Source organism: Calliphora vicina, chromosome 3 (genome assembly GCF_958450345.1).
Source record: "Calliphora vicina chromosome 3, idCalVici1.1, whole genome shotgun sequence".
Classification (NCBI taxonomy): domain Eukaryota; kingdom Metazoa; phylum Arthropoda; class Insecta; order Diptera; family Calliphoridae; genus Calliphora; species Calliphora vicina.
In genome coordinates, this window is record NC_088782.1 from 14,113,498 (window position 1) to 14,257,676 (window position 144,179).

At 31.5% G+C, this 144,179-nt stretch overlaps 1 protein-coding gene across 1 annotated transcript; it reads right to left on the reverse strand.

Moving 5' to 3' along the window:
* Positions 1-41,145: 41,145 nt before the first annotated feature.
* LOC135954091 (uncharacterized) lies at positions 41,146-84,411 on the reverse strand. Its single transcript, XM_065504150.1, has 4 exons — positions 84,279-84,411; positions 83,740-84,231; positions 82,499-83,595; positions 41,146-41,157 (listed from the first exon to the last, which is right to left on the reverse strand). Exons 1-4 carry the CDS (start codon positions 84,409-84,411, stop codon positions 41,146-41,148), a joined length of 1,734 nt encoding a protein of 577 aa, XP_065360222.1.
* Positions 84,412-144,179: the final 59,768 nt, after the last annotated feature.

Sequence of the window (144,179 nt, forward strand, 5' to 3'; positions counted from 1 at the left end):
AAAAATATATTTTATGAAAAAGTACCAAAAACAAACACAATTTTTAACTTTAAGGGTTTGAATTTCCAAAAAAATACCTAATTCATATTTTGCATTTTTTGTAAAGAATGCGATTTAAAACTTGTTTCTATTGTTATTGGTTTAAAAGATACATATGGTGTCAAAAAAGTACCAAAATACAGCTTTTACCCGTTTTCTGTCTTAAAATAATCGAATTTAGAAAAAGTACCAAACACCAGTCAGCTTTTTTTTAAAGTGGAGTAACATGAAATCATAAGTTTCTTTGTATCTTTATTAGTATTGAAGATATAATTTTACCGAGCGAAGCCAGTTTTTGATACAGTAATTTCATTATGAATTAAATCCCCAATTTTAGAAATGAATCAAATCCCCAACAAATGAACTAAGTCCCTAAATTTCGTTGTTGGTTTTTCCTATATACAATTTTGGGGTCTTAATTCATTTGCGGTTTGGGGACTTTGTTCGTAGCGCCCTCTGGGATATGTTTCACTTTAGAACAGAGTATCCGGTATGGTTTGATTCGTTATTTGGCTCGAAATCCATATCGACTTAGAATCACTTTCTGAGTCGATTAAACAATGTCCGTCCGTCTGGTTGGCTGGCTGGCTGGTTGACTGGCTGTCCATGTAAACCTTGTGCGCAGAGTACAGGTCGCAATTTTGAAGATATTTCGATCAAGTTTGGTACATATAATTTTTTCGACCCAAGGACGAAGACTATTAAAACTGGATGAAATCGGTCCATTATTTCACTTAGCCTCCATACAAATTTCCTCTCGAAATTGGACTTTATCGGTGATAAATGTTTAATTTATATATGTATCTACACAAATTTCGCTCCAAATAAGTGTCATATATATAAAATTCATGTCACCAAATTTTGTTACGATCGGTCCATAATTAGTCATAGCTCCCATATAGACCCGCTTCCGAAAATCACTTAAACGTGCATAAATCTCCTAAAAATTTTGGTATATACACAAAATTCAACATAAATAACTTTCATATAGACATAAATCACACGACCTAATTTCAAGGTGATCGGTGATCACTCACGAATATAAATTACACAGAGGAACAAAATTGACATTTTGGTTTGTTGCCGCGGAAAATGTTTTTTATAAAACATGTATAGGACGTTTCATAGTCAAAACTATCTTTACCTTTTTTTGAGGAGCTCTTGTTTTATTCTGTATTTTTTTGTCTTTTTGTTTGATTATTTCATAAATGGAGACTAAAATTAAAAACGAATTTTTGTACTGCTATTCTACACAATATTATTTTTTCTTTGACATCAATTTTGTTTATCTATGTTTCAGGATATATTGGTGATATCGCAAGGATTTTGAAAATTAACTTTTTTCAGTTTTACCCTTATAATTTTGACCTAAGCGTTCAATATTTTTTCACTATATACAATAAAAACTTATCAATAAACTAATTTATATAAAATTATTGAAAATTCGCTGAAAATATACTTAACTATTTGGCAAATAACTCAAAGTTTTACAATATTAATATCGTATTAAAAAATTATACAAATGTTCGTAACTTGAATGTTTTACACTTGTTTTTTTTTTTTGTTGATAAATATAATTTCTCTTGTTATATTATTTCATTATGGCTAGTAAAATGAGATGCTGTGTTAATGATCCTAATATGTTTCGTTACATTTGTGGCGAATATATGTTGAAAGATCAGCGATTCAACATAGTTAACTTTCAAATAGACATAAATCACACGACTTAATTTCATGGTGATCGGTCCATAGCTCCCATATAAGACCCACTTCCGAAAATCACTCAAAAATTATTGATATTTTAAAAGAAAAATATTTTTACTCATTTACTTGGTGTAGGGTATTATATGGTCGGGCTTGACCGACCATACTTTCATACTTGTTTTATATGCGTTATTACTCAATCAACATCCAGTAGAAAGTTATTGTATGAGATGCTAAATTTGAAAGTCAACAACCTTAACATTTCTAAACGTTTTTAAGCTTACTGCAATGCTAATTGTATTGATCTCCATCTCCACCAAATACAAAAGAAATACAGGCATGGAATGAAGGGTTCTAGTGATGCAAATTAATCTTTCTTTATTGGCATTTCCAGGGTCCGGAATAACCTTATATCCCATAGGATAAGAATACGAAGGCCATTTTCCAACATAAGCCAGAGCAAGATTTGGAAACTTTCAAAATAAAATTTAAAGACTGCTCCTGTAGTCTGAAGAAATTATAACCAGCATCCATATTTTAGACTTGAGAGTAGGGTATTCATTCGACTAATGATCGTTCGATTAATCGAATAATTTCTTACGAATAATTATTCGAACAATTTAAAAATGGCCATTTTCGAATAACGAATAATTCGAACAATTTTGTGTAGAATAATCGAATAAAACGAATAAATGTTCATATATATTTAAATTTATTAAATTGATTAAAATTTTTCATAATTTCAAATTTAAATAAGTAATAATGACTCACAGAAACTGTATTGTTTCTGAAATTCGACAAATAACTAAAGACAAAGGGACTTTCAATCGCTGTAGATGACTGTTCCGATAGCTACTTCTATAAATATATAAATAATACTGCAAGAAGTTACACTTCTAGAAACAAATCTTTAAACATTTTTAACTTAGGACTTGAACCAATGAAAATAAAAGGTACGGAATAAAATATTTGTTATTTAGCTGGCGAAATATTACTAGAATCGCAATTAATAATCAAAATATTAACTTAGATTAAAGTGGTGTTGAATGTGATGGAGAATGTGATTTTGAAACGGTAGTCGAAAGTGATATTAAGGATGACATTTATAATGATTACATTGAAATAGATGAAGGCCATTATCGAAAATATATGTATATAAGTGATGTTATTAATATTAATATTGCAAACTAACGTTTTGTTGCAAGAAAAGCATGGAGTTCGTCTTATACAAGATTTTGAATATCGTTGAACATCTTCGTCTAACATGGTAATAAACTTTTTTCGTATTTGTAAATGGGTCAATCATGCACTCCCTGGCTTCAAATTAGCCACGTTCACTGACAATGATATCAAACTTTGGACAGATTTCATTTATTGTGTAATTCCCGAAGACCACTTTATCAAGCAAAGATTCGGAAATGTTGATAGAGCTTGATATATAATACAATTTGTTATAAATAATTTAGAAATAGTGAATAATTAATTTACTAAAGAATTAGTTATTCAATTTAAAACCCGAATTAATAAACGAGATAAAAAAGTTCTTAATACGTTTATATTGTATTTGAATTCAGGATCATGTCCAACTAGCTCAAATTTTTTAAAGCATAGCTCCAAAATGAAAACTGAAGGGTTTGCTAATCAATTGTTTTGTAGATAGTTCGGGAGTTAATCTGATCAGAATATTTCTGTTGAAAATTTAATGATGGACTTTGTCTTCGCATGTTTTTTAACATTATCCATATTTGAATTGTTAACTTTAACGATATTTTTTGTTTTTCTTTAACAACAAAATATTAAAAAACGTACACCAAAACGTCATTCTTTACTTTTTTAAAAAAAAAATTTAATTATTCGAATAATTCGATTAATTTTAAACGTGTGATCGAATTATTCGAACAAGTTAAAATCTCTTATTCGAATTATTCGTTTTATTCGAACAAGAGAAAAATCGAATAATTCGAATACCCTTGAGAGGCTCCACGCACTGGGTCAAATAAGACATTTTGTTTCGGCCTTTTATTTACTGAAAAATTGCACAATAAAGCAGACAAATTAAATCTCACATGCTCCGAGATTTTATGTTTCATTCCGCAAAATCTACTGTGTTTTCCAAACACACAAAATTCGCAACGATCACCAAATAATCCAATATTTGCTGTAAGATCTCTCTTCCTTTACGGCACCTGCTGCTGAGACTTTCCCTGTGTTACACTGTCTGAGTCATGACCCAGTCTATCTCTAGGAAACAAAGTCCGACTTTTACAAAGAACTAGTTCTTCCAATGTTATACAAGATACCAAAAAAAATGGATCTGTCCTATTTATCCGTAAGGGGAAAAATTATCTGAATAAGCGATGGCGAAGAAGTCAAGGTAGATGAGGTATCAGTTCATTTGAAACCACTAATCGATTCCTTTGTGTTGAATGGTTTCCTTTGTATTTCTTAAACCTTAATGAATTTGCAATAATATCTCAAGTTAGGAATTCAAAAATTAGATTTATTCATAAAAATAATATTGTTTTCAAAATCACTTGTTTTCTCACAAGTCAAACCCTAAAAATTCCTTACGGTACCAACACAACACCCTAAACATTATTTTCTAAGACAAGATCTTAAATATTTGATAAAAGAACAACACAAAATTATACAATATTTTGTATTAGATACGAAAGCGAACAAATTAACGGGTCTTTGATTTATTTGACTCAATGTGTTGCTGGTTGTCGGGTTGAGTTTTCTTCGTCAAACACTAAAGTTATCTTGTCAATAAATCTCATGAAATTTTGTTAAAAATCTATAGGTTTCTATAATGAAAATGTATTACTAACGAGTAAAATATATAAAAAAAAATCACACACTACTCATATTAAATAGAAATAAACAAATAAAAGGGGTGTGTAGTATAAAACTTTAAAAGCAACTAATAGTAGAGAGATGAAAAAAAAAACAAGAAAACAATTTAATTTTCAACAACAATATGTTTTAAATATGGTGAGAAATTTTTGTTAGTAATTAAAATAAATTGAATGGGTTAATAAATCTACAAAATTAAACAAATGAAAATCTAAATAAAGAAGTAGAACTACAAACGAACAGCAATCTTTAGATCATTAAGCGCCATATGTTGGAAATTGTACTTTCAAAGAGGAAATCTAAATCCAATAAAAAAAAAGAAAAGAGGAAAGAAACTAAAAGAAATGATAATTGCTGTGAGCAGTAGATTGCACTCCCAAGTGACATGTTTTGATAATGCATTCAAACAATGAATGATGACGACGACTGCTATGATGATGATGACTATGATGAGTATGTTGGTGTTGTTGCTGCTGATTCACATTTGACAAAGTTCGCTTTTGTTGTTTTCAACAAACCAAAAAAAAAAAACAAAAACAAAAACAAAAAAACTCTAGAGAGTTGTCAATGATGTTGTTGTAGGTCCATGTTGTGTTGTTCACGTATGTGGCGGCCATGGTGATGTTTGTTCTAATGTTTTCAGTTTCTTGTACAAAAGAACACCCAAACTAACCATACAGCTGGCTATAAACCTATACTTACTTACTTCTATGTATGTATGTTGCACATTCATAGATTCGTTGCAACAACAGGTACAGTTAGTTTCAATTGAAAATGATTGAAATCAAATAACGCCAACCTAAACAACAACACTTGCACATAAATATATCCATACAGTAGACGGAGAAATTGTAGGCAAATTGAATTATTGGTAATTTTCTATGAATATGAACAATTTCTGGAGACGTCCCATCAACAACAATATAAATTTCTTCAAAGTATTGGCCATTGTTAGCTATGACCTTTTCCAATCTTTCTGGCACCATATGGATTCTGCGCCAAAAGAACTGCTCATCGTTTTGGGCCAACATCGAATCAAGCCAATTTCGATTACTCTTTTCTAAAGTGAAGCGTATCCTAGAGAGAGCGTTCTGCATTGATCGAAACAAATAGTAGTCGGACGACGCAAGGTCTGGACTATAAAGAGGGTGAGGCAAAACTTCCAAATTACATCATTCTAAATAGTTTTTAACAGTTATAGCAACATGTGGTCGAGCGTTGACATGATGGAATATAAAGGTTGTGGTCGGTACAGGTTGCATATTCTGGGCGTTTTTCGGGCAATGCTCGCTTTAAATGTATCAGTTGCGTACGGTACAAGTTCCCTGTGATGGTCTGATCAAATTTCAGCAGCTCATAATATATCAAATAGACCAAATACAGAGCATTATCTTAGCGACATGGATATTTGGCTTTGGTGTCGATTCGACTGGTTGGCCAGGCTTCACATACGATATCTTACGCTTCGAGTTATCGTAATGGATCCATTTTCCATCGCAAGTAATGATTCGGTGCAGAAATGATTTTCTTTTATAGCGTTCAAGCAGCATTTCAGACATACAAAATCGTCTTTCTAGGTATCTCGGCTTCAATTCGTATGGCACCCAATTTCCCTTCTTTTGGATGGATACTGCTGCTTGCAAACTTTTTGAAATTGCTGATTGAGAACAATGTCAAACAATTTTATTAAATTTTTTGCCAAAAAAAATAACAAGGCAAAGCTGAACTTGTGTACTTTTATTTTAGAAAAATATAGGAAGAAATTTTTTTTTTCACTTTTTTTAGAATATCATCCATGGAGTCCTAGTATTTAGCAAGTTTGTAGCAGCGGCAAAACTGAATAGATCTTGTGAACATATCAATATAATCTGAACTAGTCTAGGTACTCCAAATAGCTCACAAAGATCACATTGTTCCTTACAAATTTTATTTTTTTTACCTTTTTTGACGCGAAAACAACGATTTTTAATTAAAAAAGTGCATACTTTTATATTGTGCTGCAACATCAAAGAATGGGCAAATCATAATCAGTATAATCCGGTCCCATCAAGTTACCCAATCTTGATCACGCAAGACCTTTACAATTTTTGTAAGGGGGCACGGTTTTTGTCGCACAGTGATATAGAAAAAAAATAGTGGGTAATAAATTAGTAACTTCTAAACACTTAGTCCAATTTCAATGAAATTTGATACGCGCAACGAAGAAGTGTTGTCGTGTTTTAATTTTGAGTTTGGATATCATGAGCCCACCAGATGCGCGGCCAGGGGTCCATAAAATAAGACACCTCGGTTATGTTACAATTTTAAAACGACGCTATTTCTTTGTTTGGGTTCCGATTTCCCAAAAAATTGATATGAAGAATCTCCTCTTCAAACACTATAAAAAACCTTGTCGTAGCTATAAATGATCTCTTATAGCTTAGGAGATTTTTGCATTTTAAAATATCCCAATTTTCTCCAATTTTATTTTTTTGGACTAAAAACAAATGTATATGTTAAACAGAAAAATAATTGTTTAAAAATCATGACCGACTTCAAATTTTGTTCGCTAGTTTTTGGGGAAAAAAGTACTTTTATTCTTTTTAAGATATTATTACGAAATTGTACTTGAATTCAAATATAACGATTTTAACGGCTGATTTAAAGTAGCATAATGCTATTTAAAAGCAGTGCCTCTCAAACTGTATCATATCTGTGAGCATTATTAACATTATATAAAAGCTTTGAGTTGATCATTGATCGTAAGTATGGCAACGCTGAATGTTTGCTGCGACTCGTATATTCGAATTCGAATATTCGAGTTTTTGACAGTTAAAGAACATTGTAGAAAGTTCACCAGAGATGGCGTGTGTATTCGAAAACTCTAGGCTTCGAATATACGAGCTTTGACAGTTACAGAACATTCTAGAGTGCAAATGGCAGTGTTATAAATAGTGGCAGAGGTTGCAGTCGTTAGTGAGTTTATCAGAGACGCTATTCGAATAAACATCAACTGAGTGCCTTAAAGTGTGCTGTATTTTTCAAGTGAATTCGTGTACATTTTAAAGTGTGTCTGTATTTCTGCGAATTTATTAACGTGTATAATTTTAAATAAATTCGACTTTTATTTGCAATCAAAAGTATCTGGTTTATTTAAAGGAAATAAACCAACGTTTTGAAAAGGTTAAAACGTAACAAACAAAAACATTTCTAAGAAGATATATAAGGAATTATTATTTTCTGAAAAGCTAACAATACACAAAATATTTTAAATTAAAAAAAAAATTGCAAATTATGTGGACCATCCAAAAAACGCCTATTTTTTATGTAAAATTCAACTTTAGGGAACAAATTCTCAAATCGCATAGTCGACATCAAAATATAGTAACCCACTTTAGGTGACCAAATATGTTCTTAATTATTTTGTAAAGGATTCTGGTAAAGAAAATTTTTTTCTATAAAAGAAAAAATATAGATCCTTTATTGGAATAAAAACCTTAAAAATACACGCAACAAAAGTTGAAACATGTTTCAACTTTGGATACCAGATACCTTTAGAACATAATCACTATTTGTGATCATTTGGTAATCAAAACAAATTAGAAAGGACTCCTCAGCGCATCAGCATGGCAGTATGTCTGCTAAAAGCATCCAAATCCTTCACTATGTCGAAAAAAAATTTCGACATAGTGAAAATCGACCAAAATAAAGAAACTAAATAAACCTACATATGAATGCATGTTTTTTATAGGGCATCTTAAGGACTATTTATATTTTAAATGTCAGCTCATTCAGATCATAAATGGATTTTTGATGATTTTTAAAAATATTTAATATTTTGGCGCACAGATTTGTTTGCAAAAATTATAAGGAGTGGTCGTAGAGCGCTGAAATTTGTCATCGAGAATTATATGGACCAAACTAAGAAAATAATAAAATTTTATCAAAATCGACCACGCCCACTGCCCATACAATCTAAATAAAGTTTTTCGAATAAAATTGTTCCTATCCAAGTAAAAGTCTAGAAATTTGGTACATATATTTTCTGAAACAATAGTTTCAATAAAATCGGCCACGCCCACCGCCCACGAAACCCATACATAGATAAGATTTTTTTATGATATTTCGTTTATTATTCGACAAAAAATATTAAGTTTTCATCCTGTTCCGAAAACTTCCGAAATTTTTTTTTTTTTTAATCGAAACAAGACACTCCCGCCTTTCATTTTATTAACAAAACAGTTAGGGGGAAAGTGGGGCTACACTTTTTTTTGTCCATGGAAAATCAAAAATAAAATAATTTTTAGAGACTTATAGATTTGGGCATATCTTCTTAACGGTTTATGGTATCCCCATAATTTTTTTTTTATTTATGGAGAAATGTTATATTTTTCAAATATTTTAAAGGTTAATGGTATTATTAGGAAAATTATACATATATAAACCACTGAATTGCGTAAAAATATAAGTAAATTTTTCGTTAACACCCTTGCATGGACTTTACTTCAATTTTTTAAGAATAGAATAAACTTTTTCTTAAAACTATATGTGTACATTTCATCTTTAAAGATTTCTCTACAAAACTGCATCATTTGATTTTTGAAATTGAGTGTTTGAAAAATTTACTTTTTGACACCAAAATCCCTCTGTGTGGCGTATAATTTAGCTAATTAAGCGTAAAGTGCTTTATTTACATAAAATTTCACAATATATTTCTGACAATAATAATTCTCTCATACATTAACTTACAACATTTGTTTCACTAAGTATAATGCTCCCTTCGATAAAAACTTAAAATTTTGACCCGCTGTAACAGTGCTATTAAATTATCAAATGATTCTCTGTTTTATTGCATAACTTTCTAAAGAAAAAAGCGGCAATATCCGTATGCTAGTTTTAGCCAACAGTGTAACATCTAAAACATTCAAATTCTATTTTTCATTTCACTGTGTGAGTGCGTTCTCAGGTTTCGAAATGACTGAAATGAATAAAACCCCTGCAGTTTTAATAAAAATCAGCCATATATAACGCTCCTTTAACATGACACTAAACGAATCTACATTTTCCTGTCAGACAGATCAACTTATGTATATCTATATTTGTTTTAATACTTATTGTAAATTTCTAAAAAGAAAGATTCAAGAAAGAACATGAAAATTATTTTAAAAAAAAATGGAAAATAGAAAAGAAGTACTTAGTACTTTTTCTAGAGATAAGTACTTATTGTACGACATTTCCAAACTTTATTACTTCAAAGGGTGTAAAAAAAAATAGCGAAAATGGCTAAATACGGGAAGTTAATGAAGCTTAAAAAAAATAAATTTGCAGAAAAACATTGAACTGCCTTTTGGAAATAGAGGGTCAAAATCGGGTTTGGTACTTTTTTTAACACATTTTTTTTTTGGTAATGAAACTGAAATAACTTTGCAGAAAAACATTGAACTGCCTACTGCGTTTTGGAAGTAAAGAGTCAAACTCGGGTTTGGTACTTTTGTTTAACATATTTTTTTTTTAGTAATGAAACGTAAATTCGCACACCACCATAGTGGGGAGGGTATTATGCGTTTGTGCAGATGTTTGTAACGCCCAAAAATATTAGTCTAACACCACCTTAAAGTATACCGATCGACTTAGAATCACTTTCTGAGCCGATTAAGCGATGTCCGTCCGTCTGTCCGTCTGGTCGGCTGGCTGGCTGGCTGGATGTCCATGTAAACCTTGTGCGCAGAGTACAGATCGCAATTTTGAAGATATTTCAATCAAATTGGGTACATATTATTTTTTCGGTTCAAGGACCAAGCCTTTTGAAACTGGCTGAAATCGGTCCACTATTTCACCTAGCCCCCATACAAATGTCCTCCCGAAATTGGACTTTATCGGTCATAAATGTTTAATTTATATATGTATCTCCACAAATTCCGCTCCAAATAAGTTTTATATACACAAAATTCATGTCACCAAATTTTGTTACGATCGGTCCATAATTAGTCATAGCTCCCATATAGACCCGCTTCCGAAAATCACTTTAACGTGCATAAATCGCTTAAAAATGTTGGTAAACACACAAAATTCAACATAGTTAACTTTAATATAGACATAAATCACACGATCTAATTTCATGGTGATCGGTCCATAATTGGTCATAGACCCCATATAAGGCCCACTTCCGCAAATCACTCAAAAATATAAATTATTGAAATTTTAAAAGAAAATTTTTTTTTGCTCTTTTACTTAGTGTAGGGTATTATATGGTCGGGCTTGACCGACCATACTTTCTTACTTGTTTCACATATTTTTGTTTTGGTAATTAAAAGTAAATTCGGACAGGTTAGTATTTTAATTCCAATGAAAATAAAAGGGTAAAAAACAGGCCAATTTTGATTGGTTAGTTTGTTTTGTAGAAATCGGCCAAAAATCATTGATTTTAGGACACAGGTTTATAAAGAATATTATTTCTTTTATGTTTCACTTAGTGAAAACTGTCATTCAAAACCATAGCAAGTGTGTTGCTGAGTAACTAGTGCTGGTTTTAAGAGACCAACAAATATGTTAACATAAAGCTAGTACCAAGACCTGCAGGAATTCTGTATTTGCGGACTCATGTCATGGTTAGAAACTTTCATGAAACCTAGTGATTATTCATTACAATTGCTTTAGAAACAATTTCGTTGTTTTTTTTGTTGTTCGTTTCTTTTGTTGTTTTTGGTCTTTTCATTTCTAAGCTCCTTTTCGTAACAACAACATTTGCATAAAAGCATCTGGGACTACAATTGTTGCGACAACAACATCAAACAATTATACAAAACATGTTACAATAGCAACATCGGCAGCAGCAACAACAAAAGCTACAAAAGATCTAAAAAAGCCTTTGAGCCAATGAAAGAAGGCAAAAAGAAAACAAAACAAAACAAAAAATTGTCAATTGTTAATATGTGGGGACAAAACATGGTCAAGTTTTGTTGGTTGCAACTGAAAAAAATACAAGAAGAACAAATAAAAAAAGACCCCTTAGAAAACATGGTTAAAAGAAAAGTTTTCGCTGTTTTTTTTTGGTTCTCGCTTGTTTTCAATTTTCTGGCAACAGGTTACATGTGATTTTTCTTATGTCTTTCTCTAGTTTAGCCAGCAATATTTAGCCTTTCTTCGGCTACATGTTGAATGTTGCTGTTGTGGTTTTTCTACCACTTGGTCTTTAGATTTTCAATTGTTGATTATGCCAGGACACTAGTGGCTGTTTATAAGAGATCTCGGCAAAAAAAAACACAGTTTTTTAGAAAATAAACCAATTCCCACTGACGAACAAGAAAATTTGTAACATGGCGAAAAACAACAACAACACCAGCAACAAAACCAACAAAAATAATAAAGAAACATCAATGCGAAAGTAACAACAAATGTATTTTTTTTTTTGTTTAAATAATTTGATTCCAAAATGAGGGAAGAATTCTTAAGGATTTGCGGTTAGAATTTAATTGAAATTTAAAAAAATTTTGTGATTTTCTCTTTAAACTGGATTACACAGGTCAACAGCAAAAAAAGGTTCTACTAACCTCTATATAGATTTGATGCATCATGGTAAAATTTTTCAAAAAATTTAAAATTATAATTTTTGTTAGACGTTTCTCCACATAATTTATGATAACTCAAAAAAGGCTAATCCGATGTTATTAAAATAAACTAAGGAAAGTTGAGGCTTCCATAGCCTTTAATACGTTTATATATTGTGTTTTAATCGGCTCAGTAGTTTTGGAGTTATAATCAGTGTTTAAAAAACTAGACTACAAGTAGCAGTAGCAACGAAAAAACACAAGTAGTCTAGTTAAAAAATTAATAAAAACTCGGAGTTAATCAATTACTACTGCTACCTTCACATTTTGGTAGCAATAGTTATAGTAGTACCAATAAAAGAAAAAATTGGAAGTAGCAGAGTAATTTATTTTCTATTGCTACCTTAAAAAAGAAAAAGTTTTTATGTAGGAGAGTCATTTGTTTTTTATTAATTCTGCTACTTTTAAAATTTAGTAGTAATAGAAGTAGCAGTTGAGGTAGTAGAAAAAGTAGCAGTTGAAGTAGCAGTTGAGGTAGCAATAAAAGAAGTCAAAAATAAAAATATTCAGCCAAAAAAGTATATTGTGTGTTGTTGTTGTGAATGTTCGGCTTTTTTTGTTATACACACAGAAAATACGATCATTCTGTTAGCAACACGAACATTCTTTCCAATACTCTCAAAACAAAAACAACACACAGTGTTTAATTCTGTAAATTTTGGTGTTATGACTGGAGATTTTCTTTATTGACTACTTCTATTGCTACCTCAACTGCTGCTTCAACTGCTACTTAACTGCTACTTTACTGCTACTTCTAAATAATAAAAATTAAAACTCGATATAGAGCAGTAGCATTGTTTTGTATGTTACTACTCCATTTACAATTCATGTTTTATTACTACTGCTCTGTTAAGAGTTTTATATTTTGAAGGTAGCAGTAGTTTTTAAGAAAACAAGAAAACGAAAAAAGACAAATGCTACCGCTACATACACTTTTTTGAAGCAGTAGTTGTAGCAATAGTTAAAAATTTGTTAGTTATCGTAGCTTTTTAAACACTGGTTATAATAACAAATTGAAGCAAAAAATAAAAAATATATTTTTTACGTGTAAATATGATTTTTTTTTGTTTTAAAAAAATCAGGAAAAATCGAAAACGCCAGATATTGTTAATTCTTAATCATTAATCATTTAATCATTTTCGAATTTATTTACAATTAAGTGAGTTCGCTCATTTTCACAAAATTTAAATTTTTTGTATGATATCCATAAAATTGAGTTGTTAATGTTATTATTTCGATTAATTGATTTCTAAAAGCATTTTCCTCATGCTATGTTCAATCGGCTCAGTAGTTTCCGAGTTATAATAACAAATTGATGCAAAAAAATATATTTTTTACGTGAAAATATGATTTTTTTGTTTTAAAAAAATCGGGAAAAATCGAAAACGCCAGATATTGTTCATGTTTATTGCTTTATCGCAAATCTACATATAATAGCAACAAAATGAGATATCAATTATAAAAATCGATTTATAATTTCCGAATTTATGCACAATTAAGTGAAATTGCTCATTTTCACAAATTTTTTGTTTTTTGTTTGATATACATAAAATTGAGTAGTTAATGTTGTTCTTTCGATTATTTAAATTTTGAAAACATTTTCTCCATGCTATGTTTAAATTTTCACATATATATTACGTTTCAATCGGCTCAGTAGTTTCGAAGTTATAATAAAAAATTGATGCAAAAAAATATATTTTTACGTAAAAATAGCTAATTTTTTGTTTTAAAAAAATCATGAAAAATTGAAAGCGGCAAAAATTATTGAGATTTATTACTCTGTAGCAAAGCCACGTTTATTGGGAATCAAATGAGATATCGATGAATCCTTTTCGAATTTATTCACAATTAAGTGAATTCGCTCATTTTCACAAAATTTAAATTTTTTGTTTGGTATACATAAAATTGAGTAGTTAATGATCTTCTTTCGATTGATTGAATTTTGAAAACATTTTCCCCATGCTATGCCTCAATTTTGTATGTGAACATCGCTATATCTTTATACCCTACACCACCATAGTGGGGAGGGTATTATGCGTTTGTGCAGATGTTTGTAACGCCCAAAAATATTGGTCTAACACCCACCTTAAAGTATACCGATCGACTTAGAATCACTTTCTGAGTCGATTAAACCTTGTGCGCAGAGTACAGGTCGCAATTTTGAAGATATTTCGATGAAATTTAGTACGTATTATTTTTTCGGCCCAAGAAACTGGCTGAAACCGGTCCATTATTTCACCTAGCCCCCATACAAATGTCCTTCCGAAATTGGACTTTATCGGTCATAATTGTTTAATTTATAAATGTATCTCCACAAATTGAGCTCCAAATAAGTTTTATATATACAAAATTCATTTCACCAAATTTTGTTACGAGCGGTCCATAATTAGTCATAGCTCCCATATAGACCCGCTTCCGAAAATCACTTTAACGTGCATAAATCCCTTAAAACTATTGGTATACTAACAAAATTCAACATAGTAAACTTTCATATAGACATAAATCACACGACCTAATTTTATGGTGATCGGTCCATAATTGGTCATAACGCTCAAATATAAGGCCCATTTCGAAAATCACTCACGAATATAAATTATTGAAATTTTAAAAGAAAAATGTTTCTGCTCTTTTACTTAGTGTAGGGTATTATATGGTCGGACTTTCTTACTTGTTTTGTTTTAAAAAATCATGAAAAATCGAAAACGGCAGAAATTGTTCAGGTTTATTACGTTACCGCAAAGCCACATGTAATAGGAACAAAATGAGATATCGACCACAAAAATCGATTGATTCTTTTCGAATTTATTCACAATTAAGTGAATTCGCTCATTTTCACAAAATTCTATGTGCTTACAAGCGTGCACTTTGAGTGGAAATTTTACATGTGTTTTGTTATTGTAACAAAGACAAAACACATGTTTTAAACTCAAGCTGCAATTTAAAAACGTTTGCAAGCAGCAGGATTCATCAAAATTCAAGGAAATTTGTTACCATACGAATTGAAGCCGAGAGACCTTGAAAGGAAAATCATTACTTGCGCTGACAAATGGATCCATTACGATAACCCGAAGCGTAAGAGATCGTATGTGAAGCCTGACCAACCAGCCGAATTGACATCAAAGTTGAATATCCCTGGATATATAGGACCCTTTTAATCACACCAAATACAGAGCAATACCTTGTCATTACTATTTAGAAAGAAGCGATTGGAAAGTTTTGCCTAACGCGCTTTATAATCCAGACGTTGCACAAAGGGATTTTGGTGTTAAAAAGTAAATTTTTCAAACACTCAATTTCAAAAATCAAATGATGCAGTTTTGTAGAGAAATGTTTAAAGACTTATAGTTTTAAGAAAAATTTTATATTATTTTTAAAAAATTTAAGTAAAGTCCAAAGTCCTTATATTTTCACGCAATTCAGTGATTTATATATGTATAATTTTCGTAATAATACCATTTACCTTTAACATATTTGAAAAATATAACATTTCTCTATAAATAAAAAAAATTATGGGGATATAATTTATTTTATTTTTGATTTTCCATGGGAAAAAATGTAGCCCCACTTTCCCCCAAGCTGTTTTTTTAATAAAATGAAAGTTGGGAGTGTCTTGTTTCGATTAAAAAAAAATATAGTTTTCGGAACAGGATGAAAACTTAAAATTTTTTGTCGAATAATTAACGAAATATCATAAAAATTCGATTTTGATAAAATTTTAGTTTTTTCTTAGTTTGGTCCATATAATTCTCGGTGCCAAATTTCAGCTCTCTACGACTATTCCTTAAAATTTTTGATAAAAAATGTATGAAGCCATCCCTCAGTGCGTTGCCCCGTTCGATTACTATTTGTTTCGATCATGCAGAATGCTCTCTCTGGCATACACCTCACTTCGGAACACAGTATCTTTATTCGTCCCTTGCCTCAAAATATGAGTAGTTCTTTTGGCTCGGAATCCATATGTTGCCAGAAAGATCGGAAAAGGTCTTAGCTAACAATAGCCAATACTTTAAATAGATTTATATTGTGAAAATGTTTCAAAATAAAAGCAAAAAATTTGAAAAAAAAATAGCGCATTTTTAAGTAATACACCCAATATTTAAGACTCAATCGTTTTCTTTGATATATTTTTAGTCCGTATTTTGTATTTTGATTTACAATTTCCCATAAGTTTTTAATGGGTCTGAGATCTTGCGATATTGCAGACCACTTCAAAACAAGTACCTAGAGTTGTCATTGTCGTGCTGGAATCTCCACACTAGGAGTAAATTTTCCTCAGTGTATGGATGCATAACAAAATAGTTCTATATCCGATTCCAGTCATAGTACCTTTTATAATATGAATTTGAGATTCCATTAAAACTCCATCATCTTCAAATCATTTACCTACGAATTCATTCCCCTCAACTTTAAACTTTGGTTGGCCGAAACAAACCAAAAAAAACTAAAGTTACAACAAAGACAACGTGCAAAAAGCGTGTTACATTTGACTTGACTTTATTTCCAATCTATGGGCTTTTTTCCTATACATTTGTAACTCTTTTTCCAACTTATTGTTCAAATAAAGTTACGAAAGAAAAACTATTTATTAAAAGTTCAAAAAAAAGCAGACAAAAAAACAACAACAAGTGATGCCAAACGCTGCTTCTGATGATGATGATGGTATTTCTAGTTGTTGTGGTGGTGGTACTTTATTTTTAGTGATCAATTGATATGGGCAAAAGACTGATGATGACCATCAAGAATGATGTATTTGTACACCCATACATTTTGACATGAAAACTATGCCAAATGCCACTGTTCTCTTCTTCAAAACAGTAACGAAAAATGAGGGATCCTCTAAGAAACTGAAAACACACAAAATGCCAAACAAAAAAAAAAAAGAAACAAAACGCATGAAAAGATGTTGTAAGATGACTGGACTAGGCTGGTACATACAAAGTTAGTTGGCTAGGCAAACGCATGACTCTGTTGACTCTATTGGTAACTTCATCATCCATCACGCAGGAGGCAGGCAACAGCAATAGTGAAGGATAGACGCATGCTAGAGTCTGTCGGATGGCTGCCATAGAGTATAGAATAACAGCAAAACAATTGATCGCTTATCATCTAGAAACAACGAGAGTATAGTTGCCACAACACCACCACAATCACCATCACCACCACTTTGTTTACTTTGGTGCTGTTTTCCCGAGAAGTCTAGGCTTCCTACCGCTGTTACAACTAGCCACAAAAAAATACTTAAGTAAAGCAACAATGAGGCAGGCATCGAACTAACTTTGTATGCAACTGTTTACGTTTAACAAGTGTAGATCAAGAAACACATGCGGACAGCTTAATATAAACCAAAACCCAACCAACACCGTCCGTCCTTCCGTCTTTTTTTCAGTTTTTGCTCTTCTTTTGTATATTTTATTTGTTTGCAGCTTCTTAAGTTTAAGCTGTAACTTTTGTTCTTTATTATGCTGGTTTTTTGTTCTCAGTTGATGGCTATTTTCTCCTGTAGAGGTTTTTTGTTTGTTTGTTTGTTTTGTATTCTAATGTTTATTGAATAACGAGCAGCAGCGACAGCAGTCGCCTCATCCTCATCATCTTTAGCAGCAGCAACAGCACCAGTCAAAGATAAAGCAAAACCCCTGCCGTGTATTTCTTATTTTCCAATTGCAACTATAGGAAGCTTATGATCTTGTCAATTTGATATAATGTCCGCTGTGTGTTTGTAACACAAGACAACTGAACACAACAGCACAGCACAGAAGACAAGACTCCTAGGATTCCACCATTCCATTGATATATGACCCTATAAAATTAGACCGCTTATTCGTTTAATAAATGCAGATATTTTTGCCTTTTTTGTTTCATACACTGGCTGCAAAAAAAAGGTTCATTGTACTGACTGCCTGTATTGGTTTTGAGTTTGCAAAAAACATAAGAAGAGTAAAAAGATTATTGATCGATCAATTTTTAAAATGGAAAATGTGTGTGTGCGATGATTTTTCTATTCTTATCAGATAATTTAAATCGAAGGAAATTGTTTATTTTTCAATAAGAAAACGAGGCTGTTGTTGGAAGAGGAATGTGAAATTTAGAGCAAGCTGTCAATTTCAGTAATTTGTTATTCCATTTCCCATTATCGCAGTATATTTTAAAAGTTTCAAAGCTTCACTAACAAAAACGCAATTTTGTTCAGTAAAGTTATCTTTTCATCCTGTTTCTGTACTCTTTTAGAACCTTTTTTTCTCTTTCATCAGGAAAAACATCCTCACAATCCTCCTGTTTCTGTACTCTTTTAGAATCTTTTCTTGCTCTTTCTTCAGGAAAAAAATCCTCACATAACGATAACGATTTTAAAACCTTTATATAAAAAACCAAACGTATAACCTAGTGAAATTTCTGCAGCGCAATCTGAAAACTCTTCAGATGCTAGTCGTCTTTGCAAGATTCTATTATCTAGTCGAATATACCATCTTTTAAAAAATGGATGGTTTAAGCTCACGAATAGTTAGGAGACTCTGAAAATACTGATGGACTCACTTTTCTAGCTGTAAGGAGAGTGACGATCAGCAAATGGAAAATCTGGATAGCGCTGTTCTTTGAAAGCGATGGGCAATCAAATGCTTTTGTATATACAAATCTCTTTTAGACCTACAGGAAAATATAAATCTTTAAATCATGTCTGCGACTGTCAAATGTCAAATATCAAGAGCCACAGCAGGTGATTGGAGGTTTACATTCCAAAAAGAACTTTTCCCTTGTTTCTGAAAACTCTGGAAAGGTCATTATTGACCACTTTTGATCATTTCTTAAAGCAGGGAATCTATTTCAACATGCCCATATTAAAGACAGATAGACTAAAGCTAGTAAGTTAAATTGATCGCAGCGATGATTTAATTGCCTCCTTGGATGTAGAAGAGTGCCTTCTACAACGTGGAACGGAGATCAGTGATTGTCATCATGGAAAATTTGGGTGTTAATTCATCTGTCATGCCATTTGTTAGAAAAATATTATCTAGTCTGGGAACTTCTAATATCAACAAAGTGACAACATGATCAACAATACAAGGCGGAGTACAAACACCACTACTCAGGAACCTGAATCCCAAATCATAGCCATGGATAAATCATGTTGCAAGTCTGTTGCATATGCATATACAGATGATGTGTTTGTGACTGCAACGGGCAAAGTTCGTAGTCTATATAATATAAATGATATCAAGGATGCAGAACTGGTATCACTATCTAGATCATATAAGATCCCACAGCTTACTAATCCAAAGATCGATGAAGTAACGCTCTCACTATCCAATAATGCCAAGTACCTGGGCTGGCCCCGGATAAAGGCACATTTGACTAAGCTTGACTTATTACCTACCGCTTGAAATGAGATATTTACTCAGCTCTGCTTAGTTTGAGGCTGTATTTTAAACAACAGGATAAATTCAGTATAATTCAGCCCGAAGTTATGGCTACTATATCTCAGCACTCCATCTGTTATCATACCAAGGGTATAAAACTACACCATTTTTCATTGAAATTGAAAAAATTCCAAATGATATTGAGAATTTCCATTCCAAATTGAGAAAATTCCAAATGAAATTGAGAATTTCCATTTTAAACTGAGAAAATTCCAAATGAAATTGAGAAATTCCATTTCAAATTGAGAAAATTCCAAATGAAATTGAGAAATTCAAATTGAAATTTAGAAAATTACAAATGAAATTGGGAAAATTCCAATTGAAATTGAGAAAATTTCAAATGAAATTGAGAAACATTATATCAATTGTGGAAAGATGTGGTGGTCTGGGTAGAGAGGCCAATTTCAATTTATTTTGTCGTAGAAAACATGTTTGGTCTCGTGTTGGATCCCGAACAGTTCTTTCGATACCTACTTCCCGTTGCCCCGACATCCACCTGATAGGTGCAATTGGTTCCGCAGGCATTATTCAAATGGATAGTCGCAGAGGCTCGTTCATGGGTCAAAAGTGTTGATAGCAAGAGTTGGGTAATCAGTTATCTGAACTCGTTCTGGTATGTGACAATGTCCCTTGCCACAGTCGTTTACGTGAAATTTTCGACAACTCTCCAGCAACACTTTTACGATTGAGTCCCTATTCACCAATGATTAACCCTATTGAAATAATTTGGTCCAAAATCAAAAGTATTGTGAAGACAAAGATGAATATACCAACCGTAAATCCTCCTATTGTAGTAGAGCAGAGAATTTTATATCTTCAATTCTACTGGAGATTGCAGTAGAGCTATACAACATACAACATAGATATGCCTGTTGGTCAAAAAGACTGTGTACATATGTTTTTGTTTAATGTACATTATTTATGTAGAGTAAAATATAATGTTCTCAATTTCATTTGGAATTTTCTTAATTTTAATTAGGATTTTCCCAATTTCATTTGGAATTTTCTCAATTTAAAATGGATTTGAAATGGAATTTCCAAATTTCATTTGGTATTTTCTCAATTTCATATTGAAATTCTCAATTTCATTTGGAATTTTCTCAATTTGAAATGGAATTTTCTCAATTTCATTTGGAATTTTCTCAATTTGAAATGGAATTTTCTCAATTTCATTTGGAATTTTCTCAATATCATGTATTATGTTCTCAATTTCAATGAAAAATGGTGTAGTTCTGTTTACTGAGATATATAAAATTCCACATTTTACAAATCCAAATGTAAATGGAGAACGCTCTCGCTATCCAATAATAACACGTACCTGGGGCTGATAGTGGATAGTAAACTTAATAGGTATCTGAATACATAGAATAGATCCGCGAAAGCTGCAACTGCATTAACTGTGGAAGCTACATGAACGACAAATACTGGTTACACAACCCTATTCTGTTTTATGAAACCATTGGAGGGTTCTACAACGCTCTCCAACAAACAGTGGAAGAAAGAAACGTATCATAAAATTGAGAGCAATTATGGCAACGAAAGCCCTCAGTTCGACCCCATCCAACATGCCACTTGATCATTGAAAAATGCAGTTTAATCGATCGAAATAACTGAACCGCTCTTCGATCCAAGTAATCTGACAAAGATATGGGGATTACTTGAAATATGCCACTGAAATATGGAATTAAACAGCTTCATCTGTGGACTATAAAATACACGAACCGCTCTTCGATACAGATCTTCTGAATAAGATACGAATAGACCAATAACATGCACATTAAGAATAAAGACATCCAAATGTTTATCGTAATCTTGAAGTCCCAATGTCGAGTTAGATGAGGAATTTACTCAGTCCAACTGATTTTAGACTAGCGTTGAGTCTACTGGTTCACTGTAGTAATAATTCAGGCCGAAGTAATGTCTATAATGAGAGAGATATCGTAATATTTTCTGATAGTAAGACGATCATTAGATCTCTCCGAAATTGTCTACGAATTCCCGGTGTCTCTTGAGAGACCCGGTCATCCTCATCCCTGCACCTGATTATTAAAGTTAATTGTCTGGCTGACTATCTTGGTAATGATGGAACAACAATAGTTTCTATTGAAAACAGTTACCAAATCTGCTTAAGGACGAAATAATCCACTTGCATGGAAACCATGCAATGCTCAGAGAATGTGAGTTGCTGTTAACGAGCCAAAATTCCATTTTCTGAACTGCATGGTGTTAACAAGTCTCGTTGACATGTCCATACAACGACTTCTGAAGAGCTGCAACAACAAGCAGACGAATAGTAGACAACGGAACGCATTTTCTGAAACTTCACAGTCTTAGACGACTAATAATTTAAGCTCTACGATCATCGATCACTGATAAAATATGTGTCTTTACCATTTATTTCAGAATTATCAAAAGTAAATTAAGCAACTCTAGAGGTTGGATTCAAAAGATAATTTTATTCGTAAGCAACAGCCGGTATTAGTGGATGGTTTCTGAAACAAAAAACTAATTATCTAGGGATATATTGTGATCACCTTGCTATCAACATATGTAAGGATATCCAGAGCCATCTCTTTAATATACATTTGGTATATGCAAAAAGTCTTTAAAGTTATGGAAATTCAATAAATGTTTAACAAATCTTATTAATTATTAAAAATTCTCCACAATTTATTTTTTTCAACTTTCTAAATTTTCAACACTATGACACACACCATTAAACTTTATTAGGGATCCCATAAAAATCTTGCTAAAAAAATGTCTCAAAAGTTTTCCTTATGGATCCATTTAATTTTGTGCCCAGTTTATATACCACATACGTTTCTTTTGGTAGCTTTAAATTTTCCTACTACACGTAGAGAAAAACAATTCCATGAATTTCTTATATTCCAATTGTAAAAGCCAACAATTACAAATTGTCATTGCCGGAATTTATAGCAGAGAAACATTTCCTAGTCAATGGCAAAAAATACCAGGAGTAGTTGCTGTTGTTTGCCTTCTTTGTGCTGCACAGACGAACATATAAAAATACATGGACATACTGCTCCTTATAGAATAGGCCCAGTGTGAGCAGCAGTAGCCATTATTTCTGCCGACTGCTGGACTTTTGCTGTGTTTGGGTTGGTAATGGGGAAGAGGGAGCTAAAGATGGAGTAGCAAACAGTTGAAGCTTGTGAAGAAGAAATGTGGAATGTTCAAGTGATGCAGCAACAAAGCAATAACACATCTTATAGTATTTTTTTGTTCATATCTTTGTTGTTGCTGCTGTTGCTGTTGCTAGTGTTGTTGCTGTGTTTTGTGCTGTATTCAAGTGTTTGCATTAGTAATGAGCTGCGTCACCATTATTGTCAGGAAGTTTTTCATTTCATTCCATAAAGCCAGAAAGCAAAAGCTCACACAAAAAGGTAATGGGTTAACAAATGCAAAAAGGCAACAAAAAAAAACACACACACACTAAAATAAAAATAAACGAGTCAAAATAAAAAAAGGATTGTTGAAGCGTCGAACAAATACACTCGTCTTTATACAATTGGTATAGTTTGGCACTATGGAAAATAAGCCAAAAGATATTATAAAGAATTTCGAGAAAATATTTTCCTTAAAAAAATATTCAGCAATAGTGGCTGAAATTCCTAAATAACCATTTTATATTAAACACAGAGTCTTAAAAAGTCTGAAACTAAAGACACTTCGAGTCTAAACACACTTCTAGTCTCCTGGTGTCTTATACTAAAGACCCTTGGTGTTTTATACCAAAGACTCTTGGTGTCTTATACTTCGAGTCTTATACTAAAGACACTTCGAGTCTTATACTAAAGACACTTCGAGTCTTATACTAAAGACACTTCGAGTCTTATACTACAGACACTTCGAGTCTTATACTACAGACACTTCGAGTCTTATACTACAGACACTTCGAGTCTTATACTAAAGACACTTCGAGTCTTATACTACAGACACTTCGAGTCTTATACTACAGACACTTCGAGTCTTATACTACAGACACTTCGAGTCTTATACTAAAGACACTTCGAGTCTTATACTACAGACACTTCGAGTCTTATACTAAAGACACTTCGAGTCTTATACTAAAGACACTTCGAGTCTTATACTAAATACACTTCGAGTCTTATACTAAATACACTTCGAGTCTTATACTAAAGACACTTCGAGTCTTATACTAAAGACACTTCGAGTCTTATACTAAAGACACTTCGAGTCTTATACTAAAGACATACTAAAGACACATCGAGTCTTATACTAAATACACTTCGAGTCTTATACTAAAGACACTTCTAGTCTTATACTAAAGACACTTCGAGTCTTATACTAAAGACACTTCGAGTCTTATACTAAAGACACTTCGAGTCTTATACTAAAGACACTTCGAGTCTTATACTAAAGACACTTCGAGTCTTATACTAAAGACACTTCGAGTCTTATACTAAAGACACTTCGAGTCTTATACTAAAGACACTTCGAGTCTTATACTAAAGACACTTCGAGTCTTATACTAAAGACACTTCGAGTCTTATACTAAAGACACTTCGAGTCTTATACTAAAGACTCTTGGTGTCTTATACTAAAGACTCTTGGTGTCTTATACTAAAACTCTGGGTATCTTATACTAAAACTCTTGGTGTCTTATACTAAAGACACTTCGAGTCTTATACTAAAGACACTTCGAGTCTTATACTTAAGACACTTCGAGTCTTACACTAAAGACACTTCGAGTCTTATACTAAAGACACTTCGAGTCTTATACTAAAGACACTTCGAGTCTTATACTAAAGACACTTCGAGTCTTATACTAAAGACACTTCGAGTCTTATACTAAAGACACTTCGAGTCTTATACTAAAGACACTTCGAGTCTTATACTAAAGACACTTCGAGTCTTATACTAAAGACACTTCGAGTCTTATACTAAAGACACTTCGAGTCTTATACTAAAGACACTTCGAGTCTTATACTAAAGACACTTCGAGTCTTATACTAAAGACACTTCGAGTCTTATACTAAAGACACTTCGAGTCTTATACTAAAGACACTTCGAGTCTTATACTAAAGACACTTCGAGTCTTATACTAAAGACACTTCGAGTCTTATACTAAAGACACTTCGAGTCTTATACTAAAGACACTTCGAGTCTTATACTAAAGACACTTCGAGTCTTATACTAAAGACACTTCGAGTCTTATACTAAAGACACTTCGAGTCTTATACTAAAGACACTTCGAGTCTTATACTAAAGTGTCCGATGTCTTATACTAAAGACTCTGATGTCTTATACTAAAGACTCTGATGTCTTATACTAATGATGGTTGACCCATTGTGCAATTTTGACTTTAAAGCTGAGGAAAGAAAGCTATTATTACAGCCCAAGAGTTTATGTGTTGCTTTGCAACAAAAAAACAAACAAAATCTAGCAACAGCAAAAAATTGTTTTTGTTGCACAATTGCCAGCATAAACAAACATTGAAATTGTTTCTAATTTTTTTTTTTGTTGTTCATCTTTTCTGTATTTCGGACTTTAGGAGAGAAAATTTTCTAACAAATAACAATGAATAGGAATGGTAACATGGTCATATAGAATGGTATTGTTGTTGGCTTATAATGCTGCTGGGGATTTTAAATTGTTTGTGTTGCTGTTGGTACCATTGATCGGTCACTACAATTGTGATAAACATTTATTGTTAAGACACTCTCAATGTGTTTGTGTGGCTGTGTTTCAATTTTTGTTCATCTATTATTTTCTTTTTTTTATTGTATTTTTTCTAATTTTTTTGTTTGCCATTTGTACGAGCAGTATTCACTTGTATTTGTATTTATTGCAATGTTTTTCTAGCTGTTTTATTTAATTTTATTTTCTATACATTGATTGTTGCATGTGCTTATGGTTGTTAATGCGATACGATATAATTTGCCGTCATTGCAACAATTGCCAATGAGTGAGTACAAGAAGAGCGCGCGCGCATGTGCAGCAGCAACAAATAATCGTCGAGTGTGGGGAGGGTAACTGGTAAGGTAACCAGGAGATCACGAGTAAAAATTTCAATCGTAGTCATTCTAAGAGTGAAGCACAACATTTTCACCTTGATGGGGACTTCAGGGAACCCACATGGGATGGTCGATAAAATACGGACTTTTGGTCAGAAATATTAGTGATCAGAGATTGATCGAGGATCGAGAATTTTTTTCGGAAATTGGGATTATCTAATTAACAGTTCGATCTGCTTTTCTCGATTAAACGCTTATTTAAAAAGTCTGGTCCCTCCTATTAACCGAATATTTATCTTTCGCTTTATCCCAATGTGTGTGTGTGTTTGTGAGAATATGTGTTTAAATTGCCAACATGTTCTTTACTATTCATTCTACCAAATTCTAACAATTGTTTGTCTATTGTTATTTGAAAAACAAAATCCAGTCAAACCAAAAGAAAGAAATTGCTTTAAGAGAAATTTGCTGACATTGAATTCTTTAATTTTTTTTTTCATTTTTTGCTCAATACCTGGGAAGAAACAAATTCATGTTCACAAAAACATCTTTTCATCTCTTCTTCCTGTTTTGCAGCCAACAACAGTTTGTTTGTTGCACACTTTTTTTTCCGTAGAGATTTTTACGAAAATTTGTTTATAAATATTATAATTTACGATTTAGTGTGTGATTGTGTGGCACAATTGTATTGTTGCACTTGCTAAAATTATCATTTTAAAAGCATCTCGTAAATTTTTATTAAACAAATACAAAATTTTCTTGTTGTTTTTTTATTCAGTTTTTTTTTGGCAAACAATAGCTAGCGCTAGAATTTGACCTGCGATTACAACATGTTGCCAAGAGAAGAACAAATAAACAAGGAAGTGGTATGATGATAATTGTATGATTTTCTAAATTGATAGATTCTAAAAACAAACAAAAGTGATTGTGTTGTGTGCTCTAAACAAAATGTTGCGACCCCAAAGGTGTAAAAAGTTTTGGCTAAAATAAAATTTGTTTACAGCTTTTGTGAATCTATATGTATATAAGGGTGGTCCTTATTTTTGTATTATCGCCAAAATTCGAAAAAATGCAAATTTTTCAGATTTTGAAAAAATTTTACTACTAAATTGATACTTTTGCAATTGAATGCAAAAGAATCGAAATATGTACGTAATTATCGTTGTAATGAGATATAAATGACAAAATTTGGTTAAAAATGTTAACAAATTCGCCAGACCATGAACATTAGAGTGCTCCAAAAAAATAACATTGCGAATTTTGGCCGTCCCTCCCTCCAGAATTGTTCTATGTATTGTAGAAACACGTTGTGTAAAATATTAGGATGATAGGATAACGTTAACTGGTGGCGCAACGACGCTGAAGTTTTGAGGTGCATTTACAAGGGGAAAATATGCAATTTTTTCAGTTTTTGGAAAAATTTTGCCATTAATTTTACAATTTAATTTAAAAGAATCGAAATGTGTACGTAATTGTCGTTATAATAAGATATAAAAGACAAAAATTGGTGAAAAAATGTTAAAGCTATTAAAAAATCGCCAGGTCATTAACGTGTCTCAGGCAAGAACAAGAAATTTATGAACAAAATTAACATATTTTGAGAAATATTAAAATAAAAGCTTATTTTTACTTAAAATATATCCATATTTACTTGTATATGAGTTTTTGTCCTCGTAGGATACCGTTAACCTATTCGCAGGTATGACCAAAAAAATTAAATTTTTTTAACAGCAGTTTCAAAACTCCAATTTCAAATTTTTAAAAATTTTGTTAAACAAATTTCAGAATTTTTTGATCATCACATGGGGATTTATTGACAACATAATAGGGAATAAAAAGGTTGAAAAAGTATGTCAATACCTCCTATAGTTTTTCCGTATCTGCGATATAAATTTTGCGATTTTCGAGAAAAACTAATTTTTTGGCCATATTTTGGGGAATGACAAGAATTTCCTTACTGTAATGATTTTTAAGTAAAAGCTATTCAGAATAATATAGTCCAGGTAATTTTAAATATAGTCTGAAAGTTTTGCTAAAATCGGAAAACTTTAACCCTTAAATCGTGAAGGTCAAACGTCAATATTTGGAATTTCTCATGGAAAGATAGCGAAATATTATATATTTTTGGGTCGATTTTGATGAAACTTACGAAAAATATAAAATGAAGTCTAGTATTCACAATAACAGTACAAAAATTGAAATTAACCCTGATCAACTGATTCGTTTGAAGCGTGCATTGGCTAAAAAATGCCCAGAATATGTGGCCAGACATGAAACCGTAATATTTTATTGAAACATTTGTACATAAATTTATTGACCTTTGTTAGGTATGACTTCTTCCCATCTTTCTGGCAATATATGTATTCCGAGCCAAAATGTCTTCAAAGTGAAGCGTATACGAGAGAGAGTTTCTGCATCAATCGAAACAAGCAGTAGTCGGGCGAGAAGCGGTCTGAACTATAAAGCTGGTTATCGTAATGGATTCAGTTGTTATCGCAAGTATTTATTCGGTGCAAAAATGTTTTTTTTTATAGCGTTCAAGCATCATTTCAATTCGTATGATACTCAATTTCAAAACTTTTGGATGAGTCCTACTGCTCGCTTTGAAATTGTTTGACAACAATCTTCATGGAGTATTTCCTACAATTCTTGCACTTCAAAGTTTTTTGGCTGGCCTGGACGATGTTTGTCTTCCGTGTCAAAATAACTACTTCTGAACCGGAGAGTGAGAAACCGGATTTTTTTATGATGGTTAAAGCTACGTTTCTGCATACACCGTAATCGGCATCGAAAACGAAATTCCATACATTTGCACCGAAAAAAAGTTCGTTTCAAAAATCGGCAACGAAAATTGGGCACTGATCAGTAACGAAAAACCTGTCATTTGGGGCCGGAACGAAAACCACGTCAAGTAGGTTGTTTTCGGTGCTGGAGGAACGAAATTATTTTAATTATTATTTTATTTTAAATTTAAAGAAATGAATAAAAAAATAAATTTTCGTTATTGAAAGAGGGAAAAATAATAGATTTTGTCAAAAATAATGAAATTCTATTTAATGTGCGACATCCAAAATTAAAAAATAATTTCGTTTCTGTGTTATGCCGCAACGCACCCAACTGAAATGAAAACAATTCAGAAACGTGACGGTGACGGTGTATATGGAAACCCAGCTTAACCGGTAGTAACGAAATATGTTTTCTGAAGCTTATTTGAACATATCTTCAGAAAACATATTTAAATAATAATCTGTGATCACTAGGGTCGGTCGATCATTTTCACGAAAAATCCTATGCAGAAACGCGTTCTACGAAAAATTCTAAGAAATTTTCCCCAAGCAACCATAGGTCTAAAATCAAATTCTATCTTGCACATTTCTGCTATACGATTTTTTACTTTTTGATGATCCATACAAATCGACCCAGCCTAGTGATCACTCATATTTCCAACCAAATATCAATTTTTATATGAATAATGTAAAATCACTAATAGATCGTTAATAAGAGGTCCTAGATGAAAAATAACAATGATCTGTGATCACTCATATTTCTCACTAAATATCGATTTTAATATGAACAAGTAAGAGAGCTATATTCTTCTGTGCCGAATCTTATATACCCTTCACCAAATTATACTTTAAAATAAATTTTTTAAATATTTTTAGGTAAACAAAATTAAATTTTTTTTAATTGTTTTTCAAAAAAAAATTTTTTTTAAATTGTTTTTTAATTTTTTTTAAAAAAAAGGTTTTTTCTAAATTTTTTTTTTTGGAAAAAAAATGTATGAAAAAAAAATTTTTGATGAAAAGATTTTGACCCATTGTAGGTCCAACTTACTATAGCCTTATCTACATCGTTGCAATGGACTTTGAAATATCTATCATTAGATATCCATATTGTCTATATTAATGACTTAGTAATCCAGATATAGATCAAAAATAGGTCAAAAATCGAGGTTGTCCCTCGATTATTTATGGGTTATTTATGGACCGATTTTGCTGATTTTAAATATCAAACTTCTCGAAAGCATGTCTGACAGAATTATTGAAGATTTGGATCCCTAAGATATCTGGGGTCTACAGAAAATTGATTTCAACAGACAGACAGACATGGCTTAATCAACTCCGCTATCTATAAGGATCCAGAATATATATACTTTATAGGGTCGGAAATGAAAAATGTAGAAATTACAAACGGAATGACAAACTTATATATACCCTTATATATAAAAATCTGAAATTATTAATATATCGTTAATAAGATGTCTTAGAGGAAAAAGGACAATAATCCGTGATGATTCAAATTTCCTACCAAATATCGGTTTTCTGTGATCACTCATATTTCCCACCATATTATAGATTTTTATATTGAAAATGTAAAATCACTCACAGATCCTAGTTGAAAAAGGTTAATTCCTAGAGGTCCTATAGGCAAAAGGTTAATTATCACTCATATTTCCCAGCAAATATCGAAAAAGGTTTACTTTTATATTTGAAAAACATTCACCATAAGCTTTGGTGAGCAATTTTCAAATTAAAGAATTAAAGCAAAAATTCCCGCATATGACGCTTTCGTTTGAACTATAATGTTCAATAACTAAGTGTGAATAAATGACAGACATATAAGTTATTAAAAACAAAACCGCGTTCAAAAGCTACGCCATCTAAGTATTGTAAATCCCGCATTTTGAAGACATGCTCTCAATATATTTAGGAAATAAATTAAATTTTAATGCTTTTTAATGTGAAAAAAAATCTAGAAAAATCCCTGGATTGAAAAATCCAGTTCCGTTTGTCATCCATAATATCAAGTCATAATGTAAGAACATTTTTATAATTTAAACATCTATGAGTAATGAAATGCAAAAACTATTTTTTATTGGTTTTTTTTTTTGAAAAAGTTTGACTCGAAATTTCAAATAAAATCTGCATCTTCCAAACATTATTCGAATTTGCTCAAATTTGCAGTATTTGGTTTTAGATTACTGAGAATAATTTTAGTTATTTAGAGCAAAATATGGGCATTAGGTTGGCCCTAATGCAATTTAGGATGTCTCTTGATCTGCAATAATATTATACGTAGGTGTGGTTTTATAATTAAACAGATAAACAACTGACTTATTGTGTAATTTTAAAGATATATTTCCAAAGAGAAGAAATGTGTAATTAAAAATTAAGTTTTTAAAAATTTTCCAAAATAAATGATGTATTCTTCTAGCAACAATTTAAATTTACAAAACCCAATAATATTAAGACAAACTATGGCACTTATTTTCAGATTATGCACACGATAATTATCTAAAGGAACTCCCTAACCTCCAATGACCCCATAATTACACTCACCAATAAATATTTACACTTGTATTCATCATACATCTGCATACACATTAGAATAACTAGTATCTGAATCATAAATACATATGTATCTGATGTATTGTATTACTATATACTTAATTTGAATGTTTGAACTTTAATTTATTTTAATATTTATTTATTTTTTTTTTGCTGTTATTATTGTTATCATGGGAAAATAATCATATTTGATAAACTCACATGTTAGATTTGCTGACCTTTTAATTAAAAATATTGTGTGTATTAAATTACTCGTAAGCAGACAATGTGAGAGAGTGTGTACGCCCACCAGATTATCAACATATAGATACAGATAGACACAATCCTATAGATGGAAATAAAATTTACAAAAACACATTCATTCCCTTACAAAACAAATAATAAATACGTATTTTATAATAAATGGCTAGAACGAACAACATGTTGTTTTTATTTCATTTTATAAACGTTTATTTTTATTTTTTCTTGGTTACTTTTTTTTTAAATACAAATGATAAAGTTATTACCAGCTACAAAAAACCCTTAAAACATAAATATAATCGTTGTTGTTTTATTTTTATTTTTTTAGATTTAAATTTTATTATTCATCATACATTTTAGAATGTTACAAGCCAGAACAAGCTAGAACAAGAAGGTTTTATTTTTATCTAAAATGTCTAAAGCATAAAATCGTCTACAACGTACCGTCATTCGTCATTGGAACCTAGAAAATCCAAATTCAAACCAAAACCAGCAACAGTATAGAACAAAAACAAAAAAAAAATCTCATAAATTAACCCACAAAAGCCACAATCATATAGAACTCATTCAGATGGAGTTTAATGTGAGAAGACAGACAGACGGACGGACAGACAGACAGCCTGTGTGAGTGAGTGAGTGACTGAGTAGTTCTTGTACAAAGTAATTTCATAATAAAATTTTGTTCTTTTTGTGTTTTTTATTATTCAGCGCAGTAATAAAAAATTAGACAATTTATCATTTCGTTAGGATTTTATTTATTAGAAGATATAGAAATGTATAAAAATGAACACGAAGACATACTTAGTTATTTATTTATATTTATATTTAGGAATCAAATCAAGCGTAGACGATTTCATGTGAAAGGCCTGTGGTGGCAAGAGATGCCAGAGTGGCAAATTTATATGACCTAGAACATAAACTGTAAAATAGCAAACTACAGCAAATAAGGAGTGAGATCGAAAAAACCTTAACACTCGATTTTCCTTAAAACTTTTAACCCCAGTATTATTTGATTTACAAAGGTCTCTCGTCAAACTGATTCCAATGTTATTAAACAGTATGGGATGAACTTATCCGTTGATAGGAATGGTCCACATTATAATTCTAAAGCCAATAAATAGAAAGCATTTTCAAAAGAGCTCGCAACACATCTGGTAGGAAAGCAGTCCGGTTTGCTCAGTACTCGGAAATCCATTGGGAAGGACCATAAGTAGTGATTAAGAAATTAAACAGAATACAGAAATATAAGAGCCCGATATCTAAAATGAAGGTTGTACATCTATATTCTAGAACGATTAGCTGAATACGGGAAATTTCACCTTCAATTTGAATTAAACGGTCTGTAGCGACAGATTGCAACATTCATCATGTTTATAAAAATGTCCAGTGCTCGAAAATTCTGCTAATCAACATTGTTGATAACACGCTGTTATTAGCATTGTTTATAAGTATAACAACATTAACTGTGAATGCTGCTAACAATAATAATAAAGCAGCTAAAAGCTCTAGAAATTAAACATTCTAGTTTTGTCCGTTAGATTATTCATGAAACTACTAGAACATGATACTGTGTATATACATAATAACAGGAAGTTGTAGTTATCTAGTTGTTACAATTTTTAAATTACTGATCTCTTTTATTTGCAATTAAAATAATATGGCTTATTTAAATTAAAGACACAGTATAATCCCCATCTTAATCGATATGCCAAATTCTATAACTTTTCTTAACATCTGGCACCTCTTGCAATGTCTTCTACTTAGTCCATAGTTTAGTTTGCATAAAAGTCAGTGAACTTATTTTTGTTGTTTTGATTTGTTTCAAAAACTCAGTAATAACAACAAGAACAATAACAAGACAACATTGTCAAGTTGTTGTTTTATGATCATCCTTCACATTTAAAACAACATTCGTTCGTTTGTTCACTCTGCAGTTGTAAGGTTTGCAGTTGTTGTGGAGTTTTTAATAACAATATTCTCAAATTCCATAAATTTCATTTTATTTATTTAGTTTAAACAATTACGGTTTTAATAGGTTCCATAAGCAGCAGCGGCTTGTGTAATCGTGCCATGCCAACTACATGCAACGTCTTCTCATATTCCAGTAATATTGTACGTTTTACAGATACAGGTGTTGGAATAAATATTTATTTTTATATATTATTGTATTTCTAGGAGTAGTAGACTTATTGGTACCTTTTCCACTCTCTCTCTCTCTCTCTTTCTGGCTGCCGCTGTCACTGTGTGTGTCTTTTGGCTGGTTTTAGCTGCTTTGAATTCTTAACAGAAAAGCATTGTTGCACGTTTCAAAAAACTGAATTTTAGCTTTGTGATGGTGGATGATGGCTACGGCCATGGCGGTGGTGTTGTGGTTTTATTTTAGATTCGAACGATTTACAAGTGCCATCATAAATTTTCATTTAATAATTGAAATTCACATATTGTTTTCAAATTATTATGATTCGAATCGTTCGTTAAGTTGTTGTTGATGTTGCTCTTGTTGTTTTATTGAACTTTTAGACGGTTATTTATGGTATTGAAATTTAATTGTATTAAATTTTAAGAGCGGTGGTCAGTTATTGTAGAATATGGTTTGTGCCTGGTATTATTATTCGTAGGTGTTTGTTTCGTTCCATTAGTTTTTGTTAATGGCTTGGAAAGTTTTTATATTGTTTTCTCTACAATTCACTTTCAATTAAATTTGTTTAAATGTTTGTATTTGATTTACACCTAAAAAATGTATTTATAGCAGAGTGCTAGGTAACTGAAACATTATTAAAAAAATGGCAATATTAAGGTCCTGCACAATTGAAAAACTCTTATTTTTTAAACGTTACAGCATTCAGAGCATGAATACTACACTTTAGTCTTTAGTATAAAAAGTAGTCTTTGGAATAAGACGTAGTCTTTGGTATAAGACGTAGTCTTTAATATAATACGTAGTCTTTGGTATAAGACTTAGTCTTTGGTATAAGACTTAGTCTTTAGTATAAGACTTAGTCTTTAGTATAAGACTTAGTCTGTACTATACGATTTAGTCTGTACTATAAGACCTAGTATTTAGTATAAGAATTAGTCTTTAGTATAAGACTTAGTCTTTAGTATAAGCCGTAGTATTTAGTATAAGACTTAGTCTTTAGTATAGGACTTAGACTTTAGTATAAGACTTAGTCTTTAGTATAAGACTTAGACTTTAGTATAAGACTTAGAATTTAGTATAAGACTTAGTCTTTAGTATAAGACTTAGTCTTTAGTATAAGACTTAGTCTTTAGTATAAGACTTAGTCTTTAGTATAAGACTTAGTCTTTAGTATAAGACTTAGTCTTTAGTATAAGACTTAGTCTTTAGTATAAGACTTAGTCTTTAGTATAAGACTTAGTCTTTAGTATAAGACTTAGTCTTTAGTATAAGACTTAGTCTTTAGTATAAGACTTAGTCTTTAGTATAAGACTTAGTCTTTAGTATAAGACTTAGTCTTTAGTATAAGACTTAGTCTTTAGTATAAGACTTAGTCTTTAGTATAAGAGTTAGTCTTTAGTATAAGACTTAGTCTTTAGTATAAGAGTTAGTCTTTAGTATAAGACTTAGTCTTTAGTATAAGACTTAGTCTTTAGTATAAGACTTAGTCTTTAGTATAAGAGTTAGTCTTCAGTATAAGACTTAGTCTTTAGTATAAGAGTTAGTCTTTAGTATAAGACTTAGTCTTTAGTATAAGACTTAGTCTTTAGTATAAGACCTAGTCTTTAGTAGAAGACTAAGTCTTTAGTATAAGACTTAGTCTTTAGTATAAGACTTAGTCTTTAGTATAAGACTTAGTCTTTAGTATAAGACTTAGTCTTTAGTATAAGACTTAGTCTTTAGTATAAGACTTAGTCTTTAGTAGAAGACTAAGTCTTTAGTAGAAGACTAAGTCTTTAGTAGAAGACTAAGTCTTTAGTAGAAGACTAAGTCTTTAGTAGAAGACTAAGTCTTTAGTAGAAGACTAAGTCTTTAGTAGAAGACTAAGTCTTTAGTAGAAGACTAAGTCTTTAGTAGAAGACTAAGTCTTTAGTAGAAGACTAAGTCTTTAGTAGAAGACTAAGTCTTTAGTAGAAGACTAAGTCTTTAGTAGAAGACTAAGTCTTTAGTAGAAGACTAAGTCTTTAGTAGAAGACTAAGTCTTTAGTAGAAGACTAAGTCTTTAGTAGAAGACTAAGTCTTTAGCAGAAGACTAAGTCTTTAGTAGAAGACTAAGTCTTTAGTAGAAGACTAAGTCTTTAGTAGAAGACTAAGTCTTTAGTAGAAGACTAAGTCTTTAGTAGAAGACTAAGTCTTTAGTAGAAGACTAAGTCTTTAGCAGAAGACTAAGTCTTTAGTAGAAGACTAAGTCTTTAGTAGAAGACTAAGTCTTTAGTAGAAGACTAAGTCTTTAGTAGAAGACTAAGTCTTTAGTAGAAGACTAAGTCTTTAGTAGAAGACTAAGTCTTTAGTATAAGACTAAGTCTTTAGTATAAGACTAAGTCTTTAGTATAAGACTAAGTCTTTAGTATAAGACTAAGTCTTTAGTATAAGACTAAGTCTTTAGTATAAGACTAAGTCTTTAGTATAAGACTAAGTCTTTAGTATAAGACTAAGTCTTTAGTATAAGACTAAGTCTTTAGTATAAGACTAAGTCTTTAGTATAAGACTAAGTCTTTAGTATAAGACTAAGTCTTTAGTATAAGACTAAGTCTTTAGTATAAGACTAAGTCTTTAGTATAAGACTAAGTCTTTAGTATAAGACTAAGTCTTTAGTATAAGACTAAGTCTTTAGTATAAGACTAAGTCTTTAGTATAAGACTAAGTCTTTAGTATAAGACTAAGTCTTTAGTATAAGACTAAGTCTTTAGTATAAGACTAAGTCTTTAGTATAAGACTAAGTCTTTAGTATAAGACTAAGTCTTTAGTATAAGACTAAGTCTTTAGTATAAGACTAAGTCTTTAGTATAAGACTAAGTCTTTAGTATAAGACTAAGTCTTTAGTATAAGACTAAGTCTTTAGTATAAGACTAAGTCTTTAGTATAAGACTAAGTCTTTAGTATAAGACTAAGTCTTTAGTATAAGACTAAGTCTTTAGTATAAGACTAAGTCTTTAGTATAAGACTAAGTCTTTAGTAGAAGACTAAGTCTTTAGTATAAGACTAAGTCTTTAGTATAAGACTAAGTCTTTAGTAGAAGACTAAGTCTTTAGTATAAGACTAAGTCTTTAGTATAAGACTAAGTCTTTAGTATAAGACTAAGTCTTTAGTAGAAGACTAAGTCTTTAGTAGAAGACTAAGTCTTTAGTAGAAGACTAAGTCTTTAGTATAAGACTAAGTCTTTAGTAGAAGACTAAGTCTTTAGTAGAAGACTAAGTCTTTAGTATAAGACTAAGTCTTTAGTAGAAGACTAAGTCTTTAGTATAAGACTAAGTCTTTAGTAGAAGACTAAGTCTTTAGTATAAGACTAAGTCTTTAGTATAAGACTAAGTCTTTAGTATAAGACTAAGTCTTTAGTATAATACTAAGTCTTTAGTATAAGTCGTAGTCTTTAGTATAATACTAAGTCTTTAGTATAAGACGTAGTCTTTAGTATAAGACGTAGTCTTTAGTATAAGACGTAGTCTTTAGTATAAGACGTAGTCTTTAGTATAAGACGTAGTCTTTAGTATAAGACGTAGTCTTTAATATAAGACGCAATCTTTAATATAAGACGAAATCTTTAATATAAGACGCAATCTTTAATATAAGACGCAATCTTTAATATAAGACGTAGTCTTTGGTATACGACTTAGTCTTTGGTATAAGACTTAGTCTTTGTTATAAGACGTATTCTTTTCTATAATATTTGGTATAAGACGTAGTCTTTGGTATAAGACGTATAGGACTTAATCCTCAGTATAAGACTTACATCTTTAGTAGAGGACACACATTCGATACTATAAGACATACGTTTTATGTACAGGATGTCAAAATTACTTTTAACACCTTATAAAATACATGAAATTTATGTTAGCGCTTTGATATCTCTTAAAAGACCTTGATTAGTCTGTCTGCTGTCAATTTCAGTGTCAAATTTTGTAGAAGCAAAAAAACCCAAAACACGACTATCCTGATTTTAATTTTGTATTTTTTTTTGTTTTGTAATTTTTTTTTACGTTCTTGAACATTTACTTTAACTAATCAATGCAAATTTTATGCCAAGTTTCAAATTTCACACTTCGTATTAAGAAAATGTTGTGGAGATGTTATTTAGTTTAGACTTTGTTTTCCCAACGTATACATTTGACCACGCATTTTTGTTGAATAAACAAATTTTTTGAAATGTGAGTGTGCACGTAAGTATGTTGCAACTTGCAAGTAGTTAGTAGAGTTGGTTGTTGTGGTGGTAGCCCGATTATTTTATGTTTTTTCCCACTAGATGACAGCACACTAATTGCTAATGCAACTACATTTGCATTAACACCTTTTAATGTTGTTCTCTTGATCAAACAACATCAGTAAAGCAGCAGCAGCAACAGCAGCAACAGCAGCAACAAGACCAACAACAACTGCTGCTAATATTACTACATTCAAGTGGAGAGAGGGGCTAAGAGCAGTAGGTATGAAATGAGTCTATATGATGTTGAAGGCGCAAAGTTTTTTTTTACATTTTCCATCTCTTATTTGTGGCTTAATGATTGTTGCCATGCTAAAGGTGCGTTAAAATGATGTTAAAACTTTGCTGAATATCTGCTATATGTATGAATTTATGTTTGATCACATGTGTTTGTATAACTTTGGGGCAAAAATAGGCACAAAATTTACATTTAAACTATAAACAACAAACGTATGTATGCGTCATTATGCAATGTTTATTTATTTTTTATTTATTTTTTTTAGTTTTTTTCTCAGTGTTTTTGAGTATGACCATGTTTAAATATAAAATACGACGATGTTCAAACTTGCAACAACGAGTAAACTCTGAAGGAAAACAACAACAACAACAACAGCAGCAACAGCAGACATACATATTCTAGGATATAACAATTTTTATTGTATGTTGTACACACACATACTGCAGGCAGTATGTTGCAGCTGATGTTGTTGAGCCAACAAAATAATAAAGAAAAAATGGAAATAAATAAATGTACCATTATTAGGAAAATATGCGAGGGCTGTTGATACTAAATATACAATTTTTATTTAATGAATAAAGTAATTTTCTTGGTTCCTTATTACCGAGTTAAAATAAAGAAGTTACCATGAAGAATTAAAAATAATTTATTCAATAAATGACAAATTGGTCATATAGCTATTTAACTCAGTCATCGGAACCAAATGACACTTCTGTGATTGAATAAAGAAGTCAGCAATTGCAGAAAGTAATGAGACACTGTCTTACTATAAGATTTCTATCCTTTTTTCCCCCATTTCTTATTTTACACGATGAAAATTATTGTTTATAGACAAAATACCAACATATCACTCAATTTCAACAAAGATTCCTATTAACATTGAAGCATTTAATCTGTATATATGGGTAAGCAGATATTCAATTGTGTGAATGAAGTTTGTTGCAGGATATGGAACAAACTTCATTCACACAATTTTTCTTACAGAAAATCTTCACTCTCCTCTATAGTTGCTAACCCTCGTTCTTTGTAAAAATTATTTTGTATATTATTATTATTTTGCTGTTGTTATAACTGCTGCTGCTGATGTTGTTGTTTAGTCGTCGTTTGGTGTTGTCGTCATGCTGAATTATTACAACGACAACTGAAAATGTTTGTTGTACGTACGATTTCGTGAGTGCATCTTATAATGCTATTAATTATTTACATGTAGCACCTTATAATGTCAACTAGAAAATTCAATACATAATATTATAACGCAATAAACAACAAATACCAGCGACAACAGCAACAAAAATAACAACAACAACACTTGCAACAGCCATAATAAAAGGCGACAAAAAGCTGAAAAAGAAACAAAAACAAAATTGGAAATGCGAAAAATGATAAACGACGAATTTTTAAGGGGCCCTACACTCGAACAAATTTTACACAATTGCATAGATAAGAAAATTAATATAAAATTCATTATTTAATTATATTTACTTACTGCCAACAATTAGAGATTATTTACCTGAAACTGAAAAAACAAGAAATTTAAAATAAATTATCAGATAGGAAACAAAATTCTTATATATAAAAAGGCCACACGTTTTTTGGTGATACACTTTTAAGTATGTTATTGTCCACCAATATTGATGAAAGATATATCGTTTAAGAGGTCATTTTCTCTTGATATCTATGCACAATAGGACCACCGGGCGGTCCTAGTTACAATAAATAACTGAACAGATATTGAAAATACCGTTACCGAAGTAATTCAAATTAGCTTAACCTTGGAAGATTTAGATTGAATTTTACAACTTTTTATACACAGAAGTTAACTAAAACAAGAAACTGTCAAAAACACTTTCAAAATTGTATGTTTCTAAATTACAGTTTTTCGATTGTAATGAATTGGTTTATACCGGCTTCAAAAAAGCTACATATAACAAAGTGATTAAAAACCACGTCTTATACTAAAGACTACGTCTTATACTAAAGACTATGTCTTATACTAAAGACTACGTCTTATACTAAAGACTATGTCTTATACTAAAGACTACGTCTTATACTAAAGACTACGTCTTATACTAAAGACTAGGTCTTATATTAAAGACTAGGTCTTATATTAAAGACTAGGTCTTATATTAAAGACTACGTCTTATACTTATACTATACTAAAGACTACGTCTTATACTAAAGACTACGTCTTATACTAAAGACTACGTCTTGTACTAAAGACTACGTCTTATACTTATAATATACTAAAGACTACGTCTTATACTAAAGACTATGTCTTATACTATACGTCATATACTAAAGACTACGTCTTATACTAAAGGCTAGGTCTTATACTATAATAACGAATATTGTATCAAAAAAGCGTCATATGCAGGAAGTTGTCTTTATTTCTTTAATTAAAAAAAAAGTGTCGCTGAAACACACCATTTGCTCACCAAATCTTATAGTGAATGTGTTCCGTCGGTTTCAATGTACGGTTCAGAAGTGGTGATTTTCACACGGAAGATAAAGATCGCCCAGGCCATCCAAAAAACTTTGAAGACCAAAATTTGGAGGCATTACTCCACGAAGATTGTTGTAAAACTCAACAAGAGCTTGCAAAATCATTGGGAGCTACTCAAGAAACAATTTCAAAACGTTTTCGAGCAGCAGAATTCATCCAAAAGCAACGAAATTGGGTACTAATCGAATTGAAGCCGAGAGACATTGAAATATGATTTTGAACGCTATAAAAGAAAACAATTTTTGCATCGAATCATTACTTGCGATGAAAAATTTATTACGATAACCCGGAGCATACGAGATCATATATGTATGAAGCCTGACCAAGCAGACCAAAGCCAAATATCCATGGCGTTAAGGTAATTCTTAGTATTTGGTGGAAGCAAAAGTGTCCCATCTATTATGAGCTGCTGAAATCTGACCAGACAATCACAGGGAACAAGCACCGAACGCAACTGATGCATTTAAAGCTCTCATTGGCAGATCGCTCTTTCTGCGATACGCTTCATTTCAGAATTCATTCTTGACTTCTGTGGCTAGAAAAATGGGAAAAGATCATAGCTTACAATAGCCAATACTTTGTATAAATTTATACCTCAGAAATGCTTAAAAATAGAAGCTAAACTATGAAAAAATCGTAAATGTAAAAATACTATTTCTATTTCAATAAATAATCTATATTTATACTCACTTGACCATTAAAAATCATGAGAATCTCGAACTAGATTTTTAAAAAAAATGGAAAAAATTGTTTTTATTTTTTTTTTCTGGAATAAAGATCAAATTCAAAAAAAAATTTCGAACTTTAAATAAAAAATTGTGAACATTTTTTATAAACCAGAAAAATTTAATCACGATCCTGAAAAAATTGAGAATATTACATTCTAACAATGTTTTTCTCACATGAACCATGTTAGCATATGAGTAATATTGATTTATCTTATCAAGTATACTCAAATTTATTATAGGAAATATTTACGTATAATTATTACGAGTAATTTGGAGGAAAATATTAGAGTCAGATATTTTTCAAACCTTATGTATTCTTAATTTCTAAAATAATCCTTTATTTTTGTTGATACCATAGAGGTTGCTATTATAAGTAATTGATATTAGCTGACAGTCAAAACCTATGGTACGTTAAAATTAAATCCAAAACATGCAATTACAAAAATAATTCAACACCTCTGCAAGTGACAGAAATGACTTATGTAAAGATAATGAATTCCATTGTGCTCTTCATTGACAGATTTCTAACCATAAGCTTAAAGCAATATTGCATATTAGTAGCATTTCTTTCTGTCTCGTGAAAATTACTTTTTAACTAAATTAAACAAATCAATTCCAATAAAACACCTAAACGCATTAATAGTGCTAGTTTATCAATACCCTTGGTAGGGTTACAAATAAACGCAGTCAAATTCAACTTAATAAAGTGCAACAGCGAAATAGAATGAACAAAAAAAAAAAAACTTGTGAATATTGTAAGTCAACCCTGTGTAATAATGTTACTAAATAAGAGTATTTGAATCCAAAAAAAACCAAACCAATCCAATCTTTGAATTTAACATTATTTTTGTAAATCACATGATAAAGAAAAATGTTTTCTTTTTTATTTTCTTCATTTTGTTACCAGTAAAAGTAAATTTATGCCACAGAACACGGAGCGTGTAATGATGTGATAATATGGGCAATTCCATATTTGAATTTCAACAGCAAGCGTTACCTTATAAGCCATTGGAAACATTTACCATATGGAAGTAACTCTGCTCACAACTAAAGAAAAGAAGTATAAAATAAAACGTGTTGGAAAAGCACGTGTGGTTGTAGCTATGTACCTGGGCTGTGTGTTTGGGAAACATACGAGTAGGTATTACTCTTTTTTTCTGCACTTTTTTTGTCAGTTATTTATTTAAACAAATGTACGCTATAGCATGAAATGATTACGTTTAAGATAAATTACAATAAAATATATGAATCTATATATAACACTGAATAAATGTAGGTACATACGCCATCATACAATTTCACATACGTTGTATACGTCCGTATGTAGATACGTTCGTTCTCATAACAACAGCTGCCGTGATTACATATGACTTGAATTGTTGCCGAGTACACAGAAAGCAGAGAAATATCATTTCACAAGAATATAAATATTTAAATAATTTCTACTTTTTTTTTCCAGTGAAACAATGTATAAATATCAGACTGTTGGCAGGAGAAAGAGGTGAGCGAGAGAGTAGAGATAGTGAGTGTGTGTGCAAGAGTCCTAGTTAAAGTTAAGGAAAAATAAATCCTGTTTACATACCAATGCCACTAATATGGCACCAGAAGCTCAAAATAAAACTGAAACTTTTGTGAATCATTTTTCATGCATTTGCCTGAACGTCTCTTGCATTGCAACGTAATAAATGTTGGTAACATTTGTTATGCAGAAGAATTTTTTTACCTTCCAATTTTGTTGAATTCTTTCATAGTTTTTTTTTCTTTTCACTCTTTTAAAAGTACCTTGGTGGGGTGATTGAGAAGATTTCAAAGTAATGACTGATACAATGTAAGACTTAGTCTTTAGTACGGACTTAGTCTTTGGTATAAGGCGTAGTCTTTGGTATAAGACGTAGTCTTTGGTATAAGACGTAGTCTTTGATATTAGACGTAGTCTTTGATATTAGACGTAGTCTTTGATATTAGACGTAGTCTTTGATATTAGACGTAGTCTTTGATATTAGACGTAGTCTTTGATATTAGACGTAGTCTTTAGTATAAGAGTAGTCTTTAGTATAAGACGTAGTCTTTGATATTAGACGTCGTCTTTAATATAAGACGTAGTCTTTGATATTAGAAATAGTCTTTAGTATAAGACGTAGTCTTTAGTATAATACGTAGTCTTTGGTATAAGACGTAGTCTTTGGTATAAGACGTAGTCTTTGGTATAAGACGTAGTCTTTGGTATAAGACTTAGTCTCTGATATAAGACTTAGTCTCTGGTATAAAACTTAGCCTTTGGTATAAGACTTAGTCTTTGGTATAAGACGTAGTCTTTGGTATAAGACGTAGTCTTTGGTATAAGACGTAGTCTTTGGGATAATACTTAGTCTCTGGTATAAGACTTAGTCTTTGGTATAAGACTTAGTCTTTGGTATAAGACTTAGTCTTTGGTATAAGACTTAGTCTCTGGTATAAGACTTAGTCTCTGGTATAAGACTTAGTCTCTGGTATAAGACTTAGTCTTTGGTATAAGACGTCGTCTTTAATATAAGACGTAGTCTTTAATATAAGACGTAGTCTTTAGTATAAGACGTAGTCTTTAGTATAAGACGTAGTCTTTAGTATAAGACGTAGTCTTTAGTATAAGACGTAGTCTTTAGTATAAGACGTAGTCTTTAGTATAAGACGTAGTCTTTAGTATAAGACGTAGTCTTTAGTATAAGACGTAGTCTTTAGTACAAGACGTAGTCTTTAGTATAAAATGTAGAATTGAAAAATCAGTTTAGTTTTACTTGGTTTTAACAACATACAAATCCATCCACCCGCTCAGAATATTTTCATGAAAATATGCATTTTTGCAATAGCAACAACAATAACGAGCTGTATCCATAACATGAGCACTATTTCCTGTGTAACAAACTTATGTACAAACAACAACAACAATAACTATCAGACCAAAAATGGTGACAACACGTTTACTTATAACGACAACGCCTTTACATCAAAATCCTAGAAGATTCATAGCAAATACACATACACACGCTGCTCCCCTCTCAAACACTTGCAGCAGTTATAAAGGAGAAAAGGAAAAAAACAACAAAAGTTAAAGCTGATACAACCCCCTCTTGGAGTAACGTAAATAAAACAAACAAAAAAACACATCATGTCTAGTTAATGTTAATAATGTGAACGTGTAAACTTTGAGGATGTTCACCAAAAAAATAAAAAATTTATAAAACAACCATGACAACAACTACAAAAATATAAAAAGTGAGAAAAAGGTCTCATAAAACTTTTGTAAGTGTTTTTTGTTTTTGTTGTTGTTGGTGTGTATATAAACCTGGCCTAATAGTTAAACATGCAATTTTCACTGCAACATTGTTTGCAACTCCAATTGCGTTATTTTATCCATTTTGCTATATACAGATACTACATACATAACTTTCTGTATATAAGTAATTCCTTCGCCATAATGTAAAACTTGCGCATTTTCTTTTAATTTTTTTTTATTTAATACCCAGTGCTAACTATTTGCTGCGATAAGATACCATCGATTTATTGGAGTTTTGGAGACTTTGTTGTATCACTTAATAATAATGTTATTAAAACTATAAATATCATTTATAATAAGTAAAATGATAAATTAGAAATACAATGCATCTCTAATTTATATAGTAATATAACTGGAAGGAATCAAAAATTGGAATCGACCAGGCATCGAATCTTACCCGTTTTAATTTTTTATAATTAGATTCAGTTTATTATGACTTTATGGTCATATTGTCGGTTTGATTACACAGGCCAACAAATTCAAATTTAGAGGCTTTTAAGCCACTACACAATTTTGATGTATTGTGTAGGGTTCCTTATTTCCCGGACTTTTTTCTTTCCCGGGAGGAAATTCTAAAATCGTTTCATTCCCGGGAATTTTTTAACACTAAATTAAACCAAAAACCAGACATTTTTTTTCGAATAAATTGACTTATAATTGTAAGAGGGTTTTAAAAGAAGTATAAAATAACTACATTTGGGTGTACAATGTTGGTCCAGCCTTTATAAGGGTTTCTAATTTAATAGTGGCATTTTATCAATAAATTCTTTGTTTAATTAAAAAACTTAAGAATTCACGCAGAGAAAAAATATAATTGGACATGGTTACTGTAACCATTTAAATAGTGTTACAAGATTTTTAACAATATTATAGTCACAGTAACTATTTACATGATTGTGGTAACCATAATATGGTTAATTTACGATTCACATGATTGTAGCAACCATATATATGGTTACTGTAAACAAATATATGTTTGTGGCAACCATATTTATGATGAATAATTTTATCATAATATGTTGTTCTCAAATTATGATAAGCCTTAAGCCGAGAGCAACATAATATGATAAGTCCTTCATCATATGAATGGTTGTCACAAACATATATTTGTTTACTGTAACCATATATATGGTTGATACAATCATGTGAATCGTAAATTAATCATATTATGGTTAATAATAATAATAAGAGCATAAACTTTAAATTAGATTCATTCTTAATAACCAAATTTTTCAGCTGTGGCTTGAGTTAAGTAAAAAAAATTTGGTTATTTCAACCGTAATACTTCTTTGCCAACTGATTATCTGTTGCTAGAACCGATAAGATCTATGGATATAATAGAATGATTCAATTAGCAACAAATTTGGCCATCGAAACAAATCTGAAAATTGTTACTTTTAGAATAAAACTTATGAAGAAATTCCCGACAAATATTTCTCAAAAAAGCTTAGTCCGATATTATTGAAGAAAACATAGAAAATTTCAAATTTACATAACTTTTAGAAGCAAAAAATATATCGATCATAAAGTACACGCGAATTCACTTAGTTGTGAACAAATTCGAAAAGAATCAATCGAATTAACGGTCTGTAAACGACTGCCTGCCATTCATCATGTTTATAAACATGTCCATCAGTAGATGCCTCTACTTTAATTAAAGGGAAAAACGTAACAATATGAATTACTTATATATCCTAATGGTTTTAATTTAATTGTCTGGTTATTTTATAGTTGATTCCGTTACCTTTTTGGACAAGGTGGTTCACTGGTTACCTTTCCTGGGTTCTTTAATTCTTTTTTTACAAGAGCCCAATACCTTTCAACAGGCCGCAGTTATGGATGGTTTGGTGGATTATTGTTTAAATACCGCTCAAGATCCTTTTTTCCATAGTGGCATGATACCAAATATATGAAGGCCAGATATATGAAGGCACTCTGTGCTGTGTGTCTCTTACAGCACAGAGTACCTTCGTAAAAGATATTTCTGTATTTATCGTTTCTGATATTACAAATTATTGACTTCTTTTGCAACAACTACAAATGGCTTGCCACACAAGAAACTTCTTGGGGACTTTTGTTTGTTTTTTCGACCAGTATCTTTCTTGAACATCAGCTTTTTTTGCTCGTTCTTTTGCTTAAAGTTTTTTACCGCATTGCGATCTGGAACTTTCTTCAAACCAGCATTAGCTTTGGCTTTGCTTACAAAAAATCAGAGTATTTAACTTTACGAGCTGCTTTTCTGATAGAAGTGTTCGGTGCTCTTCGAAAGAGTTGTTCGTCTTCTTTTGGTTTAACAATATCTGTTAGAATTTTTTATTCCTGATCCAGGAAGATCTATATTCGTCTAAAAAAATTTTGTAACTAAAAAATTTGTTGGGTTAAAAAATAAATTTGGACTAAAAAATATTTTTCCCGATTTTTCCCGATTATGAAAAATGTAGAAATTACAAACGGAATGAAAAACTTATATATGGGGGATTTCATGTCAAATGAATAAAATATTTATTTTGATAGATATCCCAAAAATTAAAATTAAAAATGAGCCCATTTTGAAATAAAATTAGGGTTTTTAAAATCCCGGACTTTTTTGATTCCCGGGAATCGGGAAATTTTTTTTACATTCCCGGGTACCCGGCTATTCCCGAAATATATAATGATACTGTAATTTAGGAATCTAATAGCCAAATTTCATATAAAAACTTAGTGTTATTATTATTAAATATCAGAGCTTCGAATTAATTAATAAAATTTGAGCTTAATTCACTAAAATCTTAATCCGTAATTAAAAAATGTCAGCCTTTCATTCCATAAATTTTTTAGATTCATTCCAAAGCCTTTGTTTAAACTGAATTAATTTTAAAGTTAATTAATAACGGAATTTATTCAAACTTTGAATGATTAAATTTTTTTTGTAATTGAAAAAATTGTCATAAACCTTCTTGTACTAGATTTTAATTGAAGAAAAATTTAATCATTTAATCAATTTTTGAAGCTATTTTGTTATGGATTTGAAGAAGAAATTTAAAGAAATTAGAATGATTCAATAAGAAAATAAATTCTATAAATAATGAATTCTATTTTTAAATTTTCATACGAAAAACCCCAAATAAATAATAATAAGCGGTCTATTATTGCCAAGATATAAGCAAAAAACTGTAAAAAAATTTTCACTGTATTTTGGTGAAAAAAAAAACTGAGTTCTATGTTGTTTTCTATGTATTTTCGTCAGTTTTTAATTCCCGGGATTCCCGACTAAAAATCCCGGAAATCGAGTAGTGAAAAATTGGCAAAATTCCCGGGAAATTTGTACCGGGAATTCCCGGGATAAAAACCCTAAATAAAATGTCAACAAAGTTTTTGATTTTGCAAAAAAAAGTCCAAAATAGCTCGTTACAAAACATTTATTTTGATAGTTATCGAACTCGCATCCCACTAAGCTACCAAATAGGTCTTCAAGGAAAATATCTAAGCTTTCTTTTAAGAAAAAAAGGGCCCATTTTGAAAAAATAGTCAAAAAAGTTTTTGATTTCGGAAAAAAAAATATTAAATTTTTTAATTTTTTTTAAATATTTTTTTTCGATAGATAGAAGAAATAGCTATCTGAACTATTTGGGGACACTATTTTTGACCCCCTATAACTCAGAGAGTTTGACCGATGTTGTTGAAAAATTTTATCTGAATTACTATCCAATAGGTCTAACCTTGGTGCAAACTTCATCCCGATCGGAAGACATCGATTATAAAAAATGGTTCACTTGACATGAAATCCCCCATATATATATTTATATCCTTGTCACTCATGGTGAAGGTTATAAAAATCATATTTTGTTGGTCCAAGGATTAGTTTTGGCTGGAAGAGTGTGTATAAGTTTTTTCTGACTCATTCTTTAGATCTCTATTCCTAGTTATGGTATGAATATATTTCCATCTCTCCAGATTAGTGGTGTGTTCGTATATCTAAACAGTTTTGTGCTGAATTTGGAATAGAACTTCCCTAAAAAAGTTTAGATTAATTACAACTTAAATTAATATGTATGTAATTGTTGAAGTAAGATCTTATAAAGTTATTTTAAAATTCGTTGAGACCTTACGTTATCAAACAAATTTTGGGTTGCATGCGGTAGTTTTTTTATTTTCGCCTTTAATTTGTGTAACATTTTTTTTTTTGTTCACAATTTCTTATTAAGTTTAGATTTATGTTTGTTTGTGGAAACACACAAGTTTTCCTATCGTAATAAAAGTCATAAAACATTTGGAATATTTTATTGCCTGCAAATGCGCTGTGTTAAATGTTTTTGGGTTTAAAAATTATGTTCAAACATAAGTTTTGCACAGGATAATTTGTGGAGTATAAGTTGGAGAATTAAAAGATTGCTTTTATAGGTGGTAGGAAAAACTCTAAATTGAGCTGAATATTTACTTGGTTTTATTTTGTAATATACAAATAAATAAATGCAATATATTACCCAGAAAAAACTAGGTAATTACTTGGAATTACTGAATAACATAGTTTTCAATGACTACTTCATACCGTCTGCATTACTTAGAAGTTGTTTGGTTATGACTTATTCATAATCTAGTTAATAACAAGTTATTTATAATGATAAATTCTCTGAGTTCTTACCACTAATGAATTATTAAAGTCGTTAATTATATCTCGTTTTGGCGGTAGTAAAGTAATGACTTCTTTATAATGAGTAAAAATGCTACTGCTTAAGTTGTGAAGTTTCTGAACATTAGCATTATAACGATTTACTTGGTAATGGAAGCAATACTTGAGTTCCATTGGGACGACCGATTCTAACAAATGCTTCTAGTACCACAACCGAGTTTATTTGTTGCTACTGCAAACATTTAACATTAGCAAATAAACAAATTGCTCTTAAACATGTTTCCCCAACTCAATATCTATCAGTGCCACATACTTTTGTGCCTCTATTGATAATATTAATTATCTTAAACAATTAAAACCCACTTTAAGGGCCAAACGCCTACATACTTACTAAAATAAATTTATAAAAGTCTCAACTAAGTTAACCTTTATCAAACCAAGACATTTTATTTTTGTTCCCAAGTCACAAAACCTTAATTAGTTTTTAAAAAAAATACTTCTACATTTTCTTGACAATTTTCAAAAACCAAATAATATTACTGTCTAAACTAAATTACAAAAGCCACTCCAAATTGACTTTTACTTTAAGAAAAGAAAAAAAATTCTCAAAACTTTGTAACAAAAATGGCCAATGAACTTTCTTCAATCAATGTTGAAGAAAAACTTTTTTTCGAAAATAAACTGTCAATATTTAACGTACTGTTTCAATAAAAATATTACCCAAAAGAAAGAATATAAATATATAATTTTCCATAAAAAAAATAAATATTCATACCAAAATGTCAGCTGTCAATCTTTTCGCTTTCCAAAAAATACAAAAAACAAAATTTAACAAAAATCAAAATCAATAAAATGCGACAGGAACACAGAGAGAGATACAGAATAACTAATACAAATACTAAAAACAAAAAATAAAATAAAACATAAAACAATATTCATGAATATTTATTTTATAACATGATAAACATTTGTAGAAATGTGATGTTTTATACTCGTTTTGTATCTCGCTCTCTAAACATGAAATATTTACTACATTGTACATGCCACAAAATATGTACATACATACAAATAAATGTATGTACAACACGGACATGTACATGTAATCGTACATTGTACATGTGTTGTAGTACATATGACATAAATAAATTAATAATTCATCTAAAATATTTAACTCTTTACTTGCCGCCAGTGTTCTTTTTTTTAATTTTTGTAAATGTTACAAAACTTGACCTGCTTCTCAAAGTGATGACGACTTCTGCAGTAGTGCTAACTTTAAAGCGATTATCTAGCTAAATTTAGCTGCAGAACTGGTCTCAGCATTTTACCTTAAGACTGCTTTGGTTTTTTTCAGTTTTGCAAATGTCCTTTACGTGTTGTCTGCGAGTAGCTGGCCTTCTCTCCAATTAATTAAAAACGCATTTTTTAACAAATTTATGAATTAATTAATTATTTTTATAATTAATGCAGTAGACTTATTTACAAGATTTATTTAAGGAGTTGCCAGTAGCCGGGGTAACTTAAACTGGGATTTAGCCAAACCCAGCAGTTAAGCAAGTAGTCAATGTATCACATATAGACAGTAATTGTCACTAATGTATTATCACTTGGCTGACTCCAATATATATTTTGGGTCATCTAACAAGTGTGTGCTCTTTGTAGTGCTATTTCAGGTCAATTACTTCATGTTAAAATTACTAGTTATGTAGCTGATCGGGTAACCATTTAGGTAGCTATTAAAGTAACTGACACTATGTAACCAGTATGTGAATTCATTGCGTTTACTACTTTGGACCGGCTATGGGACAGTCTCATTGTAATCAGAAAGGGTCAATTGACCCACTGCTTAGGACATGCACGTGTAGCTATTGAAGAAACTCGTTCCCACCCTAAATGATGGGTAAAATCAGTAGTTCAGAACTGCTGGGTAGCGAATAGGCATTAATAATTAGTTTTTATAAACTAGAGGGAAGAGAACCGACACGGTAATGGTCCCGTTATTGGACCCTGGGGCAGAGACCGGATTTAGTTCTACCACTTAAAAAGAACAGTTACTTTAACAGGCGCTTGCCTAGGAGGGTGTAAATTGAGATCTTTTAGACACTGTCAGTTAAACAATAAAAAAGTTAGAATATTATAATCGGATGAGTCGAATCTAGTGGCAATAAAATGATTTTCTGGACCGATTCTCACAAAAGTTGGTAGAAATATTTAGTTTCATATAAAACTTGTTTATGTTCAATTAAGTGCACAAAGAAAACAGATTCGTGATAGCAACCGAATTTGTTGCCAATCGAATGATTCCACCTTAGTGGCCGAAGTTTACAGTTCTGGCTACACCAATTTAGAAGGGGTAACAAAAGTTTGGTTGCTCCAACCAACATTATTCTTTATCAACTGATTTTCTGAATCATTCGATTGACAATAAATTCGGTTGCTGGTACGAATCTGTTTTTTTTATTAATTACACTATGCACGAAATTGACACTCAAGTAAAGCTTTAGAAATATAAATTTTTTTTGGCAAAAAAAATAATTTTTTAGAAAAATGTTGAAATTTTTAGCTTTTAATGTAGAAAACGAAGTTCCAAATAAAACAAGCTCTAAATAATTAAAATCTGTCCACAATTTTTCATTCTATTCACAAAAAATAATACAAATATCCCCTAATATTTACACCCGATACATAACTCGTAGTAATTAGCTACATCGTGCAGTGCACAGAGGTATAGACAAACAAGTAAGAAAGTATGGTCGCTCAAGACCGACCATATAATACCCTACACTAAGTAAACGAGCAAAAACATTTTTCTTTTAAAATTTCAATAATTTATATATTTAAGTGATTTTCGGAAATGCTCCTTATATGGGAGCTATGACCAATTATGGACCGATCACCATGAAATTAGGTCGTGCGATTTATGTCTACATAAAAGTTAACTATGTTGAATTTTGTGTGTATACCAACATTTTTAAGCGATTTATGCACGTTAAAGTGATTTTAGGAAGCGGGTCTATATGGGAGCTATGACTAATTATGGACCGATCGTAACAAAATTTGGTGACATGATTTCTGTATATATAAAACTTATTTGGAGCGAAATTTGTGTAGATACATATATAAATTAAACATTTATGACCGATAAAGTCCAATTTCGAGAGGACATTTGTATGGGGGCTAGGTGAAATAATGGACCGATTTCAACCAGTTTCAATAGGCTTGGTCCTTGGGCCGAAAACATAATTTATACCAAATTTGATCGAAATATCTTCAAAATTGCGACCTGTACTCTGCGCACAAAGTTTACATGGACAGCCAGCCAGCCGACCGATCAGCCAGACGGACGGACGGACATCGTATACTTTAAGGTGGGTGTTAGACTAATATTTTGGGCGTTACAAACATCTGTACAAACGCATTATACCCTACCCATTATGTAAGGTATAATAAACTTTTACCTAAGATTAACTATTTTTTTTAGAAAATGCTCTTTACAATCATAAGATAAAACAAGTAAGAGAGCTATATTCGGCTGTGCCGAATCTTATATACCCTTCACCAAATTATACTTTAAAATAATTTTTTTTAAATATTTTTAGGTAACAAAATTTAATTGTTTTTAATTTTTTTTTTTTTTTCGAAATTGTTTTTAAAAAAAGTTTTTTCCAAATTTTCTAAAAAAAAATTTTTAAAATTTACGACAAAAAAAATTTTCCAGATAATTCAGATATAGATCAAAAATAGGTCAAAAATCGAGGTTGTCACGGTTTTTTGCCCATATCTCCGTTATTTATGGACCGATTTTGCTGATTTTAAATAGCAAACTTATGTCTGACAGAATTATTGAAGATTTGGATCCCAAAGATATCTGGGGTCTTCAGACAATTGATTTCAACAGACAGACAGACGAACATGGCTTAATCGACTCCGCTATCTATAACGATCCAGAATATATATACTTTATAGGGTCGGAAATGAAAAATGTAGAAATTACAAATGGAATGACAAACATATACCCTTCTCACGAAGGTGAAGGGTATAATTACAAATCAATATTTTGTACGACTACAAATTAGGTATATCGTAGGTCTTAATTTGACTTCAATCCAAGATTAGCTTCGGTCGATTGTATTTTTATACCCTTCACCATGAGTGGCAAGGATATAAAATTGTCTACATTTTTTATTTGCGACCACACAAAGTATATGTATTCTGGATCGTTATAGATAGCGGAGTCGAAATAGCCATGTCCGTCTGTCTGTATGTTGAAATAAGCTCTCCCAAATAACTTACACACATGATTTGGTTGCTATGTAAAATGGAGAAAATCGGACAACAAATAGCTGAGATATAAGGAAAAAACCAGGATAACCACGATTTTTTTACCTATTTTTAATATATTCTCGATTAAAAAGTCATTAGTGTAGATAATGTGGATATATGTATAATGAGTCATTATTAATGACAGATATTTCAAAGACCTTTGCAAATTCGTATAAAACTTCATAGTTATATGGGTCAAAATCGTGAAAAATAGTTTTTAACCCGAATTTTTTTTTGGCAAAAAAATTTTTTGTCAAAAACAAAATATTGAGAAAAAATTAAAAAAAAAAATTAATTTTGTTTACCTAAAAGTATTTTAAATTTGTTATCAAAGTATATTTTGGTCTTTTACTTGTTAAGAACTTAATTTGTTTCAATCGTAAGTCTTTGCAAAGTCATCGTTCAGATTCAATTTTTGGTCTTAGTTTCGCTTAAATCGTAGCCATAGTTTAATTTAAGTAGTAAACGTTTTTAAAGTCATGTTTTACTTCAATTGCTGGTCTATTTAAGGTCTTAGTTTGATTTAGTTTGCCATAAATCATAGGTCTTTTCAAAGTCTTACTTAAACATCAGTAGCAGCTATTTTTAAAGTCTTGGTTTAGCTTAAATCTGTGGTCTTAAAAAGTTTTAGTTTAGCATCATCCATAGGTCCTTTAAAAGCCTTATTTTGGCATCAATCGTATGTATTTTTAAAGTCTTAATTTAATTTTAATTTCAATCTCAATGGCAAGTCTTTTTGATGTCTTAAGTTTAGATTCAGTCCTGGCCTTAGTTAAGCTTAATTGAATTGTAGATGTGTTGAAAGTAGTAGAATCTTTTTAGATTCTGTGGCAGTTTATTTAAAGTCAAGCTTTGTATTCAATCATTGCACTTTTTACAGTCTTAGATTAGCTTCAACCGTAGGTCTTTTAAAGTCTTCGTTTAGCTTTTGTCGCAGCCTTAGTTCAGTTTTAAGTCGTAAAAAAGTCTTATTTTAGCTTCAATTGTTAGTCTTCTTAAGATGTTATTTTGGCTTCAAGGTTTTAGTTTGTCTTCAATCGCCTTCAATCGTAACGTCTTATTTAAGCTTTGGTCTTTTAAAGTTTTCGTTTAGCTTCATCCGTAAATCTTTTGAAAACCTTACTTTGCCTTCAATCATAAGTATTGTGCTTTAATCGCAAGTCATTTTGAAGTCTTAGTTTGGCTTCAATCATAGTTCTTAACAGATCCTTTCAAATTTAACCCATGATATTTTTAAATTTCCAAATTTTTCCTATTTTTTCAAACATTCTTAACTTTTCAAATGAACAAATTTACTCCTGGAGCATGATATTGTAATGTCACCCTATTATATTGGGTGTATGACTTAAAAATGCGGGATTTACAATAGATGGCGTATCCTTAGAACGCGGTTTTTGCTTTTAATAACATATATGACATTTTGAAGGGTACATACCTGTCATTTATTCTCACTTAGTTATTGATCATTCTAGTGTAGACATCAAAGAATTTTTTTGCTTTGAAAATGTCGAATTTTGTACCCACAAAGCGGCATTTGCGGGAAGTTTTGCTTTACTTCTTTAATTTGAAAAATAGTGCCGCAGAAACACACCGATTGCTCACCAAAGTTTAAGCCATCGTTATGGTGAATGTGTTCCATCGATTTCAACGTCCGAGAGATGGTTTGTGCTGTTCAGAAGTGGTTATTTTGACACGAAAGACAAAGATAAAAATGTTTGAAGAATTGGAGTCACTACACCATGAAGATTCTTGTCAAACAGAATAAGAGCTTGCAAAATCATAGGAAGCTACTCAAGCAGCAATTTCATGATGTTTCCGAGCAGCAGGATTCATCCAAAAGCAGGGAAATTGAAGCCGAGAGACCTTGAAAGACATTTTTGCGTGTCCGAAATGATGTTTGAACTCTAAAAAAGAAAATATTTTTTACAATCAAGAGCTGCGATGAAAAATTGATACAATACGAAGCGTAAGAGATCTTTATCAAAGTCTAATATCCATGGCGCTAAGATAATTATCTGTATTTGGTAGGAGCAAAAGGGTCGTATATATTATGAGCTGCTGACATCTGACCAGACCATCACAGGGAAACTGTACCGAACGCAACTGATTCGTTTGAATCGAGCAGTTGCCTAAAAATGCGACTAGACATGAACCGTAACATTCAACGCTCGGCCAGATGTTGCAATACCTGTTAAATAGTAATTAGAATGCAGTGGCTTGAAAGTTTTGCCTCACCCGCTTTATAGTTCAGACCTGTTCCGCCCGACTACTATTTGTTTCGATCGATGCAGAGCTCTCTCTCTGGGATACGCTTCACTTCAGAACACAGTAGCCGTTATTGGCTTGATTCGTTCTTGGCCTCAAAAGTTCTTTTAACTGGGAATCCATATGTTGCCAGAAAAATGGGAAAAGGTCATAACTAACAATGGCCAATACTTTGAATAAATTTTGAAAAATCCCATTTTTTTATGTCATACACCCAATATTTTAGACTTAAAGTAAAGCACTCTTTATAATAAACAAATGTTATGTTTTCTAGAATCATTATTTCTTAGAGGAGCAAATGTTGTCCGGCAACTTTGTTAAAATTTTTAAAGAAATGTTCCTTAGCTTCCAAAAAAAAACTTAAAACGCCAGCATTTAGTCATATACACTAAATGCTGGCTAAAGACCAATGTTATGCGAAAAGTTATTTCAAACAGTTGCCAAAGTTATTCTACTCTTTATACAATATTTCTTATTTCCTTTTTTGTTGATTGTTGTTTCTCTGTTTTTACTGCAAAACAAAAATTGTTTGCGTACAACACACAAAAACATATTTTTAAACAAAATCGCAAAATCAGTGGAAGACAACTACTGCCACAACTACTGCCACCACTACTACTGTTGCTGCTAAGTTGTTGGTTGGCAAGTAACAATATTCCTTTTGTGGCATATTTGATAACAAAAAGATCTCATCATCATCATCCTCTTTAAAACCTGCCACGTGGAAAGAATTTCATTTTGTGTTAATGCAATATCAGTTCAACAAAGTTTTTCTTTTTTTTTGGTTTTGTAGGGGATTGTCTGATGTTTATTAATAAAACTAAAAATATAATTTTAAATTCTCTCTGCTTTTTTTTGCCAAATTCACAACAGTTATTGGTCCAATATTCGCACAATGTCAACATGATGAATTCTTAAAACAAAAAACCAACCAAATATACTTTTGATTTGAAAAAAAATACCCAGTTTACCAAAAAAATGTTCTGAAATTTGTGTTATCGCCTAATTTTTTCCTTATTTGAGTTAATAAATCTTTGTCATTGTCACATGTCTGTTTTGTGTAGTTTTTTTTTAAGTTTTTGTCCACAAAACATTTAAAATTTTGTTGAAAATATTGTGGACACTACATGTCCTTGTGTGTTTTGGCCTGTCTGTCTTGTGTCGTTTTGTTTCATTTCTTTCTTAAATGTTTTTGTTTTTCTTTTCGGAGTTTTTTGTCATTTCGAAACTGTTGCATTTCACTTTATTTACTTCATGTATTTGAAAGATGCGTAACATACATATCGATGGACATTTTGAAAGGACAATAATGACATTATATCAGGTTCCTCTAGATGACTTGTTTTTTTCTGCTTGTTTTTTTTTTTATTGGAAAGTTAATATTTTCAGACTTTCAAACAAAAAGATCGAAATTGATTTTTAGATTGTAAAAAAATAAACTTTCATTTAAAAGATTTTAAAATGCTATATTAAGAAGTAACTATGTATTTATATGTTCAACTAATAATACTTTTGTTTGAAAACAAATAAGAACATCCGTGATGACTTACCATATAATAGATCAAATATCAAAAGAGATCGAAAAGATCTTGTAAATGAGAGTGAAAATATGTGGTTTGTGTTAAAACTTAAGCTAGCATATTTCACCTATACTAAAAGTCCTAGAGAAAAGAGCTAAAATCTGTGATCACTCATAGTTATCAAAATCAATTTTTAGAACGAATATCATGAAAGCCTGAGATCACCTACCAAAAACCGATTTTTGTGTGAAAATCGAAGGACCCATTTTTGTACCAAACTAAAGATCTTAGAGATAAATTATTAAAAATCTATGATCACTGATATTTCTCACCAAAAATCAATGTGTCAAAAATTGGCGATCACTAACAAACAATTCATTTTTGTGTGAAACCTGTAATTCTGCGATTATTAATATACTAAAAATCAAAAATTATGAAAATCTGTATAACTGATATTTCTCAATCGATTTTTCTAAATTTTTTATTGTCTCATCTTCTTGTAAATTAGAATATTCGGACGGCACTATAAAGCGGGTGAGGCAAACTTCCCAACCATTTCTTTCTAAATACTTTTTAATAAAAATTGATTGCAACTTGTTGTCATGATGGAATATAATGTCTGGTAGCATATTCTGGACATTTTTCGGCCAATGCTTGCTTTAAACAAATCAGTGATGGTCTAAACACTTTTCAGCAGCTCATAGTAGATAGAACCCTTTTGCTGCACCAAATACAGAGAATTACCTTTGCGCCATGGATACTTGGCTTTGTTGTCGATTCGGCTAGTTGGCCGGGATTTACATACGATCTCTTAAACTTCGGGTTATTGTAATGTATCCATTTTTCATCACAAGTAATGATTCGGTGCAAAAATTATTTTCTTTTATAGCGTTCAAGCACCATTTCGGTCCTGAAAAATCGTCTTTCAAGTTCTCTCGGCTTCAATTCGTATGGTACCCAATTTCCCTGCTTTTAGATGAATCCTGCTGCTCGCAAATGTTTTCAAATTTCTGCTTTCGACAACACTAAAAGACTTAGAGCATTGATGCCCATTTCATAGTACAATTGTGCAAGCTAACCTCACACATATTCTTATTCTCTTTTGTTTAGTCGCCTCTGAGTCACCGACGAATGCACATGCTAAGCTGGTGTATTGCTATTTTTTCAGAAAGAAATATTTGGATTGTTTATATATTAAACTTCGAACTTTATTGTTGTTTGGTTTTTTCACTCAATTTATTTTTTGGAAATTTTTTTTAGATTTGAAATGATGTTAATCAAAGCAACGTAATAAGATGAGCATAAAAAATATTTACAAATTTGCCGAAAATGATTAATATCGAACTCTCAATTAATGAACTATAATAATATGTCGCAGATAATTTGATTAAGATCAAGTCAAATCATGTTAACGATTATTGTTAACAAATAAAGCCTTAAAAATATTGACATCTTTTGTTTAGTTCACAAATACAGAAGCTCTCTTTCGCTCCTCAACACAAATACTGTTTTAGCTTTGGGCATCTCTGACTTATAGAGAAAAGAGTGGAAATCTATGATTTCTTATATTTATTGTTAGAGCGAAATTCACTGATTACTGATATTTCTCTTCAATGATCTATTCTTGTGTGAAAACCTAAAGGTACATTTATCTATCAAACTAAAGCTGAGTGAAAAGGGCTATTATTTACATTTTTCTCTAAAAATATTTCTATATAGCGAAAATTATGATAATCTGCGATCACTGATATTTCCCACAAATAATAGATTTTTGAGAGCAAACCTAAGGTTGCATTTTTCTTCCAAACTTAAGATCCTAGAGATAAATCGATCAAAATCTGTGATCACTCATATTTTTCACTAAAGATATATCGTTAGAGCGAAAATTATTAAAATATGTGACCAGTGGTCACTGATATTTTTATACCCTACACCACCATAGTGGGTCTAACACCCACCTTAAAGTATACCGATCGACTTAGAATCACTTTCTGAGTCGATTAAACGATGTCCGTCCGTCTGGCTGGCTGGTCGGCTGGTCGGCTGGCTGTCCATGTAAACCTTGTGCGCAGAGTACAGGTCGCAATTTTGAGAGATATTTCGATCAAATTTGGTACATATTATTTTTTCGGTCCAAGGACGAAGCCTATTGAAACTGAAATCGGTCCATTATTTCACCTAGCCCCCATACAAATATCCTCCCGAAATTGGACTTTATCGGTCATAAATGTTTAATTTATATATGTATCTCCACAAATTTCGCTCCCAATAAGTTTTGTATATACAGAAGTTATTTCACCTAATTTTATGATGATTGGTGCATAATTAGTCATAGCTCCCATATAAGGCCCGCTTCCGAAAATCACTTTAACGAGCATAAATCCCTTAAAAATTTTGGATTCCATATATAATTTAACAAAAATAAGTTTTAAACAGAAAAAAAAATAGAAAAAACAACCTGGCCTACTTTCATTTGCTCCCATATAAGGCAAATGAAATTTTAAAAGAAAAATATTTTTGATCATTTGCTAGGTGTAGTGTATAATATGGTTGGGTTTGACCGACTTCTTACATTCATTTTTATACCCTTCACCATGAGTGGCAAGGGTATATATAAGTTTGTCATTCCGTTTGTAATTTCTACATTTTTCATTTGCGACCCCACAAAGTATATATATTCTGAATCGTTATAGATAGCGGAGTCGATATATCCATGTCCGTCTGTCTGTCCGTCTGTGTGTTGAAATCAACTTTCTGAAGCCCCCAAATAACTTACATACACGAATGATACATCAATATCTCCGAAATTCGAAACCAGGACAACCTCGATTTTTGACCTATTTTTGACCCATATCTGGATTACTAAATCATTAATATAGACAATATGGATATCTAATGATAAATATTTCAAAGACCTGTGCAACGACGTATATAAGACCATAGTAAGTTGGACCTACAATGGGTCAAAATCGGAAAAAATATTTTTTAACTCGAATTTTTTTTTTCACCAAAATTTTTTTTCACTAAATATTAAAAAAAAAAATTTTAAATTAAAAAAAAAATTATTAAATTTAAAAAAAAAAATTAAAAAAAAATTTTAAAAAACAATTTCGAAAAAACAACTGGAAAAAAATTTAATTTTGTTTACCTAAAAATATTTAAAATTTTTATTTTAAAGTATATTTTGGTGAAGAATATATAAAATTCGGCACAGCCGAATATAGCTCTCTTACTTGTTTCGTCTAATTTTCTCATAAATTAGAGTGAAAATGATGAGAATCTGCGATAACTGATATTTCTTACCAACAATCGATTTTGGGTGAAATCCAAAAGTTTCATTTTTCTTCTTAACTAAAGATTTTAGAGATAACTAGGTGAAAATCTGTGATCACTGCTATATCTGACTAAAAACCCATTTCTAGAACCCATTATTCATCTAAGAGTATCAGTAGCATTAAACATGAAGATCTTTGAGCATATCTCTGTATGAATAACCAACAACAGACTTCTTTCTAAATACAGCTTGTCCATTATAAACAACATATGCCCCCTTTTTTCAAATTTATGCCAGCTTTATTTGCTGAAAAACTCTTCACTTCATAAAGCCTTCATAAATCTCTAGCAACACAAAAACCTCGTTTGGGAAAACATTAAAACAATCAACTTCTACCAAAAGTGTACTTGCCACGTTCATATAAAACGGACAAACTGGCGGACAGAGCGACCGACAGACAGACAGTATGTCTGCCTTGTTATTCCAATTTCGCTGTTTGAGTGTGTGTGTTTTGTATGATGTCAAATGTAAATTTATTCATAACAAAAACCAAATTCAAGCCATCATTTCCAATTCCATTATGGCCTAGAATATGAGTGAATGAATGCAAGCAAGTAACTATACCACCAGAACAGTTTTTCTTTTCGACTGTTTTTAGTTTTTTCCATAGCTTTTGTTTTAGCTGCTAATGAGAGCAATAGGTTGCTGGGTTAGTTCGTAGCAGTCAAAACGTATCTACACATCACAACACATATGGAAATTTTGCAGCAAAACAGTTCTAAAGAACGGCAGTAGTATGTCCAGCCGTCAGCCACACAGAGTTCTCAAACTTAAACTCTTGGCTCAATTCATAGGCCAAGAGTAACAACTGGTAATAGCCAGTGTTTGTTCATGGGCAAAATTATTTATCTTCCGTATGTTCTCAGCCTGGTTGTGGCCATTGGTGGTGATGATGAAGGTTATTTTTTTGTTAAATGGAAAAAAATCGAAAAGAAAAAACTAAAATTTAAGCCATCAAGGTCTACTACATTTATTATATTTTATTTCTGTAAAATTCTGTTGGCCAGGTTTTTGCTTCACAGAGAAAATATTGGCATTTTGTTGCATAAATGAATGCGAAATGAAGAAGTTTCATATTGAGTAGACCTCTAAGTTCACCAGAGTAATGTATTCATACCACATTTATGCCAGGAACACAGACAGCCATCCAACCTATAGTGGAAATGAAAATGGAAAACACACAAGAACAAAAAATAAAATAAACCAAACGAGTAAATATGTAACCAAAAAAGATATAAATAAAAAGAAATATAAGTACAAAAACTCATCAAAAGTTGATTGAAAACAATTTAAATGTGGCCAGGTTGTTTTTTTCGTTTTTTTTTTCGATCCCAGTGTCCATATAAATGTAGGTCTCTTGGGCGTATATTATCTATTTTATTTGTTTTTTTTTTGTTGTTCAATACTCCTGCTGTTTTCATATATTGTTTGTTACATTGGACAAAAAAATGCACGATTTTGCGTTTGAATTAAATTTTTTGTTTTTTGTCTATTTATTGTACTTTTTTTTTGTTCACTAACTGGGCCATTTAACTCACTGCTGTTGCTGTTGAAATAAAAGCAAAAATATTTATTATTGATTGAATTTTATCAATTATGGAAAAAATATTTAAAATTCATAAGACCATCAGAGTTTAACTGGAGCATTAACCCATTAGTGTAGCAATTTATGGGTGACAGCAAGAAATAGTTTTTTTGGTTGCTTGAAATTTGTATATATTTTTTAAATTAATCATTGCTTAGTGCTAAAGGACAAATTATAAATATCTTGGGTAGATAGGAACGCAAAAGAATTATTTTAGACTTTTAAACAAACAGATCGACAAGGAATTGAAATTCATTAGATAAAGAAACAAAGTTTTTTTAGGATCTTAAGATGCTATAAAAAGAAAAAGCAATATGATCAACTATAATATTAAAACAAGTAAGAGAGATATATTCGGCTGTGCTGAATCTTATATATACCCTTTAGCCAATTATACTTTAAAATATATTTGTTTAAATATTTTTAGGCAAACAAAATAAAAAATTTGTTTAAAATAATTTTTTCTGTCGAAATTGTTTTTTAATTTTAAACAATTTTTATTTTTTTGTAAAAGAATTTATGACAAAAAAACTTTAAAAAATATTTTTCCCAATTTTGACCCATTGTAGGTCCAACTTATTTAACTTAATGACCAAGTAATCCAAATATAGATAAAAAATAGGCCAAAAATCGAGGTTATCCCGGCTTTTTCCTTATATCTCAGCCATTTGTGTGCCGATTTTGTCGATTTTAAATAGCAACCGAGCCGGAAGAATTCCCGATATATTGATGTATGAATCTTGTATGTAAGTTATTTATTTGGGGGCTATAGAAAGTTGATTTCAACATACAGACGGACAGACGGACATAGCTATATCGACTTCGATATCTATAACGATCCAGAATATATACACTTTGTGGGGTCACAAATGAAATTACAAACGGATTATATTTATTATAACCAGGGCAACCAACAATATGCAAAATCATATTTTTTGCTGTGCGTCGTATAAATATATGAGTTAGTTTTATATCCGTTTCAGACAATTTTAAGAATTTTGGCATCGATTTGTTAGTGCATATTTTTGCATATTTTGCTCTTTACTGCATATTTTAGCATATTTTGCGTTTTATAGCATATTTTTGCATATTTAACTCATAACTGCATATTTTTGTTGCATATTTTCTTTTATTTTTAATTATTTTATTTTCCTGATATAATTTTATTGTTTGTATTGTAATTTTTCATTTCTATATTTTACTATTTTGTTGAGGTCCAATGATAATTGGTCTAAGCTACTTAAATTCAAAAATAGAGTACCCATAATCGACTTATCTTCATAGAATTTTCGTTGACTTAAGGGTGCTTAGTTTCCATATATTTCAATTAAATTAAAAATATAAACACACAAATATTAAAATTTAACAAATAGTAAAAATACGTAAAAAATTAAAAGAAAATTCCAAAATTGTATGTTATTATGGATATCTATCAAAATAAATGTTTTAACACAAAAATTGTATGTCTTGAGTTACAAAACATTTATTTTGATATATATCCCACTCGTATCCCACTAAGGGACCTAAAATATCTTAAAGGAATGGACCTAAGCTTTCTTTAGACTAAAAACAAAATTTTAAAAAAGGGCCCATTTTGAAAAAAATTCGTATTTGCAAAAAAAAAAAGTCAAAAATTGTAAGTCTTGAGTTAAAAAATATTTATTTTGATAGATAACCCACTCGCATCCCACTATGCGACCAAAAGGGTCTTCAAGGAAAATATCTAAGCTTTATTTTAAGAGAAAAAAAGGCCCATTTTAAAAAAAAGTCAAAAAAGTTTTTGATTTCGGAAAAAAAATATTAAAATTTTTATATTTTTTTTTTTAAATATTTTTTTTTCGAAAGATTGAAGAAATAGCTATCTAAACTATTTGGGACACTTTTTGCTAAGAACAATAGGTAATAAGTTACATGGCTGAGAAAAAACACCTGTTTGACCAAATTGTCAAAATTTTACCCCCTATAACTCAGAGAGTTCTCGACCGATGTTGTTGAAAAATTGTGTCTGAGTTACTATCCAATAGAGCTAACCTTGGTGCAAATTTCATCCCGATCGGAAGACATCGATTTCAAAAGTTGGTTCACTTGACATGAAATGCCCAATATGTATAATAATTGTATATAGTACATATATTGGGAGTATGACTTAAAAATGCGAGATTTTTTAAAATCAGGATTCTGAGCCAGATTTTAAAGAACTAATCAAGCCAATATCGGATACTCTGTGCCAAAGTGAACGTAACCCATAGAAAGTGTTCTGCATCGATCGAAACAAACAGCATTCTTATTGGACTATAAGGCGGGTGAGGCAAAACTTCTTTCTAAAGAGTTTATAACAGGTATTACAACATGTGCCCTAGCGTTGTAATGATTACCGTTTCATGTCTGGCAGCAAATTCTTTGTGTTTCTCGCTTCATACAAATCAGTACAGGTTCCCTGTGATGGTCTGGCCAGATTACAGCAGCTCATAATAGATAGGACCTATTTGATTCCACCAAATACAGAGAATTACCTTAGCACCATGTATATTTGGCTTTCTTATTAGGATATGTAAAATCAAGATCTCTAGGCTTCAATTCGCATGGTACCCAATTTCCCTATTTTTGAATGAATCCTGAGCTCGCAAACGTTTTGAAATTGATGCTTGAGTAGCTCCCAATGATTTAGCAAGCTCTTGTTGAGTTTGACAACTATATTCATGGCTTTAAACTTTTTTGATTGTCCTGGCTGATCTTTGCCTTCCGTGTCAAAATCACCACTTCTAAAATGCACAAATCATCTATCGCAAGTTGAAACCGATGGTACACATTCACCATTAGCTTTGGTGAGCAATCGATGACCTACAGCGGCACTTTTTTTCAAATAAAAGAAGTAAAGCAAAACTTCCTGCATATGACGATTCGTTGGTAAAAAATTCGACATTTTCGAAGCAAAAAACTCGTTTTTGTTTGCAGTAAAATGTTCAATAACTAAGTGAAAATAAATGACAAATATGTAACCGCGTTAAAAAGATACGCAATCTATTGTAAAATCTTCATTTTTAAGTCACACAAGTCAAAGACCATAAAGAGATATGTTTGAAAAAAAGACTTCAAAGATTTCAAATAAGAACATTTGTAGACGAAGGAATTCTTTTTTCTCTTTGGCGTGAATGAAGCTCGAATTAAGATTTGATGGGAAATTAATGAGAACTTTTGGGACCTATGAGACCACACTTCACTCTATGTGACTTCTAGTCAATTCTGGGTCAATTAAACCGACACAGTCCAATCACAGCATGTTGGTGGTATCTAAAAACACAATGTCCAGTAAATAGTTGTGATATTCTAAGGTTACTTTTATCGAGCGTTAAAAACTTCTAGAATTTTCCTATAAACAGAGAAACAAATAGATAAGCTGAGCTCATATTTGGCTTTTTTGTAGCGATAAAATTCCGACTCAAACCAGAAACCGGTTTCTCTTTGAGATACATCGCGATTTTAAAGTGAAAGATTCCACTCACATGAGATGTCAATAGTCCCTACCAATCACGAACCGTTCATGTGAATAGTTTATTTTTTCAGTTCCCTTTCCATTAGGGTTTGTTTGATTTGTATTTTGAAGCAGAATTTCTACATAATGTATGATTTTTTCCTTTCAAAATAGTGACATTTAGTCAGTATTTTCGCGTATCAAAATGAGTTGCTCTATCCCAATAATGAAATTTTGCACAAACATTCGAACACCACTCGCGGTGTTGACAATTTAGTCAACACAGCACTCACTTTGAAAATACGTTTGCAATATTCACAAAGTTGTTTAATCTTAAATACTCACATGACTGTCAAAATCTCATTTACTTAAAACTAATATCTTAACTCTCTTATTAATGTCTTCCCAAAATGCTAATAAATCTATTTGTAATTTGTTCACAATTCTCCCCTTCCTCTTACACATATTACACTCTGTGAAAACTTAATTTGCCAAACAATATCAACTAAGTTACAAACTTAACATGCATTTATCAATTAGACGTATTAAAATCACAAACTTGTTGATTTTCCAAAAAAAAACTAAAAACTTTTTAACATTAAAAGCTGTTCACACTGACTGAAAATACCAAAAAATACAATGTGACAGCTAAAGCTACAAAATTCTATTCAAAATTAAACAAACCTGTCAAAATTCATTAGATCTCAACAAAACAGAAGCGGCAGCAGCAACACCACTTCCTTTATACTTGGAGCGTACAACAAAAAATAAACTAAATGTAAGTAACAGGAATTAAAGAAATGAAAACTGCATCATTTGCACATCAACATCAATTCAATTTAAAATACTATACATAATTTTGCACACAAGACACAACAGCAGCACAAATGAATAAAATTTCATTCATACCCTGGGTTTTTTAAAGTAGAAATGGGAATTTAGCAAAAAACTATTAACGAGAATTTTAAATCGTCAGCAAGAAAAAACAAGGAAAAAAAAAGAACTATAGTCTAAAAGCAGTTGCTCACAAGAAGAGTTGAACTAATTAGACAGTGTGTAATGTGCGTAAAACACTTAAGGAAAACAACCACGTTCTGCACTTTGGCAAGTAATTAATTAAGACAAGTTGTAGAAGTTGGTAGTGCCAAACCATCTACTTAATGCTGCCACTGCAACTGCCACTTGCACTACTGCTACTTCATATCAACTATTTTGCAGTCGTTGCTGTTGATGTACGATGTCTTATTACGACGTTCTACTAATATTGCAACAATAATGTTACAACTACACTATCATCATGATGATGACTGGTTGGTTGGTAACTTTTAAGTAGTTTAGAGTTTAGAACGTTGAAAAAATAACTCAAAAAAAAAAAAATCTCTCACACAAACTGCAATAAAATTACCAACAACACGCGCAGCAGCGAGAAAAAAAAACCTGCAAATTTTTAAAAGGAAAGAAAAGCAAGTAAATCATATTGCCAAAGTAAGCAAAACAACCAAATAGACTGAGGAACAGTCTGACTATGTTTAATGAAATGCTTTGCAATTTGCAATTGCAGTGAATAGTCAACGAAAAACTGTTAACACAAGTGGAAATATGGTCATTCGTAACGAATTAGATTGGAAGGACCATTCTGGGAAATACAGTAAGAACAAGTTGAAGAGTCTTGTATAGTTCATATGCGAAATCATTCATTTTATCATTCCCTTTGTAATTTCTAAAATATTCATTTGAGGCACTACATACTTCCGGAAACTCCTGAAATATCGTAGTTACCCTCCTCTGCAAACACAAAAATGTTCATTGATTTATCTTTATAATAAGGTGCTATCAATTAATCGGGTTTCTGGTTTAATCGGTTAATCGAGCAACTAATTATTCGGGGTTTAGATTTAATCGGTTAATTTTAATTTATTCGATTAACCGAATAATTTCTATTCAAATGTTAAACTGAAACTAAATCACGAATTTTGTGTAGTTATTGAAGTATTTTATTAATAAAAAAAAAGAAAAAAAAAACAAAAAATAAACATAACAATTCAACCAAAAAGTAAATAATTTTCTTTAGTTTTAATAAAACTCGACTTGGAAAAAACTCTCTCGCTGATTGTAGATGTTGGAGAAATCGAAAGTAAGACATGACAAAGAATATCCAATTTGTCAGTTATTTTTTTAGTTTTTTCTAAGCATATAAAATCCTCCATTATACTATTGGAGTCCTTTTTAGATTTTAAATGCTTTTAATAATTTCGAAAAGTTCTGATAAAAACTCGTTTCAGTAGTGTGTCCAGTTTCGTCTATTTAATGTTCTCATCCGACAATTACATGTAAATTAAATATATCAGTATTATTTGAGAATATTCCGTAAGTCTGCGAGTTTCTGCGATATACATTAACGTGGAATTAAACTAAGCCCTAAATGGATGACGAGTTTATTAAAGTAATATTTAAAAACTCCACTATTGGAGTTCCATTAACAAATAATTTTATAAAACATTTATAGCATTTATCTGTAGTAAGTATTAGAATTGAATTTGAGTTCTATTGGACCAAATATTCCTTTAACAAAGATTATCCGGCAACTTGAGTCTTCAGTTAGACGATCTAATGAAATAATATATCCCAAAACTCAGCTTTGGAATAAAAATTAAACCTTATTGCAATTTTGGAAGCCTCTTCTCTCTATCAGAAATTTTTGCATGTTTTTGAACCGTCTTATGAAACACGAACTCAATTCCATTCCGATAGCTAAGGATCTCCTGATAGTCAACGAGTTTCTTTGATATTGAACAACGTGGAATTAAACTATGTATAACTAGTTTATTAAAGTAACGTTTGAAAACTCACTATTGCCTGACAAGTTCCCTTAACAAAGAATGTTCTGAAATTGTATTACATTTAGTTTTAATAAGAAGACAATCTACGAAGACAAGGGGATACTCATACTCATGCAATGCATTGTGTTCCAACTAGGAAAATAGGTAATGGATGGGGGGGGGGTTTAAATAGAGGTAGTAGTGTTTATGGTACATTTGATTTGAATTTGCCTATATTGCAAGGCACTGGAAAGACTTGAGAAAGACAGTGTGCGTTCTACTGTCCAGTCGACTACTACGGCTTTCGGGAACAAGTTCCCTAATTTCAGCAGAGCTCATACCATTTTAGTATCGGTAGAAGAGTGAAACACAACCCACATTGCAACAATGTTCCAGTGAGTCAATAGTGCCGGATCTTCACCCTCTCCAGCCTTGCACATTCTTGCATGCATTAAAATCGACTTAAAATCGCACAACCCCATTCAGAGATTGTCACAAGATCTTGGTTGAGCGTATCATTCCTGTTTTGCCTCATTGCCCCAATCGCCGACAGGCTTTGTCTATAATTGAATAAATACGAATCACAAATGTTGCTGTCATCTGCAAAAGAATAAATAGGGTTGGAAGTTTAACATAGAAGGTCGTTAGAAAGATAAGAAATTAGAGTAGGAGAATAAACGGAGCCTTGCGGTACCCCTGAATTGATCTTGAGCTCGTTTGATGAGATTCCATCTATAACAACTCGTATAGTGCGATGTCTGGGAAAGCTCGCCATAATTGGAGAGCACCATGCCACACTCTATCGAACGCCTTAGAAATATCTAGAGACACCACTTTACATTCGCCAAAACGGTGAATGGAACGACACCATTTTTCCAATAGGAAGGCTAGCAAGTCTCCCGTAGAGCGTCCTCTACGAAAACTGCCGGTCGCTGAGTAAATTGTTGGACTCTAAATATTTAACAAGAAGTTAGTTAACCATACTCTCCATAATATTGGAAAATGCAGAACAAATTGCTTTTGGGCGATAATCTGCAGGGTTTTTAGGCTCTCCCTTATTAGGACTTGGCGTTGCATTAACAACCTTCCAACATACAGGAAATTTCTGGCACTGTTCTTCTTCTGTCCTCTTAACTCCTTGTAGTGCATAGGGCAATTACTTTTACTTCATTCCAGCTTGTTCCGCTGTTTTCTATGTCAGCAAGCTTCTTTTCCATATGGTCATGGGCCGACCTCTCCTTCTATTGCCTTGTGAATTCTAATCTAGGGCTTGACGGATTATTTCATCTGGATCCTTCCTAAAAGTGTACCCCATCCATTTCCACTTTCTTCTAAGTGCTAAAAAGGTTAGCTAATGGACGAGCTGGCGTCGAAGAGCACCGCTTCAAGACCGGTGGTGGTACATCATCAGGCCCCGGAGACTTGTTTATATTGAGATCCGCTAAAATATTTTAACTGCTCGGGAATGAATATATTCGGCATAGTAACTGATACTCTTTCGAACTCGGGTAGTGGTTGATTGCTTTCCGGTAAGTTCGAATTATTTGCAAATAATTCAGCCAAAAGATTAGCTTTATCAATCGGTTCAGTAAATGATTGGCCATTCCTTAAAAGAGTAGGAATTGCTGAACTAGCATTATCCTTTACTCTTTTAACGAATGACCAAAAGCTTTTACTGTCCAGGGGAGCAGTAAGAACTTTGGCTTGGAGGCGCCGCGCGTGTAGAGATTTTTAACGCCTCAGCACATAAGAATGATCATGTTTGACGATTGGTTTTCATTATTTCTGCAAAGACTTCCGACACTATCAATTATTCTGGATTCTTGTGGATGGAGAACTCAGTTCAGCTCCATCCGATCTCTATTATATAACGAGTTTTTTCGATATGGAATTACGTGGAATTAAACTAAAATACAACGAGTTTATTAAACTAATATTCGAGAAGTTTACTATTGCCTGAGTTCCTTTAATACTGAAATTTCCTGAACATTCTTGCATTTATCAATAATATATGTTACACTAGAGTTTGAGTTCTTAAACAGGAACTATCTGGAAAGTTTTCTGTTAAATTAGCATATTCTTTGAAATAATATATCTTGAAACTCTCCTTTGTAATATAATGTCACCTTATTACAATGCTATGAGTAGATTTTTAGAAAAACTCGAAGTACACAATGATCACTTTCCTTCGACTCTCTCCTCCCTTGGAATGATTTTTGCATAAGTTTGAACTAATTCCTGAAACTCGAGGTGGAGCTAAATAACAAATGGACCAATCGACTCTTCAACGAAAACTGTTTACCCTAGGCTCTTTAGTTTATAAAGAAGCTCTTGGAAATCTTATAATTGATTTCAAATAATTCTTAGATGCAGGCCTAATATTTAATTCTAACGAGAGTTTGTAGATATCTAAATGAAGAGTTCTATGAAACTGACTATGTGTAATGCCGAGACTATCTGAATCATAAAGAAACATTCGGATCTCCAATAACTCTCTTCAAAGAAGTCAACGAAACATGGGCCGAATTACGATAATCGAAATCTAAATAGAAGTTAAGTGAAGATTTCAATCGATATCGAATACCTCAATGCCTCCAAAAGAGTTTTATAAGATCCATTAATTACACCATTAATTCAGCGCCTTAATATCTCTTACTTATCTTAATTAAAATCGTTATCCAACTTCACTTTCAGTGTACTCAAAATCCCCTCAAAACTTCCAGAATTTTGTTGAATTAATTCTTCGGTTTTTTTTCTTATGTTACCAAAATTATTTACCAAATAGCCGAGATAATTATTCGCCAAAACAAAAGGAGACCGCCGCCAAAAAGTTGTGTTTTTTATGATCAACAGACCACAACGGACCACACCATGTTGTATGCCAGCAGTTGTATGTATGATCAAGTATGGTGAAGGTGAGTCTTTTTTTGTATGATTTCCTACTCGTAAATTGTTAAAGACCATGATCATCAATACGACAAACTTGGCACAAAAAAACTATTAACAGGTTTAAGAAACAATGCTAAGCATGTTGCTGTTGTTCTGGTAGTTTGTAGTGTGGTGTTTTTTGTTTTTGTTTAGCGATTTTGTTGTACTAAAACTTGATTGATAAGTTGTTGATTGTTCTATCAAACGATACAAGAGGATAATGACGACTGGCCACCCAGGGTGATGTCTTAGAAGACAGGTAACAAAATTGTTTGATTAAACTGTTAGGTTTTTTTGGTTTGGTTTTATCAGAAAATGTTTAATGTTTTTGGGCGAAATATGCTACGCAATTGTTGGTTGAAAGAGCTTCCTTAAAGTAGTCTGGAAAATAATAATCAAAGTCTTAGAACTTAGTTTTTTATGGCGTCTTAATATTGTGTTGTTTAAAATGACCTTGTTATGTCAATAAGTATGTGGGAAGTCGGCTTTAATTGAAGCCGAGGTACAGAGAAGAGATTCGTGTACCGATACATTCTCCTGTATAAGAAACCAAAAATTGTTTAGAAATCTTGGTGTCGTCCTGCAAATTGTTCATCACTAGCATTTGTTAAGTTCTTAGGAATTAATCCAAATGGAATTGATCAAATAGGATCTCTAGGAATTTACAATAATATCGTTACTTAAGCAAAAGTTATGATGAAAGAAATTCATGAAACAATTGGAAATTTAAACGCCCATTTTTATTGGTAATTCTTTAGATTATCTTGCAGTTGATTTCTAATTGAATCTATTCTATATCATCATTCCAATGCTTTGGAGAGAACCGCAAAATAACACAGATGATTATTAAGTTAGCTTGATGGCAAACGACATAATTTCCCAAAATGTTAAGAGCTTTAAATATCTCGAAGTTTTATTAGAGCTGAATCTAAAATTGGTGTTTTAAAAAATTTCGAGAAGATTCTTGAACGAATAGGAATCAAGGAACAATGAAGAGTTGTTCGAAACTTCATCGCTAATAGAAATGAGAACCTATTGGCGATGAAGTATCGAACAATTCTTCATTGTTCCTTGATTCTAAATCAAATAAATCTAATCTTATGGCTCGAAACGAGCTACAAATTTGAGTTCTTCTTTCTTTAAAATTACTACGAAATGATTTCTTTGATATGGAGTATTCATATAAAGGGTAATTATACCCTACACCCACATAGTGGGGAGGGTATAATGCGTTTGTGCAGACGTTTGTAACGCCCAAAAATATTAGTCCAACACCCACCTTAAAGTATACCGATCGACTTAGAATCACTTTCTGAGTCGATTAAACGATGTCCGTCCGTCCGTCCGTCTGGTCGACTGGCTGGCTGGCTGTCCATGTAAACCTTGTGCGCAGAGTACAGGTCGCAATTTTAAAGATATTTCGATCAAATTTGGTACATATGAAACTGGCTGAAATCGGTCCATTATTTCACCTAGCCCCCATACAAATGTCCTTCCGAAATTGGACTTTATCGGTCATAAATGTTTAATTTATAAATGTATCTCCACAAATTGCGCTCCAAATAAGTTTTATATACACAAAATTCATGTCACCAAATTTTGTTACGATCGGTCCATAATTAGTCATAGCTCTCATATAGACCCGCTTCCGAAAATCACTTTAACGTGCATAAGTCACTTAAAAATGTTGGTATACACACACAATTCAACATAGTTAACTTTAATATAGACGTAAATCACACGACCTAATTTCATGGTGATCGGTCCATAATTGGTCATAGCTCCCATACAAGGCTCACTTCCGAAAATCACTCAAAAATATAAATTATTGAAATTTTAAAAGAAAAATGTTTTTGATCTTTTACTTAGTGTAGGGTATTATATGGTCGGGCTTGACCGATCATACTTTCTTACTTGTTTTAATTGAGGATTAGGACTTTAAATTGCTTTATTAATTAGGTTATTTTATGGCACTAATGTTAAAATATGATTTTTGGCATGATTTTGAGCGTATTCCATAACATGGATGCCCAATTTTCACACACCCTCGTCGACTATTCCCTTCCAAAAGCTCAATCGTTTCTGGTGTATCTGCGTAGACCATAACCCCAGAGAAAACAATCAAATCACATGAACGAGGTGCCCAGTTAACAGGTTTATTTCACGAAAGTATTCTTTCGCTTTTCTCTCTTTTATTTAGGAGACTCATAATTGGTTAAGAGGATCATATAATATGGATTATTCTGTAACTCTACAGTTGAAATAAAAGTTTCATTAAGAAGAATTATCTAAAATCTCACTTTTAGTAGATGAGTCGATTTAATGTAGTTTTTATTATAAGAATTATATTGAAAATAATTCGCTAATGGATCTACCGAAAGTCTGATACGATATTAAGAGTTTCTTAGATATGGAATAAAATGGAATTAAACTCATTAACCGCTTATTCAAGTATCGAATTCCGTTGATCTTTTAATTTGTGTGAAAAATCAAATGTTTGACTCAGCAATTGAATATGTTTATTGCCGTGTATTACATGAAAAACAGCTGAGCAACAAGATCATGGTGAAAACTGTAAGCTGTGTTTTATCATCTCTTCTTTTTAACTGCGTCATCAATGCTGTGATGCAGAAGGCAACAAGCCATCATAAAAGAGGTATTGTGTGGGGCTTACAATGATGGAATTAGATTATGCCGATGACATATATCTACTTAGCCACTCATTCTCAAAGAAGCAGTGGAAAATTTCCACCATCAGTGAGATCGCAAAACTGGCAGGACTGAAAATTGCTCCGGATAAATTGTAACACCGATTGCCGTTTCTTCATATTCGATCAAGCCATTGAAGATGTAAAGTTCTTCTGATACCTGGGAAGCTCAGCAACAGATATATCCCGTCATAAATAAGGCAAGGAGTGAATTAGCTCAATTTAATCCGGTTTGGAAATATTCTAGTATTTATTTAATTCCAACATAAAATCTACTCTGTTGTATGGATGCGAGACCTGGAACATGGCATCACGTGATACACAATGTCTTCAAGTGTTTGTCAACAAATGCCTCCGCAAGAACTTACGGATTTTCTGGCCTGTAACAATAGCCAACAACTAACTTTGGATGGAGCCTATTAAATGGAACCAGCAGCCTATTAAAACAAAAATAAGAAAGAGGAAATGGAGTTGGATAGCTCACACCCTCCGAAATTCAGAGAATCACTTTGCCAAGAATTGGATAGACTGAAACCCGCTGGGAAGCAGACGAGTTGGGAGACCCGCTAACAACAGAGCTTTGAAGTGGAACGAAATCCACCATCGTGCCGATCGTGATTATTGGATACACCTTGTTATGGGCCCATGCTCCCTTGAGGATTGAAATGTTCATATATTGCTCAACAAGATCACTATGAGTGAAGTCTTGACAACATAAAACGCAGACGGAATTCGTAGTAAATTAAAATCTATTTTAATTCCATTCCGATGTCTCTAAAGCTCTCATATTTTCAATATCACTCTCGCTCTCTCTGTCGATCTCCCAGTTAGAGTGTCCATGTCTGTCATCGATTTCATTAACAAAAATCGTAATTCAAATATTCGTTTTGTGAATGGCTGGGAAGAAAAAGAACTCTATGAAATACTAACAACAATAAACAAATGACAATAAAATCCTCACCGCCTCATTTCAGTTGCGGAATCCGCAAGCTTGTATTTCTACACTGAGATATCGATAGTGGTATAGAATGATTCAGTTTGGTCATTTGCATTAATTTTGTCTCTAAATTACCAAATCATAAAGCCTTCGAACGAAGTTGTGAAACGTAACAACGAGGTAAATCCAAAAAATACTTCTAAACTCACCAACCGCTTCTTCGAACATCGAAAACCGTTTACTTTTTAGTTAACAATATGTGGAAAAACAAATAGTTGACCCATCAATACGATGTGTTGATGGCTCAAAAAGATCCCTATGAGAACTCACATTACAGTGATAGAGAATGATCAGTTTTATTACTTTATTTCCTTAAAGTCACCTGACAAACAAATAATCCCTTAAAATTTTAACTTGTTGGACTACCAAATTTAATTCAAAATTTTAAATAACAATAGGGAAACGAATGTCCTAACATTTTCCAAATTCATGCCAAGTAAAATAACAATCTCTTCCAGGCCAAACAATCGATCAGTGTTCACGATCAAATTTGCAAAACATGGTGGTCTGGGATGGCTATTTGTCAGAAATGTTCAGGCGGAATGATGGCAGCATAATTAGACAAGAATAGCCAGTGATCTGAAATATACTTGATTAGATCGTCGAAAGTTTTCTATAGATGTAAGGAAGAAGAAAGTTCTTAAACTCCAATACATAAAACATCTTTCTTGTTAAATCAATTGGATTCAAAATACATGCTAAATACTACACAATGAAACTAAAAAAAACATCTTCAACTGCGTAACATTTTCCATCATTTTAATGATCTCGGCAACTATGTAGGCTTAAAAACATTGCCACGGTTCAGTGACTCTTTTGAAAATTATTAGACTTTCCGACAATTGTTCTATATAACAACATCATACATGCTTACTTAGACGTAGGTAAGTATTGAATCTTTTTCCAAAATCCTTTTCATAAAGTAGCCGTTGTCTTGCAGAAGAATACAAAATAGAAAAAAAAAAAAACTCTGTCATCTATCTTAAAACCCTTAAGCGGTAAAGGGGCACAACAACAATGTTGCCCAGAGAACACAACAAGAAATAAGTTTTAATGCCAAACATACGAATTAATTTTACAAAGAACTTCAACCGCCGATTTTTCTATTGTTAAAATTCTTTTACATTTTTTAACAGTTTTTTTTTTATTTTTTTTTGCTGATATTTAGAGAATTTCAACATTTCCATTGCGAGATTCAAGACAATATTCTGTGTTTCTGTTTGTGGGTAATGCCTAGAATTCGTGGTTGTTAATATAAAACAAATCTACAAACAGAAATAAAATAACAACTGAAAATTGTTTATAAAAAAAGATTTTTGTTTATAAGCCTGCTAAATAAAAAAAAGAGGTGTTTACTCCTCTTTGTGGCTGCGAGACAAACAAATGCAAAAATTATAAATCTTGGCGAAACTGCAGTCAGTTTTTTTTTCGTTCCTTTTGCTGCAATCAAAACTGTCTGCAGAGGAAAAAAAATAACATTGAAATTTTCACATTCAGTTTCTTCTTCTGTTTAATAAAATGGAATGTATTCAATTAAAATTTTAACATTTTTAACGCTTAACAATAAAAAGGAAAACAACACTACAGCCAAACAAACAAATAAATAAATAAACAAAAAAAGCAAATTTAAATCTGAATTAAAAAAAGTTCAATAATAAACAGAAGAAGTATAAATACATTGAGGCGAAAAAGGGTCGTCCGTTTCTGATTGCGGAATTGAAAATACAAAAATAGTAGAGTTGAGAAATATAGCAAAACTGTTTACTGAAATAAAATAGTGCAGTGCAACATGCTTTTATTGTTAGCTATCTAATAGCGATCTCAGATATTCTTAACAATTTTAATAACAGACCATTATTCGTCAAGTTTCAATAAATTCTTATGCACACGAAGATGTGAGAGCAAAGAATAATATGACAAGGTGCCCCTATTTCTTGGTAAAATATCCAAAGATGGCAAAATACAGCTTTAAAGACGAACACCATCTCAATTAGCAAGCAAATCTTTAATTGATTAGTTATGTCATCGGAGAAGTCTTTTAAATTTGACATCACATACTTGCTACAGCTACAAGGCCTATGTAAGTACGAGCAGGGCATAATTTTCCACGTAAAAAACTCAAGATATACAGACATGTTTAACATATATTAATGGATGAGGAATTTTTTTCTACTTTTCAAAAATATATATAACTTTTGACAACTAAAAAATTCATTGAATACTTTTTTAAAAAATATGACAAAAAATTATTTTTATTGGGTTTTTGCAAAATTAAAAATTTTTCAAATTGAAATTAAATTTTTATTTATAATTAGTTTTTAAAGAAATTTTAGAGTTATATAAAATTTTCTCTTGAAAATGGAAATTTTGAAATTTGTTATCAGAAATTCTCAAAAAAGTTTTGAAAAATCCCTAAAATGGGATTTTACAAAATAATTTAAAAAAATTGGGCCATTTTTTTGCATACAATTATTTGAATTATTTTCCAATTTTTTTTTAAATTTATAAGTGAAAAAAATTAATGACAAAAAAATTTGTTGGGTTAAAAAAAAATTTGGATTAAAAATTATTTTTCCAGATTTTGACTTTGTTTATATTAACGACTTTGTAATTCAGTTATAGATAAAAAATAGGCCAAAAATCGAAGTTGTACCGATTTTTGCTTATATCTCAGCCATTTGTGGGCCGATTTTATAGCAACCGAAGCGAAAGAATTCCCAATATATTGATGTACCAATCATGTTTGTAAGTTATTTGGGGGCTACGGAAAGTTGATTTCAACATATGGACAGACGGACATTGCTACATCGACTTCGCTATATATGTATAACGATCCAGAATATATATATACTTTGTGGAGTAATGTAGAAATGACAAACTTATATATACCCTTGCCAATCACTCATGGTGAAGGGTATACAAATAGGCGTTTTTTGTATGGACCTGGCCCCATCGATATCAAGAATGATCAATTCATCATATTTTTTTTTTTCATCTATATATATAAAAGAGTAACGTTACTGACTGAATGACTGACTGATTCATCATCCCACAGCCCAAACTACTGAAGCTATAATCATGAAATTTTAACTGTGGGTTCCTCCCTCCCCAAAACGATCCACTAAGAAGGGATTTTTGGAAATTCGAACGTTTAGGGGGTAAAAAAGGGTAAAAACGGGTAAATCCGGTAATCTTATATCTTCAAAACTAATAAAGATACAAAAAACCTTGAAATTGCATTTTACTCCATTTAAAAAATAAGCTGACAGGTGTTTCGTACTTTTTCGAAATTCGAACCTTTTAGGGAGAAAACGTGTAAAAACTGTATTTTGGTACTTTTTTGGCACCCCATGTATCTTTTAAACCAATAAACATAGAAACAAAATTTAAATCGTATTCTTTACTTATCAAAAAATAAAAAATATAAGTTAGGTACTTTTTGGAAATTCGAACCCTTAAGGGATAAAAATTGTGTTTATTTTTGGTACTTTTTCATAACATATGGTTTTCTATAATTTGACATAGACATTCGAATATTTTACTATGAGCTCCCACCACGATACAGAAAATTATTTTAATAATATTTTACCACCGCAATGAGGATAAAAAAAGGTACCAAAAAGGGGATAAAATCGGGAAATTACATTTTATTGCAAATTATTAAGCCGATTTTGATAATTTTTTTAACATTGGTTCCTGGATTCATACAAAAATTAGCTAATAGGTTGTTATTTGGAACTCGAGTGCATGGTGTATTTTAGGCCAAATCCGGGTAAACATTTTGGTACTTTTTTTAAAACATATTTATTATTGGGCACATTAACACAGATTTTAATCGATTGAGACATGTCTGTAGCATAATCAACTTTTGCAAAATGGAATATTTTTAAATTTCAAACTTGAATGGTGTTCAAGGAAGAAAAGGGAAATTGGTACTTTTTCATTCTTCTAATGGTACTTTTTGAATTTTCTATTACAATGGACTTAGAAACATAAAATTAAGCATATATGGTCCTAAGTGAGTGAGAATTCTAGGGGGAGACTTTTTGGTACTTTTTCTTTATTCGAATGGTACTTTTTGTAATTTCTTCACCAATGAACCTAGAAACATGAAATAAAGCTTACATGGGCCCGAGTGAGTGGGAAACCACAAGTGGCTGCTTTTTGGTACTTTTTCTATATTCTAATGGTACTTTTTGAATTTTCTATAATAATGGATATGAAATTAAGCGTATATGGTCCTAAGTGAGTGAAATTTCAAGCGGATACTTCATAGTACTTTTTTTTATTATAACGGTACATTTTTTAATTGTCTAATAATGGACTTAGAAACATGAAATTAAGCATACATGGTCCTAAGTGAGTTAGGATTCTAGGGGTAGACTTTTTGGTACTATTTCTTTATTCGAATGGTACTTTCAGTAATTTCTTCACCAATGAATTTAGAAACATGAAATGAAGATTATATGGACCCGAGTGAGCGGGAGACTTAATAGTACTCTTTCTTTCTTCTAATTGGGGTGGCGAAGCGCACCGGGTCAGCTAGTTTAAAATATTTTCTTAGAAATTTTTCAGTTAACTTAAAGAGAAAAAAATCGCATTTTTAAATTCAATATAACTTTGGACTGAGTCATTATTTTTAGTCAAATGAAGGAAAAATGGAAATATCTGGGGAATAAATTATCAAAAAACTGGAGTAGGGTGGGTTAAAATTGTTGAAAATTTAATTTTCAAATGCGAATATCTCCTAAGCTAAAGAGATAATTGATAGCTACCACGAGGTCGCCTCTGATAGGCTCACGAAGTCCAAATTCAAAACTCTGGCTCATGAGGTCCAAATTCAAAACTCTACAAAACTTCCTCTTTGTGCATGTGAAATTTCATTGAAACCGGAATAACCGTTTAGAAGTTAAAGATTTGTTTCCCTCTTTTTTTATTCTATACCACTGTGCCTTCTACTTGGAGGTCATCCACCATATATTGCCGATGCCGGGAAGATTCTTCGGCATAAATCAAGGGACGTTCTGCCACAACTAATTTGATTTCAGGATCACTTTGAAATATTTGATGTTGGGGAAACAATTTGTTTTTATGTTTGCTGTCTAGTTTGACTCTTCATAAAAAGTAAAGAAGTTTTCTTCCAAATATTTTGACTGGATCCTCATACTAATGCCAACATGGAAGCATTTGTCAAAAATTTAGTTGTTGGAAAACAATCTAGTCGATTTTAGGGAAACTACTTTTCAGAGATTTAAGGATCAAGGTAATAAATCGGTTTATGATCAGGAATCTTAATAGTATATATTTATATATAATTTTTAAAAGATAAGCAGATCTAAACTTGCCTAGAGTCTCTTGATTATTTTCAGGAACATGCTAATGCAATAAATATGGGATTAACGAGAATCGTTGACTAGATAGGATGAACTACTAACATGAAAAACGATTGATTTGAATCTGCTCTTTTTTATGAGGACAAGGTTAGGTGCCATGAGTAGAGCCACTTATCGGGTAGCTCACTTGGGTCCATTTAAAACTGATCCCTTTTTGATATCCAAGATTTATGAGGGCAAAGTAGAAGGTACTTTTGGGTAAGACTTATATTAAGCAGTATGGGAAATGAATTTTCTGTAATGAATGTTATAATAAAGAGTATACATTATAATATTCATTACAGAGAATTGGAAATCCTGCTTAATGAAGGAGTAATGAAGGTTTCATATCTGTGCGTCTCTTATGACTAAAGATGGAAAAAAGTCAATGCCAATATATTGTTGTATGTAAACGAAGGATACGGATAGTAGGATGTATAAAATTTTCGAATTCATTGAACTTTCAAAGAGTAGTACTGAATTTATCTGTAGAATTCGTTTTCCTCCCTAGACATGGAAAAAACTAATTCAGTGTGGATTAATGTTTTTTTTTAAAGAAGCAGAATGAATTTTTGGGATTATATTTAGCGGACTTCCTCATCCTTTATACCAACTTTCATACAGAGAATTACTAAGAGTATGGAAATACTAGTACAAAAGATCATTTAACTGTGGCGATAACGATCGAAGTTTATACTAACTTCAAAACTCTGTTAAATTCTTTTACTGAAAATTCCATCTAACTGCCATTTTGTTGACCCTCACTGTTTGCATAGGGTAGACAATTATTTTTTGGGTTGTGGTGTTGTGTGTAAAGGAAACTCAAACTCAATAAACATATTAATCATTTGCAAAAGATCAGTTTGTGTTGTTTCTCAGTTGTTATTGTTGTTGTTTGCAGTTTTATTGCATTTACAACAAACACTAATTTCTGGCCAATTGTTGTTGCAATGTTGCAGTTAGCAAAAGCTTTTTGAAGGTGCGGCAAACGAGGTTATGCTTTCTCTACACCTTCACACAAAACATTCAACAAGAAACGGCAAGTACTTACTTATTCACTCACTCACCCGAACAACAGAAGAATGAAACATTTTTGTCCATCCGTCTGTCTGTGGTCAGTTTAATAAAACTTTTTTTAGTTTTTACTAGCAGTTAGTGTACACAAGGGATTTTGTAATGAATTCTTGTGCTGTTTTTTTTCCTTTTCTTCGCAACTCTTAATTTTTATTTTGTATTTGCAACAAACATTCAATGTAAGTATGTATACAAAAGAGGAGTGTTTGTTGCCCTTTATTTTCCAGCATGTTAAAGTTTTCAAGTGTGTATTTTAGGCTAAAATGCAAAAAAGAAACAACTTTAAGAACAGGAACGTGTAAGGAAGGAAAGAAAGAAACACAGAAAAAAGTGGTCGTTGCCATTGAGTAGTTTTTATTTGGTTTAGTTTGGCAATGATCTTATCGTTTAGCGATTCATCAAAATTAATTGAAAATTTACGAGTTTTCGCACTTTACAGTTGCTGGTTGTTGTGTTCTGTTCTGTTCACTTCAGTGCAGTGTGTTTTCTGCACTCTGGTGGTGTTCCTGCTCTGTACATAACGTTTGCATTACACTCTCAATGCGCAAAACAGTAGCTCAAGGGCTAATCATGAAAATTAAAAAAAAGCATTGAATGCAGACCAACCATCAAACCCACAAAAAAATATACAAACTAAAGAATCAAATAAAAATTTTATCTTAATGAAACTGATTCACGTACTTTACCAAAAACACTGTTTGAATGCTGGAATATTTTTGTATGTATCGCCATCGCCATCACCATCATCAATATTGACCATCATCATTGTAATAAGCACTAAGTGCCTTCTTTATAGAATGATTTATTCGCAAATGAAATCCAACAATTTTTCTCTAATTCAATAAAAATCTGCACTTTAGCAAACATGAAAGCCATTTCATTAGTTTAAAATCATTTTCAAATCGCCCACACTTTTGTTAGTTTATCAAACAGGCATCATTTGTTGCCATACAATAGAAAGAGTTGCCAAATAAACTAATTGAAAAGAAGTTTGGCACAACAAATAAGGAAATTTCTGAGGTAGAATATAAAGAATGCAAAGAAATTGAAAAACTACATGCAGTTCAGAAATGGAAACATAACATCGTGTTTGATCGAGAATTGATCTCTCTTCACTCAAAATAAATGTTTTAACACTAAAACTTGACTCACCATTGACTTGACTTGACCTTGAGTTTGACCATGAGTTTGACCTTGAGTTCGACCTTGAGTTTGATCCTGAGTATGACCTTGACTTTGACCTTTAGTTTGACCTAAAGTTTGACCTTGAGTTTGACCTTGAGTTTGACCTTGAGTTTGACCTTGAGTTCGACATTTAGTTTGACCTTGAGTTTGACCTTGAGTTTGAACTTCAGTTCGACCTTGAGTTTGACCTTGAGTTTGACCCTGAGTTTGATCTTGAGTTTGACCTTGAGTTCGACCTTGAGTTTGACCTTGAGTTTGACCTTGAGTTTGACCTTGAGTTTGACCTTGAGTTTTACCTTTAGTTTGACCTTGAGTTTGACCTTGAGTTTGACCTTGAGTTCGACCTTTAGTTTGACCTTGAGTTTGACCTTGAGTTTGAACTTCAGTTTGACCTTGAGTTTGCCTTTGAGTTCGACCTTGAGTTCGACCTTGAGTTTGACCTTGAGTTCGACCTTGAGTTCGACCTTTAGTTTGACCTTGAGTTTGACCTTGAGTTTGACCTTGAGTGTGACCTTGAGTGTGACCTTGAGTGTGACCTTGAGTTTGACCTTGAGTTTGACCTTGAGTGTGACCTTGAGTGTGACCTTGAGTTTGACCTTGAGTTTGACCTTGAGTTTGACCTTGAGTTTGATCCTGAGTTTGACCTTGATTGTGACCTTGAGTGTGACCTTGAGTGTGACCTTGAGTTTGACCTTGAGTGTGACCCTGAGCTTGACCTTGAGTGTGACCTTGAGTTTGACCTTGAGTTTGACCTTGAGTTTGATCCTGAGTTTGACCTTGATTGTGACCTTGAGTGTGACCTTGAGTGTGACCTTGAGTTTGACCTTGAGTGTGACCCTGAGTGTGACCTTGAGTTTGACCTTGAGTTCGACCTTGAGTTCGACCTTGAGTGTGACCCTGAGTTTGACCTTGAGTGTGACCTTGAGTGTGACCTTGAGTGTGACCTTGAGTTTGACCTTGAGTGTGACCCTGAGTTTGACCTTGAGTGTGACCTTGAGTTTGACCTTGAGTTTGACCTTGAGTTTGACCTTGAGTTTGACCTTGAGTTTGACCTTGAGTTTGACCTTAAGTGTGACCTTGAGTGTGACCTTGAGTTTGACCTTGAGTTTGACCTTGAGTGTGACCTTGAGTTTGACCTTGAGTGCGACCTTGAGTTTGACCTTGAGTTTGACCTTGAGTTTGACCTTCAGTTTGACCTTGAGTTTGACCTTGAGTATGACCTTGAGTTTGACCTTGAGTGTGACCTTGAGTTTGACCTTGAGTTTGACCTTGAGTATGACCTTGAGTTCGACCTTTAGTTTGACCTTGAGTTTGACCTTTAGTTTGACCTTGAGTGTGACCTAGAGTTTGACCTTGAGTTTGACCTTGAGTTTGACCTTGAGTTTGACCTTGAGTTTGACCTTGAGTTTGACCTTGAGTTTGACCTTGACTTTGACCTTGACTTTGACCTTGAGTTTGTCCTTGAGTTTGACCTTGAGTTTGACCTTGAGTTCGACCTTGAGTTCGACCTTTAGTTTGTCCTTGAGTTTGGCCTTGAGAGTGACCTTGAGTCTGACCTTGAGTTTGACGTTGAGTTTGAACTTCAGTTTGACCTTGAGTTTGACCTTGAGTGTGACCTTGAGTTTGACCTTGAGTTTGTCCTTGAGTTCGACCTTGAGTTTGACCTTGAGTTCGATCTTTAGTTTCACCTTGAGTGAGACCTTGAGTGGACCTTGAGTGTGACCTTGAGTTTGACCTTGAGTTCGACCTTGAGTTTGACCTTGAGTTTGACTTTGACCTTTAGTTTGACCTTGAGTTCGACCTTGTGTTTGAACTTGAGTTTGACCTTGAGTTCGACCTTGAGTTTGACCTTGAGTTCGACCTTGAGTTCGGCCTGCCATTTCGATGGATATTTCAGGACAGCAAATGCAGCCGTCTATTCTATAAAGCAACTGCAGTCGTCAGTCCAATAGAGGAACATCGTTCAACTGTTCAATGAGGGATCTAGGTTTGTCAATATAAATGAGCAAAGTAGGTCCACTTCAATGCTGCAACATTCATCGACTTTGAAAGTCTTCGGTTATCAATCAATTTTCAATTTTCTTCATTCTCGTAACTATACAATTCAGAAATTTTGGTGGGTTGTTCAGTAAAGATTCGGTAAACAGATAAATACAGTATGTGTCTTAAATCAATTGATCATGTAAGCGTCAATATGATACAGGAAAGTATGTAGATTGTTTGTCAGGACGACTTCAGTGGACAATTCATTGCTATGATTCGATAGCTTATTTTAAAACAGCAAACTCGATAGCACTTTCAATGCAGCTATAATGATTGACTGTTCATTACAGGGTTTATGGCCGAATGAATCGTCTTCAGTAATCCATAAAAAACTTCGATCATCAATATAGCTAGATCCTCTGACTGTTTCAGTTCTATTTTCGATACTGCACATAGAAAACAGATTCGTGTTCACAACCGAATTTGTTGCCAATCGAATGATTCTGCCTTAGTGAGCGAATTTTACAGTAGTGGCTACAAAATTTTAGAAGTGGCAACAAAAGTTTGGTTTCTTCAATCGAAATTCTTCTCTGTCTACTGATTTTCTGTTACTAAAACCGAAAAATTCTATGTGTACAACCGAATCATTCGATTGGCAACAAATTCGGTTGCTACTACGAATCTGTTTTCTGTGTGTGCGAGTTGGAATAATCTTCAATTCCGAAATAATTGATGGATAATTAAATGCAGCATCTAGATCGATTTGATCGACGTTTTAATACTGTAACATTCAGTGTTTTTGTCCCCAAAAAAATACTTGGCAACACCTCAGCCAACATATGTCTGTCTGTGGCCCCTCTCATAAACACAAAAATTTACTAACTATTCCATGAGTAAGTAAGTATTTGTGTATCAAATATCATAGTCGTTCGTACAACTGCAAATAAATATTATTTGCTGGCAGAAAACTCATAAATTTTGATCTATTTAATTTAGTTTCGTATTGTAAACTTTTCATTTGTTTGTTGCCAATTTACTACATGTGAAGCACCACCAAACCAACTAACTTACTGCACAGTGTTCTAACCACACATACAAACCTACGTACATACATACATATGTATCTACAAATGATTTTTTCGTTTAAACTTTGAAAATCTACTCTACATATGCTCATATGGATAGATATATTTTATCATTGGTTGTGGTGGTATCAAACAAAAAAACCATACAATGAAAACAAAAAAAAAAAAAAAAAAAACAGAAACTATTTTTGAATCCGTATACAAGTAACAGGGCATTTGGTTAGTGATTTTAATTAAATTACAATGAAAATATTTAAGAACGCATAATATTTTACACAGCAACATTCACATTCAATTATACAATACTAATATACACTGTCGACACAGTATTTACACTGGTGTGTTTTGTATGGTTGTTTGTTTATTGGCTGTGGAGAGTGAGTAGAAATGAAAAAATACCTTAATTTTAACACATTTTTCATGTTATTCTTTATAATATTTTATGTAGCTTTTTTTCGGAATAACAAACTTTGGAAAAAAAAGTGTCGAATTTTGTACGCAGCCTTTAGGTGAACTAACGAATACTGATTCCCAGCAAAAGTTTTATAGGTTGAGATTTTAAGAGGTACGAAAGTAAATGGAATATGAAAGGTAGATCTCTCAAATAAGCTATGAATATTAAGGTTTATAAAGCTTCTAAAATAAAGGCTTACAATTTTTTTAGAACCAAAATATAGCAATCAACCATGAGCAGATTTAAAATCTTGGCGTTGCCTGGACAAAGCAAACAAAGTTCCAAAAGATAATTTACAAAATTAGGAATATTTCTGGCTAATGTAGAGCAACGTGCGAGCTATGCTTTGTTCTGTTCAGAAGTAGTTATTTTTACACGAAAGACATACTAGATCGCCCATCTAGCCAAAAAAGTTTCAAGACCAAGAATTGGAGGCATTACTGCATGAAGATTGTTGTCAAGTTCAACAAGAGCTTGCAAAATCATTGGGAACTACTCAATCAGCAGTTTCAAAACTTTTGGAAGCAGAAGGATTCATCCAAAAGCAGATCTCTCAGCATTGAAGCTGAGAGACCTTGAATGACGATTTTGTATGACTGAAATGCAGCTTCAACGCTATAAAAAAAAATCATATTTCCACCGAATCACTACTTGCGATGATAAATGGATTCATTACGATAACCCGAAGCCAAACATCAATGACGCTATGGTAATTATCTGTATTTGGTGGTACCAAATGGGTCGTATCTATTACGACCTCCTGAAGTCTGACCAGACCATCACAGGGAACCTGTACAGAACACAAGTAAGGAGTGAGATCGAAAAAATCTTAACATACATAAATGTTAATAAAAAAGAATATTTAGAACAACAATGTGTAGTTAATTAGTTTGCTGGGTTACAGTTTAGACTCAAAAGCTGTAGCCTGGCTCATTGTATTAGGCTGATCAGTGATCACTAACAAGCATGTATTTGGCAAAGCAGCTTCTTAATTCAGTTTTTTTTTCTTCTTCTGCTGCTGCTATTTGCTGCTGTCAGTTTTTAACATTATGTTTTCATTTAACATATTCCTATTCATATATGAATGCTGTTGTTGTTATTACTGCTATATATTGTAGTTAGCAGTTATGTAGTTGCAAGTATTTTGTTGTATTTGCTACACTTCTGAATTTATTCCTTTAACTTAAAGTTTTCATTTGTTCTTTTAAATTTTATGGCTTGTAGGCGTTACCCTGTGTTTTCTTTTCTTTCCTACTTGAAGTTTTGTTAGTTTATTAGGGGCATCAACATCATCATAGTTTTCATTTCATTTCGCGTTTTTGCGCCCCATCACATGCCTACTTCTAACTATTCCACACACTTGGCAATGTGGAAATAAAGAAGAATCATTTTATTTATAATACCAGTGAGTGTACGAGTGTATGGAGTGAACATGAATATGCTGTGGCATTGAAAGGTTTGCGTGCGAGCCGCAAAAAGAAAAAAAAACAACCGTATGAACCTGCTCCTCTGTCCAATTTCTTTTGATGAGTAGGCGTTTTTGTGTCTGTTCTGTGCTGGTATGTGCAAATTGTATTTGTTTCACCCAATAATGTAATTTTCTTACATACACCCTACTTGACACTGTCGGTTTTTACTGGTTTATGTTCAGCGAGTGTGTGTGTGTGGACATTTGTGATCTATAGCATATTGAATTAATAATTTATTTCAAATAAATAATAAAATATTACAGTTTGGTAGGTTATTTCTCTATGCTCGTAAAGAAGGTGGACGTTTGATAATTATGACTACAAATAAAGTGGAAAAATGGTAAGAAAGGCAAATACTGTAGTAGGAATATGAAGTAGTTCGCTGAATAATCGTTGGCGTCCTATAGAAAATAACATTTATGTTTATTCATTGTTATCTTATTATATTATATCTCTCTCTGTCCATCTTAATTGCACAACATTAATTTTCTATACCCTTGACAATTTTAAGAAAAAACAACATAGATAGAGAAATACTGGCATCTTAAATTATATAAATCAGAAAACAATCTATAGAAATGAATAAAGAGCAATGATACTGAGTGATTCATGTTAAAATTTTCAATGATAATTTTGTGAGTGTTATTTAAGGATTCGATTTCAATTTATTCTGCAACAATATCTTTGATTATATAAGAGATATAGGTACATTAAATAATTTACACCATAATTAATATTAATCATACGTACAGGGGTGATTAGATTTAAATTAAAAGTTTATTAAAGTATAACTCCACAATATTACGCTGATCGGAATAAAATTTGAACTAGAAAGAGAGGATAAATTGCGTTTTTAATAGTGTTTATAAAAAACCGACTTTTTACAAAACCTGTTTGTCGGTTAACCGAAAATTGGCCTTTTTTCGAAAACCGGTTTTCGGTTAACCGACTTCGAAAAAACCGGTTAACCGACATATATGTGAAGAAAACATAAAATGTCCAATAAAGTATTCACAGCTTTAAAATTGTTTGCTTTTTAGTAGTCAGGAATGGTTAATATTTAATAACTATAAATATGCAAAAGTGGAATTATTGGTTTATTCATTAAATTGCAACCAAAATATGTAAATCGCAATTTTTTTAATTAAATACATATTTAATAATTTTAAAGATCACCTCGACTTTCTGATATGAAACAGAAAATGTTCCAAGTCCCAAAAAGGACATATAAGATGCAAACGCACTTCTTCTTAACTGTGATTATTTGTCATTATATTACCAAATAATTAATAAAACTCCATTAATAGATTTCAAAAATATAGTTTCATTATGTGTAATTTATTCTGAAAATGTCTTTAATTAAACTCATCATCCTCGAATATTTATAATCATTGTAATTCTTAAAAAGTTTTTCTACAGAGGTTTATATTGTAAATCAGCAGTTTAGGTTTCAAATCAGACCAAATGTTTGATATAATGTGTACACAATGAATATAAACAATGCACCAAAATAAGATATTTATTAATATTAGACCCAAATTTTAAAAACGGTTAACCGAGTGATATAAACCGGATAAACCGGTTAACCGAAAATCAACATTTTAAATTAACCGGTTCGCGAAAAACCGAGATTTTGAAGAAAAACCGGTTTTACGGTTAACCGGTTATCCGGTTTATAAACACTAGTTTTTAAAAAAATTCTAGCTGAGTCTCAGTGGAACACAGTTGGTTATCAAAATTAGAACAACTTTTTTGATATCTTTATACCCATACTTAAAATAGATGGGAGGTACTTCGATTTTGTCATTCCGTTTGTAACACATCGAAATATTCATCGCATACCCACAAAATCATATATATTCTGGGTCCTTATGAAATTCTTAGACGATCTAGCTATGTTGAAATATTTCACAAATACTCTCTGTTGCTAAGGTTTGTTTGATATTGAAAATAGGAATTATCGGTTGACGATTTCACCTAGCCACCATACAAATACTGTTTGAGCAGTCATATTATGTTGATTATGCTGCAATTCTGATAAAATGTTTACAAAATAGTTCCAATTTCTCTGAAGTTATACTGTAAAGTATGTATGGCGAAAATCGAGCAACATTTGTCCCTAGTCCTGACACAAGGTCCCCCCCAGAAATTGACTTGAGCATTCATAATTGTTTTATAATAATTAATACCGTGATGAAACTGGACACAAGTTTTATATGAACCTAAATCTTTCTACCAACTTATGTCAGGATCGGTCCATAATTGACCCCAACTCCCATATAACCCATATATCGGAAAACAAATAAGAAAGCTATAGTTGGTTGTACCAAATCTTATATACCCTTCACTCATTAAAATAAAAATTTTAAAAAAATTTAAAAAAAAATCATTTTTTTTCAAAACTTTTTTTTATTAAAATTTTATTTTAATTTAGAAGTGAAAAAAAATGTATGGCCAAAAAAATTTTAACTTTTTTTGGATTGTTTTTTTTAAATTTTATGAAAAAAAATTTTTTTTGGTGAAAAAAAAATTCAGGTTAAAAATTATTTTTCCCGATACATCGTTGCAATGGACTTTGAAATATCTATCATTAGATATCCATATTGTCTATATTAATGACTTAGTAATCCAGATATAGATCAAAAATAGGTCAAAAATCGAGGTTGTCCCGGTTTTTTGCTCATATCTCCGTTATTTATGGACCGATTTTGCTGATTTTAAATAGCAAACTTCTCGAAAGCATGTCTGACAGAATTATTGAAGATTTGGATCCCGAAGATATCTGGGGTCTTCAGAAAATTGATTTCAACAGACAGACAGACGGACATGGCTTAATCGACTCCGCTATATATAAGGATCCAGAATATATATACTTTATAGGGTCGGAAATGAAAAATGTAGAAATTACAAACGGAATGACAAACTTATATATACCCTTCTCACGAAGGTGAAGTGTATAAAAAGGTTATCCCTTTTTTTCCTAATATCTAAGCCATTTGTGGGCCGATTTAGTCGATTTTAAATAGTAATCGAGCCGGAAGAATTCCCGATGTATTGATGTATGAAACTTATATGTATGTAAGTTATTTGGTGGCTACGGAAACTTGATTTCAACATACAGGCGGTCAGATGGACATGGCTATATCGGCTCCGCTATAACCATCCAGCGGAACAGTAAATGAATCATTCTTTTGAATTAACTATTGAATGAAATTTTAATCAATTCAAGTGAATTATGCAGAAATTAATTTCAATTGATTTCCAATTCAAATGAATTTGTAAAAATGCAATTCGTTTTCAGTTCAAATGAATCTTTAAAGTAAAATGAATTGTAATTCGTTTCCAATTCAAATTAATTTTTTAAAGTGAATTGCAATTCATTTGAATTGAATTGATTTTGAATTCATTCAAATGAATTACAACAATGAATTGCAATTCAAATGCATGAAATCAAAAATGTGTTGCAATCAATCAAATTCAATAACAGATCTAGGGGAAATTAAAAATAAAAATGTAAGCTTCTTTTAGCAAGTAAACAAAATTTTCCCATTTTGTTAGGATTTTCGCCGATATCTAATAATTCCAATTACTATATAGCCGCTACCTGACAATTCCAGTATATCATGGGAATTTCAAATCTAATGATTTTTTGCCTTTGGATTATACTAGATGATATACAAGCCGAGAGTAATACTTGCTGTCTTTTACATAAAAAATTAGTTGAATAACAAAACGACAGTGTTTATTGGAGATTTACTTACAAAATCAATTCAAAATTTCAATCAATTCAAAGGAGATGGAAATGATTTGCTAATTCTTTTTTCTAATTCATTTGAATTAATAAAAAATCAGTTCAATTCATATGAATTGGAAATGAATTGGAATTCACCCATGGTGAAGAGTATAAGTACGTCGGGACAGCAGAAGATAACACTCATCACAACCTGATAATTCCACTATATTTTCTTTAAATTTTTCGTCATATTTTATTGCCCAAACCTAATATATAAACAGAATAAATAGTGACGAATGTGTGGCATTTTAAGATTATTTTGCAATTTATTTCACAACAAAATGTTTTACCCTCGGGAAGTTATAACGATTTTAAGAAAATTACTTTACAATTAATATTAATCATACGTACTGGTGGCCTACATTTACAATATAAGTTTGTTAACACATAGTACCTACAAATTAAAAACTAATCAGTTAAAATTTTAACCATAGATAGAAGAGAGGTTAAGCTTTCATTTCTCAGTTTTAAATGTACTCTACTAATACCTGCACAAAACACAGTGTGTCAAATTTCCATAATTAAATGAAAGCAATATTTTGAGATTTTAATTTATAATACAGCAATGTTTATTGAAATAAAAAGAAAGATTCCTATCCTCTATTAAACATTTTTAATATTAACAATTTTCTATTTCACAAACAGTTAAAGGAAAAACAAAATAATTTAGAAATCGTCATAAAAATAAATAAATATGCAAAAATTAATACACTCAAACCACCTGGGTTTGTCACAAAATTCATTTTAAAACTTCTAGCAAAATCCATTACTACTTATTAGATTAAAAATATATTGACATTTTGAAATGAATTTTGTTACAGTGCATGAATAATTCGTAAAATTAATTCAAAAATTAATGATTCATTTACAGCTCTGTCATCCAGAATATATATACTTTGTGGGGTTGCAAATGAAAAATGTAGAAATTACAAACGGAATGACAAACTTATATATAACCTTGCCACGCATGGTGAAGGGTATAAATATTTGATCGTCACATATTGATGGTGGGCACACAAGATTCGGAACAGCAGAATATAATCCTCTTACTTGTTTCTACTGTGGAATTGGACTCATCGTCCAGTCTTAAACTTTCTTTTGGGTATATTTTCTTTAAAAAATATCGAAATTTGTTAGTTACAATTTTTTGGTATTACTAGCTTAATGAGAATCTTGCAATTACTTTTTAATAAACAACCTTTTAATTCCATTATATATTCTAAAACAAATATGTTCGTGATTAACACAGTTTTTTTTTAATACCACATTTACATTTTTCCAATTTTGTTTTTGTCGCAACCTTATCTGTAAACACACTTAAAATATATAGTGATGAATGTGTGTTATTTTAAGACTATTTTGCAATTTATTTCACAACAAAATGTTTTAGCCTCGAGAAGTTATAACGATTTTAAGTAAATTACTTTACAATTAATATTAATCATACGTTTAGGTGGCCACCATTTACATTACAAGTTTCTTAACTTATAATTCCTACAAATTAAAAACAGATCAGTTAAAATTTTAACCATAGATAGAAGAGAGGTTAAGCTTTCATGTCTTAGTTTAACAAATTTACTATACTAATACCTGCAAAAACACAGTGGGTCAAATTTTAATATTTAATGAAATCAATATTTTGGAATTTTACTTAATAATACAGCACGTTTATTAAAATTAAAAGAAACATGCTTGTCCTCTATAAAACGTTTTTATTATTTACAATTTTCTATTTCACAATTAATGAAAGAAAAATCAAAATATTTTGCAAATCGTCATTAAAAATTATTAAAGTTAATACCACCTGGTGCAGCCATAAAATTCATTATAAAACTCCTAGCCAAAATCCATTACAACTTATTAAATTAAAAACATATTGACATTTTGAAATTGAATTTTGTCACAAACCTGCATTTGCGTCCTTGAATCCAATTTATTTCTTTTGTTAACTTTAAGCACTGCCAATAACCATGAGTCATAATTGTGGAATTTCAGCAAAACACAAAATCAAACCAAAATTTAACCCTGATCTATAGAAATGTCAATCATGTGCTGGCAAATTAATACAGTCAAACTCTAATTCCCAGCAATAATGAGTCATTAAATAAATGAAATCATAAAAGCTATATTATTAATCAAACAAATTAAATGGATAATTTTGCAAGATGCCCCAAAGAGGTTAACCAGGCGAAATTCACTGGCAACCTCTGGAGGTGATGTTTAGCTTAATACAAACGGTTTTCATCAATAAAAAATTATCTAATGGTGCCGGCAAAGTGCAATAAATAGAAGTTACAAAAAAACAGAAACAGAGGAAAATTCATACCAACACATCAGAAACTCAGCACGTAAATTATGTGTGTTCCTTGTGGCGTTGAATATTAATTGCAATAGTTATTATTTTGTTTGCCACACATTCCACACAATAAAATAAAATGAAATGATATGGCAAGTTTGCTGTTCTCAAAAAAGTTTTGCTGGTAAAACAAATTCATATAAAAATTTATTTTGAGTTTTTGCAAAATAACGCAGCAGCAGCTGTTTTCAAGTTTACATTTATGCTGGTTTTGGCTGCTAAATAAAGCAGAAGCGGGTTGGCTGCACGCATGTTTAATTTTTGTTCCTAGTTTTTATTTTAAAAAAGAATAGACACTCAGACAGTTAGAAGGAAAAGAAGTTAGCAAAGAAAGATACGTTAACATTTTGTTTAACATAAAAAGCGTAACCACTAAAAAATTAATATTTCTCTTTCCTTAGAACAAATATTTATACAACTAAACAAGCTTCTGATTAGAAAATATCACAATATAAGCCCATTATTATATCGCTTGACCTTTATTGCTATTTTAAAAGTCATTGAAAATCAAATAGTCATTTTTTGAATTAGTGGTTACGTTTTTTTCTTCAAATATTTGATCAATGTGAACGTACCTTTAGATACATCTACACTTTTATAGTTAATATGATGCATTCAGTTATTTGGAATATACATACATATTTAGTGGCACAATAGCGCGCTAGGCTGACAGTCTGGCTGTTTGGTTGCCCGCCAAAACAGCAGGCTGCTGGAGGCAAACACATAAAATCGTCTGTAGCAGCAAATGAAAACAAAACCATTGTATGTACATTTTAGATGCAGCAGCTCATGATTTGTAACAGTCCTATTTTAAGCAGTCTATAATGGCAAGCAAAGCTTTGTGGCAGCAAATATGTTGCTGTTGCTATAGATTTTGTTTCTTTTTTTATTATTTGGCTAGTGATACAAAAAGTTGGTTTAACGGTAATATTACTGTGTGATAAGCGTTTATAATTATTGATATGCTGGTAACATATTTATAGCAGTACGTACGAGTATCATATTCAAATGAAACTTTTACAGTACCTTCAAATAATGTAAAACTATCCCATTTTAAAACATTTTTTAAACATTACTAATGAGGAAAATCAAAAAATTTTGCAGAATTTGACTATGATGTAAATGCCATTTTTGTATGTGAACAATCGCTGAAAAATTTCGAAAAGTCGATACTTCGACTTTTCTCAAAAAGTCGATAAACTAAAAAAGTCGAATAGCCGCTAAAAGTCTAAAAAAGTCGACAGCAACAGAAATAAAATAATTGCCTGAAAATTCGTAGACTTTAAATTTTATATTAAACGTTCTTTCTACACAAAATTCATCCTAAACTTTTATATAAAAACCAAAAGTTTTTAGACATATTGTATATGATCGAATTGCCGAAACTTTTAGAAAAGTGTTTGGTAATAAATATTTCATATAAGTAATGTAAATTTCTTTACTATTTTATAAATTTAAATATAAATATTAGAAACAAAAGTGATATTATTTAATATATTATCGATTCAATACATTTCATTTTTATTGCTAAACACTGTAAAAACCGCATCAATAAATTAAAAACCATGTATTTTTTACACTAAGATATAGTAAAAAGTTAAATAAGATCGAAAATAGCCGAAAAAATTAGATTTAAATTAAAAAATCGAAAAGTCGACTTTTCATAATTAAAGTCAAATAGCCGAAAAGTCTACTATTCAAAAATTTAAAAAGTCGAAAGTCGACTTTTTAAAAATCGAAGACTTTTCATAATTAAAGTCAAATAGCAAAAGTAGTAGACTTTTTCAAAAATTTAAAACAGTCGAAAGTTTGAAAAGTCGACTTTTTAAAAATCCAAAAAAGACGAAGAGGTAGAAAAGTCGATAAGTCGACTTTTTGTTTCAACTATAGAACCATAGTTCTCATATAGTAATTACGTTTTGTTTTAGTGAAATACCGGTATTCTTAAAGTTACAACTTCATAAAGATATTCATTAAAAACTTATTATAAAATTTTTTCTTTTGTTTGATAGAAATTAGTTTTACTTATGAAACACGAAAAGAAAAGATAAAAATCGGTTGGAAAATGACATAAGCCTCATGTAGCAGACATGTTATTTACTGTGACTTTTTGGACCTTATTTAGTGCATCAAGACCAAGAAATTTTACTGTCTTTCATTTCGCAATTTAGATGAACAAATTCATCTTATTTAACTGTCTTTTAAGATGGCGTATCTTTTGGACACGGTTTTTGTTTTTACTAATTTATAGTCATTTTGAAGGCAAGATACATACATATCTGTCATTATACCCTTCGCCATGAGTGGCAAGGTTTGTCATTAAGTTTGTAATTTCTACATTTTTCATTTGCAACCCCACAAAGTATATATATATATATAGCGAAGTCGATATAGCCATGTCCGCCAAGTATGTTGACATCAAATTTCCGTAGTACCCAAACAACTTTCATATATGATTCATACATCAATATATCGGGAATTCTTCCAGCTCGGTTGCTAATTAAAATCGACAAAATCGCTGAGATATAAGGAAAAACCGGGAAAACCTAGATTTTTGCCTTATTTTTGACCTATGTATATCTGGATTACTAAGTCATTAATATAGACAATATGGATATTTAATGATAGATATTTAAAAGTCCATTGCAACGACGTTAATAAGGCTATTTAGAATGTTGGACCTGCAATGGGTCAAAATCGTGAAAAAATTTTAACCCGAATTTTTTTTCCATACATTTTTTTCAAAAATTAAAAAAAATAAATTTTAAAAAATTTACAAAACAATTTGTAAAAAAATATTAAATTTTTTTAAAAAAAAAAATTAAATTTTTTAAAAAAAAAATTAAATTTTTTAAAAAAAATTTAAAAAACAATTTAGAAAAAAAATACAAAATTTTTTAAAAATAAAATTTTTTTAAATAAAAATATTTTAAAAAATATATTTTTAAGTATAATTTGGTGAAGGGTATATAAGATTCGCCACAGCCGAATATAGCTCTCTTACTTGTTATACCCTTAAAGTATACCGATCTTAGAAACACTTTCTGAGTCGATTAAATGATGTCCGTCCGTCCGTCTGGTTGGCTGGCTGGCTGTCCATGTAAACATTGTGCGCAGAGTACAGGTCGCAATTTTGAAGATATTTCGATCAAATTTGGTACATATTATTTTTTCGGCCTAAGGACCAAGCCTATTGAAACTGGCTGAAATCGGTCCATTATTTCACCTAGCCCCCATACAAATGTCCTTCCGAAATTGGACTTTATCGGTCATAAATGTTTAATTTATAAATGTATCTCCACAAATTGCGCTCCAAATAAGTTTTATATACACAAAATTCATGTCACCAAATTTTGTTACGATCGGTCCATAATTAGTCATAGCTCCCATATAGACCCGCTTCCGAAAATCACTTTAACGTGCATAAGTCGCTTAAAAATGTTGGTATACTCACAAAATTCAACATAGTAAACTCTCATATAGGCATAATCATGGTGATCGGTCCATAATCGGGCCCCATATAAGGCCCACTTCCGAATATCACTCAAAAATATAAATTATTGAAATTTTAAAAGAAAAATGTTTTTGCTATTTTACTTAGTGTAGGGTATTATATGGTCGGGCTTGAGCGACCATACTTTCTTACTTGTTTTAAATTCATATGTGCTGGAGGAGAAAATACTAAAATAGGTGTTAATGAAAAAATGAATAACTTCTACAATTTTCATCCGATTTGAATAATTAAAATAATTAAAATAATTGGTATAACTAATAGCCCTGACAGACATGTGGTTTCTATACCACGATATGTATACTACATACATATTCATAGCATACTTATGGTTTAATTATAGTATAGGTTGACACACATGTAGTATACTACGCTAGTATAGTATACAAATCCTATGTCTGTCAGGGCTATAAAGCGAATAAAATCAAAAAAGTTGATAAATTTTGTTTTTCTTTTAGATATTCTTAACAAAACATTACTTATAACTTACAAATGTATCAACAAATTCACATCATTTTAAAGCGTAATCAGGTTTCTTTCCAAACCCCTTAAAAAACTGACTGAGTTACAGATCGATAAGTTGACGAACATCACTAAAAATGTTTTTTTCAGAATAACTTCTGAATTTAAGGGTGTTTCGGAAATTTTTCAATACAATTTGTAATGTACTCAGAAAGTCCTATAAGCCACGGTAGGTCGATTTCCAAGTTTTTTTTCAATTGTAGCACCGTGTTACTAATTCCCATATAAATATCTACTTTACATTGGTATCAACCTCAGAATCACTTTCTGAGACGATAAAGATATATTTTTTCCAATTTTGACCCATTGTAGGTCGAACTTACTATGGTCTTATATACGTCGTTGCAAAGGTCTTTGAAATACCAATCATTAGATATCCATATTGTCTATATTAATGACTTTGTAATCCAGATATAGATACAAAATCGAGGTTGTCCTGGTTTTTTCCTCATAAATCAGCAATTTATGGACCGATTTTGCTGATTTTAAATAGGAGACTTCTCGAAAGCATGTCTGACAGAATTAATGAAGACTTGGATCCCGAAGATATCGGGGGTCTTCAGAAAATGGATTTTAACAGACAGACAGACGGACATTGCTTAATCGACTCCACTATCTATAAGGATCCAGAATATATATACTTAATAGGGTCGGGAAATTATATTGTGGAAATTACAAACGGAATAACAAACTTATACCCTTCTCACGAAAGTGAAGGGTATAAAAATAAGCTGACAAAGCTGTTATTACATTTTATTTTCAATTCTGAAATTCTAATTGTAAATCTGAAATACATTTAAATATTGTAGATTGGTCTTAATCTTACGCTATAATCACTCAAGAGTGGTGTGCTGTTATTAAAAAGGAAACCGAAAACTAAATTGGAGCTATTGTTTTTTTTTTCTTTGCAACTAATTAATTCTTTTAGAGTCATGTCAGTATATTTGACTACGAGTATATATGAATATTTCATAATCTGACTAAGTTAGTATGATGATGTTATAAAAATAAATATTTTATGTAGTTTTTAAAAAAAAAAAACAAATGTCCATCATAGGAAAATAAAATTTTAGGTTTTATAGTTGGACCGCAAGACACTCTATAACTTTAAAACGAAAGACATTTATAGATTCAATAAATTTTTAAAATGTGGACCTAAAAATATGTGTAGTAAAGATACAAACTTATTGCCGGCCAGTTTCATATAACCAATAATTTGCTCTTTTTTGTATGTTTTTATATAGGTATATGAAACTAACCAGTTTTTGGAAATGAAATTTTCAGTTCTTCTTTAAATTAGTTTCCAATGAAATAGTTTATTTGAAGTAATTTTTATTTCAGAACCAAGTTAGGTGACCAATGACTCCAGTGCCGAAGGTACACCTCTTAACTTTACATATAAATATGTAAAAAGTTGCAAAGAAATCATTTGAGGAGGCAATATAACTCGTATATATTGTATTTAAATACTAATATAACGGTTTCTAACAGCTGATTTAAAATTGCATCACGTTTCTCTACACGTCTATTTCTGGAGACTTATAATGTTTTTTATTGGCCGATTAACAGCAGTTAACATAGCTGTGGAACATACAACATTGAATAAAAGCTTTAAATTGATCATTGTAGAAATAGAACGTTCATGAAGCTACTGGAAGGAAGATGCCTCTATAGTTTCAGCGGTTGAAGTCAGTAGTTAGTTTATCATATGCGCTGTTAGAGTTAACATCAACTGCATTCTTGTACATTATAAAGCGTAATTTAAGTGTGTCTATTTCTGAGAATTATAAACATGTATTTGTATAAAAACACTGAGTGACTATTTAAACTCGTGTTGTGTAAATTTGAATAAATAAAGACTTGTTACAATTTTAAACAACTAAACTGGTTTTATCTGCATTCAAAGGATCCAGTATCCAGTTTATTTAATGAAAATAAACCATCGTTTTTAAAAGGTAAAAACCTAACAATACGTAAGTTAATCGAACTTAAGCATAAGCTGCTAACATTAACATTGCAAGCTCTAGAATTCGAGTATTCTAGTTTTGTCCGTTAAGAACATGCGAGGCTAATAAAATGAAGATGGCACTGTCTATAAATAGTGGTTGCAGTAGTGAGTAAGTTTATTACAGGTGCTGTTAGAGTTAACATCAATTGCATTATTGTACATTATAAAGTGTAATTTAAGTTTGCGTGCACAAAAACTTTATTTGAATAAATAAAGAGTTGTTACAATTTCAAACTACTAAACTGCTTTTATTTGCAATCAAAAGTATCCGGTTTATTTAAAGGAAATAAACCACCGTTTTTAAAAGGTAAAAACGTAACAATATACTAAAATGTCGATGTTATTATACCCAAACCTCACAAATTTTGGTCAGTATGCAGTTGCTCAGGAATTTGTGCCTTTTGACACATAGGTCTGCGAATTAGCAGAGAAGGTGGAAAATAGTTTCCCGTTTTTCCCTATTCTACAGCTACGGCAATGGTCGTTAAAGGGAAGTCCAAGGCTATTTGCATGCTTATCTAGCATGCAGTGAATTGTTAATACTGCAAGAAACCTTGATGTATCCCTTATTATACAGGTTATTTGCATTCAAAAGTATCCGGTTTATTTAAAGGAAATAAACCATCGTTTTCAAAAGGTAAAAACCTAGCAATAGGTATATCTGGAATAAATTGTAGAAAAATTTAATAATATTTTCCCAAAAAGCACCACAAAAATTCAAGCTTTGGAACATTGTGTTGGAATTTTGCTTGAATGCAAATCTAATTATGTTTTAAACTTGAAAAATATTTGAAAAAATTAAATATTTTTTTAACAAAAAACATATGGCTTGAATTTATGTTTCCTTTTTACTGGTTTAGATAAACAGACTTTATGATTTAAAAATAGTTTCCAAGGAAATCTGTAATAAATGTAGCCGCATGTAGGGTTAAATTTTGTGCCCGTCAAATAAACTTTGCAGAACTAATTTGGAATTTAATTACCACAAAATCCAAAAAAAAACTTAAACATGAGATTGGGTATTTTCCTTTATAATACTTTTATAAATTCTTTACAGTCATCATCATCATCTTCATAATCACGTTGCTCATGACTTGTGTTTCTGTCTATCTATGGGTTACTGTCAGAGCAGCATCTGTTGCTGCTGCCGCTAAATATCGGTTACTTTTCATTTATTTTAAATGTTTTTGATAACAACCATAAACGACTACAACATTTGTGGAAAAACACAAACTCCCTCCACTATGTAGCAGTAACCACACATCACATCATAAAAGATTTCCATCAGTTGTACCGCCTTTTTAATCTGTTTTTTGTTTTTTTTTCAGATTTTTTGTTTTAATTCTAGATTTTCTAGCTGCCAACCTAAGAAAATGCCGGGCAGAGTGAGCTAGTAAATAGTTTTGGCTCGTATGAAGGGGTTGTGCTGGGACCAGGCTCGTTTCTAGCAATGTAATTGGGGAGGATGTTGAAAGTTTCATTTTTTCAGGATCTTTAGCAATTGCTCTCATTCGCTGACATATGACAGAAATTCCAATTTTGTCTTGCAGGTGTTTGGCGGTTTATATTTAGAAATTTCCGAAATTCCTAGCTTGGAAGTCCTAAAGAAACCCTACTTCAAACATCTTTATAATTTATGGAAAATTCAGGAGACTAACAGTTTTTATGTGGATAAAGTTCCTGAAATTTAGTGGGTATCAGCTAATTTTTAGGGAGGCTGGCACAAAAGTGAGCATTTCATATTTTTAAACGTTAAGAGTTCCCCTTCTCCCTCCCTGACGATGCGCAGCTGCCTGTGGTTTAAAAACTTTTGTTTTCTGTTTTAAGTTTTTACTTCTTTTTGTAACGAACGTATGTGTGTAATTTATAATTTATTAATAAATATTAAACAGCCAAGCGATTTAATTTAATTTTCTTTTATAGTTTTTTTATGTTTAACTTTTACAAGTATGAAATATGACATAAAACAAAGTTTATGAGTTTGTTCAGCAACCCAAGCTATTTTCAATTAATTTGATGTAGAGATAACAACTTCTTATCAGTGGAATCTATAACAATTAAAGATTGCGATGGGATTTAGAAGCTGGAAACAGGAAGATTGGTTTTAGCAAATGACTGGCTCTGTAGAATTTCAAGAGGAAATAAAGTTTTTTTAGTTTTTAAAAAAACAAAAGATTCGATTGTGTGTTTGAGTGTATCTAAAAACCAAGCTAAAGTAAATTTTTAAATTTTGGAGAACTTTAAATAAAATTCAGAAGGTTCTCGTTCCCTTATTTTTTTAAAAAAAAATTATTTATGGTTTATGACTTAAAAATACGGGATTTACAATAAATGGCTTATCCTTCGAACGCAGTTTTTGTTTTAAATATCTTATATGTCATGTTGCAAGGTACATATCTGTAATTTATTCTCACTTAGTTATTGAACATTATAGTGTAAAAAACAAAGTTTTCTTTACTTCGGAAATGTCGAATTTTGTGCCAACAAGGCGTCATATGTGTAAAAAAACAAAGTTTTTTTTGCTTCGAAAATATCAGACTTTGTACCAACGAATATCCTCATATGCCGGAAGTTTTGCTTTACTTGTTTAATTGTAGAACAAAAAGCCGCTGAAGCACACCGATGGCTCACCAAAGCTTATGGAGAATGTGTTCTATCGGTATCAACATGCGAGAGATGGATTGTTCGGTTCAGACGTGGTGATTTTGACACGGAAGTCAAAGATAGCCCAGAACAGTCAAAAAAATTGAATGTATTACTCCATGAAGATTTTTGTTAAACTCAACAAGAGCTTCCAAACCATTCGGAGTTACTCAAGTAGCAATTTCAAGACGTTGGAGAGCAGCAGAATAAATTCAAAAGCAGGAAAATGGTTACAATACGAATTGAAAACTAGAGTCCTTGAAAGACGATTTTACTTGTCCAAAATGATGTTTGAACGTTATAAAAGAAAATAGTTTTTGCACCGAATCATTACAATAACCCGAAGTGTAGGAGGTCGTATGTAAAGCCCTACCAACCATCCGAATCGACACGAGATCCAAATGTCCATGACTCTAAGGTATTTCGCAGTATTTGGTGGGATGAAAAGGGTCATATCTCTTATGAGCTGCTGAAATCTGGCCATACCATCACAGAAAACCTGTACCGAATGCAACTTATTCGTTTGAAGCGAGCATCATGACAACATTCGAGCATCAATGCCCAACAATACGAAGTGATGGCTAGTGAACTATCTGAGTGGCAGGCAGTCGTTGTTGGAGTTTAGGGACAAATGCTCAAAATGCCGTAGAGTTGAACAAAGAGTCCCTCAAAGTGTGGTGCAGTTGCCGTTCCTGTTTACTTTCTGCCCCTCTAAACTCCCAGTGCCCCGACAGGTTGTGGAGGTAATCACCTATTTGGACGACTGCACTATCTTGGTAACAGGTCACAAAGTAGTTTAGCTTTGCAGTATGGTAAATGGTTGCCTCAACGGTCTCACCAACGAAGTCTTAACTTAGGCATCATGGTCGATGGCGTAAAAATTCCGACAGTGAATCACCCGAAAATCTTGGTTGTCAGTTTTGATAGCATTTTTACCTCCTCAGCACACGCAGCTGTAATCACTCGAATTAAGAACAAGGTCCTCAACTTGGGGACAAAGAAACCTTCCTGGCTACCTACAAAATGATTGTTCGGTCAGTGGTCAACTATGATGCTCCCGTTTGGTCGCCTTTGTTGAGTGATACTCAGTGGATAAATATTCAAAGCTGTCAAAATGCAGCCTTCAAATAACATCCGAACATCACCTTCAAGAGGAATGTTAGTTTCTACCGCTCAATGAACACAACGTCATATTGACGCAACAAACTTTGACATCACACAGTAGGAGTCTCCCCCGAGGCATGTCAGACAGGACCTACGTAAATACGAGGAGAGAATACAGTTATGTGCAGGATTTATTTGATTGCAGTTCGTATATGACTGCAATCACGCGAATTAGGAACAAGGGCCTCAAAGCACTAGCAGGCAGTGGACTAGGAAACCTTGCTAGCTACCTACAAGACGATTGCTCGGTCAATGGTCAACTATGCTGTGGAGAAATATTCAAAGCTGTCAAAATGCAGACTTAAGGACCGTTACAGGCTGCCTTCAAATTACCTCCGAACACCATCTTCAAGAGGAAACTAAGATTCTACCGGTCAAGGAACATAATGTCATGTTGACGCAACAGTTCCTTCTGAGATGTCACCGGAGAAGTCATCCACACTTCGGCATAACATAGTTGTAGTCTCCCCCAATGCATGTCAGACATGACCTACGAAAATACGAGGAGAGCATACAGAGGTATGTGCGGGTTCCATTTGATCGCAGTTCGTATATGACAGCTTTGAACGACATTAATTCAGGATAGCAGGATACTGTATGAATGTCGTACTTGGAGTTCGCCCACCACCGATAGCAGACGCCGAGAAGATACTGCCGAGTAAAACAAGAGTCGTTCTGGCAAAACTAAGATCAGAATGGAGCAACAGGCATAATACTTTTTGGTCCCGCATAGGTACGGTCTATTCGGCATGTAGTCAGGGTCGTCATGACAACCTCCACATATTCAACTGTTCAGCCAACCCTACTTCACTATGTCAAGTGGAATTATATATACTTTGAAACAGAGTATCCGAAATTGGCCTCAAAAGATGAGCAGTTCATTTGGCTCTAAATCCATATGTTGCCATAAAGAAGGGAAAAGGTCATAGCTAACAATTGACAATACTTTTTATACCCTACACCACCATAGTGGGGAGGGTATTAAGCGTTTGTGCAGATGTTTGTAACGCCCAAAAATATTAGTCTAACACCCACCTTAAAGTATACCGATCGACTTGGAATCACTTTCTGAGTCGATTAAGCGATGTCCGTCCGTCTGGTCGGCTGGCTGGCTGTCCATGTAAACCTTGTGCGCAGAGTACAGGTCGCAATTTTGAAGATATTTCGATGAAATTTGATACATATTATTTTTTCGGCTCAAGGACCAAGCCTATTGAAACTGGCTGAAATCGGTCCATTATTTCACCTAGCCCCCATACAAATGTCCTCCCGAAATTGGACTTTATCGGTCATAAATGTTTAATTTATATATGTATCACCACAAATTTCGCTCCTAATAAGTTTTATATATACAAAATTCATGTCACCAAATGTTGTTACGATCGGTCCATAATTTGTCATAGCTCCCATATAGACGCGCTTCCGAAAATCACTTTAACGTGCATAAATCGCTTAAAAATGTTGGTAAACACACAAAATTCAACATAGTTAACTTTAATATACACATAAATCACACGATCTAATTTCATGGTGATCGGTCCATAATTGGTCATAGCCCCCATATAAGGCCCACTTCCAAAAATCACTCAAAAATATAAATTATTGAAATTTTAAAAGAAAAAATTTTTTTGCTCTTTTTTTTCTTACTTGTTTTTAAATTAAAAGCTTAAAATTTTAAAAAAATCCCACATTTTTAAGTCATATTATTAAATATTTTTTAAAAGTTTTATTAAATTAACCAACAACTAACTAAACAAAAACCCAAAATAACCAACTTATTCTTGCCACAAAAATTTGGAAAGTCAAAAATCAATGATTCTCCACCCTCAAACTCAAACAGCCACAAAAAGTTGAATGAACTTTAAAATAAAGTAATTCTATTCATACTAAAAACAATTTGCAAGAGTCTGAAAACTTTTAAAACAATTTGTTTCAACAAAAATGTCACTTGCTTACAATTTAATTAAATGGCTTTGAGACAAATTTAATTGTAACACAAACAAGATTAATTGTAACGATAAACGCAAACGTAAACGTAAAAGACAACTAAAACAACAATTTATAGACTTTAGAAATATTTCGCATAAAACAATTTGAAATAATTTGACAAATATTTTATTTACTTGTACAATTACGTAATATTATTAAATATATAGCTTAAAGCTACAGCAAAGATTTTTCAAAAGTATAAAAAATAAAGAAAAAAAAAATCAGGCCAAATTATGACCAGAAGCTTTTAAAGCAATATTTAAGATCAATAACATTTGGTGGTTTAGTTTTTATGTTTTGGTTTATTAAGTTTTTAAAGGATTTTGTATAAGATTTTCTAAAACAGATAAAACACTTTTTTTTAACTACTATTTTGTAGAATAGTTATGGAAGTTTGAAATTATGCCACCTGGTTAATAACAAGTTTGCACAATGGCCCCTGAGGTGTTTTAATTTCGGAAGCAAACAATTATCAATAAAAGCTTAGAAATATTAAGTTGAGGTCAATTTGCTATAAACTTAAGAACAAAAAAAAAAAGAAATACATAGAAAATGCTGTAATATAAACAATTGTTTTGTAAAATAATTTAACAAAGTTGTCTTAAGAAACTAACAACAACTCGTGCTGGTGATTTATTTATGAAGAGATAATGTTGGCTTAATGAATAATTTGTGTTAATGTTTTTGGAAAAATATTGTATTAATAAAAAATTTACTACAAAATTTAATATTTTTTCAATATTTAAATTTGTTTTGTGTATTTACACAGTAGTTTTTTAAGCTCCAAAATATGGGTGTGTATAGTTTTTTAAATGGCAACTGAAAACAATGTTTTCGCAACTAAAGAACATTTAAGATGCATAAAACAACCAAAACATACAACTTAAATTTGTTTAAAAACATCGAAATATGAGTAAATGATTTTGAACTTTAGAACAAAGGCGTATTGTAGGAGGGGGGAGTCAAACTGTTAACCACAATTAAGGCAGCAGGCCGCAAGCTACTACAGAAATAATTATCAAACCCAGCCTCGATCAAATGGAGTTGAATTTTTAATATCTAAAAATTCACTGGAAACCTCACTTCTATCGAATTATTCAAGACAAGATTCAGAACAAGCACACAATGTTATGCTCCCACTGAGACGCCGGATAACAACCAAAAGGAAGGGATCATGTCTTGTATTAATCGTAGAGACATGAAGACTGTAAAAAGCTCAGTCAAGCTCAAAAGCCCAACAGAGGGAATAATGACGAAGCACGGTTAGATATTCAACGAATATATGCCATATTACCCACTAAAGGGTACATAAGATTACAAATATAGGTGTCTCTACATTGCTATAAGCAAACTCTGGCTCTAGACGTTCGAAATAAAAGGATAGCAGACTACAACAGGGACTACCATTGACTAGTCGGAGATTTCTTAAGAGGAAACTGTGCAGTACAACTCACCGTACGAACTATATTAATGCCCTCAAAGCGAGGCTGCAAACCTTTAGAACTCTAAACACCACTCCACCAAAGAACACACTGGATACAAAGCCCCTGAGAGAAGCGATTGAGTATTCCAAGAAATTTGGGATACTCTGGCGCAGCTGTTAGCTGGACGTCCAAATAGCAAGAGGAGCAGACTAAAACAGTGACCACCTCTAACAAATCGAAAACATTAAACTGAACACACTGGATACAAATCCCCTGAGAGGAGCAATTGGGTATCCGAAGAAACTTGGGATCAAATCATATTAAGAGGACAACTCTGGCGCAGCCAAATTGAAAGGGGAGCAGACTAAAACAGTGACCACCTCGAAAACATTAAACTCAAGGTAGCGGGGATAAGGATAAAATGCACAACGCAAAGAACATTTGATACGAGGAAACTATACAGTACAACTCACCATACAAACTACGTTAATGCTCTCACCAGACTGAAAACTTTCGAACTCTGAACATCACTAAGTGGGCAACTATAAAATATTGCTTCATAGACGCTGCCATAGATAGAAATCCCCTGAGAGGAGCGATTGGGTATCCGAATAAACTTGGGATCAAATCATATTAAGAGGACAACTCTGGCGCAGCCAAATTGAAAGGGGAGCAGACTAAAACAGTGACCACCTCTGACCACTTCGAAAACATTAAACTGAAGGTCGCGGCAATAAGGAACAAATGCACAACGCAGAGAACATTTAATACGAGGAAACTGTACAGTACAACTCACCATACAAACTACATTAATGCTCTCACTAGACTGAAAACTTTCGAACTCTGAACATCGCTAAGTGGGCAACTATAAAATATTGCTTTATAGATGCCGCCAAAGAAAACACTGGATACAAAGCCCCTGAGAGAAGCGATTAGGTTTCCGAAGAACTTGGGATCAAATCATTTTAAGAAGACAATTCTGGTGCAGCTGTTTACTGGACGACCAAATTGAAAAGGGAGAAGACTAACACAGTGACCACCTCTGACTAACTTAAAACATTAAACTGAAGATATCGGTAATAAGGAACAAATGCACAACCCATAGAAGATTTGATAAGAGGAAGCTGTGCAGCACAACTCACCATACGAGTTACATTAATGCCATCACGAGACTGCAAACCTTTCGAACTCTGAACATCACTAAGACCCCTTTCACACTAGGCAATTTAGTTGCGCAAGTCTCTTGTGTTTGTAGATGCCAGAGGTAATGTCGGGTTAAGGAGAAGACAATTTTACATGCTATTTTGTTGTTGGGCAAGAGACTTGCGCAACAAAATTGCTTAGTGTGAAAGGGGTCTAAGTGGGCAACTATAAAATTTTACTTCATGTATCACACTGGTTAAAAGCCCCAGAGAGGAACGATTGGCTTTCCAAGGAAATCTGGGATCAAATCATATTAAAAAGACAACATAAAGTAAATCAAAATACTTACAAAACAAGGCACGAAAAAATCAGTTCAGTGGAAGCGTAGTCCACGTTGATAAGTCGGGACCTTTAGAGATGCATGAGAAAACTTGTCATCAAGAGACTATCTTCCGGAAAACCATTGTGAAATGTACAAAGATAATTAAAAATGTCCAAAACTAAACGACTCGATATTTGGGTGAAATATTTCTTTAAAATTTTAAACGTATTGTCACAGACAACGATCACCAGCCCTTCATCTCCCATTCTCCATGAACGGAGAGATATACCAAACTGTTAAACGTAGTGCACTTCGATAAGTCGGTAGCTTTATAGAGCCATGAGGAAACTTGTCACCAAGAGACTATCTTCCGGAAAACCATTGAGAAATGCAAAAGGATAATTAAAAATCTCCAAAACAAAAAACACAATAACTGTGTGAAATATTTCTTTAAACTTTTAAACGTATTTTTACAGACAACGATCACCAGGTCTTCATCTCCCATTCACCATGAACGGAGAGATATATCAACCCATATTTCGGATATCATTGAGGAAGGGAATGCTATCAATAGGCTTAAGACTAACAAGGCACTTACGCTGGAAACTATCATATTTGAACTTATCAATGCCCAGACGAAAACAAGTGTTCAACTTATAATTCCTACAATATCTACCTAACTGATACCCTGGATACTGAACTAAAATAGGGAGTGATCATCAGTATGCTAAAAAAGGCGATTTGACTGATTGCAAATACTGGAGGGGAATAACACTCCTGAATAAGGTCATAACAGGTATATTGAACATGCGACTATCTAAGGCTCTTCCTTCTGATATTCGTTACGCTCAAGCTGGCTTTCCCAATAAGTCATTCATTGACAACAGCAATAGTCTAAGAATAATTACGGAAAAATCTTGCGAGTAGCGACCATTAAATTCAAGGGGCTACCAGGGAAACCAATATCACGACATCAATCGCTATAAGCGAATGTATACTGCCGTATTTCCATGTCATGTATTGACCACAGCAATAGTCTAAGAATAAATCCGTTCATAGTGAATGGTGAGTGAACAGGTGGTGTTCGTTGTCTGGTACTGTACGAGTGGCGATCACCTCTTTAATTTCTGTCAATTTGGAAAAAGCATTTGATACCATCCATCAAACAATAATATGGAACTCTGTTAAATTCAAGGATCTACCAGGGAAACAAATATAACGAATTCAACGCAAATAAACATCGGATTTAGACAAGGATGGCCAATACCACATCTCCTATACAACTTGGCTATCGACAATGTACTGAAACATACAACCTCCGAATGAAGAGGTATCACCTGGGGCCTGAATGGTCACTTGGAGGATTTAGACTGTGCAGACGATATTTGCCTACTGGCACACATTTATATCAAATGGATTACTGCACGAAAGAATAAAAGCGTTTTCATTGTGAACAACATTTTAAAATCAATGAAATTTCATGGTTGGAATGTTGATTTAACTTCGTCAATTTTAAAGAGAGTAATTGAACAATCTAGGCGACGACATATGGCAGCCGCATTATCCTAGACCAGCTATTTAGCTGGAACAACAACCGTTTAACGAAACTGATACAAGGCAACAATAACAACAGACTTCATCTTATGGCAACATCCTACATGTATAGCAGGACTAGAGATGCCAAACGGGGAATCCCGTTCCCGAAAATCCCGGTGTTTTAGGGATTTCTTAAATCCCGAAGCCCGGGATTTTTTAATTTTAAATCCCGGAATTTTCAAGATTTTCCAAATCCCGTTTTTCATAAATAGGGGAAATTGTCATTTTTGTGTGCCTTTTGACATTCAACATGCCCGAATATCGCAAAGTGATGTTCAGCAAAGCTGTTAAGCTCAACTCCTGCTACAACATAGTTAATAAAGGGAAGCGGTATTTTTGGTTTTCCTAGAGTGGGGCTATGGAAAATCAATTCTTCACATTTTTTTGTAAGTTATCTAACAAAACTCAATTTAAATCCTCTTCAAACGAAATTGATTTTATCTCAGATAAGGAGCTCGAACAAAATGAAAATATTTCGATTGCTCAAAGGCTAAAAGATATTATTAATAAATGTAAAAAACCCAAATAAGAATAACGAAACCAAGCTATAATGTAGATTTGCAACTTGCAAAAGAAATACAGTAATTTTGACTTACCTGCACAATCAACTTTGCACGACATTTTGTGCAGGTAAGTTAAAAATGCAGTTAACCTCAATGCTCTTACCTGCTCATTGATGCTGGTAAGTGCATTTACAGTTTACTGCCCAAAAAAGCAGCTAACGGCAAATAATTTATATGAAGCTTTGTGATAACGTCAAATTGATATTTTAGCTACTTTTAAAATTATTAAGAAGTTTACAACTTAGTTTTTCATTCAAAATCGTATTTTTCTTATTTGTTTTGATTTAATTTTGTATTAGGCAGCTAAATTAAATTTTTTTCATGAAACCCAGTTATATCTTCCAAAAGTATTATGCTCTTATCTTAAATGTGCAGGTATGAACAATGCACTTAAATTAACGAATTTATATGGAGTTTGGTAAATAAATATACAAAACACAAGTTGTGCACTTATATGCAAAATGCTCTTAAGTGAAAGGCAGGTAAGTCAAAACTAAAGTGATATACCTTTATTTCTGAAGGAACAAGAGGAAAATACTTGCAGATTTGTTATAAGTATTTGCAAACGGTTTTGCCAATATGAAAGATGTTTTTCGGCAGCAGCATATATCGGAATCAAAATTCGTTCCAGAATGGCAGACGTAACCATAGATGCAATAGTATGCTTTTTAGTGTCTAATAAAAATTCATTGCTAAATAAAAAATTTACTTCCAATTGTAAAGACATAATTATGTACGATTCTTTCTTATAATTTTCGAAATTTTAGATTTCCCGAAAATCCCGACCCGGGGTTCTTTCTTTATCAAATCCCGATCCCCGGGATTTTTAAAAATCAGTCCCGAATAGCATCTCTAAGCAGGACCTGCTACAACAGACGATACTGATACAAAATAACAATAGAATGGATCTAATGGCAGCATCGTACATGGAGACGCACGATACTCCAATAACTAGGAGTGCAATCTTAAATGGGAAATATGCGAAAAAACAATACATCGTATAAGATGGAGATGCTTTTGGAAGCCAAATTTTTTTTCTCCATTACCCCTCTTGGGAGGTAATGGAGAAAAAAAATTTAACAATTCAGGGAAATTGGATCAATATGTGATGGTAAATTGTAGAAAAAGAAAGATATCCAGAATCTGTCACTATTTGGTGCGGATATTGGGGCTGGTCAACCAGTTTTAGGATAGCAGAGTTATTTCTGCTTAATTAGGATGAACGTGCATAATGGGCTTCCTAGATCGTGTTATTAAACACCAATGGATTTGTTTTCATGGGGTTATTTAAGCAAAATCTTCATTGAAAATTTCGACAAATGAGCCATGGAGGCTGAGGAGTTATAGAGAAGTTGAGATCAGCATCTATCTCTGGTCCGTAACAACTAAGCCAAAAATTTCAACATCTAAGTATGAACCGCTTTTAAAATTTCTCAATAAACCAATTTACCACAACTCTGAAATCACTCTAAACATAAGTTGTAGTAGAATTTATTGATACGTATAGATAAACATTCAATCATGTTAATATTTTGATTTTTCAAATAAACAATGCACAAGGGGATCATATACATGGTTTAAAAAGAAACAAACAAAAAAACATGCATAAAAACCTTTGTGAATATTTAAACACACATAAGTCACCTTCTATTTTATATATATTTTTATGTTTTTTTTTTCACCGTTTATTTTGCATATGAAATACTATTAAAAGTACTCGTAAGCAAATGTTATGAGCGTTTTTTTACTTTATTTTTATTATGTTTTGCTTTCAACATAAAACCGCATAAAACTGTTGTTGACAATATCTATTACCATCGTTCTCTATTTTAAATACATGCGAGCAACAGAACAAAATGAAAAAGAAAAATAAATCATTGAAAAAATATATATTCAAAACCATCTATATCGATCTATACATCCATCCAACAAAGCAGCCAGCCATACAATCCATCTATCCATCCATCCATCCATCTATCTATCTATCTATCTATCGATGAACCAACATTTTTGAAATGATGTATGACCATGGCCCATGTGTGTGTTTGAAGGCTGGCTTAACCACCGTTTTGTTTGTTTCTTTCTTTGCATTACAAATGACACACACGAACACTGTTGTTATTGTTGTTGTTGCTGTTTTGGATTTGACAATATTTTGTCGACTTCACCTTCTTCATCTCCTGATATTGACTACATTTCATCATAAGTTTTGTGTCTGTGTGTCCGGATTTGAACTACATACTAGATCATACATGTAAGAGTATGTACTTGTAGTAACGAGTACCATCACTCCCCAACATTTTACTGGCAACTCAACCTTTTCGACTGAAGTAGTTGAAGTATTCAAAACAAAAACAGCAAAAAAAAAAAGATTTTGATAAAAATCTCTTTGATATAGAGTTGGTAATAAAAGCGTATCGTTTGAAATCGTTTTGAATATTTGTTTCTGTTTTTTAGTTTAGTTTCTGTTGGTTTCTCCTTACTGGGCTTTTTGTTTGATGGCGTTCGTTAAAATGATAGATTGTCCATCAAAATGTATGCAAGAAAACTAGAATAAGAAATACCTATGCCAGCGATTTAAAGTCGGTCAATGGCGACTAATAAAAGGGTGGTAACTACAGCAATTTTCTATGTTCCAAAAAAAGAAGCTTTTATTTTGAAACATTTGTACAACAAAAAATTATTCATCTTTCTGGACACATATGAATTTCGGGATAAAAGAACTCATCATCTTTTGAAGAATGAACCAAGCCAATTTCGGATACTCCATTCTGAAGCTTAATGTATTCCACAAAGAGCGCTCTGCAGCGATCGAATCATAGTGTAGTCGGACGGGGCAAGGTCTGAACTATAAGGCAGGCGAAGCAAAACTTTCCAACCACTTCGTTTAATGCTGTCTTCAAACGAATATGTTGCGTTCGTACAGGTTCCCTGTAATGGTCTGACCAGATTTCTGCAGCTCATAATAGGTAGAACACTTTTGGTCCCACGGAGCATTAACTTAGTGCCATAGATATTTGGCTTTGGTGTTGATTCGGCTGGTTGGCCGGGCTTCACGTATGATCTTTTACACTTCGGGTTATCGTAATGGGTCCATTTTTCATCACAAGTATTAATTCGGTGCAAAAAAGATTTTCTCAAAGTCTCTCGGCTTTAATTTGTATGAATCCTGCTGCTCCTAATGCTTCCGCAAGCTGTTGTTGAGTTTGACAACCATCTTCACGGAGTAATGCCTCCAGTCTCCCAGCTTTGTTCAATAACTAAGTGAGAATAAATGTTACGGCATCTTTGTAAATCCCACATTTTTAAGTCATACAACCATTAGATTAGTAAATATGAAATTATATAGCCATTATGCCGAACGCGACATTGATACGCCTTTAAAACGCGAAAATAATATTTTTTTTACATTACAACAAATAGAACTCGATTTCGACACCATATAGAAAAATTAGAAGATCTCGATTTTTTTTAAACGAAAGGCGAATAATGTGGCTTTCTATTGATAGATTTGAAGTTTAAGAATGACTTAGCAAGCGATATTTACAACGCAAGATATTTTCCCATCACGTTTTTTTTATTTATTTAATAAACTGAGATCCAGAACGCGACAAAAAATTTAACTCATTTTAAACTTTTTTAAACTTGAATTAAATAATATGGCTTTTTATAAATTTTTTTTATAAATTTTAATTCGATTTTAACCTTTAGTATGCATACGGCATTTATAACTCGACATATTTTCACTTTTTTAATAAAGGATTCTTATTTATTACAGTTTTATTGATTTGACATACTTTTTATACAGTTGTTCAATAACTTTAACTTGTTAACAATGACCACTGGTAATGAATTTTCGTAATTGTTACTATTTTCCCAATGTTTGCTTATTAGGCTACTACTTTTTTTTCTTTAATATAATTTGTCATTCTATCGTGCAATTTTTAATTTTTTTCCTTCTGCAGCTTGCTATTTGTTTTTCAGCTGCTTTATTGAAATATTCTGTATAATTTATTGGATTCTTTTAATTTTTCTCAAGTAACGCAAAGGATACACTGTGAAAGCGAATGCGACACACTATTAACATCGAAATATATATATATGTATATATTTAGTGTTGTTATTTTAAGCATTAACTTTTTTTAATTAAAGCCTGTAAATTTTGATTTGAAATCAATTTGATAGCTACTTGAAAAGAACGATTGCAGAGCACTAATAACAAACGATTAGATCGTGAACAAAATCAAACAAAAAATTAAAAAAATTTTGCGTTTATCGATATTGTCATGATTAGAATGATTAGAACAATTGCGGAGTACTGATAACAAACGATGATTTTGGTACCAGAACGTGACATTAGAATTTGTTCATTTAAATGAAAAATTTACCGTTGCACAGTGGTATGAGAATAAAAAAAGAGGGAAATAAATCTGTAACTTCTAAACCCTTACGCCGATTTGAATGAAATGCACAAAGAGGAAGTGTAGTCGAGTTTAAGTTTTGAATTTGGACCTCATGAGCCCACCAGGAGCGGGACCAGTGGTTCCCAAAGTAGGAAACCTCGGGTATGTTCAATTTTTAAAATGATCCTATTTCTTCGTTTGTGTTACGATTTAAAAAAAATTACACATATAGAATCTCCTTTTTTTCAACATTTTTACCCACCCTACTCCAGTTTTTTGGTGACCGCGGTTCCAAATATTCCCCGATTTTATCCATTTTTTATAGGATTAACAATAGATATCAAATAAAGAAAGAAGTGTTTAAAAATCAGGGCTGAGTCCAAAGTTATATTCATTTGAATTTAAAAAAGCACTGTTATTTACATTCATAAAAATGTTGTTATGTAGGCAACATGCTTTTTTATGAATTTCTATGTTAGGTAAATTCTCAGCGAGTTGTTCAGTTTTCCCTAATTTATTTGACACGTAAAAAGCATAAGGTAGACATGTTATATATCAATGGATAGAGGATTTTGTCTACTTTTCAAAAAATTATATATATTTTGACAATTAAAAAATTCATGGAATACTTTTTTGAAAAATATGACAAAAAATGCTTTTTATTGAATTTTGCATAGATACAAATTTTTCAAATTGAAATAAAATTTTTATTTATGAATATTTTTTAATAAAATTTCACAGCTATGTAGATTTTTCTATTCAAAATGGAAAAATAAAAACAAATTTTGAAATTTGTTATCAAGTATCCCGCAATTCCCCAAAAAAATCTTGAAAAATCCCAAAAATGGGATTTTTTAGTTTTTTGGCTACAATATCCATACCAGGGGCGGGGTTATCGGAACCCTTTACAAAATAATTAAGAACTTATTGGGCCATCTAAAGTAGGTTACTATATTTTGATAACGAGTATGGGATTTGAGAATTTTTGCCCTAATGTTGAATTTTACATAAAAAATAGGCATTTTTTGAATGGACCTGATCCCGTCGGTATCAAAAATTATAAATGTTTTTTACATTTAAAATATTTGGCATAAAGTTAGCTTTTCAAAAAGTACAAATTCATTATACATCCTCTTAGAAATTTTTTAGATTTTTTTTTTTTTCATCATTTATTTATTGTATCTTCATTATTTAATGAACTAACAATAAGTGGTTCAAATCTTATATCTAATATTATTATTTAATTAGTCCAGCCAGTGCCGGACGAAAAAATGTTGTGTTCATGGTTGTTTTGGTTAAATTGGCATTCTTCCTTCTAGAAAAGGTCTGCTGTGTCCCTCCTTCTTAATCGAGTGTGGCCACGGTTATCTAATATGTTGCGGATAACTTAAAAAGAATAAAAGTACTTTTTTCCCAAAAAAATTGCGAACAATTCAAATGAATATAACTTTGGACTCAGCCATAATTTTTAAACACTTCTTTCTTTATTTGATATATAGATCTATTGTTAATTCTATAAAGGAAAAATGGATAAAATCGGGGAATATTTGGAACCGCGGTCACCAAAAAACTGGAGTAGGGTGGGTAAAAATGTTGAAAAATAAATTTTCAAATGCGAATATCTCCTAAGCTATAAGAGATAATTGATAGCTACGACGTGGTTTTATGTAGTGCTCGACGAGGAGATTCTATATGTGTAAATCGGAACACAAACGAAGAAATAGGATCATTTTAAAAATTGAACATACCCGAGGTATCCTACTTTGGGAACCCCTGGTCCCGCTCCTGGTGGGTTCATGAGGTCCAAATTCAAAACTTAAATTCGACTACACTACCTCATTCAAATCGGCGTAAGGGTTTAGAAGTTACAGATTTATTTCCATCTTTTTTTATTCTTATACCACTGTGCGTTGTTGATAAAAAAAAATGCATTAGATGTGTTCAATACCACAAAATTGAGATTTCTAATAAAAAATTTAAAGGAAATTTACAGTTAATCGAGTTTTGTTGGGTCTCTTTTAATAAGTAGTTTTATTTTAATTTTATTTTAAAATGCGGAATATACAATAGATGGTGTATCCTTTGAACGCGGCTTTGTTTAATAACTAACTGTAATTTTGAAGGGTACATATCTGTCATTTATTCTCGCTTAGTTATTGAATAAGTTTTTGTTTGCTTTGAACATTTCGAATTTTGCACCAACGAATCATCATATGCGGGAAGTTTTGCTTTACTTCTTTAATTTGGAAAAAGTGTCGTTGATGAATGTGTTCCTTCGGTTTCAAAGTGCGATAGATGGTTTGTTCGGTTCAGAAGTATTGATTTTCACACGGAAGAAAAATATCGCCCCAGAACTGGAGGCATTACTCCATGAATATTGTTGCCAAACTCAACAAGAGCTTGCAAAGTCATAGGCAGCTACTCAAGCAGCAATTTCAAAATGTTTGCGAGCACCAGGATTCATCCAAAAGCAGAGAAATTAGGTAACATATGAATTGAAGCCGGAGAACTTGAAACATGATTTTGCATGTCCGAAATGATGGTTGAACGATATAAAAGAAAATAATTTTTGCACAATGGATCCATTACAATAGTCCGAAGCGTGAGAGATCGTATTTGAAGCCCGGTTAACCACACGAATCGACACCAAAGCCAAAACATGCCGCTAAGGTAATTGTATGGATTTGGTGGCATCAAATGGGTCTTATCTATTATGAGATGCTGAAAACTAACGATATCATCACAGGGAACCTGCACCGAGCGCAATTAATTCGTTTGAAGCGAGCATTGGCCGAAAAAGCCCAGAATATGTGACCAGACATGAAACCGTAATATTCCATCATGACACCGCTCGGCCACACGTTACAATACCTGTTAAAAAGTATTTAGAATGAAGTGGTTGGGAAGTTTTGCCTCACCAAGACCTTGGCCGACCGAATACTATTTGTTTCATACGATGAAGAACACTCTCTCTGGGGTACGCTTCACTTTGGAACAGAGTAGTCGAAATTGATTCGTTCTTTGCCTCAAAAGATGAGCAATTCTTTTGTCTCGGAATCCATATGTTGCCAGAAATATGGGAAAAGTTCTGGTGCTTTGTTACGACAGCTCAATAAGCATAGCATGCAGAGTAATATTATTCTAAGGCACTTTTTGCGTCGATGTCAATAACAATATTTGTAAACCATTGTGAAATATTATGACAATATGACATGATAGGATACCTTGTGAATCCACTGTGGTTTATTTTCTTTAAATATACTGTATTTGTTTAATTGCAAATAAAAGCGATCAGTACTTTGAAAATTGTAACAAATCTTTATTTAAATTTTCACAACAATTTAAATAGGCACTCTCTTTAAATTCACACACTTAAATTCTAAAAGCGCCTATGATACACTAACTGCTCTGCAAATCGCTGTTACTTTTTGTACACACCGTGCCAGCTTCAAGTAGTTTCATGAATTATCTAACGTACAATTCTAGAATGTTCTATTTCCAGAGCTTTTAGCAGCTTTAATATTAATGTTAGCTAATGTTGTTACACAATGTTAATAACAGCATGTCATCAACATTGTTGATAAGTAGAAGTTTCGAGCATTGGAAATGTTTTTAAGCATAATGAATGTTGCAAGCAGTCATTCATTACAGAACGTCAAATTCAAATTGCTAATGCAATTCGTAACAGTATTTTGCCATAAATAACTAACTTTTCATGTTAAATTGAGAATGAATTTATATTGACTTCTTTGGAATATTATTGTTTTCAATAAGCTTGAATACCAACTATAGGGTATAACTTCATACTATATCTATGATATGCCAACATTGCGCCTTAGTTGATGATATTTTCTTTGTTTTCTCTTAGAAATACAAACAACTAGAAAAAGAAAATATATTCATACTTATTCATTACATCGTTCACCTGGGACATATTTATTTATCTACGTCACAGACGCATAAGATGGGTTTTTGTTTGTAACGAGTCAGTCAGTCGTCATACATTGGTACCTACAGTAAGAAGTTGTTGGGGTTTGCGATTGCTTTGACCAAAAAGCCCATGGTACAAAAATATGTAAATAAAATCATAAATTCTTGTTACATTTCTGTTGTTTTGTGGATTTTGTTCCCAAAGTTTATTTGTAGTTTATAATAAAAAAAAAACCTCACCTTGATTTCTTAGATTCTGCTTATTTTTCATTATTTATTTTATCTTTTGCTTGTATGAATTGTATGTATATGGTATACCCAGTTATGGTTAAGCAGTCAATTTATACAAGAAAAAAAGAAAGTTATTTAATTTCTAAACGGACAGTGCAAAAAAAAAGAAAAATCAACAACGAAATGCTGAGAAGAAAAAAAAAACACATTGAAAATTTATATGAAAATATTAACTTTAATATTACAACCCACCCATTTCGTTTGACCTTTTGCATGCAAAAGAAATGCGACTTTTAACAGCAAACAAAAAAAAATCATAAAAAAATAAAACAAATATTTACCAAACAGACAGAAACCACCAAGCAACAAAAAATACTAAAAAAAAAAGAAATTCGTCTGTCTGTTTGTCTTCTCTTGTCCTACATACAGCACTTGCTGAAATGTTGAAGTACGAGGAGTACGATTACTCGTATTGTGGCAAGTACTCAAGTTAAAATACCCGTATGTTTGTTGCAATGTATGAACATCCGTTTTATATGGTTAAAATTGTTAAATGTATGATTTTCTGTTGCTTTTTGCATACAAAAAAAACCCCCAAACAAATACTCAAATACGTTTGGAGTTTTGTCGAATGAAAGCAGCAGGAAAAAAAAAACATCATTGATCATAAATTCGATAAATTTGCATTGAATGAATGAAAAAACGACTGCATCTTTATAGACAAAAGAATGAAATGGAAAAAAATCCCAAAAAGCAAAAAAGAAAAAAACAACACTTGAAATTTTATTCTCGCCGTCTTTGGTAATTTGCTGGCAAAAGCAAAAATTGAAATGAAATCTTTAAAAACGTTTTTGGTATTTGTATTTTCTGCTTGTTAACAATGACTGTAACACAAAAAGATGAGGCAGCACTAAAAGAAGATATTTCCAATTCTTATGAGATTATTTGTGATTTTCTTCTTTTATTTTTTTGGAAATTTATTTATTTACACTAGGCGACACGCGAAATAGAGTTTTATAGAGGTGCTTTTTCAAGAGCTTTATGCACTGAATTATAGCTGACATGAAATCTATTCACAAAAATCCATATTATCGCTTTAAAAAGTTATGTTTCAAACGTGCTTTATTTTTGTCACGTTCTAGATCCTTATTGTTAATATATAGAAATCAAGAAAAGGACAAAACCTATATCCTGCACTAAACATAATGCTAATGAAACAATTTAAACAAGATAAATATTTCAAAGATTTCTTAATTTTTTTAATTCACGAGCGTACAAATGTCGCGTTCTGTACCGTACCGGAAATGAGCATTTGTAAAAATTACAAAATAATCATCTGTATTTTTGTATTTCTGTCACCCAGTGTTAGCAAATTATATTCAAAAGTATGTATTACATATGAGATCAGCATCAGTAGTAGTTGAACATACTGTAATGACAACACCAGCATCACCACCACCAATGATCAGGAGAAAGTTCTTCATAACAAAACCTCAACAAGCCCCCAAAAAAAACCAAACTCTTATGGGTGATCATTTAGAAGAAGCCAGTAAGAAAGGAACCACAAAACCAACCTAAAGAACTAAATCAACATAAAAGTCAAAGGCATTAAAATTCACAAATCTTTTTTTCTCAACTTAAGAACATGAAAAATAACAATAAATAAAAAAAAATCTCTATAAAATATAAAACAACATCATTATTTTGATGATGTTACCAATGTCTTTATATGGAGTTATGAAAACAACATATAAAATTCAAAAAAATAAATTGAAATTTTGAATAATGAAGAGCCCACAACTTACATAGTAAGTAGGATTGCAGTAAAAAGTAGAAAGGGGCAGTTTCAAGCAACAAAAGAATTGTGTTGGGAAAAATTTCATTACACATGCATATTTTTGTTTAATTTAATGAATGAATTTATAAAATTTAAATTTCTATGCTGAGTTTTCTTTGTTTTTTTTTTGACTAGGAAATGTTGTTTAATATCTATTTATGTTGAATATGCTGTACTTGCTCGAATATTTAGATCAATTAAAAGATAAAATTAAACTTTATATTTTACTTAAGCTGTAATTATTAAATGTTATAAATTTATTGACATGACCTGATAAAAGTTTCTTTATTTAATGACATCAAAAGGATGTAATATCATCTGTTTATTACATACAGAATTTTAAATGTATTTAATAGTTAAATAATCTATATAAATAAAAATTAATAATAGTTCGTTGGTAATTTTGCATCAGTAGAGAACGGCCGGACCGATTTAGACAAAATTTTTTTTTTTAATGTTGGTCATAGCCCAACTTACATTTTTATGGAATGAAAAATTGACCACGCCCACTTTTTTCGATTTATCTAAAATCGGAAAACGTTTACATCGATTTGGCTAATTTTTTGTTTAAATGATCATAGTAATCCAATTTAAGTTTTTACTGAAAGAAAAATTGACCACGCCAATACTTCTGACCAAAAATCGTTTTTTTTTATATAAAAACTCAAAATATCTAAATTAAAGAAAAGGAGCTTGATCTGTGATCACTCATATTTCTGACCCAAAATCGATTTTTTATATAAAAACTCAAAATATCTAAATTCGCTAATAACTTGGCCAATAAGCGTTGAATCAAGAAAAGGAGCTGGATCTGTGATCACTCATATTTCTGACCAAAATTCGATTTTTTATATAAAAACTCAAAATATCTAAATTCACTGATATCTTGGCCAATAAGCGTTTAATCAACAAAAGGAGTTCGATCTGTGATCACTCATATTTCTGACCAAAAATCGATTTTTTATATAAAAACTCAAAATATCTAAATTCGCTAATAACTTGGCCAATAAGCGTTGAATCAAGAAAAGGAGCTCGATCTGTGCTCACTCATATTTCTGACCAAAAATCTATTTTTTTATACAAAAACTCAAAATATCTAAATTCGCTAATAATTTGGCCAATAAGCGTTTAATTAAGAAAAGGAGCTTGATCTGTGATCACTCATATTTCTGACCAAAAATCGATTTTTTATATAAAAACGCAAAATATCTAAATTCACTGATAACTTGGCCAATAAGCGTTGAATCAAGAAAAGGAGCTCGATCTGTGATCACTCATATTTCTGACCAAAAATCTATTTTTTTATATAAAAACTCAAAATATATAAATTCGCTAATAACTTGGCCAATAAGCGTTTAATCAACAAAAGGAGTTCGATCTGTGATCACTCATATTTCTGACCAAAAATCGATTTTTTAATAAAAACTCAAAATATCTAAATTCGCTAATAATTTGGCCAATAAGCGTTGAATCAAGAAAAGGAGCTCGATCTGTGATCACTCATATTTCTGATCAAAATTCGATTTTTTTATATAAAAACTCAAAATATCTAAATTCGCTAATAACTTGGCCAATAAGCGTTTAATTAAGAAAAGGAGCTCGATCTGTGATCACTCATATTTCTGACCAACAATCGATTTTTTTATATAAAAACTCAAAATATCTAAATTCGCTAATAACTTGGCCAATAAGCGTTGAATCAAGAAAAGGAGCTTGATCTGTGATCACTCATATTTCTGACCAAAAATCGATTTTTTTATATAAAAACTCAAAATATCTAAATTCGCTAATTAAGAAAAGGAGCTTGATCACTCAATTTCTGACCAAAATTCGATTTTTTATATAAAAACTCAAAATATCTAAATTCGCTAATAACTTGGCCAATAAGCGTTGAATCAAGAAAAGGAGCTTGATCTGTGATCACTCATATTTCTGACCAAAAATCGATTTTTTATATAAAAACGCAAAATATCTAAATTCGCTGATATCTTGGCCAATAAGCGTTGAATCAAGAAAAGGAGCTCGATCTGTGATCATTCATATTTCTGACCAAAAATCAATTTTTTTATATAAAAACTCAAAATATCTAAATTCGCTAATAATTTGGCCAATAAGCGTTTAATTAAGAAAAGGAGCTTGATCTGTGATCACTCATATTTCTGACCAAAATTCGATTTTTTATATAAAAACGCAAAATATCTAAATTCGCTGATATCTTGGCCAATAAGCGTTTAATCAACAAAAGGAGCTGATCTGTGATCACTCAATTTCTGACCAAAAATCGATTTTTTATATAAAAATTCAAAATATCTAAATTCGCTGATATCTTGGCCAATAAGCGTTTAATCAAAAAAAGGAGCTTGATCTGTGATCACTCAATGTCTGACCAAAAATCGATTTTTTATATAAAAATTCAAAATATCTAAATTCGCTAATATCTTGGCCAATAAGCGTTGAATCAAGAAAAGGAGCTCGATCTGTGATCACTCATATTTCTGACCAAAAATCTATTTTTTTATATAAAAACTCAAAATATCTAAATTCGCTAATAATTTGGCCAATAAGCGTTTAATTAAGAAAAGGAGCTTGATCTGTGATCACTCATATTTCTGACCAAAATTCGATTTTTTATATAAAAACTCAAAATATCTAAATTCACTGATATCTTGGCCAATAAGCGTTTAATCAACAAAAGGAGTTCGATCTGTGATCACTCATATTTTTGACCAAAAATCGATTTTTTTATATAAAAACTCAAAATATCTAAATTCGCTAATAACTTGGCCAATAAGCGTTGAATCAAGAAAAGGAACTTGATCTGTGATCACTCATATTTCTGACCAAAAATCGATTTTTTTTATATAGAAACTCAAAATATCTAAATTCGCTGATATCTTGGCCAATAAGCGTTTAATCAACAAAAGGAGCTCGATCTGTGATCACTCATATTTCTGACCAAAAATCTATTTTTTTATATAAAAACTCAAAATATCTAAATTCGCTAATAATTTGGCCAATAAGCGTTTAATTAAGAAAAGGAGCTTTATCTGTGATCACTCATATTTCTGACCAAAAATCGATTTTTTATATAAAAACGCAAAATATCTAAATTCGCTGATATCTTGGCCAATAAGCGTTTAATCAACAAAAGGAGCTTGATCTGTGATCACTCAATTTCTGACCAAAAATCGATTTTTTATATAAAAATTCAAAATATTTAAATTCGCTAATAACTTGGCCAATAAGCGTTGAATCAAGAAAAGGAGCTGGATCTGTGATCACTCAATTTCTGACCAAAAATCAATTTTTTATATAAAAACTCAAAATATCTAAATTCGCTAATAATTTGGCCAATAAGCGTTTAATTAAGAAAAGGAGCTTTATCTGTGATCACTCATATTTCTGACCAAAAATCTATTTTTTTATATAAAAACTCAAAATATCTAAATTCGCTGATATCTTGGTCAATAAGCGTTTAATCAACAAAAGGAGCTTGATCTGTAATCACTCAATTTCTGACCAAAAATCGATTTTTTATATAAAAATTCAAAATATCTAAATTCGCTAATCTTGGCCAATAAGCGTTGAATCAAGAAAAGCAGCTCGATCTTTGATCACTCATATTTCTGACCAAAAATCTATTTTTTTATATAAAAACTCAAAATATCTAAATTCGCTAATAATTTGGCCAATAAGCGTTTAATTAAGAAAAGGAGCTTTATATGTGATCACTCATATTTCTGACCAAAAATCGATTTTTTATATAAAAACGCAAAATATCTAAATTCGCTCATATCTTGGCCAATAAGCGTTTAATCAACAAAAGGAGCTTGATCTGTGATCACTCAATTTCTGACCAAAAATCGATGTTTTATATAAAAATTCAAAATATCTAAATTCGCTAATAACTTGGCCAATAAGCGTTGAATCAAGAAAAGGAGCTCGATCTGTGATCACTCATATTTCTGACCAAAATTCGATTTTTTTATATAAAAACTCAAAATATCTAAATTCCCTAATAACTTGACCAATAAGCGTTTAATTAAGAAAAGGAGCTTGATCTGTGAACACTCATATTTGTGACCAAAAATTGATTTTATATATAAAAACTCAAAATATTTAAATTCGCTAATAACTTGGCCAATAAGCGTTTAAACAAGAAAAGGAGATCGATCTGTGATCACTCATATTTCAGACCAAAATTCGATTTTTGATATAAAAACTCAAAATATCTAAATTCGCTAATAATTTGGCCAATAAGCGTTTAATTAAGAAAAGGAGCTTTATCTGTGATCACTCATATTTCTGACCAAAAATCGATTTTTTATATAAAAACGCAAAATATCTAAATTCGCTAATAACTCGGCCAATAAGCGTTTAATCAAGAAAAGGAGCTCGATCTGTGATCACTCAATTTTCAGACCAAAATTCGATTACTTAAATAAAAACTCAGAATGTGTAGTAGATTGGTTTACATGTATTCTGTTGTTGCAAGACTTAGGTTTTTGGCAACAAACTTAGGTTCTTTGTCTCTCAGTAGCGTTTCTATATACATATATTTTATTATTAAACCGCTTCTCACAAATTCAGAAATCGGACACAAGCATTTTTTTAATGAATGAATTTTTTAAATAATGAATTTTCTGCCTTCTTCCTTCCAATATAGATCCAGAACGCGACAAAAAATAGAACTCGTTATTTTGAAGCTTATGTAGTGTGATTTTCTGTTTATGGTTGTCATGTAGAAACATTTTCATCATTTATTTTTACAACCTTTAGTATGATTTAGCAAGCGATATATTTTCCCTTAACGATTGTAACAAAGTATTAGTTCAAGTGATTTCAACAAAAGCTTATTAATTACTAACTTAAACTCTTAAACTAAGCCCTCTGGTAATAAATTTTCTGCCTTCTTTACTTCAATTTTCAATATAATAGAAATAAACATGAGATCGAGAATGCGACAATAGAGGAAATATAACTTGTTTTCATCTCCATCCTAAGGGCACTGCTACACGTTCAATATATATTGACCTCGATCCAGTATCGCAATATTTATTGAACGTGAAGCATGCAGTATTGATGGATCGCGATCCAAATCGCTGAATAACTTAATTTTGCGTGATCCATTACAATGGATCGCAATCCAAATATCACAATATATATTGAACGTGTAGCAGTACCCAAAGAAGTTGTCATGTTGAAATATTTTCATTTATTGTTTTTACAGTATGATTTAGCACGCGTCAGATTCTTCCGTCACGTTTGTGTTAAAGAATTAGTTTACATAATTTTTTCAAAAGCTTCGTATTTATTGGTTCGATATACATTTACATTGGGTATTTTGAAGAGTACATATCTGCCATTTATTCTCACTTAGTTATTGAACATTATAGTTTAACTTTCAAAGTCTTTTTACTTCGAAAATGAGGTGTTTTGCCCCATCAAAGCGTCATATGCGGGAAGTTTTTCAACATTTTGTTAAATTTTCGAACTAAACAAACTCCTTTAAGAATCTACTCTTTAATTAAACTGCCATAATTTTTATTATCTTTATGTGTAGAGCAGAGTATTAAAAACCCTCACAAAATCGCAATCAAAATTTATTAGAGTAAATCAAATAAGGAATACCAGAGTATGAACTTTTGTGTGCTGCAAAATGAAAAACTCATAAGAAATAGTTGAGAACGAACCAAAAAAAAACGTATTTCGAATAAAATCAACAGAACACACCCATGCATTGTTAAATTTAGTTTTATGACGACAACATCCATGTTAGTATTTGTTCAATGTTTTTTTTATTGTTTTTTCTAAAAAGATTTTGTAGTTTTATAGTTTCATGTAGAGAGAGAGCAAGAAAAAAGTGTTGCCAAAGCTAAAAAAAAAATGTCATCAAATGTCAACAAAATAAACTAGATGACAACAACAATAACAAATTGGTTATAAAAATATGACCCAGTTTAGTAAACCAACTAAAACTAAGTGACGATGATGGTTGATTTTTTTTTTATTTTGTTCGCATTGTAGTTTTCCCGTTGACTGACATAAGACACCTCTTTCTCACACTGTCTGTGGCAGTGGGTATCACCTAAGTATTCTGTCATAGGAGATATGCTGAAAAACATTTATTTTAAATTGTGAAAAACCACAGAATCCATAAAGGCTTTAAGCAGATATTTTTTAGTGCAACATATTTGGAAATAAAAGAATTCAGTATGAGATTGGAACAATCATTTCTTATGACACTTAATTTGACAGTTGACACATGGCTTGGGTTTTAACACTGAGTGGCTCAAAAGTGTCAATTTTAAATTCAATAAAAGGTTACAACTAGAACCTATCCCAGAGGATCCAGTGACATAACAAGGTCTGTAACAGTTCCTTTTCCTCTGGGGTAGTAACTTAACTTTATTTGACAGTTGACAGCTGGATTTCATTTTATCACTGCTATAATTTTTTCAATCTTATTTCAAGTGACAAGTAATTTTCATAAAATGTTGCAACTATAACCGGTACCTATCCCCTGGGAACCAGTCGAGTAACTAGTTCAGTAACTGTTCCCTTTTCTCCAGAGTAGTAATTAGACTATGATTAACTAGAGCGGTGTGTTCTGGTATTGTCCTGTTCAGACAAGACCTTTACATAAAATGTTGCAACTATAACCGGGGCCTATCCCCTAGGAACCACTCAAGTAACTAGTTCTGTTACTGTTCTCTTTTCTCCTGAGTAGTAATTAGCCTATGATTAACTAGAGAGCGGTGTGTTCTGGTATTGTCCTGCTCAGACATTAAAAAATATTAACAACTACCAGACCAAAAGAAAATATTTGCTTGCCACACACTTCTTGCCTGTCATCTGGCTGACTCAGAGGGCGGAGGGTGTGAATAAAACGCATTTTTTTCACATAATCTTATTCTATAGTTTTTCTTTTTATTTCTTTTTAATTTTTTTTTCACCAGTCTTATGATTTTATTGTTAAGCAATGAACACGTGTTTATTTCAACGCTGCTATTGTAGTTATTGTTGTTACTGTTTGTTGCATTAATCGACAATGTCGTGACACACTGTGGTTGCCGATTGTTTTTCTTTTTTTTTTTTTTGCTGCAGTTGCTACTCAACTCTGCTGCCATTTGATTGCACAGTTATAAAAAGGGTTTTTTGTCGTTTCGTTTTATATTTCAATATCTTTTTATTCAGCTTGGTGTCCTCCCCCACATGCCACTAACTGTTGGTGGTTTTTGGGGTTTCTTCTTGGGATATGTATTTGGTTTTTGTTGGTTTCATTGTCAGATAGATAACGCTGGGTACAACAATAGCTGCTGCAGTAAATATTACATATTACAATGCAGCAACATGCATTGACAATTCATTGTCAATAACCAGTAAAAGCCAAATAAACAAATGAATAAAAACAAAACGAATCGAATCGAAAAAAAAGTATTCAAAATATGGAAGTATTTTTACATACTTACATACACCCGTACTTCGTTCGGGCTGTATGTTAAAAATCTTTATGTATTTATGAAAAGGTCATACCGATATAAAGTTTATTTGTTGGCAATTGACAATGTTTATTTCATTTTGTAAGTTTATAAACCTTGTAAATGAAATCGAAATATGTACTGGTACTGGGATGTCATGCGACATCACAAAATACACAATAAAAAGAAAAATAATATTGTAATACTGAGAAACTTCAATAACAGACACTTCAATGCTTTCAAAAGTTATTTGATTTTGCTGAATTAATTTCGGTTTTTGAATTTAAGCAAGAAAGACATTTATATAAAAGCTGATATAGATCTTAATCGGAAATTTAATATTTTGATTTAGTAAGTTAACAGTTTTATTGAGACTTTTAAATTACTTCTTCATATACAGACATACGAGAATATTTTAATTTAAAGGATTTTCAAAGATTTAATATTTATATGCAAGCAATGTCAGTTCTGAGTTATAACTTAAAGTGACATCTGGTTTTATGAAATATGAAGGTATTTATTACTTATAATTCGTATTACTTATAATAAAATAAATGGATTGATAGCACCTGGACTTATTATGAAAAAAAAAAATAAACCAAAGATTCATCAAAATTATTTATTGTTGGAAAATTAAACATACTGGCGATAACATTTTAGACATACTGGCGATTTGAAATATGTTCCCTTTTCCCATTTTTCGTTCATCAACTTTGTTCACGTGAAAAATTTCCCCATGTTGTGAAATTTTTAGATGGAATTTTGTAAACGAACAAAACAACTATTGTGAATGAAAATTTCATGGGAATATCACGATAACAATTTTCCCTTGAGGGAAATGGATATTTCATGGGAACATAAATTTCACATGTTATTGCCGATAGGAGTGACTACATTTTTCACCGCAATTTATGATTCGGTGCGTTCAAGCAGCATTTCAGATATACAAAATCGTCTTTCAAAGTCTCAATTGGTATCCCATTTATTTGCTTTTGAAATTGCTGATTGAGTAGCTCCCAATGATTTTGCAAGCTCTTGTTAAGTTTAACAACAATATTCATGAAATAATGCCTCCATTTCTGGTTACCAGCTTTGACGATATTATTATAGTTGAACAAGTAAGAGAGCTATATCTTATATACCCTTCACAAAATTATACTTCAAAATACAAATTTTAATTGTTATTTAAAACTTTTCTTTTTTAAATTTTAAAATTTTTTTCTTTTTTAATTTATTTTTTTTAGTGAAAAGAAAAATTCGGGTTAAAAATTATTTTATGGTCTTATATACGTCGTGGCAAAGGTCTTTGAAATATCTATCATTAGATATTCATATTGTCTATATTAATGACTTAGTAATCCAGATATACATACATATCATCACCTAAAATGCAAAATAACGTAACATCACTTTTCATAAGTTTAGAGGACAAGCAAAAAACGATATAAAATGAAAACTATTTGAGATATTGAAACAAAATTTTCGAATTTGAATTACAATGACTCTAAAAATATATTTTATGAAAAAAAAATAATTTTTTCAAAGCGCACTTTAAGATATGTGACTTACGTTTTTTTGAATTGTTATTTTGTTAAAAACGTATCATCAATATAAATTTTTATGAAAAAATAAAAACTTAAATAAAAATATTTTTTTTTTTATTTTAAATAAAAGCAGTTTAATTTAACTTTTTTAATTTTATTATTTTTTTTTATTTTAATTACTAACGACTACTTTTTTATTAAAAAAAAAAATAGGATACTACCTAAAATAAGGTAAAAACGATTTATTAATTATTTACTCAAAGCGTATATGTTATTTTGTTCACGAAAATCATATACTTGATGATAGTTTAGTTTCAATTTTGGTTATAAATTGGTTATTTTTGATAGTAAAAGTTTAAGATTTTGTACACATATGTAATATGATGTAGTGAATCGTAATCAATAATAAAATCAATTTCGAATTTTTTGATGATACGTTGTTTTGCATTTTAGGTGACGATATGTAGGTCAAAAATGGAGGTTGTCCTAATTTTTTCCTCATATCTCAGCCAATTGTGGACTGATTTTTTGATTTTAAATAGGAAACTTCTCTAAAGCATGTCTGACAGAATTATTTGGATCCCGAAGATATCTGGGGTCTTCAGAAAATTGATTTCAACAGACAGACGGACGGACATGGCTTAATAGACTCCGCTATCTATAAGGATCCAGAATATATATACTTTATAGGGTCAGAAAATTATATTGTGAAAATTACAAAAGGAATAACAAATTTATATATACACTTCTCACGAAGCTGAAGGGTATAAAAAGAGAATATTGAAGAAACATCCTAGGAAATGACGAGTTCTTCCAATAAATAAAGACTTGACCGTATCATCCTCCTGTTCATTTATTACAGGATAATTTAATCATATAAATAAGCAGAAAATTTCGTGAATTTTTGTAATGGCAACTACTTATCACATACATTATTTTGTAATGAGTGGTCGTTACCCAGCACATTATTTTATTTAGTACTTATTTTTCATATTATTCATATTATATTGATTTGTATGTTTGTGTTAAAACTATTGTTAACATACGATAAAATAACTCAAGGAGCAGTGAGTAAGGACTAGGGTATTCATTCGACTAATGAGCGTTCGATTAATCGAATAATTTCTTACGAATAATTATTCGAACAATTTAAAAATGGCAATTTTCGAATAACGAATAATTCGAACAATTTTATATAGAATAATCGAATAAAACGACTAAATGCTCATATATATTTAAATTTATTAAATTGCTTAACATTTTTCATAATTTCAAATTTCAATAAGTAATAATGACTCACAAAAATTGTATTGTTTCTGAAATTCGACAAATAACTAAAGACAAAGGGACTTTCGATCACTGTAGATGAGTGTTCCGATAGCTACTTCTATAAATATATAAATATTACTGCAAAATGTTACAATTCTAAAAACAACTCTTTCAAAATTTTTAACTTAGGACATGAACCAATGAAAATAAAAGGTACGGAATAAAATATTTGTTATTTAGCTGGCGAAATATTAGAAGAATAACAATTAATAATCCAAATATTAACTTAGATTAAAGTAGAGTTGAATATGATGGAGAATGTGATTTTGAAACGGTCATCGAAAGCGATATTGAGGATGACATTTATAATGATTATATTGAAATAGATGAAGGCCATGATCTTAAAATATATGTTTATAAGTGATGTTATTAACCGCGTACATAAGTGTTGCAAAATATTTAATATATCGAATGATAAACACAAATATTGCAAACTAACGTTTTGTTGCAAGAAAAGCATGGAGTTCGTCTTATACATGATTTTGAACATCGTTGAACATCTTACCATGTTAGGGTAATAAACATTTTGAGTATTTGTAAATTCCTGACTTCAAATTAGCCAAGTTCACTGACAATGATATCAAACTTTGGACAGATTCCCTTTATTGTGTAATTCCCCTAGACCACTTTATTAAGCAAAGATTCGGCAACGTTGATAGAGCTTGATGTATAATACAATTTGTTATAAATAATTTAGAAATAGAGAATAATTAATTTACTCAATTTAAAACCCGAATTGATGAACGACATAAAAAAGTACTTAATACGTTTATATTGTATTTGAACTCAGGATCATGTCCAACTAGCTCAAATTTTTTAAAGCATTGTTTTGCAGATTGTTCGGGAGTTAATCTGATCAGAATATTTCTGATGAAAATTTAATGATGGACTTTGTTTTCGAATGTTTTTTTAACATTATCAATTGTTAACTTTAACGTTATTTTTTGTTTTTCTTTAACAATAAAATATTAAAAACCGACATCAAAACTTCATTCTTTACTTTTTAAAAAAAAAAAATTATTCGATTAAATTTAAACGTGTGATCGAATTATTCGAACAAGTTAAAATCTCTTATTCGAATTATTCGTTTTATTCGAACAAGAGAAAAATCGAATAATTCGATTACCCTAGTAAGGACCACTAGTTAAGCAAGTTGTCAATGTATAAGAGATATATAGCAATTGTGACTAATGTCTGATAACTCCAATTTATATATTTTGGGTCATTCTACACGTATGCCCGCTTTATAGTGCAGTGAGAAATCAATTGGTTACTTTATAGATCCCATATAATCTAGCGTGAAGTCAATTGTAACTTTAGTGTATCTAAGCAACCTGGAGTGTAGCAACTTTAAACACTTATTTTTACTTTAAAAAGTAGTTATTTTTTACCCAAGAATTAATCTATTGGAGAGCTGTCGGAGGACTTTTTAACTGACTATTTGAGGTCAAAATAAAATTTAAAAAAGTTATGTAGCTGATCGGGTCAACATTTAGGTAGCTAGTAAGGTAACTGACTACTTTGGGCCAGCTATCAGACAGTCTCATTGTAATCAAAAAGGGTCAATTGACCCCCTGATTAGGATATACACGTGTTAAAATAACTAATCACGTAGCAAGTTGTCACCATAAATGTCACTAGTTCGGGACAGTCTCCTAGAACTTCAAACACAAAAAAACAATTCCCACACAATACAATTTGTTCTGTTTTTTTTTTCCTGTGCTGAATGTAAGTGCATTTGTAAGCGAGACGCATGAATTTTGTCAAATCGCGAACAAAACTAACTAGTGTTTCAGTCAAATTATAAGTAGTTATCACTTAGTTCCAATATTATTTTCTGGTCTCATATATAACATTAAATGTTTATAACATGTAGCCATAAATGACTGAAATTTTATCTATCAAACCGTTTATTCAGTGTTAAATACAAGAAATAATAAACAAACTAAGAGCCATTATATGAATCTAAAATCCTCACTGACTAATCAGTGACCGATATAAATTAAGCCTTGAGTATAAAGTCATCATGTACAACACCGTTTTAAGACAAATGTGGTCACTAATATCAGCATTGAATTTAAACAGAGATCCCAATAAAAAATTCTTAGCATTGTCACGGAGCTCGATAGTTTACAAGAAATGAGGACATCCACAAGGACTTGGAAATACCATTAGTAAAGGACGAGTTCATTAATATCCTTAAACTACCATAAAAAGGGAATTGGAAGACTTCTTGGACAGAGCCATATACGCCTAAGGCATCGTAGAACCGATCTTTCTCCACGTTTAGATTTGCCCATCAAGGCTCTAGTTAGAGAGTGAACAACAATTCCCACTACAGCGAAAACAGATTGCTGACCAAAAAGTTGGAGGCATCTATGAAGATTGTTGTAAAACACAACAAAAGCTTGCAAATTAGCAGGATTCATCTAAAAGCGGGGAAATTGGGTACCATACGAATTGAAGCCGAGAGACATTGAAAAACGATTTTGCATGTCCGAAATTATGCTTGAACGATATAAAGAAAATCATTTTCGCACCGAATCATTAGTTGCGATGAAAAATGGATACATTACAATAACCCGAAGCGTATGTGATCGCATATGAAGACCGGCTAACCAGCCGAATCGACACAAAAGCCAAGTATCCATGGCGCTAAGGTAATGCTCAGTATTTGTTGAGACCAAAAGCGTCCTATCTATTATGAGCTGCTTAAATCTGGCCAGAACATCACAAGGAACCATGCATCTGATTCGTTTGAAGCGAACATTGGCCGAAAAACTACCAGAATATGCACCAAATATGCAATCATAATATTCCATTATGACAACGCTCTGCCACATTATGCAATACCTGTTAAAAATAATTTGTGATCGCATATGAAGTCTGGCCAACCAGCAGAATCGACACCAAAGCCAAATATATACATGGCGCTAAGGCAATGGGTTGTATTTGGTGGGAGCAAAAGTGTACTATCTATTATGAGCTGCTGATTCATTTGAAGCATTGTCCGATAAACGCAATATTCCATTACGACAATGTTAGGCCACATTTTGAAATATGTATGTACCTGTTAAAAGCTATTTAGACTGAAGTGGTTGGGAAGTTTTGCCCCACCCTCTTTATAGTCCAGATTTTTCCCCTTCCGACTACTATTTGTTTCGATATAAGAACAGACAGACAAGCGTAGGGTATAGAATAAAATTTAAATTAATAAAATAATTTTTTTGATTACATGATTAAAACAATATATGAAAAATATTATCAGCATCCTTACCTCAAGGTATTAGCTTAGTTGTGTTACATTACTTTTGGCCAAATATGCTAATTAAGATGACAATTATTTTGTCGTAGTTTTACTTTCAATGTTAGAATGATTGAATTCTGTGTTTCAAATCGTCCTAAATCCTCCCATATTTTAATACAAAACCCTAAAACTAGGGCGCTACAAAATGAGTTAACTCTCACGATCCAAAAAAAAAACACCAAAACAGCATAACTAAAGTTAATGCACAAATGACGAGTAACAAGAAAAATAACGCCCCATAACATGCAGAAAACTATAAAAGTAATACAAAAAGCAAAGCAAAAATACTGCTTGAAAACAGGAGGTTAAAAAGGATGCAGTTAATAGAGATAAGCACAACATGATGATCAAGGTTGTTTGTTGTTGATGCAACATCACTGTGGCAGCAGCATACAAACAAACAAATAAATTATTTGCTCTTTTTCATATGTTTATAAGTATGAAATCAAATTGTATTATTTATTTTGGTAAAGGTGTGTAAATTGAGTCTTCATACATGATGAAATGGACCAAGATGGGAAAACAACTTATAAAACACACACTTTGAAATGTATGAGGGGAAGCAACGATCACAAGGAGGAGGCTGGAATCTTTGTTAAACTCAAAGTAACGATTAATTTAGTTGTAGTATGTGCGTAAATAAAACAGCATATAAAGATGAAAAATTCAACAAGAGTTGATGGGGAATTTTGGAAATCCCCTATACTATTGACTAAAAAAGAAATTAGTGCTAGTTTCCCCACTATAGAATCTGAAATCTACGTAAGGAATACATAAGAACGCATTCGTACAATTCACAAGTGGAGTTAAATCCTTTTAATTAAGAAGACACTCTAGAAAGAAGAAGCTGTTCCTGCGATTACTTAGTTCCTCAAGGATAGAGGCCGGTTCAAGTACTAAGACTTTAACATCGCAATGATCTAAGAGGGGATAAATTTATGTTCAGTGAAAAAAGCTAAACGTTTTGCCATAATTAGACAAGTTGTGATTTCACATATAATAAAGCAAATGCGTCATTAGACTCAGAATACTAAGTAATAAAGAGTCTTTCATTAAGCGCTTCCTATCTATCAAGCAATTTTTATTCGTCTGAAAGGCCTCTCGGGCAATTATGTATGCAATTGTTCTCCGCTGCATCGCTGTGTGGCACTCATCCGAAATGATCCATGAATTTGACCGGTGGCATAGGTTATGTGGCTTTGAGAGCCGATAGTTTTGTGGTCTATACGGATAGATCTGCGACTTAACTCTTTGCGGTTTAGTGGTCACTTTACTAACCACCTCTTCTATAGACTTTAAAACATAGTTTATTGGCATCTATTGAAATTTTTATGTTTTTTTGTAAAACTTTGATGTCAAGGTTAATAAACTAATCACCATACTCCACAAAAAAACCTTTAATTGTGGTGGTTTTTTAAGTTTTGATTTATTTTTTCTTACTTTTTATAATAAACTAACCTTGATTAAAGTAAAAATGCAATTGTTTTGATTTTAAACTTTTACAGAGTTAAGAAAACCCCACAAGAAAAAGTCTAACAAATCCCACGATCTCGGTGGCCAGTTACTCACCTCCTCTTGTGACGACCATGCCCTAAAATCGCTCGTGCAGAATGTCTAATGTGACATGAGCTGTATGGTACGTAGCGCCGTCCTGTTGAAACCACATGTCGTTGGTGTCCATTTCATCCAAAGACATAAAAGGCAAAACATAGTTTTCAAAGAAATATCGGCGGATCCCATTCATCCAAAAAGGGGCCTCACCGTAAAATGGGCCATTTTGCTTCTATACATGCCTCCAAAATTATTAATGTCTGGTTACACGTATTCGAATTGTTTAAGTTTCTATTCCACATAAGTATATCCACTATAGGGTATACAAAAATTATTAAGCAATACTTCACCATGATTAAAATGCAATCAAGGTTGTTGAATAGTTGGTTGGTCTCTTGGTCGTTGGACATTCGACTAAGAAGTTGGGATTTTTTTCATATATTTGCAAAATCATAATTCGCGTGTTAAGAACACATTACTTTCACATTTGCCAAACAACAATCTCAACAAGAAAAACCAAAAAGAGGAGAAAAAACTAAATAAAATATATAAAACAAGCATACAACATTGTAATAAACTGATGGGCGAAATTGGCATGAGGTTTTATTTTAGATTTTCATAAAATGCAACTGTTTTTTTTTTTCTTCACTCTGTTTGTTCATTTCTTCTGGTGGTACGAGACGTTGCTGCAACATTTTGTGTTGGTTATTTTTTATTCATTTCATTTTTTTTTATTTTATTTACGTTTGTTTGTATTAATTGCTTTTTTATATGTTTTTAATTTTTTATTTAAACTAACGAAATTGCCTCTAGTCATAATTTTGAAATGTTGTTTAAAATGAAATAAATGAAAAATAAAAGAGAAAAGAAAATTTAATCGTTGAAATTATGTGCAGATTTATCATTTATTTTTTTATGTTTTTGTTGCACAAATTGAGGGAGAAAAATGTGATTAAATGAAGAAGAAAAAAATTTATAATCCAATGAAAAGTTTAATGACAAAATATTGTATTAAATACAAGGTATTAAAGTTTAACATTATAAAGAAAAAAATTATGTGTTGAGACAAATATGTATGTATCCAGCTAAATTTTTGTAATAACCTGCCATAACCGACTTTTCAATCCCTATTACATACCGTCCTCATTACTTAGAAGTAGTCTAATAATGTCTTGTTTATTGGCTGATATACCGTGGTTGACTAAATTAATATGACAAAATCCCCCCAAAAATCCTACTAAATTTGTATTTTTTCAGTAGTTTTATAGGTATACACATAAGGGATTTCATGTCAAGTAAACCAACCTTTGAAATCGATGTCTTACGATCGGAGTGAAATGAAAAACGGCCCATTTTGAAAAAAAAAGTTTTTGATTTTGTAAAAAAAATGTATTTTCGAAAGATTGAAGAAATAGCTATCTAAACTATTTGCGACACATTTTGCTAATAACAATAGGTAATAAGTTACATGGATGAGAAAAAACACCCGTTTGGCCAAAATATCAAAATTCGAAATCCTCTTCAAACTTAGAGAGTTCTTGATCGATCTGGTGTAAATTTCATTTCGATTGGAAGACATCGATTTCAAAAGTTGGTTCACTTGACATGAAATCCCCCATATGTATATTAGAGTTCGTTTGATGACCAGGTTACTTCATTTGTTTTTCGGGTATCATAATTTGTTTGAAGGTTTTGCGTAATTAAATATAATGGCGCACTTTTTTGGGAAAATTTTCACTCCTTAAGGTGGATCAACCCACCTAAAAACGCGGATTTGGAGCGAGCAAAAACGGTTGAATATATTGCAAATCTGATTACACCAGTCGATTCTGCAGCAAAAATTAATACAATGGACGTTTTTTAAACCCTTAAAAAATCCTTAGGGGTCCAAAAAACGTCTATGAAATCAGATTTGAAATATATTGAACCGTTTTTGCTAAGTTATCAGAATTTTTCCATAATAAGACCGCCATTATTTTATATTTACGCAAAAACCTTCAAAAAAATCATTTTTTTTAATATTTACTCTAATGTATATGAGGGTGGGTCGATTTGTAAGGCCAACATTTTTTGTGGGAAAAAAATTTCCACTACGACACATAAAAAAAAAAAGTTTCTTGGCTCCCAAATTTCAGAAAACTTTTTTTCAACTTTTATTTCTAAGATTTTTTTTAATAATTTTTTTTTACTTTATCTGAAATTTGGGCGAATTGAAAATGATTTTTTTGATATGACGTAGTTGAAATATTTTTAATTCCAAAAGCTATCGAAAAATCGATGGCATAATTTTATACTAAATTAAGGCTACGAATGCCAAGCGGCTATATGATCAAAATCCTTTCAAACGGTACCAAAAATTTACAGAAATCAAATTCGAACATTTTTAATTTTACTAGAGCACAAATTTTAGCCTTACTTCTGAAAAAAGGACACAACCAATACCTACAAAAGTATGTATTTTTTTCATTTAAAACAAAATAAAATCAAACTTTTTTTAATTCTATCAAAAAATCCCTACGTGGGAAAATTTTCCCGGGAATAATTTTTTGAAAATCTTCGGGAAACGTTAGTCTGGAATTTCTTTATAAGTTTTCTTCTGAAAGTTACAATATTTAGATTCAGTGTTGCTAATTGAATGATTCAATTATATCCATAGATAGATTTCGGTTCTAGCAAGTTGGCAAAGAAGCATTACACAGCAGAAAAATTTGATTAATTAAGATTGAACCAAATAGATATTGTATGTTATTAAAGGAATTATTAAGGTCTTAAAACATTACAACTTTTAAGGATATTTATATTTAATGAAAATAATAATAATACATAATAATAGTGGTTTACATTTTTTATAGGTATACATTCTGATTATAAATATTTATCTTTCGAAACTAATTCTAACTAATCGGTTAAATGCAACTATTAAATTAGAAACCTTTAAAAATGTTGGACCAACATTGTACAACCAATTATACCTAGTTTTTTTTATACCTTTTTTAAAACAATTTAAAACAATTTATTCGAGAAAAATATACCTACTGGTTTTTGGAATGAAACGATTTTTTAATTTCCTAACGGGAAACGTTAAAAAGGAAATGTTCTTAAAATCAATGAAATGGTAACTCTACAAAGATTTTAATAATAAAAACAACAACAATATAACACTTACCATGTATGCAAGATAGGCAGCAAAAACAAACTAAATGCAGCAACAATAACAACAACAAACAGTCGCGACCCGGCGAAAATAACAAGAACGAGCAATACCGAAAAAAACACGCACACACTCCCTAACAAACTTTTATAAACCAAAAACAAACAACAACAAAGAGTTCAACTAGCAATAATCTCTTTCAAGTACAGCAGTAGCAAGAACAACAACACTGCATACTCATTTACTATTGAAGACCATCAACAACAACAAACACCAGCAAGAATTAAACATAAATTGCAATTTCTTCTCTTCTTTGTATTTCTTTGCTTTTTTTCCATTTTCTTTCAAAAACATTGCCCCAATTTAGCAACAAAATTAATTATTAACTAATTTAATAACAAATGAGTTAATGACTTGCATTAAATTATATTTTTCTCTACTTTATTTAATAAATTGTTTTAACAAATTAAACACACACACTTTAAACACTTATTAAAACTCACTGCTGCTGGTTGCTTGCTAGCTTTCTATTTACATTTATTCTAGCTGGATTTTTTTTTTATTTTTTTTTGGAAATTAATTACACTTTGACACATTAGTTTTCATATTTATTTATTACTTTAATTAAGTTTAAGTTTTTTTTTGTAGAACTTTCTAATTGACTGTTTAAAACGAATTTATTTATTGTTATTGTTAGTTAGCGACGACCGCACTTAATAAAACTACGCATTAAACTAATTTGACAAGTGATGGAAGTTTATTGGTTTGTGTTTGTTTACGAGTGTTAATAAAGGAAAGTGTAACTTAGCTTAGGATTGCCACGAGCAATATAATGTTGGAGAATAAGGGGATAATAAGGATTTTTTGAATTATTGTAAATTGAGTATAATATATAAAGCTCCTAACAATTATATTTATAAATCGAATTATAATAATATGTAATTCAATAATGCTATTATTTCAGTTTTTGTATGAACAAAATTAACATACATATTTTGAGAAATATTAAAATAAAAGCACATTTTTACTTAAAATATATCCGTATTTATTTGTATATGAGTTTTTGGCTTCGTAGGATACCGCTAACCTATTCGCAGGTATGACCAAACAAATTTAATTTCTTTAACGGCAGTTTCAAAACTCCATTTTCAAATTTTTAAAAATTTTATTAAACAAATTTCAGAATTTGTTGATCATCAAACAGAGATTTATTAAGAATACTAGCTGACCCGGTGCGCTTCGCCGCCCCAATTTGAAGAAAGAAATAGTACTATCAAGTCTCACTTTGTGAATCTAATTGTAAATGTCTAATTTCATATTTCTGGGTCCATTATTATAGAAAATGCAAAATGTGTTCCTAATTTTAAATTTTTAGGTTTATTATTATAAAATATCCATTGCAATAATTAAATAGTACCATTGATTATCACTTTGAAATTCGCATTCACTAAACCATAACCCGTCAAGTTTGAATTTTAGATTTGTATATCATTTCCTATATTATCAACTAATTTTGTTTCTATAATACTTAATATTTAATAAATTATCACAAAACCGAAACCGATCGGTTTTTAATTTTTTAAAACCGAAACCGCGGTTTTGAAATTCTTCGATTTTTTGGAAACTCTAGGTCCATTATTATAGGAAATTCAAAAAAGTACCATTAGAATATATAAAAAGTACCAAAAATCCCCCACTTGTGGTTTCCCACTCACTCGGGTCCATATAAGCTTAATTTGATGGCTTTAGGTTCATTGGTGAAGAAATTACAAAAAGTACCATTCGAATAAAGAAAAAGTACCAAAAAGTCTCCCCCTAGAATTCTCACTTACTTATGACCATATATATGTTTAATTTCGTGTTTCTAAGTCCATTGTTATAGAAAATTCAAAAAAGTACCATTAGAAGAACAAAAAAGTACCTATAGTTCAGTTCACACATTTTTGTACCTAAATATTATCCCCTATTCCTAACACTAACTTCACTCAGATACATATCAGCTAACTTTAATGTCGATAACTGAAATAATATAAAATGTTAAAAAAGTACCAATTTCCCTTTTCTTCCTTGAACACCCATCAAGTTTGAAATTTAAAAATATTCCATTTTGCCAAATTTGTTTATGCTACATGCATGTCTCAAAATATTAAAATCTGTGTTAAAGTGCCCAAGAGTAAATATGTTTTAAAAAAAGTACCAAACTGTTTACCCGGATTTGGCCCAATATACACCTTGGTACTGGAGTTCCAAATAACACCCTGTTAGTTAATTTTTGTATGAATCCAGGAACCAACTTTAAAAAAATTATCAAAATTGGCTTAATAATTTCAAATATAATGTATATTCCCGATTTTATCCCCTTTTTGGTACCTTTCTTTATCCCCATTGATGTGGTACAATTTTATTCAAATATATTTCTGTAACGTGGTGGGAGCTCATAATAAAATATTCGTATGTCTATGTCAAATTATAGAAAAACATATTTTATGAAAAAGTACCAAAAATAAACACAATTTTTATCCCTTAAGGGTTCCAATTTCCAAAAAGTACCAAACTCATATTTTTTATTTTGTGATAAGTAAAGAATACGATTTAAAATTTGTTTCTATGCTTATTGGTTTAAAAGATACATAGGCTGCCAAAAAAGTACCAAAAAACATTTTTTACCAGTTGTCTCCCCTAAAAGTTTAAAATTTCGAAAAAGTACGAAACACCTGTCAGCTTATTTTTTGAATGGAGTAACATGCAATTTTAAGTTTTTTTGTATCTTTATTAGTTTTTAAGATATAAGGTTACCGAATTTACCCGTTTTTACCCTTTTTTACCCCCTAAACGTTCGAATTTCCAAAAATCCCTTCTTATCGGATCGTTTTGGGGAGGAAGGAACCCACAGTTAAAATTTCGTGATTCTAGCTTCAGCCGTTTGTGCTGTGCGATGATGAATCGGTCAGTCAGTAACGTTACTCTTTTATATATATAGATAATAGAGAATAAAAATATGGAATCGATTTAAAGGACCCTTGATAATAAATCGATTTTCGAATTTAGAAATGTAAACAGCTCCAACACTGAATTATAGTAAAGTTCTGCATGTGCAGTTCAAATGTTATGACGTAGAAAATATTAGCATTTAGTTGTGATTAAGACAATATAATCTCACTACAACCAAAAATAGTAATATTTTTTAGGGAGATTTTCTCTACAATTTTTTCTGTACGTCCGACAGCAGATTACTAAGAGGTGGTAAAGCGAAAACTAATTACACGCTGGATGTGCAAATTAGCCACTTGACTTCACTTTAAATTACAGAGGTCAAATTAGAGTGGAATGATCCATAAATAGTTAAATTGAAATCGGTAAAATATTAGAATTATTCACAATCTTATAAATGTCTTTTGAATTAACCAAATTTATAAGAATTTCAGGGGCAAGTTTTACAATGTCCAATGGAAGAAGTCAGCAGTTTTTATTTGTAGGAATTTCAAACAATTGTTTACAATAAATTTCATTTAATTAAACCTTTAGTTTTTCTTTCAGTGTTTACTTAATAAGGATGTAATATCATATCATTGATAGTTAAATGACAATTTCAGTTGCTAATAATGTTGAAAAAAGAAAAAAAACAAAAAAAAATTATTTAAAAGTGACATGCATCATACGAGTATCAGCCACAATAACGACAAAATTTAAATAAAACAAAACGGTTTCTGTATATACTCGTATTTAAACCCAGACAAAAAGACAACAACTGAACAAAACTGTTCAAATACAAAATCAGTTTAGCACGTTTTGTATAACGAGTTGCCAAATTATTTATTTATTTCGGATGTTTTTCTATTTGTGTGTTTTTTTTTTGCTCAGTTAAAAGATAGATTTGTTTTAAACTTGCACATTGCTGTTGTTGCTTATTTTTTTGGTGTTTTTGTAGTACTCGTATGAAGTACAATCTATCGCTGCTCTAACATTTTCATTGTTAGTTTTTCTGTTTTCTATATTTCTGTATACCCTTCACCATGAATGGCAAGGGCATATATAAGTTTTTCATTCCGTTTGTAATTTTCACAGTTTTTATTTCGATTGTTATAAATGTCAATATAGCCATGTCCGTCTGTATGTTGAAATCAACTTGCCTAAGCCACCAAATAACTCATATTCATGACTGATACATTAATATACATATCTCCTATAGTTCAACATACATTGATATTGTTACGAAATTGTACTTGAATTCAAATATAACGATTTTAAGGGCTGATTTAAAAGTAGCATAATGCTTTCAAATAACAGTGCTGTAATGGCAAACTGTAACATATCTGTGGGCATTATTAAAAAAAAGCTTTCAGTTGATTTCATCGTAAGTTGGCAACGCTGTATTCGAATTCGAATATTCAGTTAAAGAACATTGTAGAAAATACACCACAGATGGCGTATGTATTAGTAAGATCTAGAATATTCGAATTTTGACAGTTAAAGAACAATCTGGAGTGCAGATGGCAGTGTTATAAATAGTGGCAGAGGTTGCAGTCGTGAGTCAGTTTACCAGAGACGCTTTTCGACTAAACATCAAATGAGTGCCTTAAAGTGTGTTGTGTTTTTTTCAAGTAAATTCGTGTACATTATAAATTGTGTCTGCGAATTTACAAACGTGTATAAAAAACATTGAGTGACTATTTAATTCTGTTGTTGTTGTACATTTGAATAAATAAAGAGTTGTTACCATTTTCAAACTACTAAACGGCTTTTATTTTGCAATCAAAAGTATCCGGTTTATTTAAAGGAAATAAACTCACGTTTTGAAAAAGTTAAAACGTAACAATATTTAAAATTGAGAAAATCAGCTCACAAATGTCTGAGATAAA

What these genes read in the sequence shown, in the direction of transcription:
- LOC135954091 (XM_065504150.1), bottom strand. Translation starts at nt 84,411, where the DNA reads ATGGCAGGCCGAACTCAAGGTCGAACTCAAGGTCAAACTCAAGGTCGA. An exon ending in AACTCAAGGTCAAACTCAAG is followed by an intron (nt 84,232 to 84,278) that starts GTCGAACTCAAG and finishes GGTCCACTCAAG; the next exon opens with GTCTCACTCAAGGTGAAACT. An exon ending in AACTCAAGGTCATACTCAAG is followed by an intron (nt 83,596 to 83,739) that starts GTCAAACTCAAG and finishes GTCACACTTAAG; the next exon opens with GTCAAACTCAAGGTCAAACT.